A 120696-nucleotide genomic window follows, 5' to 3' on the forward strand; every position below is an offset into this window, starting at 1 on the left:
GCGGGCAATGTGGTTTTCACGCACGCCTCTTCTTTACATAACCAAGCAACGACCAAAGTTTCTTCTAGAAAAGGTAAGTTGATTATGCCGTGAATAAAAATGACACTTGATATATAAATAGCACTTTATTAAGGGAGGGAATAACAAATTCTTGCGAGAATCAGATTTGAGCTTTCCTTCAGGACATTTTGCAGGAGGTAGCGAAATGTTTTCTCTATCCCCCGACCCTCTCTCCAACTACATTTACATAAATATAGGTATGCCATGCTTCAGTTCAAAGCCACTTTTTAATTTGAAATTTGTACTATATACATTTTAATGCTATAAAATATTATTGTACACTATGAATTTTTATGCTATCAAATATTAAGAATATCTACCGGAGTTAAAACTATAATGTACATGTAGCGTAATATATACATTATCTCATAGATTTTACCTTGAACTGCATGTGCGTTACCTGTTGCTAAGCCAAAAACCAGCGAAATCGTTCAGATGACCCTGTTTTAAATCGGGGTAAAGACGAAGCTTGGAATTAATATTCTTTATGTAGCAAGATAATTGGCCTTTTAACTACGGAATGGGGACCATGAATCTGATATCCCGATAGGCCGGCCAACGGCTTATCACAAACTCCACAAGTGGCTATGTTGTGTATTAGGGACAACTGTGCATATTTTGGTCCCTTTTTGGACGGATTTGTTTTTAGAGGTGCGAGCTGCCAAATTCTACAGTGATTGATTTGTTTACAATTGAGAGATATTGTGAGGATTTTTTTGTCTCTAACGATTCCCAGATTGTGAACATGGATTAAGTTGAAAATTCCATCAAATATGTGATTATTTTTTTCATTTTGAAGGTGTTTTGTTAAGCGAAAGGAATATTTTGAGACATCTGCTCTGAATACTGGATTTGATGCTGAGTCAAGGTAAGACAATAGCCAAAAATTCTTCTATCCAAGTTACCATGGCCATGAAATTCCCATCTTAGGTCAGAGATCTCTATATATTTCTTGTACTTCTGTAATATGATATTCTCTTAATTACCTCATTCAGAGAACCCAGAGATTTCACATATTCTGTATTAAGATTTTTGTGACACTGTACTGTTTCTAGTTTTTCTCTTTATTGAGTTGATAAATATATGTTGACCTTGGACAATGAATAATGGAATATTTTGCAAGACAGATCTCATCTCACACTGGACACATGTACAGAAGTCTTTGTTATAGTGGTCATGAGTTTATGCTTCTGTTATAATAATAATAATAATATATGTAATAACTTAATTATAATACACCACCAAAAATACATTCTTATTACCACACACACAACACTACCCATACAGCTAGAGAGGAGGAAGTGATTCAAGACACAGAATCTCTTACAAGCCAAAGATCTCTTATGATGCAGAGATATTTTTCTTGCAATCTATACAGTGGAGATTTTCTTACCATGCATATTTTCTCTTATGATGCATAGAAATTTCTGTTTAATGTACAGAGATTTTTAATATTTTAATATAATGGATAGTGATTTACTGATTCTTTTTACATTGAAATGTTTTCTTATAATACACAGATTTTTCTTTAATTTTTTCTTACAATGCACAGAGATTTTTCTTACAATGAATATGTCTCTTTCACAATGGATTTCCTCGCTACTCTAGGGGTTACTATCACTGTCGTTATAACCACACCTGGACTATCGCATAGTAAATCTTGAGGCAGTTCAGGAGAAAAAAATGACAAATTACAAGCCTGCAGAGACTTTCTATGAAGATTAAGAGAAAGCGATGCCCAATTGCACCTTCAAAGCAACCACTGTGTACCGTTATACAATTCCTTCGATGAACATTAAATGATCAAATTACCTGTGTCTTCTGTTGCCTCCAGCATTATTATCAGATAGTCTAGAGGTAGATATAATGTCAGTGATAGTAACCCCTGGAGTATTGAGGATGAATGTACTTCAGACTTATCTGACACTTTACAGAATTTTTTCTTAATCTTGACAGAAACTTTAATTAATTCTCTGACTATAACTTGAACACAGGTAGCTTAAATGTTGGATGTTAAGAAAACATTGAGAAGGTGTAAACTTTCCTTTTGATGTGATTGTAATGACAGATTTCTATTTGTTGTTCTCAAACCATAACCCATGTTTGATGCACTGTTTCACCAAGATTTCATTCTAAAGACATTGAATACCACATTCAGTTTTCTAATTTTGTAAAACTGATTCAATTATATCACTAAAAAGAATCAAGGTAAATGGAGAAACTTGAGACGATCCGACTATAATACAGATTAAAGCATTTAATGATTAAAAGGTAAAAGGGAGGATTTAAAAGTGATATGTACCTATATATTTATGTACTTTGTAACTGAAAAAGACTTGATAATTGCTACTGATTAGAGGGAAGAGATTTGTAGTTAACAACGATAGGCTTTTTAACATTGTACTAATCTTGTTAGAGGCTTATGATGTGGCCCAATATGACCTTCGACTGGTCATATTTATATATAGTCTGTAAAACTGCTTCAGGTGTGTAGCTAGCATGAGAGACTCTGGCCCTGACACCAGACTTAGACATTATATGACAGATAGACACATCTATCTGTCATAATGTCTAAGTCTGGTGTCAGGGTCAGAGTCTCTTGGGCTAGGTGTGTAGCTAGCACGAGAGACTCTGGCCCTGACACCAGACTTACCGGTAGACATTATGACAGATAGATACATCTATCTGTCATAATGTCTAAGTCTGGTGTCAGGGCCAGAGTCTCTCAGGCTAGGTGTGTAGCATGGTTGGACTGGGTCTATCATCGGTGACCGGGTAGCTTAACTGGTAGAGCGTCCGGCTGCTGTTAAGAGGTTCCGATTTGAATCCCAGTCTGGCAACTATATTTTCTCCTCTCCTGTATCCATGATTATGTATAAGGGTCCTGTATGTCTTAATGGCGAAGATTTTAAAAAAGGAGTGTAGTGATATTTTACAGGGTCGATTATTGACGACGAGGGAGCTCATCAGCTCAATCGGTACAACATCTGGCTATTGTTTGGAGGTCATGGGTTTGAATTCCAGACTGGCCTCATTTTCTCCTCTCAAATCACAGAATTGGTTCCCAACTAAAAAACTCACTGACTTGTGATATAAGGGTCTCGTTTATGTTCGAGGATGAAGACATTGAAAAAGGAGGGTGAAGTAAATACGGATTGGACTAGGTCGATCATCAGCGACCAGGTAGATCAATCAATATCTAGCATTTGACTAGTGTTTGTATAGGTTTTGGGTTCAAATCTCGGTCTGGCCGCTATATTTTCTCCTCTCCTGTTACAAAAGCGCCCAACTAAAATGGTATACCCACATGTACAGTGGTGGTATAAGGGTCTCGAATAAAGGAGGGAGGATTGTTGCGGGATGGACTGGGTCAATCACCTTTGACCAGGTACGTAGCTCAGCCAGTAGAACATCCGACTAGTGTTCGGAGATCCCTGGTTCGAATTCCAGTCTGGCCGTTACATTCACCCCTCTCCTGTTACATTACAGGATAATGTATAGATGGAGTACAGCTATACTCAACATTTATTGAACATGAATATCACTTTAAACCTCCTATTCTTGTCCTCAGCCTGTCCTGACCTACTGTTATATCTTTGTTATTCAATCATTCTGAGGAGATAATGTAAACCGTTGTTTGCTCCAGTTTGTTAATACCTATCCCATAATATTCCCTATACATATTCAATAATAACAATGGCTGCCCTGTTGTCGTGTGAATAGATAAATGTTGCTAATGATCTCCTTGAGCGGAGAATGATATTACAGAATTAAATCGACACTCGATCAAAATACAGAGGGTAATTGTACCGAGATAAGCTTTATATTGACCCAGAATGGCAGTTATCATGTCTTCCTCCAATTAGTCTGTTGTTCATTTCGACATTAAATAGCTTATATGTACTGTCGATATTTCTTTGAAAAAGCGTTTAAACGAGTTCGAGTTCAATTACTAACTCTTGTTCAGGTAATGACTATATGTCTTTGTTGTAGTTTCAGGTGAGACAGTTTAATTGGTCTCATTTGCATATTCAAAAAAATCTTTGATAATACCTTAAATGTGAAAAAATTAAAAAAAAGTCTTTATTACGTATAATTTTAGTTGAGGCAATTAAGTCTATTTAGGGTTACAAATGAATGTTTAAAAGAATCTTTGAAATTATCATAAATGTGAAGTAATTTTTATCGGGTATTGTGTCAAATTGTGACCCTATGTTCCTATAAGAGCAAGCATGAGGCAGTTTGGTCTCATATTATCAATTCAATATTTAAAAAAGTCTTTGAAACTATCCTAAATGTGAAATAATCTTTATTGGATATTGTGTCAGATTTTGACCCTGTGCTCCTATAAGAAATTTTAGCCTAAAAGAACTATGCTAGCTTAATTAGGTGAGGCATTTTGGTCTTATTTGGAATGTATCATTTTATTAATATTTCAAAGAATCTTTAAATTACCCTAAATGTGAAATAATCTTTAACAGGTATTGTGTCAAATTTTGACCCTATGCTCCTGTAAGAAAAATCCTTGACGTTAGTACCTATGTTACACCTATATATCAACTGTGGGATCAAATGAAGACTAATTATACAGTACTACAATCAGTCGGTTCTGTCAGTCAGGGGGCCGGTGTATCATATGTCAAATTGTACAGCAGTATATATGGTGCCTGTTATGTTTTATCAGATCTAGTTTTGTTATAACTGTATTGAATGTTATGTTTTAAAGTCAGTGCAGCATTTTGTATATACCGTATTGGGTTTAAAAAAAACCCACCCCTCTCTCTGTAATAAACATCCATCGACTTGATCTTGTGCCAGTATAATGCAATTACAAACCTGTCTATAAAGACCACCCAAGGGAAAACGGGATAAACGGTCTCTATAGTCAAGTGGTCATTATACACAGGTTGAATAATTAAGGAATAGACTTTTGTTTTGTTGAGGTTATGAGGATATAATGATAATGGAGCAGTAGTAAATTTACACGGGCTCCATTATCATTATACCCTCATAACCTCAACAAAATAAAAATCTATTCCTTATATTTACAGTTTTTCACGTAAATGAATATAATTTATTCTCACGGCAGTTGCATATTTTTCATTGAAATTCCCATATTTTTTTCTCTCTCGTCATCCTCAACAAATTCAATTGAACAGCTGATTGGAATTGAGTCATTCATATGTTCCCACCAAAAGTGGGGTCATGACTCCACGTTGCTACGCCATCGACTATTCCCGTAACAATAAAATCGCCGCGCGTGTTGTGCTATCATTATACACTGATATTGATAATATTAGAAAGCATGGTTATTGAGTCCATGTCAGTGCAAACTGTAAATATTGTGTTATAAATGATCATTTGAGACCCAAGAAAAAATGGTCTTAATTAATAAGCAGGTGGTCTTTATATAGAGGTCAAATTGTGTTGAAATTAGTCTTCATTGTTGGCAGTCGGTCTTTATACAGAGGTGATTATTAGGGCAGGTTTGACAGTATAAATACTTTCTCATGTTCAAGTTAGACAAATTATGAGGGAAATGGATCCGGGACGAGTTCCAGAGAAACTTATGCAATATCATATATATATTTGTAAAACTATTAGTGTTTTTTGAGTGTATATTCATGCAGGGCTGAATATAGAACCCCCCTTCAGCTTCCACTACAGAAGTTTTACTATGATCTCCCAAATTTCATGTGAATAATTTTCCTAAATTAAAAAAAAAAGTTAAAGTGAACAGTCGGGCAAGGATGGCTAAAGTCGGTAAAAATGGTGTGAATGTATCCAGTATGATTTCTTATGATATGGAAAAATAAAATCTCTCGTCAAAATCTGTCTGCGTACGAAGAAATTAATTTAAAGTATGGAAATTCTAAAACGTCCTCCCGGCTCACTATGTCCGTGGTTACATTTCCACGCAGCCTCGCTTTCAATGCTTTCAAATTTTCTTTACTTTAATGGTCAGAACTGGGAAACTAAGCAGAACTTGGCCGTCATATTAATATGTGAGAACTTTTGGAAGGCCAATGAACGCATTTAGACTGGTTTTCTTTGCCCGACTATTCACTTAAAGAAAAAAGGAAGAATGAATTTTTTTTTTTTTTTTTTTTCATTTTGCAGTTTAATTAAGGTAGACCCTGAAAGTTTGAAGATCTAAAGAAAATCCCCTCCTTCTATTTGCTCAAAAGCCAAAAAAAAAAAAAAAAAACAAAAAAAACCCCCTCTAATCTTGGTAAAGGCAAAAACTATAAGCTCTGCTGTTTATAATGACAAAACCACATGTAATTGTTGTTGTAAATAGCCTATAGGTAAATAAGACCTCACAAAAACAATACTAAACCAACAAGTGCCAGCCCATTAGTAACATTAATCTCAGCTTTATTTTGAATAAGCCCAAACCTGACGGTTAGTAAGAGGATATGTATATCGAGTACTAATGAGTCAGCTGCAATAAGCCATTCACCTTGAACCTATATAAGTCAGCCGGGGTTCAATTCAAAGTACCGTATTCGACCCAATAAGCGCCCCGGGCACCTAAAAAATTGATAAAAATGAAATGGTGCTAATAAGTTAAAATAATTGCGAATTTATACCGTTTTATGTAGTTTTGGTCCTTATTTATGCCTGGGCAATTGCAACTGAGGCCTCAAAAAGGGGGAGGGGCGCTTATAGGGACATGGGCGCTTATTGGGTCGAATACGGTACTGTTAATTACCAACATTCTTTCAGGGCTACTAATTTTCACGATTTCCATTTCAAAAAAAATTCGCGAAGATTAACACTGACACAGGATTAATATTGAATGGATATTCATATAACTATAAATGCTGTAGATATTAATTCGCAGAGATAAAATTTCATGAATTTACTTGAATTGCAAAATTTGTGAACGTAAATCGCACATGAAAGAAAATTGGTTTACAGTATTAAATATGAAAAGATCAAGGGTCACCTGCCTGTTCAGCTGAATTTTCTTAGGGAACTCTGGTTTCCTCCCACTCCAAAACTACTCGCAACTTAACAACATACATATTAAAGGTCATTTAGATACAAAAGAAATAAGAATAGGTTGGGTGGGTAGGTGGACAGGTGGGGGGGGGCAAACTGAAAATGGCATGATCAGATATTGAAGGGGAGGGGGGTTGTGTAATAAATCTTGAGGAATTATTAAGGAATACAGAATTATTAATTCACATTAATTCTGAAAAATTTCAGGACATTTTAACTACACGGACACTGCGGCTCCTGAATAGGTTGTTCCTTTTGTACATATTTTGCTATCGGTATAAAATAAGTATATATAGTTTATATTTTTGATATTTATATTCTCTGTGTATTGAAGCCCACTTATCTATATGGCGATTCTTTACCCCAGTTTAAACCGAGCGGAAATCTGAATACAAAATCTTAAGTTGTTAAAATCATTTGAATGTTACTGTGTAGATATTGAATTTCTTCAATACATGTATTTAAACAGTTTTTAAAGATTGAATTTGAATGATGTGTCGTATGATTATGCAATCAGCAGACCTTGGTATACTTGTTGAATATGTTTCGTTGCTTTGGCGTATATTTATGGCTTCTATGTATGTATATTGATCAGGCAGTTTAGTCGTGATAAATTACTACAATCATCTTATAGTGTTACTATTGAAATCATTGAATAGAAAGAAATTAGAATGACACCGTCTGTAATTACTCAATTAATTTATAGAATGTCTGAAAGGTGAAATCACATCAATTAAATTCTGACTCCATATACAAAGCATATCCTTCAACATCACTTATTGCTTTAAAAAAATGGGTACTTAGAAATTAGAAAAACTACACCAAGGGGGTGCCTTTAACTTGAGTTAGGTACAGTTATGTAAGGTGGTATGACTTTGTACTGCATACCTGTAGGTTGATAGTTTTTCCCTGGTTACTCTGGCTACCTTCCACTTCCTAAACTATAGACGTGCCCTAAGTTACCCCATCCTCAATATTCCAGGGGTTACTATCATTGTCATTATATCCACCCCCATCCTTGATACTCCAGGGGTTACTATCACTGTCGTTATATCCACCCCATCCGCGATACTCCAGGGGTTACTATCACTGTCATTATATCCACCCCCATTCTTGATACTCCAGGGGTTACTATCACTGTCATTATATCTACCCTATCCTCGATACTCAAGAGGTTAATATCAATATCATAGCAAAACGGTATGAGGCCAGGAACATTTTGAAATAAGACAAAAGTTCATGTTGAATTAAAGCCTATATTAATTATCAGTATCCAACTCTAATTGCTTCTTGTTTGGTGTATCTTGTATAAATTGTGGACAGAATATTTGTGTTATTTATGACATTGAATTATAGGCGGTAGGGTGAGCCCAGATGAACATTTTGAAATAAAACAAAAATTCATGTTGAATAAAACCTGTGTCTAGTTTTAATAAAACATTCGGGGAGTTCCCGTGTGTATTGTTAATGTATAGGTTGTATCAACATTGAGTCTAGATCTCTGAGACACTTTGTATAATACATTTATATATGATATCTGCTTGTCAATATACAAACCAGCAAAGAAACATGTTCCCATAAAAGAACAGAGTCGGTGGGAATCACAATATTATCATCTGGTAAAGCGATCTGTTCAATAGGAGATACCAATCCAAATTTATATAAACCTTTTGACCAGTTGTGTGATATTGAGCTGAATTTAAATTCCGGCTGTCAACAGTCGCAGAGTTTTAAATCCATTCATGGCTATTATTTAGTAATCGGTTGACTTTAGATCTAGAGTTATGATAAATTTGTCAAAGGAAATTTACACTTGATGTATGTATATACTTAACACAAAGTCACATGTTATCTTATCTTTCTTTCAGTAAACAAGAATTTCATATTCAGAAATTTTATCATTGCTCTGAGTTCGTCTTGATGACATTATAAAAATATATTGGTGATTTGAACTCTAGGTGCCCAGATTTGTGAATACTGGACAGAATATATAGTGATAATAGTCATACTGGTTTGGTTTATTTTGTTGAAATCAACAGCCAGGGTCATTTAAGGACATGCAAGCTGGTTCTGAGGTAGAAGAAAGCTGTAGTACCTGGAGAAAAATCATCAGGCTCAGTAGTCTTTATAGACTGAGGTGTCCTTTACACAGAGATCAATCATATAGTATATGGCATCAAATGGGGTTGATGAGTCTGTCCTTTATGGACAGGTGCCCTTTATATAGAGTTGTCCTTTATAGCAAGTTAGCCTGTATTTATATAGAGCTGCAAAAAAATATTCCAACTCGTTTTTCATTCAGGGACATAAAATAATTCTGATATTTCTCATACATTCTATATACCTCAGTGTTATATTGCATTAAATGAGGTGGATGAGTCTGTCTTTTATAGACAGGTGTCCTTCATAGACAGGTGTCCATTATAGACAGCTTTCTGTTATAGACAGTTGTCTTTAATATAAAGGTGTGCTATATATAGAGGTATGCTTTATATAGAAGTGTCCTTTATAGAGATGTCCTTAATATAGAGGTGTACATGCTTTATATAGAGGTGTCCTTTATATAGAGGTGTCCTTTATAGATAGGTGTCCTTTATAAACAGGTGTCCTTTATAAACAGGTGTCCTTTACAGTCGGTTTGACTGTACCAACTTTATCTTAAGGACATTGCCTTTGCTCATTTTATAAGTACATCATTGTATCCTAACTCATTAACCCTCGAAGAGAAATTTGCTCTTTTAAATCAAAGACTAGACTAGTCCATTATAAAATTTCAGGGGTGAATGTTTTAATAAATTGATAATTACATCTTTCATATTCCAACCTGAGAAACATGCTGATGTAGCATGTTTTAATGGTAGATAAAGTTGTCTTCTAGCTTCGCACTAGGGGGAATTTCCCTTTAGCTAAGTTGGTAGAGCGACGGACCAGTAAGCCAGGGTCGCAGGTTCGAGCCTGGCTGGCGGCAGACTACACTCGTTTTGTTCCATCGATAACAACTTTTCCGGATTGAATATCTGTGTTACCATGTATGTCAGACAATAACCCCTTTGAAGTTGACACCGATATTATCAGGGTTTTAAATTTTTCTCCCATAGCATGACATATTTTGTTATTAATGTCTTTTCAGACAGAATTTTGGCGAGATGATTTACGTTTTTCTTAAATGGAATATCGTGGACACGACACGACCTGTGTTTAATAAAAGTGACATAGTTAAGTCTCTCCTAGAGATTATCTATAGAATATCATTTAATAATTTGATGAACAAAATTCTTCAGATTTACATTGAAACACTTAGAATGGCTGCGACTGCCCTGCTTTTCTTACTTAGATTGAAGCTTTGTGAAAGATTTAATATTCGAATGAGAACTTGTCTGGAATTTAGGGTCCAGTGTGGTCGAGTGGTTAAGATGTCCTGACGGTCTGACATACAGTATTACCACAAACCCTCCATCTTTGAGTTGGGAATTTAAAACTCATGTGAGGTGAATGCAGGTGGATGGTTTTTCTCCAGATATTCAACTTTTCTCCAACTTCTAGACATTGCAAGTCAATAAATGATACTGGCTGTTAATAGGATATCTAACCAAAACAAGAAACAAACAAAATGTCTAGGATTTTTCTAATTATGGAAAGATTGCTTTTAACGTATTTTTGCAGTCTCTCCTTGAAATCTATTATTTAGAGTATCAAACCCTGGTAATAAAATGATGTTGCACTACAAACTGAATGCATATATCTCAGAAAGTCTGCTTCCGGTAGCCGGAATAAAAAGACATCTATTGACATGCATATACAATGTAGCTTACAGAGTGTCGATGTCTGGTGTTAGTGTAAAAGGAAACTTGGGGTAAACACCAGACATGCATCTATCTCTCAAAGTGTCCACTGTCTGGTGTTAAGGTCAAAGGAAACTCTGGCTATATACCAGACATGCATATATCTCTCAGAGTGTCCATGTCTGGTGTTAGAGTCAAAGGAAACTCAAACTATACATCAGACATGCATCTATCTGTCTCTCAAAGCGTCCATGTCTGGTGTTGGGGTCAAAGGAAACTCAGGCTACATGTTTAGCTGTCTAAGAGATTGTCTACAAGTGAAAGGTGATGAGTATCCAACTGGAACCTCAAGCTTCTTCAATCACTCGGATAGTCAACAATTTGACACAAAACAAAAATAAACAAAAGCAGTAACGAAAATGCTTGAGCATACGATGCCAGTAATCAGTGTATGTAAACAAATTCCACTGTCCATTGTTTACAGCTACCGAAAAATCAACAAGGTCGTGGAAATTAATCCAAACAAGAGTCAGTTTGTTAAGTAAATAAACATATAATTACGGAATGTAGTTGTGATTTCCTAAGTCAACATGTTTCATCGACAGGTTTTAAGTGTATATAGTTGTCAATCTTTATTCAAGGCAGGTGTGTTTGTTATTTGAATGGACTCAAGGTTCATCACAACTTTAGGAAGCTAGCATTATTAGCCTATAAAAGTGAAATTGTACACTTTCACGACGGATTGGTATGTATTGTGATTGGCGTTCACAGTTTTTTCCGGGTTGTCCAGTTCAATACTACAGAAAAATACACATTCGTATGGAGTGCTCGAAAAGAAAGCGACAAAGAATCAAACTCAGGTCTTTGGCTTGGAAATCTACTGCTCTACGGACAGCCAAAGAAGCATGCTCCGTCAGCTGAGTGACAGAGAATGTAGAAAGTACATTTGTTAAGCCACACTGACTCTCTCCCTCAGCTGCTTACCGATGGTTGATGATTTTATGTCTAGTTATTAGGTTTTTTTTACCTAAAACATAACCACAAAACCTGAAAGACAGGAAATATCAAGGAAAATACGGGTAGTAGTGTAAAAGGAGCGAGTCGGTGTGTTTTGTACATAATGGTTTAAATAGAATCTCTATTGCTCATTGCTCCTTTGGCTCAGTCGATAGAGCTGTAGATTTCAAGAGGAGACACAGGTTCCATTCCTTGTCAGGCACTGGACATGCAGGAGTGTGAATTTTTGTGACAGATTTATAATTAATTTGATTGATATTTATACTTTTAAGGATGAATCATAGGTTAATGTTGAAAAATACTTCAGTTTTTTTCGAATGAATTTAACATGTGGAATAGTTATATATTTCCAAATTATTTGTATTTGGTGAATGAATCATGCATTTTAAACACACCACTGTTGTTAATCAGAGTTCACATGCTAGTCAGGCCATGATACTTAAGTATTTATCAGGCTTGTTGAGCTGTTCGTGATTCACTTGTCAAACGGTGAAATTTACATCTGAACAGGTGACAACGATATTTATTACATGCAATAGACATTTAGATTTATTTCAGTTGGCTCAGTGAATTGAAAAAGTTCTGGTATTCATGACTTTCGATATGATTTAATTTGAATAACTGTACATATATAATTATAGATGAAAATGTTTTTTTCTTCTTCTTATTTTGGATTTATAATGATTTTATTTTCTTAGTTCAAAATCAATGCCTTTTACTGAAAATACAAAGATTACTCAGTAAGTTTATTCAGCCTCTTATGGGATCCATATAATTATCGGACATTACTGGTATTTGTTTGTGAAAGAGACGTAATTGTTTACAAATCTAATTTTGATTTGTGATCAAGTTAATACAGGTGTATACCTTTAATTTGAAAATCAATGAATTTTATTGAAATAACACAATAGTCTTTATAAACTTGATTTTATTTCAAATCTATGCTATAATTTTATCAACAAAATGTCCCATTATTTGAAAATAATTGAAATATACTCAATTCAACATGAGAATGATATTTTTGAATTTGGTCTAATCAACCGTAAACAGATTTAAAACTGCTTTTGATCAAGACATGACAAAATAAGAATTATCTTCCCAAATATAATCTTAACATGATAATATGCGGAAAGATTTATATATAAGATAACGATTCTGTCAATTGTAATGTGAATTTTATAAGAAGATTGCATGTCTAAACAATTTAAAGGTTACCAAAAAAATGGATTGTTGGGGGGTAGGGATTTCGATGTTCATTTTACATGAAGGTGGTCGGCTAGGAAATACAATGTACAAAAACAGCTAGAAGGAAAGGTAGCTACGGTATATTTCCCTGGTAGAATTGTACCTGCTGCCACCATTTCATGATTGTAAAAGGTGACTATTTATGGTAAAGGGATCTTATCTTTTCTCTATTTATACTCCCTAACTGTTATTCTACTTCCTAAATGTCTCCCTTAATTGGCATCTGATGTAATGAGTTGAGTACTCACCCCTGTGAGTAAGACTCTGAGTTCTGAGTCCTGACTGAGACTCACCATAATCTATTAAAGTGGTAGTATGATATAACCGGATGGGTTTGCTTGCTCGGTGTCTTTGACCACAAAAAGAAAGAGGTAGGTTCTGTCATTGAAAATAAACAGTAGATTTAAGGTTTCAGGCATTTTCTCTTTATTCATTCACTCTTGAAAATAACTCTGCAAGGTTCTGTTCCCTGGCCGAGATATGCTATAGTCTATAAAAAATTAGTTTCTGATACTGCTTAGGGCTCCGCGTACGGGGTGTGGGACGACTAGTTTACCTCTTGTCAATACTTGTATAATGTGACTAGATAGTGTGTTTGTTTGGTGTGTTTGGTACCACACTTCAGTGAGATAGCACTATAAAAAGAGTTCCATTGTTTCATGGAAACGTAACACGAACATACTGCAGCCTCCCAAAACATTCACACCCTCACACACAGCAACACGTTGTACATGAGGAGACCGTTGTTAAATGATCTAAGATGTTAAAATAAGACATTAAGTCCAACCAATCAACCAATCAGTAGCTCAGTTGCCACAAGTAGGATTCAAACTTTGGACCTACTAACAATAGCCGGATAGATGGGCGCTCTGCCAATTAAACTACCCGGATCAACTTCATGTTTCTTTTATTACCCTTGATCTTCTCTCCATTCTCTCCAAGTCTTCGGGATTGAAGAATCATAAGACCCTGTGTATCACCACCATGAGTAGTTACAGTTGTTGATTCTGTACGTACAGATAAGAGGAGAAAATGTAGCAGTAGAGTTATCTGCCCTTACACGTAGGTATTGATTGTGACATCATGTGTTGTTGGCATATATACATCATGATTTTCAGAGAAAACAACATGAATTCTGCTCACAAAATAATGATGTCATAATGGATACCTACCCGCAAGGGAAGTAACTCTGTAGTTTTCAAAGACGGAATGGATCTCATAGCTCTAACTTTTTGTCCTATGGATTGAATAATCTCATCATGGCCACCGATTATTGACCCAGTCAATTATGCCCCCCTCTCACCCCCCTCCCTACCTTTCTAATCCAATCATGTGTCCCCCTACATCAGCTAATCCTTTTTTGTATAAAAACTTTTTTTTGAATAATTACACAATTTTGACTAAATCAATTGTCTAGACATTTATGTAAAATTTATTCAAATTCAAGTATAATGTAAATTATTTCATAAATATAACAATAAAATGAATCATTTTGTATTCATTCAAATTGAAATATGATGCAAATTGTGTTCATAAATATAACAATAAGATGAGAGTTTTAAATAAATGTTAAAAGCATATTTTATGACATGTTTGATGATGATAATAAAGCTTTATTTTCCCAATGTTTAAATGTAAACTCAGTTTTTCTTCCATATTGCTATTCTAAAAATCTACATATACAGTATTTCTTCTAATTAGTGAAAAACTACAAGTAGGTGTATAAAAATTACATGTGTAACAGGAGAGAAGAAAATGTAGCAGCCAGACCGGGGATCGAACCCGGGACCTCCGAACACTAGCCGAATGCTCTACCAAGTTAGCTACCTGGTCATCGATGATCAACCCATTTCAATCCTGCAACATACAAACACTATGTAACAGGAGAGGAGAAAATGTATCTGCCAGACTGGGATTCGAACCCAGGACCTCCGAAAACTAGTCGGTGCTCTACGGAATGAGCTACCTTCATCGATTATTGATCCAGTCCATTCCCGCTACACTCCTTCCTCAAAGTCTTTGCCCTCAAAGATATACAAGATCTATATACTAACACATAGGTATCTTGTTTCTTGTTTAGTGCTAAGCTTGTAACAGGACAGAAGAAAAATGACCAATCCGGGTTTCAAACCCGGGACCTCTGAACACTAGCCGGATGCTCTACCGATTGAGTTACCTGGTCACCGATGATCAACCTAGTCCAATCCCGCTACATATTATACTAGCACTATTCTACAGAAGTGATTTATAGGCTTGTAGTGTTATCATTAAATTGGCTCATTACATAAATCTTAATCTCGGGTGTCACATTACTCTTCGGTTCCTTATCAAATCAATCTATTATATTTTTTTGCAAGATTAATGAAGCCTCCCTTATCCACTTTTAGCCCCCTTCCCCCAAAAATACACTGAACTCTACCATCTACCATTAACCGCCCCAACTCCCTCTCCCCATCCATCCCCCTCCCCCTCATTCCCCCATTTCCCTCCCCCACTCCCTTAACCATTCCCCCTCCCCCTAATTCTCCTCCATTTCCCACCCCCACCACATTCCCTTTCCCCCATTTCCCTCCCCACCTTTCTCCTGCATTCCCCTCCCCCCAATTCCCTTCCCCTCCCCTTCATTCTTAACCATTCCCCTCACCCGCATTCCTCCTCTGCCAATCTCCCCTCCCCCATAACCCCCATTCATTTATCCACCCCCTCATATCCCCCATCCACCCCCCATCATTTATCACCCCCCATCCCCCATTCCCCTCCCCCACCTCCAATAAGATGATTTATTATAATCTAGATAAATCCACCTGTTATGGGAGTCTATGATTGGGTTGGGTGTAGCTGATTACAGGTAAGAACTGATAAGTACTTACCTGTATGTACCTGGAATTGATTACAGAAATAGGTGCACGACTTCACAGCGAGTTATTACCACTAGTATTTTACCTGGGGACTATCCTTGATTTCTACGGTAAGATTGTAATGACTCCATATTTACATTTTACTTCTATCTTACAGATGACGGCATATGCTCTTACGTGTGTCATTTTTTATGCTCGCATAATGCAAAGATCTATTAGATTTAAATTCAATCCACTTTGTAATTACGGAGATTTATAGTGTTTGATGGAATGATGGCAGTATTTAGTATTGAGTAAGTCTGCATGAATGTATTGTGAAGGACTTTGCTGTGAAATAGGCAGTATTTAATATTGAGTAATTTTACATGAATGTTTGATGAAGGACTTTGTCGTGAAATACTGGAGTTATTTGTTGTATAAGGGACTGGGTATGATAAGGTGTGAAATTGTTGAGAAAGGATAAGATATTTTCAACAAAGCCAATTATCATGAGGAATCTTGTTTCTAATTCAAATTTCAAGGTCCTGATCATCAATCTATTAAAGGTCAAATATCAGTGCTTTTCCTGCCAATATATTTGGGGCAAAAATTCGGCCTGATTCCCAAACCTGTCTAAATCCCCCAATTCAGAGAGTGTAACGTGCATTTCGTGTGAAGAAACAAAAAAACATTCGGAAATTGTAGCCCTGAATGTTGTATTTTAGTATGTACATTCTTAGACTGGTTCATAAGGAAGCATAATTATTTATTTCTACTTTTTTTCCAAAATTTCCCATTAAAATTTTTCACAATTTCCTACTTCCATTGTACAAAAATTCCCAATTTTTACCAGGTAGCCATTTCCAAAGATACCCAGGAAAAACAAAGAATATGTTTAGATTGGGTTTTATGGGACAACCGAATTCATCCTCTTATTCAAATCAACATAAAAAAGGTCAGAGCTTTAGGAAAAAAACACCAAGAAGAAACATTGACCTTTAGTCTTGACCTTGCAAATGGCCTTGAACTTGCCTAAAAGAAGATTCCAGCAGTTCTAACCTGAACCTATAGTCCTTGAAATTCAGTGCGTGCCTGGAAATTGATTCCCATTTTGACATAGTTTTCGTTGCTATGGATACAACATGTCACTCCGTATGTACTACCTGTAGATGACACGACAGACAGGTGAAATGTTTACCTGGCGTTTGTAAATAGAGAGTCAATACCTGTAATATAGATATAGCTGTGGCATTATTGATCGTGATGTGACATTTCATGTATCCTCTGCTTAATTCTATTTTCATGTAGCCTTCAATGTTTTAAGTCCCTGTCATATCATGATAAGTCCCGGTCTTGTAAATGTTCTTCTGTTCGGAAACAAGCCCCAATCCATTAATATGCCCCTGTCTTGCAATAAGCCCTGATAATAAGCCCATGTCCACCCCATTACAGTAATAAGCCCCAGTTCCAGTAATAAGTCCCAGCTCTAGTAATAGACCCCTGTCCTGTTATAAGCTTTATGTCCATCAATAAGCCCCATGAGCCATGGCCAGTAATAAGCCCCTGTCCTTTCTTATACATACCACACTGTTAATGAGCCCTAATAGTGTCTGGAGATAAGCCCATTTAATGACCATATCTGGCAATAAACTCTTTGTTAAAACCTCCTGTATGGTAACATATACCCTAATTTCATTTCTGTGTATATACCATTGGACATCTACTCAACTTAATGGAATCATAAATGTCTGACTTTGAAGCCAGCTTAGACAAAACCTCAGTTGTCCTTATGGAAATTACCTCAGTTGATGTCCATATGTTTCTCTCATTTATCAACTCATTCACCCCTGAAGACACATTTGGACTCTTCTAAATCAAAGACTAGACCAGTCCATTATGAAATTTCAGGGATGAATGAGTTAATTGTGTGTCTTTTACAATTTACATTTTCAATTATTTCTCGATAACCAAAAGACCCAGAAAACTTATACTATCTTAAAGGCCTATTAACATGCTGGATGAAGGGCTGACAAGTGCTGTTTTTTTCCAAAATGAACATAATTGACTTTCATTTAAGAGTTTTTTGGACAATAGTATATAATTGCAAGGATGAGGGCTGCAAATGTTCATTCAAAAACTCCAAATGTCAAAACCAGCAGATAGAATCATTGTGGTAATTCTTGTGATAAATGCTTCCTTGTCTAAGTTTACCCTACATAGTAATTCTAATGTGATATCACCTGGATACAGGCTAAGATCATGGTAAGGAGAGTCGTATTTTACTCTATATACCGGGTAGTCCTTAGATTTTAACCTGAAGGGGTGTTATGTATATATCAGGAGGCGGGAGATCTATTGCAATCAGTGATTTTCTTACTCCATGTAACTTCAGGGGCCTATAGCATTTTCAAGGGAAATAATTCATGCACCATGTGATACCCAATTACGTTTTTGTGCAGGGGTAATATCTCTAGTGGTGATGGAATGTAACTCTATGTACCCGATAATCTTCCCGCTGAAATGATGTTACTGCGGAATATCATCTTTTATTGTCATTCCATCACCAATAGAAACATTTATAGTCCTGCACAAATGTTATCAGGTATCACATGGTTTGTGAATTATTGCCATTGGAAAAAATTAACATTGTATCTTTCTTGAAATATGTATATTTGAAGAGCTTTTTTTTATTTGGGAAAATATTTTCATAATATTGGGAAAATAAAGCAAACTTTCTCTAGGGGAAGGAGCCATAATTCGACCCAAAACGTTTCTTAAAAATCACTGAAAATGTACTGCCTCTTCATAATATAACACATTTAGAACATATCGTATTAGGCCCAATTAGCGATCAGGGCGATTAAAAAATTGAAAAATGAAAAGGTGCTTAATAAGATGGAATTATTGCAAACCTATATAGCAATTGAAATGAGGCCTCAAAAAGGGGAGGGGCGCTTATAGAGGGACACAGGCACTTATTTGGTCGAATACAGTATGTATTGTTTTCATGTTCTTGAATTTAGCGTATCTTTCAAATGTCTGGGGCAAAGACTAAAAAAGGGAGAGGAAAGGAGGGTAAAGGCTCTGGATTGGTGGAGCACATGGCTGACTTAGTTCAAGCCTCTTCTGCTCCTCCTACATAGGTATACAGATGAAAAGATTTGATTGTCAAATTACAAGATAGATAAATATCCATTATTTTGTATTTCTAATCATTATAAAATCACGATTTTTATCCATTTAAAAAGCCATCAGAAATTGTAGATATTTACATTTAATCAGAAATTGTAGATATTTACATTTAATTCGATTATAACTGTTTGATATCTTTCTGACTTTTGAGATAGAGAAATTAAAAGAATATTCTTTAGATAGATCAGTTTTACTCGATAAGCATTCATAATGTCAAAATGTAAGGTATTTCAAATACATGTATTTCATTTGTGACATAGCTATATATATTCTTATACATATTTGTACAATATATCATATCTTATAATTTGCCATTTACATATTATTTTTTAATTACTATGATATTTATATGCTGAATGTTTGTTAATCTAAAGTTTTATTGATTTCAATACTGTAAGAACCCCCTGGGTCTCCCTGGGTCTGTTGAATAGACAATAAATAAACACCTTTGTTGTGGCAGCTGTCGTAAAGTACATCTTCTCTGTCCCTTTAAAACTTTAAAAAGCAATCAAAATTTACAGATATTTACATATTATCTCCTATGAAAGCTTAATGTTGGTATCTTTTATTTAAAATTTATAATTTATAATTTATTTTTTATTTCATTCTGATATTGGTATCTTTCTTACTTTACAGATTGTGCTGTCAAAGCACATGCAACTGTGTCTGTTTAAAAAGCCACCAGAATTTACGGATATTTACATCTTATCTCAATATGACAATTTGATATTGGTATCTTTCTGACTCTACAGATTGTGCTATTTACCATAAGTACCCCTGCTATCACCTGGCTATTTTTAAAACACTCCATTTCTTTCCCTTCGCAGGTGAGAACATATCATACCTGAAGTAGATCCGAGGAATTAAAGGGAAACTACCTACGGCCGGGCTCGGTGTATACAACAGAAAGCATGTGAGGTGTGATCTGTTAACCTGTGTTGTGTAAATATGTATTCCATGGATTTAAATCAAAGGCGAGAGGATTATTTTATTAGGAGTTGAAATGTAAGTATATATTTTCATATATGTATTTCCTCATTTGTTTTGATATATACCATATCAGTTATATTGTAGTTGTATTATACTCAGATATTGATCTGTTTGCCGAACAGTAGACTTGTAATACCAACTCTGTGTTTCAATGTCCGATTTAAAACCCAGGTTGTATTGATTTCAAAGTCTCATATTTATCAGGCTTGTTAACTGATACAGATTCTAGGCTACGTGACACTCTTTTGTGATTTTATTGCGTAATCATGGAGTGAAATTTAGGCCTGTACTCAAACTTATTGGGTAGGTTGTATGTAATAGAAGAGGAGAAAATGTAACGGCCAGACTGGGTTTCGAACCCGGGACCTCCAAACACTAGCCGAATGCTCTAATATTGGCTAAGCTACCTAGTCATCAATGATCGACACAATCCAATCCCGCTACACTCCTCCCTTCTTTTGCCCTCAAAAGACAGACATGACCCTTATACCACCATCATGGGTATTTTAGTTGGGTGCCAATTTTGTAACAGAAGAGGCAAAAATGTAGTAGCCAGACTGGGATTCAAACCCAGGACCACCGATCATTAGCTGAAAGCTCTATTGCTGAGCTACCTTGTCAATAATGATCGACACAGTACAATCCAGCTAAACTTCTCTCTTCTCTTTCAAAGTCTTAATCTTCGAAGACGTATAAGACCTTTATACCACCACCGTGGGTATTTTCGCTACATTTGTAGATCTCCATAATTTGGGACTAATTGAAAAACACTATTGTTCAAATAGACCACCATTTTAGATTTTGGCCGTTGGTATTTTTTTTATGAAAATGATTTGTCATAAAGTACTGAAGGGATCTTTCAAAAGTAAACAAAAAATATTACCGTATTCGATCTGGTGAGCACCATGGTGCTTAAAATATAAAAAAGTAGGGTGTAAGGATGCTAAGAACCAAATTTAGACTAACCCTTAGTAAAGAAAATATGGCACAAAGTAAGCAATCAATCCATCAATTTGCAGAAGAAATCAATGAAACACACAGTTTTTACATTTTCAGTTTGTATTTAATTTGTGTTAATTGAAACTGAAGCTTCAAAAACTTAACTCCTCGACCAAGTACGCATCTGAATTTTAGACTTACACAAAGTGCTCTCTAGATCTTTAAATAAACAGTTATAGTCATGTGCCAGGTGGAGACAAGCTAGAGTTCTAGAAGAAAACTCATTGACCGACGGCAAAAATATCAAACAAAAACAGAGAGGTTCTTTGGTTTTCAAATCTGAATTTTAGACTTACACAAAGTGCTCTCTAGATCTTTAAATAAACAGTTATAAACAGCTATAGTCATGTGCCAGGTGGAGACAAGCTAGAGTTCTAGGAGAAAACTCATTGACCGATGGCAAAAATATCAAACAAAAACAGAGGGGTTCTTTGGTTCAAAATAAACAGTAGGATTAAGATTGCAGTTTTCACTCATTACTCATGACATTCACTCCCCTGGCCGTGACACACCAAAGTCTATAAAAGTGGTAGTTGCTGCTACTGCTTAGCGTTCAGTATACAGGGAGTAGGATGACTGGTAGGACAGTTGGTGTCTTCAGCATTATTATTATTATTATTATTATTCAGTGAGATTGCACTATAAAAATGGTAAGAATTCTACTATCACAAAGAGACACAACACATTCATACTACAGCCTCTCATTCAAAATAGACATTCACACACCCCAAGACATTGTTTGCTGGGGACACCATCTTTAAATGACCTTAGCTGTTGATAGGAGGTTAAGCTCAATTGACCAACCCCTGAAAATTCATATTCGACTCAGCCTTACAAGAGTCAGAAGAGTCCAAACGTGTCTTTAGGGGTTAACAAGTTTATATCTGCATTCTGAACAGTCTGGTTAGTATTGATTGGCCGTAATGAGCTTTCCTTGTTCCTGAGATTAGACCGACTCGGAATTCTTCGCATGCTTTGTGTAAATGGTCACCTAGAAATCGGGAAACTAGCACCATCAATAACACCGTTAATACGACCAATGAAGAATAAGTGTCAACGACTTGAGAATTTCGCTGATCTTCCACCTGATTGCTAATTTCATATCGGGAAATAAGAGTATAATATAATAACATAGGCCGAATGGCATCACCTGAACTCACCTGGTTTTGTGCCTAATCAGGTGAAGATATTTTGCCTGTGTTTGTTATGGTGGGATTTTTTTGTGGCATTGATCAGTTTATAAAAAATCCTAAGTGATGTATAGGAATCAATAGACCGTACTTGTTTATTGTGTTACCTGGGAAATGATGGAGAGACCGACTTGTACAATTCCGACGAAATTGGAGAGGGCAGCAGCATTGTCAATACTGTTTAGGTTTAGCATTAGCTCTGTTTCTGACAGAGCACAAGATTTCTATATTAAATAGAGCAATTGATTATGTATCAGAGTTTTGTGTTATTTCCTTTGATATTGAGGGTTATAGTATTATTCATATCTGCTTTCCTATTTTGTGACTTCTGTCCCATAGGGTCCCACCCTACCCCCAATTCCCTGTCCTGTCCCATAGGGTCCCACCCTACCCCCAATTCCCTGTCCTGTCCCATAGGGTCCCACCCTACCCCCAATTCCCTGTCCTGTCCCATAGGGTCCCACCCTACCCCCAATTCCCTGTCCTGTCCCATAGGGTCCCACCCTACCCCCAATTCCCTGTCCTGTCCCATAGGGTCCCACCCTACCCCCAATTCCCTGTCCTGTCCCATAGGGTCCCACCCTACCCCCAATTCCCTGTCCTGTCCCATAGGGTCCCACCCTACCCCCAATTCCCTGTCCTGTCCCATAGGGTCCCACCCTACCCCCAATTCCCTGTCCTGTCCCATAGGGTCCCACCCTACCCCCAATTCCCTGTCCTGTCACATCAGGCCTCATCCTGTCCCATTCCCTGTCCTATCCCATTAATTCCCACCCTGTCCTATCCCATTGATTCCCACCCTGTCCCAATCCCCGATCTATCCCATTAGATCCCAACCCATTCCCTGTCCTATTCCATTAGGTCCCATTCTCTGTCCTATCTCATTAAGTCCAACTCCATCCCATCCAATCCCATTCCCTGTCCTATCCCATTAATTCCCACCCTGTCCTATCCCATTAATTCCCACCCTGTCCTATCCCATTGATTCCCACCCTGTCCCAATCCCCGATCTATCCCATTAGATCCCATCCCAACCCATTCCCTGTCCTATTCCATTAGGTCCCATTCTCTGTCCTATCTCATTAAGTCCAACTCCATCCCATCCAATCCCATTCCGTGTCCTATCCCATTAGGCCCTACCCCATCCAATCCAATCCCATTCCTTGTCCTATCCCATTAGGCCCCACCCCACCCCATCCAATCCCATTCCCTGTCATATCCCATTAGGTCCCTTTCCCTGTCCTATCCCATTAGGCCCCACCCCACCCCATCCAATCCCATTCCCTGTCATATCCCATTAGGTCCTATACCATCCCATTCTCTGTCCTTTTCCATTAGGCCCCACCCCATCCCACCCCACCCCATCCAATTCCATTTCCTGTCATATCCCATTAATTCCCATACCATCCCAATCACTGATCTACCCCATTAGGTCCCATCCCATCCCCTTCCCTGTCCTATCACATTAGGTCTCACCCTGTCCCATTCCCTGTCCTATCCCATTAGGTCCCACCCCGTCCCATTCTCTGTCCTATCCCAGTAGGTCCCATTCCCTGTCCTATCCCATTAGGTCTGACCCCCACCCCATTCAATCCCATTCCCTGTCCTATCGCATTAGGTCTGACCCCCACCCCATCCAATCCCATTCCCTGTCCTATCCCATTAGGTCCCACCCCGTCCCATTCCCTGTCCTATCCCAGTAGGTCCCATTCCCTGTCCTATCCCATTAGGTCTGACCCCCACCCCATCCAATCCCATTACCTGTCCTATCCCATTAGGTCTGACCCCCACCCCATTCAATCCCATTACCTGTCCTATCCCATTAGGTCCGACCCCCACCCCATCCAATCCCATTACCTGTCCTACCCATTAGGTCTGACCCCCACCCCATCCAATCCCATTACCTATCCTATCCCATTAGGTCTGACCCCCACCCCATCCAATCCCATTACCTGTCCTATCCCATTAGGCCTGACCCCCACCCCATCCAATCCCATCCAATTCCGCTTCCTATTACATTGGATCCCACCCCACATGTTAAAACCTGCCATTTAAGTACCAAGAAAGACATACAAGTCATGTAATATGGTTTACAATGCTGATGTTAGAGAAATCACATGTTATAAAACATTGTTTAATCCATGAGATGGGAGTGTTTATACAACTTCAACTCTTCTCCAGAAGAGAGGAGAGGCACTGACAGGGAAAGGGGCACTAATAACTGTGATTACACTACAATCATTACACACTTTAAAGATGCTCCACCTCTGACAAATGAGCTTCTCTGTATTGAATGATTTGAAATGATATTGATTGCATATGGATCAAAAGCAAAATGTTAGTGTTTCATTCTAAGCCACAAATTTTCAATAATATTAATGTCTGGTGATTGAGCAGGCCATATAATGGTTGGTATATTATTTTTGCAGCTTAAATTCGTTTGTAACATGTGCCCGATGTACGGGGGCATTGTCGTCTTGGAATCTATATATTTTGTCGGCGAAATGCTGAGCGATAACAGGCCAAAGATTATCATTTAGTATATTTATGTATTTCTGGGCATTTATATTTCCGTCAACTTTACAAAGAGTTCCTACACCATAATATGTGATGCATCCCCACACCATAACAGATATCCGGCGCTGACGGGGAGGGCACATGCACTCTGGTAGAAAAGATTCACAGGCTGTTCTCCACACATATACACGGTGATTATCACCTATTACAACCTGACTTTCATCAGAAAATATTATAGTTTTCCAATATTGTTCCACACTAAGTCGTCTTTTTTCTAAACACCAGCTTAAACGTTTTTTACGATTTACTTCCGAAACAGCCATCTTTTTTCTGACAACTCTGCGCTTCAAATCCTTTTTATGAAGAAATCTTTGAATAGTTCGACTATTTACTGTATTTTGTACATCCAATCTTTCATTTAATTCATTAGTTATTTCCGTCAATACTTTGCCTCTCTTTGTTTTTGTGTAACGAAAAAGCCATGTTTTGTCTCTCGTTGACAACTTGGACGGCCTACCTGTTCTTGCTTTGTTTTCCAGAGTTCCTCTTTCCAAATACCTTTTCCATATGGATCTAATCATAGATTCTGGTATTCCTGTTGCCTTCACCAACTCTGAAGTTTTATGTCCGTATGACTTCATTTCTATTATAACTTTTTTTATATCAGACGAAACTTCCGCCGATTTCCTCCCCATCTTTACGTGGCTTTGTTAATGTTGGTATTTTAGTAAGCTGACGTCTGTCTTTGACAAATGACGTCAGTTACGTCATCTGCGACGTCATATCAAAAAATTAGCCAAAAATATATATTTCTGTACGAGTTATACCCCTTTAGTCGCCCGAAGCGCACAGCGGCAGAGCCGCCATTTTAAAAAATCGCGAATACTTTTGTCATGGTGCTGTACATTCTATGTCTGCTGTCTTACAGCCATAGCAGGTTTGACTACATTCTATGTCTGCTATCTTACAGCCATGGCAGGTTAGCGTGACGATGAAGACGCGGGACGTGTCGTCTGCACCGGTCCCGGAGGTCGGCAGGGAGTTCAGTTCCGGGTCATCGAGTCCAGCCAGTGCCTCCTTCGCCACAGATGAGATCACCCGTATATCAGAGGCAAAAAGTCGAGGCATTGTGAAAGGTCAGTTGAACTTTATTGTTATACAGTCAAACTCGTCATAAGGACAAACACCTATAAAGGACACCTGTCTATAACGGACAGAATAATCAACCTCATTTGGTGCAATTTACTCTATAATCCTCTGTATAAAGGACACCTGTATATAAAGGACAGACTCATCAACCCATTTGATATATATTATAGAATTGTCCTCAGTATAAAGAGCACCCGTCTATAATGTCCCTTCTGTGTCCTTTATAGACAGGTTTGACTGTATTGTGCACTGTTAGAGCTTACTCCTATATTAGAATTATAATAACATTTGCTTCCATTTCTGTCTATTCATATCTTCATCACCTTAGTGTTTAGTTAATTTGGTGTAAATTCTACGTTAATTGGATAGCTATAAAAGTTGGATGGGTGTTGGAACCATGGCCTTCTGAACCCATGTCCTCCAGAACCCATGTTCTCCAAATCCATGACGCTCGATCTGTACCCACAACTCTCCAATCACGTAAAGACAGAGGTTATACCACTTAAGCTATCTTTTCACCAAGTGTTAAACCAGTCCCACTACAAAAACTTAGATAGAGATGACAGAGTTCACTCCCTTTCCCTCATTTTATGTGAAGAACAGTTACCTACTTGAAGAAGAGTTGTTTCCCTTGCATTGACTAGTTCTTCTAATTAATTGTTATCCAAAGTTTTGATACTTTTTGTGTGAAAAACATTAGTCAGAATTTGAAAAATTAATTTAAAGATGCAAAGAATATTTGATAGAATCTGCATGTAGGAGGTAATTAAATTGATACAAAATTTTATACCTCATGGCCCCAGTTTCATCAACTTTTGATAACTTTAAATTCTTCATAGTAAATTAGTAAATTATTATAAAAGTTAGGAAAAAAATCTTAAGCTTTCTTTCACTTCTGTAATGTTTTGTTATGGAGAATTTTATGTTAAGGAATTTTTTGAAGATAGGAGCTAGGATTGATGAAACTGGTCTGGAGCCCTGTAAGTGTGTGAAGCATTTCCTACGCAATTAATTAAAATACTTCTGGGAGACTGACCAGAGTGTATGCAAAGGTATAAATTCACGATTGAAAAGTTTGAAAACAATGCACTTAATTACTGTTAATGATCTCGATGCAGGGAATATATATATGCATCAGAGAGAAAAAAATCAATCCATATAACCAGTGGGTACATAATGGGATGTTCTTGTTGATATTGATCGAATACGGTGTGGGGCCAGTGGCCAGGTACTGACCGCTGGTCTGTGGTTTTTATGTAGGTACTCCGGCTTTCTTCCATCAATGTCCCTGGCTGTTAACAGGATATTTAACCAGTCAGAAACTTTAAGCACTAGTCCGATGCCCACGATTAGTAATTTTATGGCTGGACTAGTGCCTGGCAGTTGTAATGAACTAGTCCGATTGGACTAGTGACTCCACACCCGATTAAAATCGGTAAATATACTATATTTACAAGAGCGGTGGTCAATTGCAGCACATTTTGAGTGCATTCTGTATGTGATTTTTTTCATTCCGGATGCATCATTTTGTGAAAATTTGCGTTCACAAATGCATCCAGACTGTTGTTTCGGTCGAAAATCCTGAACTGATCATGACTGAAGTGCTGAAGCAGAACGCCTAAACGGCTGTATATTTAATTTGGACTAGTGATTAAATAGTCGGACTAGTAAAACTTTGGGGTTTACTAGTCCAAATGACTAGCAGCAAAAAAAATTTATGTCACAGACTGTTTTACTTATATCAAATCAAACAAACTAATTGAATGTTTTCCTCTAGGTTGATGATATCAATATCTATATTATATGAAGTGATTTAGAAAGGTATTAATTTACACTTGAAAAGTTTGCAATATTTCACTCTATACTCATTTCCAATTGAAGAGACCTAGAGAGATATGTACAGTAAAAATATTTGTTTCTCAGTGGACCATAGATACCTGTGTGGCTAAATGTACTCGCTTATACCGATAAATACAGCATTTATATCCAATTGTTTCCTTTCGTGTTTGTGATATTTATATATTTAAGTTATTGTGGTGGTAGGTAATTGAGCATTTACAGTGATTACCTCCCCTTGCTATTACCAAGTTGACATGGATACCGATTGGAAAGTTGCCCCAACTTACAAACTTTGACAAATAGTAAAATGTGATCCAAAAACAGATATTTTCTTTCTGATTATACATCAACAACTTTTCTATTTATTATGATTGTCTTAAAAATTATTTTATCAGCTGTAGAAACCCATCTGTGTTCAATTTATTTTGTTTGGAATTATTCCTGTCAAGCTAACCAGACTTTAAGCTAGTGGTCGGAAACCTGTAATGATCCGGTATAATTAGAGCGGTTTGTCATTGACATTTGTAGTGATATCTCCGAGTTTAAATGGTCGTAACAATGGCACAATTAGATCAGATTTCAGTCTTTGTATCGGTAAGAGAGTCGATATCCAATACTTAATGCTAAAATAACCTGCTTGAAATATAGATCTACTGCATAATAATCAATGGAATTAGGTTACTAGTGTAATTATACTGCACACTCCAAACACTAAACCTTAATCTAAGGAATATAGGGAAATCAGGTTAAATCAATTCTTTCTATGTTTCATAGTAAATTGTGAAAGCTCAAAGAAAAAAACACAATTTTAATCACTGAGGTATATAGAATGTATGAGAAATATCAGAATTATTTTATGCCCCTGAATGAAAAAGGGATTGGAATATTTTTTGCGGCTCTATATAAATACAGGCAAACTTGCTATAAAGGACAACTCTATATAAAGGGCACCTGTTCATAAACGACAGACTTATCAACCCAATTTGGTGCAATTTACTATATAATTGACCTCTGTGTAAAGGACACCTGTCTATAAAGGACAACTCTATATAAAGGACACCTGTCCATAAATGACAGACTTACCAACCCCATTTGGTGCAATTTACTATATAATTGACCTCTGTTTAAAGGAAGTCTGCCTATAAAGGACAGACCAATCAACCCCATTTGCTGCAATTTACTATATAGCTGACCTCTGTATAAAGGGCGACTGTCTATAAAGGACAGACTTATCAACCCCATTTTATAAAATTTAATATATAGCTGACCTCTGTTTAAAGGACACCTGTCTATAAAGGACAGACTTATCAACCCCATTTGATGAAATTTACTATATAGCTGACCTCTGTATAAAGGGCACCTGTCCATAAAGGACAGACTTACCAACCCCATTTGGTGCAATTTACTATATAGCTGACCTCTGTATAAAGGACACCTGTCTATAAAGGACAGGCTCATCAACCCCATTTGGTGCAATTTTCTATATAATTGACCTCTGTATAAAGGACACCTGTCCATAAAGGACAGACTCATCAACCCCATTTGGTGCAATTTACTATATAATTGACCTCTGTATCAAGGGCACCTGTCTATAAAGGACAACTCTATATAAAAGGCACCTGTCCATAAAGGAGAGACTTACCAACCCCATTTGATAAAATTTACTATATAGCTGACCTCTGTTTAAAGGACACCTGTCTATAAAGGACATTTTTGTGGTGTCCCTCTGGTGTCCTTTATAGAATTGTTAACTGTGTCCATTCCGTCAAATCCAAGTCCTGTCACATAACATTGCATTATGCCATGTTCCACTCTGTTATGTAGAATAGAGGCTGCATGAATAATTTATTTACATTGATGAAGCTAATGATGTAATTAGAACTAGATTCACAATGAGGGCTAAACTAAATTTGTTAATACTTCTGATTTGAGATACTAAAAATAAAACTGGAAAGTATGCTTCCCGTCAAATAGTTCCACCTGCTGGTGATTGTGATTTCTTATTTTGACATTACTTTTCACGTCCAAATCGGCAGAAATGTCTTGTGGTTTATTTAAGATTTTTTGGGCTTTTATTCACATCATGGACTACTTAATTATTATGTTTTTGCATAGTACAGAGTTATCTGCCCTTGTGGGTATGTATTGAGTGTAACATCATACTTTTCAGAGAAAATGATGAGTTTCACACGCAAAATGATGAGTTTCACACGCAAAATGATGAGTTTCACACACAAAAGGATGAGTTTCACACACAAAAGGATGAGTTTCACACACAAAATGATGAGTTTCACACACAAAATGATGAGTTTCACACGCAAAATGATGAGTTTCACACGCAAAATGATGAGTTTCACACACAAAAGGATGAGTTTCACACGCAAAATGATGAGTTTCACACACAAAAGGATGAGTTTCACACACAAACAAAAGGATGAGTTTCACATGCAAAATGATGAGTTTCACACACAAAATGATGAGTTTCACACGCAAAATGATGATGTCACAATGAATGCCTACCCACAATAGAGATAACTCATTAATATTCATAGATGGAATATATGGTGTCAAGCTTCATCAAGAAAATTCCATGAAAAGAGTCTATAAGCCACCAGACACCACTTAAAATACATGTAATGGTTGATATGAAACTAGATTATAGTAAAATTTAACCTGTCATATATTGACGAAACTTTTGTAGAAATAGATTCAGGGCAAAACTAAACAATCAACAGTAGATGATGATAAAGTTGATATCTAGTTGTAACCTAGATGTAATCAAACTTCACACATGTGTAGCCGTAGATTATCTAACTTGACATGTAAAGCATGTGTACCTGTCCTAGCCTAGATATAATCTAACTTCACAGGTAAAACATGTGCGTTGTCATAACCTATAGATATAATCAAACTTGACATGTAAAGCGTGTGCGATGTCAGGAAATGAACAGGTCAATGTACATCAAAAAAGCTTATTGTGGGCACAATGACAGTTCGGTTGTGCACAGTATTCACCTGTCACAGAGCCAAACGAATCAATACACCGAATACGGTAAACGTTACAAAGGTTTGAGGATTCTGTTAATGAATAAAACTACGGAATTCATGTCTACTCAACCGTATAGGACTTTGCATGGATGGTTGAGTGTGGAATATTTTGAATGAGTTTAATAATTTGATATGCTATGGAACTTTAGCAGGTGGCGTATGTTTCAAATTATTTAACAAAAAACCATATATCTTTTGACTCGGGCAGTACATTTTATTTTTGGGAGATAATTGTGCAACGTCATATTCATAATGAAATCATAATTAAAAAAATGCAAAGGATTTTATTACACAGTATTAAATATGTTCTGAGTTTCAACTATTCACATTGGCTAATACATGGTCATGTGGAGATTGATATTAGCCATATTGACTCAATGTTTCCATTTTGAGAAACACAGAGTCAATATTACTATTGTGATGTCACAACCGGATTGATATTGTGCTTATGAATTCCAATGCTCAAATGCTGAGTTCTCCAGGGTGGCGTCCTATGACCATGGTTCTTGTAAATTTAAAACATCATGAGAGCTTTTTTTTAAAAAATTTGTTTATGTACAACACAAGAATTGGAATACAATACAAGTCAACAATTGAATTAACATCCTGCGAAAAAACAAAGAAAACTATGAGACAGTTACTGGGTGCAATGAAACCTGCCTTAGGGACCACCTCTGTATAAAGATCCTGCGAAAAAACAAAGAAAAATATGAGACAGTTACTGGGTGCAATGAAACCTGCCTTAGCGACCACCTCTGTATAGCGGTTGGTCTTTATAGACAGGTTTGACTGTCCCTAGGGTGGTCTATATAGACAGTTTTGACTGGCCCTTGGGTGGTCTTTATAGACAGGTTTGACTGTCCCTTGGGTGGTCCTTATAGACAGGTTGACTGCATATTTTGGGAGACTCCAGCTATCTTCCAACTTCCAAGTTCACGATGAATAACTTTAGCAGATATCATTAGTCATAGCTTTCAATATAACGTAGGAAGATTTTAATTCATGGAGAAAACTTAAAGTGAACAGTCGGGCAAGATAAGTTAAAGTTGGTAAAAATGGAGTGAATGTATCCGGTATAATTTCTTATGGAATAGAAAAATAAAATCTCCCGTCAAAACCTCTCTGCATGCGAAGAAATTAATTTATAGTTTAGGAATCCTAAAACGTCTTCCTGACTGACTATGTCCGTGGTTACGTTTCCACGCAGCCTCGCTTTCATAGTTATTTCAGTGGTCAGAACTGGGCAACGTAAGCAGAACTTGGCCGTCATTCTAATATGTGAGAACATTGGGAAGGCCAATGAAAGCATTGACTAGACTGGTTTTCTTTACCCAACTATTCACTTTAATTGCAAAGTTCATGAACAAAATCGCACACAAAAAGAAAATTGGTTTACATTATCCTCAAATGACCCTGGCTATATGTAGGACAAAAATAAACTGAACGTTATTCAAAGATATTTACCGTACTGATTTGAGCTGAATTGGCCATGAAAAGGTACAGATATGATTGAGTGTATTAGGGTTTTAGACCAGCTTAATGGTTGTGTGTATGGATACAGGATGAATGGGATATTACATAGCATTAACAGGTAGGTTCTTATTTATTACATATATTTATATCCATTGTCAAAAATTTCAATGATTTCCTTCTTGGCTTAAAAAAGTAATTTGAATTAATTTTTTTCCATTCTCAAAAATTTCAATGATTTCCTACATGGATAGATAGTAATTTTGATTAATTAATTTGTCTCAATACTGGGTTGTTCTTATTTATTATACATACATTTTTATCCTTTTTTCAAAATTTCAATGATTTCCTACTTGGATAAATAATAATTTTAATTAACTCGTTATCAGGTCGGTTCATCTTTATAATACATACATTTTTATCCACTTTTTATCCACTTTCAAAATTTTCAATGATTTCCTAATAGGATAAATAACAATTTTAATTAATTAATTTGATCTTGTTATCAGGTAGGTTTTTATCTATTATACCATTTTTTATCCTTTTTCAAAATTTCAATGATTTGCTACCTGGATGAATTATAATTTTAATTAATTAATTTGGTTTCATTATCAGGTAGGTTCTTATTTGTTATATATACATTTTTATCCATCTTCAAAATTTCAATGACTTTCTACCTTGACAAACACTGTAACTTGAATTAATTAACTTTATCATGATAATTACCTATTTTAAGAAGGATTTTTAAGAAGGATACACAGGTTTTAGTAATTGAATGCCATAATCACTTTGACTAGACTTGACTTGATTACAGATTTACAGTTCTCAATAAATGGCATGAATAAGTGATTATTTTATGGTTTTTTTAAGAGCTAGCTTAAGGCAAAGGTCCCTTTATAAGATTATAGATTATTGCATGGCTTTTGTGTAATAAGATTTAGTACACCTGGGAAATTATGTAATAACTGGTTTATTTAATCTCTAACAAAATGAAAAGTTGTCTCTATATCCCACTGCTTTACCTTCAGAGTTTAGAGATATTCAATAACAGATTAAAATGGCAAGGTTACCTGGTAGAGAAATCAAACCCAAGGGAGATAACATGGTAGAGAAATTCAAGTCAAGGGAGATAACATGATGTAGAAATTCAAGGAAGAACTTCAACCCAAGGTAGACAAATGCAACTCAAAGGAGAAAGCATATGATTTGAGAAATTCAACCCAAGGGAGATATCATGGTAGAGAAATTCAAGTCAAGGGAGGTAACATATGATTGAAAAATTTAACCCAAGGGAGGTAACATATGATTGAAAAATTTAACCCAAGGGAGATAATCTTGGTATATGACAACAAAGTTGCTCTGACAGAATATTTTGATTTATCACATTTTCTTATGTTATAACCCTAGTGCGATCCTATGACATGTATATATTAATGCAGATTTATTCATTAAGCAGGAATTCTTCTGAAGTTTCTGATCTGGAAAACAAGCTTGTGGTCAGTAAGTTTCGTAACAGGAAGACCTTAGGATTTGAATCCGGGACCTCCGAATGCTCTACCTATTGAGCTACCTGGTCAATGATGATTTATCCATTCCAATCCCGCTACATTCCTCCCTCCTTCCTTAGATTATTTTTCTCAAACACCCTGGCTGTTAATAGGACATTCAGCTTCTATTCATTGGTATGGAGGTAAATTTCAAACATTTTGTATAGCTAAATGTAAATCGCAGAAAAAAAGCCTTGCAGTAACCTACACATGGATATCAAGGCCGTTTAATGCAGTTTGATTCTATTCTGTTTGATCAGTTTAGTCATTAAACATTCTTGCTAGCCAATACTGCAATTATATTTGTTTAATGTTCTGAAATAGCCTTGTGGTCTATTGAAAATTTATTTGCATAATGCGGTTTTTGAACATGGTTTTTGAATAGGAAAAATGGCACACAGATATGAAGTTGTGAAAAGCCAATTTTTCACCTCCGTGTTTCCAGTACAAATTTAAAGTTCAATGGCCTCCTGGTGATGTCTTTTCATAATTTAAATATCTATATATAGATTTCCATAAACCAATAACCACAGACAGTACTGATATCTAGTTAACTTATCAAATTTTATTTCAAAATATTTTTTTTTCCAATAAACTTTATTAATGCATTCATTTAGAAGAGACAGTCTCAACAGACAGGAGGGGGATGTTTTTAAGATTTATTCAGGTAGAAGGTCTACCGGTTTCGCCCATGTTGGGTTTCATCGTTTCATTTTAAAATATTTTTTGTCAATAAATATTATAAATATATAGAGTTATACTGAATATTAAGCAGTAACATGTATCAACAATTAGATCAGAGAACAGACTACTAGGCCTATACTGAACTTCTTTCATAAAATTATTTCAGTACAGTGTATGTAACTACAGGATAAGATTATAATTTGTTGACAACTTTAATATCCGGCTGTTATTAGTATTCAAAACAATCTGGTGATATGCTAGTCAATCACATCATGGCCATGAGGTCATTGTAAGGTATTTATAGTTTCTACCAGGTGTACATAGTCTTTTTGGCTATTACGATGACATAATCTGACGCTATGATTTAACTTGATCCAACTTGTTGCTTGCATGAATGTTTTGGGAGACTGCAGTACATTCATGTTGCAGCTTTCTCCTTATAATTGTGCGACTCTTGTCCTTTTTATATGGCTATCTCACTGAAGCATGCTTCCAAAGACTCCAAACAAGAACATCTCACCTGGTCACGTTATATATTGAAAACCGACAAACCAATCGATCCAGTCTTATATGTTAAATGCTATGAATTAGTAAAACCTACCAATCATATAGACTATCGTGTGTGTCGGCCAAGGGCAGAACCCAGAGCTTTCCTCACCGCAATGAGAAGGCCAAAAATGAAAGCCTTCCTCACATGAAAGAGCTCTCAACTCAAGTCCAAAAGTGTGAGCCTTCCTCGCTGGAATAAACACTCAATTGAAGGCTAAAATGAAAGTCTTCATCACAGGAACGAGCTCTCAACTCAAGCCCAAAAGTGTGAGCCTTCCTCGCTGGAATGAACACTCAATTGAAGGCTAAAATGAAAGTCTTCATCTCAGGAACGAGCTCTCAACTCAAGCCCAAAAGTGTGAGCCTTCCTCGCTGGAATGAACACTCAATTGAAGGCTAAAATGAAAGCCTTCATCACAGGAACGAGTTCTCAACTCAAGGCCAAAAGTGTGAGCCTTCCTCGCTGGAATGAACACTCAATTGAAGGCTAAAAATGAAAGTCTTCATCACAGGAACGAGCTCTCAACTCAAGCCCCAAAGTGTGAGCCTTCCTCGCTGGAATGATCACTCAATTGAAGGCTAAAAATGAAAGTCTTCATCACAGGAACGAGCTCTCAACTCAAGCCCAAAAGTGTGAGCCTTCCTCGCTGGAATGAACACTCAATTGAAGGCTAAAATGAAAGTCTTCATCACAGGAACGAGCTCTCAACTCAAGCCCAAAAGTGTGAGCCTTCCTCGCTGGAATGAACACTCAATTGAAGGCTAAAATGAAAGTCTTCATCACAGGAACGAGCTCTCAACTCAAGCCCAAAAGTGTGAGTCTTCCTTGCTGGAATGAACACTCAATTGAAGGCTAAAAATGAAAGCCTTCATCACAGGAACGAGTTCTCAACTCAAGGCCAAAAGTGAAGTGGAACGATGTGACTTGTACATATATAGTGTTGAGTGTGAGTATATGTACATGTACTTTACTTCTTTGGTACAGTGAGTAGGGCCACTGCTTATCACTTTGAAGATCTTGGTTCGATTCCTGCTCAGAACAGGAATGTACAAAAAAAATATATTTCCCTGTTCATCTACACAATAGTGACTCAGTGCTGGACAGCTATATGTTTTTATTTTCTCCATTAAAGCTACCCGGATTACTAGTCGTTTTAATACGAATACACACGGCTTTACAACCTATCACTCCCTGGTATACCTATACAGTCTGTAAATGTAAACAATTATATCCATGTTTTCACAGTCGACAGTGTGGACAGATAACATGGTCACACTTCATCGAGCAATAATTGGTTTGGGTCATTGCAACGGATTTACTGTGTACTTATATCGCTGTTCATTGGACCGTGAACCACACCTGTATACTAGAGGGGTTTTTAAACTTTTTGCTGCCCCGTTATAAGACTTTTAAAGAATTGTTAAGTAAGACAGCATATGTCATTATTCATGTTCAATGTCTCTCTCAACACCTCAGCTTGGATAGTTTTATTTGATTTTTGTCTTAAGTGGTTTTAACATTTTTCAAACCAGCTGATTACGTACTCAGATTGTGTACTCGGATTGATGTTTGCCAACTTTGAGGAAATCTATTAAGTTCATTTAAGGGTATATATACTGGTACCTGAAGAATATAAAGTCTGTTATGAATTATTCGTTCTGTTGTCTGATCAGTACCGTTAGCGACTATACATTCGTTTATAATACATCTTAGTCACGATTGTCCGCTACCGGGAACGGAAATTACCTACAGCAGAAAAACGGAGTGTGTTACCATTGTATGTATGGAAGTGGACTCAACTGTTATTGTGATTTGACGTCTATAAGGAAAACAAAGCTAATTGAACAAGATCAATAAGCTGACAAACTGATGATTAAACGACCGCGGGTTGACGGTAACTCTATATACAGACAGTGTGATTCTAACACAGGCTATCTATTACAGTAACCTTATAAACTCGGGGAAATCAGGATTTAATCATGGACTCATTCCAGGTATGTCTTTATATAATCCTCATTTTATGAATGACATTTTGTTTTTGAAAGGTATAAATTATTCTTCATTTTTGAAATTTTTCTCTGTATCTTGAATATCACCATATCATAAACAGGTGTTTCAATGTTTCGTTACATATAGGGATGTGGTTCTTCCTTTTTTAGAGGATTTCGTCTGATAGAACAATATGATTATCATTTCCATAAAAAACAGAACATACAATCACATGGCAACCAGAGCCCCCAGCACAGACTGGTACATTGCTCAGTATTTCAAAAAACACAAACCACTGACTTTGGGTGATTATTTTGAATTGTTGTTGTGGTTATATGCGAATTTATGTATGATTATCACCAGGTACTTGTTGTTGGTTGATGGTTTTTCTCTTAGAACTCATCAACATTTGCCGTTAATCTTGGGCAAAAGAGTTTTTGGTTGCTACACTGAAATAATAGTAATCACTTAAAATAACAAAATTATAATGATAATTAGTCATTTGAGTTTTTGTGTATGAAAATAATTCTTGACTTTGTCAGGTTTCAATCAATTTTAATTTGATGCATTATTTCATTGTTATGTATGTCAGTATGGCGGTCGTTTTGATTAAAATTCAATATTTCCTCTTACCATGCCTGTAACAGCAGTATACATAGTCTTACATTGAAGTTATGACGTCATTAACAGTGTCAATTATATACATTATTTGTAAATACTAATTTATTGACGTATGAGGTATAGATTTAAATGTTTGTGTACCTGTTAACAGCACTGTTTACAGACAGACTGGACAGTATAACTTGGGGCCGTGGTGGCCGAATGGTCAAGATATATCTGGAATCTCATGTGGGGAAGTTGCCAGGTACTGACTGCTGGTCGGTGGTTTTTCTCCGGGTACTTTGGCTTTTCTCCACCAAAATACCTGGTACGTCCATATATGAACCTAGCTGCTTCTTGTTTTGATAGAGATAAAAAAAAACATTCGTCAGCGATGGAGCATCTTTAACTGATTTTATTAACACTGTTCTATAGAAAGGTTGTTTCGATTTTCTCACAACTCTTCAAAATTAAACTTAAACAATACAAACCTTTATATTTAGACTACCTAAAAGTGTAAACAATTTTTGTATATTTTATTGAAATTATCAATTTACGTTGAGGAAATTTTTCAATATATCCTTTATATATAAACTATATAAACAGGTTTGTGAATGGTTTGTGTGAATCTTTTGATGTATTTTTTACATCATTAACTTAGCATTCACCCCTGAAATTTCCCTATGGGCTAGTCTAGTCTTTGATTAAGAAGATCCTAAATGAGTTCTCAGGGGTGAATGAGATAAAATACTGAAGTGGATGGTATACAATGATTGACCAGAAGTCGGAACTTTTCAATATTGACTTAAATCTGTGTGAATAGAATTCTATTGATATATATTTTAAAGTTAAATTTCCAACAGAATAACATTAAGAACAAATATGAAAGGAAGCATTAAAATACAGAATGTTTTAGGTTCAAAGCTGAAATTCAATTATTTTCAACAGAATTACATTAAGGATAAATATTAGAGGAAGCATTTAAATACAGAATGTTTTAAGTTTCATAGCTGAAATTCAATTATTTTCAAATGAATCACATTAATTTAATTATTTTCAAATGAATCACATTAAGAATAAATATTAAATGAAGCATTTAAATACAGGATATTTTAAGATTCAATCATAACAGAAATCTAATTCATTTGATATTTAAATAAAAAATTTAATTAAATGAATAGTTAATTGAATATGATAGAAAATAAAAATCAAATTTGTCATAGATGAATACAGGTTTAGAGATATACCTGGTTAATTGAAAAATATAGTAGTTGAATTCAAAAGATGTTTGTCAAGTCAATTAATTCAAATAAATTTGATTTAACCATATATTTTTTTAATCAATATCATCATAATCAAGGAGAGACAAGAACATTATTTTTTTTAATATTTTGATGTGTACATATACCAGTACTAAGATTTATAGTTATGTAACCCCTGGTCAATAATGGCTGGCTCAGCTAGAGAGAACTTCTCTTTTGGTTGAGGGTCAGACTTGTAACCCAGAGGTCATGAGCTCGATTCCTGGCAGAAGAAATGATTAAATGTAATATAGAAATTAAGCACCCTGTTATACCTAAGTAATGTATGTGGGTTTTCAAAATTGTTAATTATTCAACAAAAAAAGGGGGAAAAGCTAACAAAATGGAATAAAAAAATAAATAAAAAAGCAAAATTTAGGGCTCTTTAATTAAGAGGAAAATAAACATGACATCTAGCTGTCAGTAACTGATTAAGAAGCTATATTTTGTAATCCTCAAAACAAAAAGGCTCCCAGGGTGAAATTATACAACCAATAAACTTGAGATTGTTTTTTCTACAGCAATCATATTTCCCATAATTAGCACCCGTGCGCTTAAAAAATAAAATCTTAACAAAGAGGGGGGGGGGGGTTGGCGGGGGGGAACTATAATGTAAGTTTGGGACGGAAAAACTATTTTGTATATCTGTACTCATGGTACATTAATCTGTTACAGTAAACATGCAGAAAAGGGGAGGGACACTAATTATGGTCAATGCGTTATTGACACATATGTTAATAATCCACTATTTGTTACAATATTAGTCTGGTAAGTGACTATGTATACTGAGTCGTTAAGCATCTGATAGTTCTACACCAGTAGTGACTGGCCTGGCCCGTGCAGTTTCATTTAATGCACTTAATCTTAAGCTATATATTCCTTAAACTTAAAATTCTATGTGGAAATAACATGATATTTTTATCAGCGGAGGTAGCCACTTTTATGACAACCTACACATGCAGAAATCATGATACACATTCTAAAAGAGGGACGTTAATACTTGATTCAGATGGCGGTTTGCTAGCGGTCGTCTTTGTAGCGTATGTAAGGGAGGTAACTGAGGCATGTCTACCTTCCCTCACGAGAAGATAACTCAGTGATATGCAAAGATGGATTAGAAAAACACCACTTGAAACACATTTGAACTCCAGGACAGGAAGAGTTCATTATTGAATTTCAGGGGTGAATGGGTCAAGATTGAGACTGGACTTCAAATGAATGGAATATACAGGTTTAGAAGCAGGCCTTTTTGGCCTTTTGTTACTAGACTTCAAATGAATGGAATATACAGGTGTTGGAGGCAGGCCTTTTTGGCCTTTTGTTACTAGACTTCAAATGAATGGAATATACAGGTGTTGGAGGCAGGCCTTTTTGGCCTTTTGTTATTAGACTTCAGATGAATGGAATATACAGGTGTTGGAGGCAGGCCCTTTTGGCCTTTTGTGACCAGACTTCAGATGAATGGAATATACAGGTGTTGGAAGCAGGACCTTTTGGCCTTTTGTTACTACAGACTTCAGATGAATGGAATTACAGGTGTTGGAAGCAGGCCTTTTTGGCCTTTTGTTACTAGACTTCAGATGAATGGAATATACAGGTGTTGGAAGCAGGCCTTTTTGGCCTTTTGTTACTAGACTTCAGATGAATTGAATATACAGGTGTTGGAAGCAGGCCTTTTTGGCCTTTTTTATTAGACTTCAGATGAATGGAATATACAGGTGTTGGAAGCAGGCCTTTTTGACCTTTTGTTACTAGACTTCAGATGAATGGAATATACAGGTGTTGGAAGCAGGCCCTTTTTGCCTTTTGTTACTTGACTTCAGATGAATGGAATATACAGGTGTTGGAAGCAGGCCCTTTTTGCCTTTTGTTACTTGACTTCAGATGAATGGAATATACAGGTGTTGGAAGCAGGCCCTTTTGGCCTTTTGTTACTAGACTTTAGATGAATAGAATATACAGGTGTTGAAAGCAGGCCCTTTTGGCCTTTTATTACTAGACTTCAGATGAATGGAATATTCAGATGTCGGAAGCAGGCCTTTTGGCCTTTTATTACTAGACTTCAGATGAATGGAATATACAGGTGTCGGAAGCAGGCCCATTTGGCCTTTTGTTACTAGACATCAGGTTAATGGAATATTCAGATGTTGGAAGCAGGCCCTTTTGGTCTTTTGTTATAATAAAAATAAATCATACCGCCAAGACAGACATGTATTGAATGGTTCATATGATGTTCATAATGTGACCAAACGTTGTGCCAAAACAATGCTTTAAAAATAACACAGACCGGGACTTTATACAATACAGTATGGTAATATATGTAAAACACCTGTACACTCAAAAGTACAGACAAAAGATTGGTATTGTCTTTTCTGTTTTTATAAACCAATGAAAATTCAAGACTTTATGATAAAAAGATGAGTTCCCATGTATGTGTCTTTAGTTTTGGATCTCTTGAAACTTATTTCATTTCTGACAGGGTTGTATAAGTAATACGGTTAACATGCATCAATTCATTCACCCCTGAAGATACATTTGAACTCGTCTATTTCAAAGACTGGAAGAGTCCATTATGAAATATTAGGGATGAATGAGTTAACAAAATGTAAATTATTATTCCAGTTTAACTTTGCACTTTACAGCATAACCTGCCTTATAGCGACCACCTCTGTATAACAACACCCTACTTAGTAAGACCATCTTCTCAAGGTCCTATATAGCAAATTTCACTTGGTATTCTTATCTTAATCCTGAAGGATAAATACTAAAACAAATTACTTATGAGTCATATCCATTGTACGATAGTTTCAGATATAGATGTTGTTGACAATATATTGATAAAGCTAATATTGACCGTGTTATTCTAATAGCCCAAAGGGACCTGAGACTGCAGAATAACTGAGTGTTTTGTAAAGTTTTGAGGCATGTCAGTTTTTAAATAATTGCAATAAGATGGTAAGAAGTGTGATGCTGATGGCTGGATGATAGCTCACTTGATGCAGCCAAAGGGCATAAAGCTCACCTGATATTTGAAGTATAGATGAGCTACAAATAAATTTTTCACGCAAGGAAAATTTGAACTTTTCACATTAAGGTTAACAACATGCTAAATGACACCAAACACATTTGCTGGTGTCTTCTGTATGAAAATTTGCCTTGGTTGGGATATTTACTTAATTACAAAAAACTGTGAATTAAGAAGCTGAGAAATGGGTTGGTCTGTGTTGTTGTAGATGCGACGATTAAAAAATTGTAGGTTAGTCCTAATGCTATAAGTGTTCTGAGGTAGTTTACTTTCTAAAATTCATGGATGTCCCTGGTTTGAGGAGGTGGAGAAAAAATCACAGGAGTTCCCAGAGTAAAACTACCAACCTTCAGTCAGTATCGACCAAAAATTAGAGGGCTATTATGGTATGTGTAATATGTTGGAAAACCCTGGCCCTTTTGCAGCTAGGTCATCTATGTGTCATTTCAGTGACGTCAAGGGGTGAAGGAGACAAAATATTTAAATCACCCCTGGATCAGGAATTTATCCCTTACTGAAGATAAACATATTTACTAATAGTAAGATTTTACTGTTGACAGAAAATTGTAAAGGTGTTCTAGGTATAATATAATACAACGTTGATCTGATTTAATCCCATAAGTAAGAGAATTAGTATTTCATTTATAAGTAACTTATACATACATTCCCTTAGAATTGTTAAATCATTCATAGGTAAGTATAGTTACTGCCCCTTTGAACCTTAATCCTGACACCCCTATAAAGTTATGATAGACTGTTCTGATCAAAGTTGGACTATACCCATTCTTTTGAATCATAGGGATGTCCATTTCACATGCTTATAGTTTTAAGTCTTAAAACTTTAGATATGTTTATGGATATATTTGGGTAAAATTTTGTTCTTTATTACACTTAAGCGGTGAAAAAATGGAGGAAAATGAAAAAGAACATTTGGTGTGATGATTTATGTGACCAATTAGACAGGACAAAAAAATGTATGAAATTCATACAAAAAGGAAGGCGAGAAAAGATCGTCCATGTCGCCACAGGAGAGGTAGGATTGAGGGTCACATTTGTGGGATTGAGATTATAACACGCTGTTGGATATTGAGATTGGCCTAGCTAGCTTGGATATTATAGCTACACATGAAATTCTTGTTTATTATTTAAGATTTATTGGAATGCTGTTTGTGTTGAATTTTTGTAGATTTTGTTTTTATTAAAAAGAATGTTTTACTTATCTTTGAGGACCATGCAGTAGATTGGCCTTTTGCTAAGTACTGTAATTATTATTTGCTGTCAAAGACATTGTAATTCTAATCTTTTCTTTGACTTTTTGTGACTATCTATATGAATCTATATAGTTATTATACTGTAAGAATAAAAAATGCATCCCCCCACTTAAAAAAACTTAAGAATCTTAAAAACAAAAGTTATCTCCCCTTATGGAGTGTGTACTTCTGTTCTGATAATATGCTTCGTCGAATGGTTCAGAACAAAATAACATTTCTTCTTGCAGGTTCTGAAGATTATCTCCCCCTAGTGAATTATATTTCTGTTAGCAAGTTCTGAATAAACCATCTCCCGTTATCTATAACTCACCCCTGAAATTCAAAATGAACTGTTCTAGTCCTTGATTGAGGTGGGTCTAAATGTGTCTTCAGGGATAAATGAGCTCCTTGTAATGAAATGCAATTTCTATTGTAGGTTCCGACGAGGCGTCATGGAAGGAGACGATCCGTCTGCAGATGGAGGATGAGCTGAACCAGAGAGTTCGTGAGGCTCTGGAAACTCCGCCGCTCGAACGCGCTGCAAAACAGAAACACTCACATGCAGGATCAGGGTCAAGGTCAGATGGCTTCGGGTCGCGAATCATATTTAATTTTGATAATCGTGACTATCTAAACAATCAGAACTGGCGTGCTATCCAGGCCCAGCGCCAGATGCAGAGGCTGGTCAGAATGAATTATATTCAGCAAAATCCAAATATAGATTTCATGTTTCGTGACGAGTTATCAAAGTCCAATCAGGATGAATTTCCTGGCGTGTTCGGTTTGGAAAATCTGTCGGAAGGAATAAAGGATTTAAATCGTCAGACTTTGGAAAAGTATCCGACGTTACGACAGATTCAAAGGCAGTTTTATACAAAGGAAGGATATCTGGCAGCTCTCCGGGCCGGAAAGTTTCCAGACGGAACGAAAATTTCCCTGGAAGGAAATGGGACCTATGTTGACAAATTTGGTGTTGTTAGGGACGGAAACGGCCCCTTTTGGCCGTCGGACGTTGGACCTTTGTTTCCGACCCCTCGTTTTCTGTGGTTTACAGAACATCTTCCAGTAGAGCCATTGTTCTTCCATATACACAGTAAGTACATTTTATAACACTTACATTCATTTGATTTCAGGGTGACAGCCAATTCTTCTTTTTTCTTGTGTTTTATTTATTTCAGTTCTTTAAAGTGAATAGTTGGGCAAAGGAAAGCTAAAGTCTGTAAAAATGGTGTAAATATATCCAGTATAATTTCTTATGAAATAAAAAAATAAAATTTCCTGTCATAATCGCTCTGAATGCAAAGAAATTAATATATATGATATGAATCCTAAAACTTCCTCCCAGCTGGCTATGTCTGTATTGACATTTCCACACAGTCCTGCTTTCAAAGAGTTGGGCGAATTTATTTTTCAGAACAGTACTTTAACATGAGACTTTTCTATAATTTCAATTGTAAAAACTGGACAACGTAAGCAGAACTTGACCTAAGGACTTTTAGAAAGTCAATGAATACATTATAAATTTAGATTGTTTTTCTTTGCCCGAAAATTCACTTAAATGTTGAATTTTTTCTGCCATATTATGGTTGCTTAATTGAATTTCAAACTTGTACTTGGCATAAAGTGCTTTGTGTCTTGTAATTTCTGCTAAAAAAGTATCCAGAAACTTTTGATGCAGAATTAGATATTTGGATACGTTTGAAATCTATATACCAAAGCAGTGAACCATTTTAAGTGAAAATTCCATACCCACCTTTCCATCAATCATCTCTCTCCCTCTCAATCCCAATCCAAGCCAACATTTTCTGATTTCAGCATCCCGGTAATTTGTCAACTAAATAGTGAATGTAAAAAAACAGCAGTGGGGATGACACACCTAGTTTTCTTTCATACCTACACGTGTAATACTGGCTGGTCTCTGGCAATACACTCATGTCGCCTGAGGCTGTATTGCATGGCTACTCATGCGATAAAGCCTCATGACGTCAAGGCGTCAATAAAATCTCTATTTCCTCAGTAAAATTTTAAACATTTTTTTTCCACAAAAAAAATTTGCTGGTTTTACTATAAAAGATGCAAGCAATGTAATTTGTGTTGAAAATATCATGTAATTTTTCATGTATGGAAAATTGACTTCCAGCCGTGGATTTCTTTGAATTTATCTCAAAATGGCAGGATATTATAGTTGTAAAATTGCAATAAAATGTTGAGGTATGAAAGAAAAATACTCTTTCATAAGTGGATATGAAGGATAGGGATATTCTACTCTCGGGATCACAAAATGTTGCAAAATCCTCGGCAAGCCTCAGGTTTTACTACATTTGTGACCCTCGGGTAGAATATCCCTATCCTTCAAATCCACATATGAAAGAGTCTTATATTATCACAGAATCTGTCTGATTTTGCACATATAATAATTATATGTCAATCACTAGTGTAATATTACCTGGAGCGATTTTCATTGGCTGTGAATTAATTGCGACAATGTCATCAGAAAAAATAATGTGACATAGTTCTCAGGATTTTGAGGAAAACTACAATAAGGAACTGGTAAAAATGGCACGTCTTCACTGCGTTTTAGGACACTATATCGAATTTTGAAAAACAAATGCTGAATGTAATGTTGTTGTTAAAATGGAATGCACAGTAAGAGAAAAAGGCTGTGAAAATGATTAAGGTTGTATTCGAAACTCCAATACAATGTCTGATCAGTTACTAAAATAAAAATTAGTTTAATGTGACATAAAATAGTCCTAAATTCTCAGGATTTTGAGGAGTGGACTGTTCTGAATGGCAGTCAACTATTCAAAGATGTTCCTTGGTCGGTCATCTTGTTGATGATGGGTTTCAAGAGCCACGGGGAAGCCCACATCTTTTTGAGGAAAACAAACTTTAAAATATCAAAATCCAATATTTGTGCAAATCCCAAAACGCTAATATGTAGTCCCTAGCGAGTGAAATTTGTTGTTCAGAAAATACAGGCTATAAAAAAACTTTATGTCACATTCCAAGAATTATAAAACTTGTCTCAAAGTTTTTAATGTTTGCTGGCAAATGCATAAGGCCTCGCAAAAATAAAAAATTCTTTTTTCATAAAATCTCATATGAAGTTGAGCATGAGAAGAACAACAAGAAATTTATAAAAGTAATACAGATCGGCATCAACACAAATGAATCATGTTGTAAAATGAGTTTAAAGCATCGTGAAAACAAGACAAATAAATCAGCATTTAAGCTGCATATGTATAAGAGAAAGGGAGGCCACTCATAAATTACTATCTTCAAGATTGAAGTGAGTAATGAGAGATGGTAGCGAGAAAGCGAGTCTCGATACAGAATTTATTAAGATTGTCTTTTTTTGGGCCTACAAAGACATGTCAAAAATGAGGATATATATAAATAAAAAAAAGTCAATAAAACTATTTTTTTTTAATTTATAGAAGCTACACATCAGAAGCAGAGAAATTAGCGTTTTTCTTCAGTTGGAAAAGTTACTTTTAAAATTTACGCCATTACCACCATTGAACAGTTTGAACTTAAAATAATTAATTGCAGCCCGAAAAAAATTCCATTGCACTATGTGCTATTTAGAATGAAGTACTGATTGTGCATGTACCAAAAGTAAGATATATCATTGTATACACTTTTGTGTTATTAAATTAGACATATATACACACACAATTGTATTGTTCAAATGATTAAGTATCATTTATGCTCTAGCTGTTGGCGATAAAGCATCTTTAAAAAGATCTAAAAAATAAGTAGCATACTTGGTTTTTTATATGTATGGATGTGAAAATTAGATAATTCTGATGAATTCATCCGTTCTTTATAAAAATGTAAAAAATGTTACAATGGTGTTTTGATGATCACAAAGAGAGACAACTCTGGTGAACTTCAAAAGGAAAAAAAATGTATGATAACTTATTTAGTTCCGTTTGAAGAAAGACAACTCTTACAGACTTAAAAGAATCAAATTGATCAAAAAGTTGTTTTTCCTCCTTTTCAAGAAAGATAACTCTGTCATTATTTCAGAATCTTATCAAGTGGAGATAATAAGCTGTTAAAGTTTGGTGTATCAATATAATAATTTGACGTCAACCTTTTCTGTTTGGTATTTTTTGAGCTCCTGAAATATAAATAAACCAGATCTTATATTTAAAAGTTTCTGAAATAGGGGACCCTTTGATGCAATTAGTGGTAATTTTTCAATCTAACTTAATGGGGTTAGTTGCTCTGACACTATAGATATATGTATAATTGTAATATTTAATTTAATTCTTAAGTGTCAGTCATAGTTTTGACAAAATTTCAGCATTATAAGTGTAGTATTGATGATTGAATTTTAAATGCACACCAACCTCTAATTTCAGGACTACCAAGATAAATATAGCCAGTTAAATTATATTTTTGTGAGTCAAAATGTTTGTGTTTTGAACTAAAAATATCATCCCACAAAAAAAAATTGGCTATATATTATCAATAAAGTTCAGCTCATTAATCAATCTAGGGGGAGATATTCAAGTTTTGAAATTCAGCTGAAATCTGTGATGGCCAGTCTAGTTGAAATTTGTCTTGATATCACTTTCATAATTGCTCACAATCATTAATCATAAATAAAAATATATTGAGAAAAAAAAAAATGTCATGTGTATGTTACGCTCACCATGTTTCCACCATTTTGATCATAGGAATATTAATGTTCATCATTTTGATGGCTTTCTGTGGATTTATAATACATTAACCCAATCACCCCTGAAGACACATTTAGGCTCTTCTGAATCAAAGACTAGACCAGTCCATTATTGAATATTAGGGGTAAATGAATTAATTGTATGATGATCCGTTTGATATGAATGTTTTGACAAGTAGGAAATTTCAATTACTTGTCCGAAACCAGACATGATGTTTTATGAATCGTTAACCATGTTATTGATGTATATATGTGCACTTTATAATACCGTGCAGAAAACTCCTTTTTTTTTTTTTTTTTTTTTTTACTGAAAATGACAACATACAATATAAGTTAATAGGTCTTCACATTAAGTCTCCAAACGAAGCAGGGGACATCATTGTTTTGCTATGTATCTTCTTTTTCCTGGGTCTTTTTCATCTTCTGTGATTTTGTCTGCAAGATTTAACAAAACTCTTTGTCAGATTTTGATAAAAAGCCATGAAGTATAAAATTATAGACACTATAATTGATCTGGTCTCATCCTGCCCGATTTAAAATATTTGGGGAGGGTGTGTGTGCATTCCTTTAGCATGAAGACATGATATGATTTTTATTACGATTTGAAAATATTATAAAAAACATAATGGGGCTTTAAAAGCATTTTTAATTGGAGGTAATAACTGTAATTTGGAAATCAGTAATAAAGCTAATCGATGCGTAAATGTGTAAACAAATTTTAAATTTTTTTTTTTAATTCAATATTTTAAAGAAAATATGGAGATGTTTACTTCAAAACAAGTTTAAAAGAATCTAGATTACATTAGCGTGTTATATGTGTAATCAAAGACCACGCCGATGTGGTCATATTTAGTGTGTGTCATGCAAGCTATTACTTAACTCCAAAGGTTGATTAAACGTACATTAAGCGAAACAGGGCCATAGGAATCTCAAGATTTTCTGTTTGCTTTCAAGAAATTCCAAACCAACGAAATAAAAGTTCATTATTTGGTCGTTATGTCGGTGATCAAAGAGAAAGTGAAAGTAATGAATGAGATCAAGTATTGCGTGTATAGGTGTAAGCCAGGTATTGTTTTCTCTATAGCCTCTGTATATTTGCTGGAGTTATTGTATAAACATGCTATGTTTGTCGTCTTGGAACAGAAGAAAGGTAGTCCATTTTACCGTCGGTATACCGCTTTCTCTGCCGATTGTGTGATGTTCATCATGCTATATTATGTATAAACGTGTTTATATAGCCAATTACAACCTTCGCGTTATCTAGGTCTATAGATCTAACAACAGTACATACCGACTTAGCCGTTTATTTATGCTAGTGAAAATGTTTATAATTTAAAGTAAAATGAAGAGAATTTAGCTTTTAGGGTTATATGATTTCAGCATTTATCAATATTCTCAAAATATCCTGCTAAGTTGTGAAATTTCATCCACACAAAAAATTTCTTTTCAAGAAGTAGCTTTGTGCTAGCAATGATGTATTTATTGGTGTGATATTGTGAGTAGCTGCAGTGGCATAGTGGTTAAGGTGTTCTACGAACACTATACCTCTCGGTTGCAAGTTTGAAAGTTATATAGGTATATATAGGGCTGTTTGCCAGGTGATGATCGTAGGTTGGTGGTTTTTCTCCAGGTACTCAGCATTCCTCCTGCTCATCTTAGCAGGTCCTTTATATATAAACACATACGATCAAACCTGTCTATAAAGATCACCCAAGGAGAAGGGAAAGTGATTTCTGTAGCCAGGTGGTCATTATACAGTTTGAATTTCTGTTGAAATTGACCATTCGAGACACTAAGAAAGTGATCTTAATAAGCGGGTGGTCTCATTATTATTAAATTAAAATACCTTTAATTATAGCTAATATAGATAGGATTTTGTGAAGATAAACGTTTCCAATTTTCTAATTTTCACAAACTTTTTCAAATTAAAATTGATCACAAATTCGAAATTTACTTCAATCACAAACTTTTTCAAATTTACCTTGATCATAAACTTGTTTTTTAATTTATCTTGATCACAAACTTTTCCAAATTTACTTTGATCACAAACTTTTCAAATTTTACCTCAATTCACAAACTTTTCAAATTTTACCTCAATTCACAAACTTTTCAAATTTTACTTTGATCACAAACTTTTCAAATTTTACCTCAATTTACAAACTTTTCAAATTTTACCACAATTTTCAAACTTTTCAAATTTTACCTCAATTCAAAAACTTTTTCAAATTTTACCTCAATTCACCCTCAATTCACAAACTTTTTCAAATTTTACCTTGATCACAAAAGAAAGTTGGTTAACAATATTATACACCATCTTAACAGTAAACACTGTAGGTATCAGTGACATTAATCCTCTGTTGTAGGTGTAGTTTGTTGTCATTGGTTACAGAAGATAGATCCACACCAGTCCTATATAAGGATCAGAAAACATTAGTATGCTGGCTAAGGCTACAAAGGCCAGTAAATCCACTATAATAAAAGAGATGTATATAAATAAAGTTACGGAGATATCCAAGTTACTCAATAACTGCTTGCGAACAAAGCCTGTACAGAAAAAATCTTTTCACTTCTTCTCAAGAGATGAAAAAATTTATTTGAACGGGTTGGTGACAGTTGTGATTACTGTGTTTAGAAATGGTGATACGCCAAGTTATCAAAATTTATTTGATACTATTTATACACTGTGTACACAAGGATTTGGTAGGTCGACGTATTCATGTGGGGCATTGTATATTTTAGATAATGACAATTCATCTCACTCTTCGTAGGACTACGCTTCTCGGTGACTATTCATATGTATGTTAGTTTAAACATCGGTTTGGAGGTGCAAACATAGTCGGAGTAATAAATAACCGTCTAATTACCCTGGGGAGAAAACGAGCTATAGTGCTTATGACAGAAGTCTAGATTCATTTAATACAGAGATGTTTGTTGTGTTAGAAAGGATTTTTCGAAATTCAGTTGTGAAGTGGAATTTTAGATTGTGTTGCTGATAGCGGATGTGAATTTATTTCCTTGTTTATAATTATACGATTTATTAATGAATGAATGATAAAGTGTTTTGCTGCTAATTAAAGCAAGAATTTGTCTTGACTGCCTTCAGAATTGACATTGAAGGATGTTTTTTTAACTGTGCAATTTAATATGACAATATCAGGATTCTTCTTCACACGGCGATACTGGTGTGTTGAACAAGATTTTGGAACTACAATTGTGAAAGCGAATTTAAATTGCTAAACATTTGATTTATTGATACCTTAATGTGGAAAAAAACACTGCTTCTAAAACAGTACTATCTTGACTGTTTTCTGTATTGAAGATAGAAGATTGATTTCATGTGCAATTTTATATAAAGCTAACTTCTTTCATGACCAGCCAGGCCGTCGATTACGACAATTTAATTGTGACCATTACGTATATATGAACTAGAACTCTTTGTCATCAACGCTTCCAATTATCATCTGTGTTTATGGGTAATTTTTCTGCTTAGACAGATTATATTGGAAAACATATTTGAGATGATTAAAATCATAATGAGCACTGAATATGAAATTGATGAATTCTAAATATTGATTTTCAAAGTCGGCCAAACAGAGGGTATCAGCGAGTAATGGACATTGATAAATGATAATCTTGAGGTTTGTTCGGGAGCAGAAAACTTTCACTAAAACACTTGATAAGACCTTTAACTTTGCCTAAGGGAACACTGCTTATAAAGATCTGTTCAATCTGCTCAGATAGTGATAACTTGGGGTTGTGTACTTCCAACAATATGCTGCATATTCAGTGACCTTTGAACAATTTGTATATCCACCTTGCTAAGGATGCTGCCTGAAGCACTTTCGACAAAAGAATTCAGAGATTAAAATTCTTCTCCTGAGAGAAAGAAAATCTCTGCTTATATATGTGGGGGGTGAGAGTGTTTTAACTCATTCACCCCTATAGACACATTTAGACTCACCTAAATCAAGGACTCGAACAGTCCATAATGAAATTTAAGGGGTCAATGGATTGACCAACGGAGAGTCTGTGTATGGTTCTATATCTCACAAGATGCCAAGAGAATCTATATCAGCTGAAAGCTTGTCAAAGATAGGCTGATAGGTGGAGGTGCCAAGTGTTAGAGAGACTGTGATATAAATTTGGAATGGGTCCCGTTATGGCCTGTGGTTTGTGCGTCTGCTTTCATGGATTATAACAAATGTTTATTTAAAAAAAGGTAAGAATATTAATTTCATTTATTCAATATCTTAAATCATTTGAAGTATTTCTGAAGAATTTTTGTAAAAACTTTAATAGTGAAGATATTGTATGAAAAATTTAAGATATCGTCTAAAAAAAGTAAGATGGTGGTTTGAAATAATAAATATAACTTATATAACTTTGTAACCACTTTCTAAATTTTAATAGAATGGTAATAATGTTATCAAATATATGTCTTATGTTTGTTAAATAATTTGGAATGTCATTCTTTTCATCTTTGTATAATATGCAATTTCTAAATGATTAACAAAGACAGACCTAAATACCTTGACGACAGACCTTTAACAAATCTGTTAGGTATGATTATTCCCTTGTATTACTTATTGTCTTGATTTGTGAATCTGATCCTTGTAATTGCCACTGTATGTCTTTAAGCTTAATTGTCCATCATTGGTAACGACAGAATATCCGACAATATCCGACAGCATGTTAAAACATTTAAGGTCTCCCGATCATATGAAACATTTTTGAATTAGCCAATTACAAATGATATTACAAAAAGTTTTTTGGTCAATTAAACTGAAGATTGTAGTCCAAGTTATAATTCTATAAAATGATTGCAAAAATGTACAAATGAACACTTTATTTGATAGTAGAACAAAGGAAAAATTACTGGGCGGTTTTAAAGCTGTTCGATCGAGAGATAGATCTTTTAGTCATGGAGAGCGCGCAGTTGACTTTTGAAATTGTGAAATAAGGTTGTATAATGTATTTTCTTTTGATTCTGATAATAGAAATTCATTGACTTCAAGGTACAGAGGTTAAGAATGTGGTTATAAGGTTGGTATATAAACATTGTAAGAACTACCGTACAATTGTACCCATAGCAAATAATACAGATAACATTATCAATGATAGGTTAGCTTGACCAAAATTTTCAAAACTAAAAATTATGTGCATTTTGAGAAAAAATTAACTCTTTATTATATTTTAGATTTTTTTTTTCTTAGATTAAATTTCCTATATGAAGTGAAAACTATTCAACTCTGTATGTTGAGTTTTAAAGAAATTTCTGGTGAAAAAATTTCAATTTATCTATTGTCAAGCTGATAATGCTTTTACAGAATATTGTATAAAAAAAGCTTCAATGCCGTTTAGAGTTGAGGTTTGAGATATTTGAATGTCGAGTTGTGATGTGACTAAACGCAGGACAAAAGTTTTTATCTTTTTGACCTGAAAGTGATTTAATTGTCAACGCGGTTGGGGTGTATCATATAGCTAATGGGTGCAGATACATTTCGGTTGTAACTTCAAAGAATGATAAGGGGTCTGGTTCTGAAATCCCTGAAAACTCTGCAATATATCACTGCATACAAATGTCAGGATTATGTCGATTCTAATGTAGTATGTTTGATCCTTTGGAATCTTTTCAGTTCCGATGTAAAGTCTTACAGGTACATAAGCCTGACAGACACAGGCAAGAGATCATTTGGTGATTTCATTTGTGGTTTCTAGGTACAATCACATTGGTGGAAATCTCCTTTGATAAAATTTAAAAAAAAAATTTAAATCCAAGTTAGATCTTTTACAAATATCTATTTTGTATGAATGAAAATATAATTTGAAATTTGCTCTGCGATAGCAATAATTTCATTGAATCAGAATGAATCATAGTTTTTTTTTTTTTTTTTTTTTTAAAAACATTTTGTCATCATATCAAATGCAAATGTGGTGAATGTTATGTGCATGTGCCACATTAAAATGTATTTTCCAGATATCTCCTCCTAAACTACTGGGTCGATTTCAGTGAAACTTCACTTGTGTATAAAGGTTTATGTTTGTTAAAATTTTGGTGACCATGGTAACAAAGTCAATACACACAGGTTTTGAAGAATGGCTAATAACTTATTAGATTTTGGATCAATTTTGTTCTTCTAATTTGAACCTTTGGAACATATGAATGTTTATAATTTGTCACATCATATGCTTCAATAACAGTTATCAAGAAAATGTAACGGAGGAACATGGTTTGCCATGGCCTGAAGTAAGATGTGTCATACCTCCTTAACATTAAATGTGACATACCACCTTAACATTAAATGTGACATACCACCTTAACATTAAATGTGACATACCACCTTAACATTAAATGTGACATACCTCCTTAACATTAAATGTGACATACCTCCTTAACATTAAATGTGACATACCACCTTAACATTAAATGTAACATACCACCTTAAAATTAAATGTCACATACCTCCTTAACATAAAATGTCACATACTTCCTTAACATTAAATGTACCATACCACCTTAACATAAAATGTAACATACCACCTTAACATAAAATGTAACATACCACCTTAACATTAAATGTAACATACCACCTTAACATTAAATGTAACATACCACCTTAACATTAAATGTACCATACCACCTTAACATTAAATGTACCATACCTCCTTAACATAAATGTGACATACCACCTTAACATTAAATGTGACATACCTCCTTAACATTTAATGTACCATACCACCTTAACATAAAATGTAACATACTTCCTTAACATTAAATGTCACATACCTCCTTAACATTAAATGTAACATACCTCCTTAACATTAAATGTTACATACCTCCTTAACATTAAATGTACCATACCACCTTAACATTAAATGTGACATACCTCCTTAACATTAAATGTGACATACCACCTTAACATTAAATGTGACATACCTCCTTAAAAATAAATGTGACATACCTCCTTAACATTAAATGTGACATACCTCCTTAACATTAAATGTGACATACCTCCTTAACATTAAATGTGACATACCTCCTTAACATTAAATGTAACATACCTCCTTAACATTAAATGTGACATACCTCCTTAACATTAAATGTGACATACCTCCTTAACATTAAATGTGACATACCACCTTAACATTAAATGTGACATACCTCCTTAACATAAATGTAACATACCACCTTAACATTAAATGTTACATACCTCCTTAACATTAAATGTCACATACCTCCTTAACATTAAATGTAACATACCTCCTTAACATTAAATGTACATACCCCTTAACATTAAATGTGACATACATACATCCTCCTTAACATTAAATGTGACATACCTCCTTAACATTAAATGTTACATACCTCCTTAACATTAAATGTACCATACCTCCTTAACATTAAATGTGACATACCTCCTTAACATTAAATGTGACATACCACCTTAACATTAAATGTGACATACCTCCTACATTAAATGTGACATACCACCTTAACATTAAATGTGACATACCTCCTTAACATTAAATGTACATACCTCCTTAACATTAAATGTGACATACCTCCTTAACATTAAATGTACATACCTCCTTAACATTAAATGTCATACCACCTTAACATTAAATGTGACATACCACCTTAACATTAAATGTACATACCACCTTAACATTAAATGTGACATACCTCCTTAACATTAAATGTGACATACCACCTTAACATTAAATGTTACATACCTCCTTAACATTAAATGTGACATACCTCCTTAACATTAAATGTAACATACCTCCTTAAACATTAAAATGTACATACCACCTTAACATTAAATGTGACATACCTCTTAACATTAAATGTACATACTCCTTAACATTAAATGTACATACCACCTTAACATTAAATGTGACATACCTCCTTAACATTAAATGTGACATACCACCTTAACATTAAATGTGACATACCACCTTAACATTAAATGTACATACCACCTTAACATTAAATGTACATACCTCCTTAACATTAAATGTGACATACCTCCTTAACATTAAATGTACATACCACCTTAACATTAAATGTGACATACCTCCTTAAATTAAATGTGACATACACCTTAACATTAAATGTGACATGACATACCACCTTAACATTAAATGTACCTCTTAACATAATGTACATACCACCTTAACATTAAATGTACATACCACCTTAACATTAAATGTGACATACCACCTTAACATTAAATGTGACATACCTCCTTAACATTAAATGTGTACATACCTCCTTAACATTAAATGTAACATACCACCTTAACATTAAATGTACATACCTCCTTAACATTAAATGTACATACCACCTTAACATTAAATGTCTACATATATACCCCTTAACATTAAATGTTACATACCTCCTTAACATTAAATGTACATACCACCTTAACATTAAATGTGACATACCTCCTTAACATTAAATGTACATACCTCCTTAACATTAAATGTACATACCACCTTAACATTAAATGTACATACTACCTCCTTAACATTAAATGTACATACCTCCTTAACATTAAATGTGTACCCTAATGTACACCTTAAAATTAAATGTGACATACCTCCTTAACATTAAATGTGACATACCTCCTTAACATTAAATGTGACATACCACCTTAACATTAAATGTGACATACCTCCTTAACATTAAATGTGACATACCACCTTAACATTAAATGTGACATACCACCTTAACATTAAATGTGACATACCTCCTTAAAATTAAATGTGACATACCACCTTAACATTAAATGTGACATACCCGTAACCTCCTTAACATTGAATGTGACATACCTCCTTAACATTAAATGTGACATACCTCCTTAACATTAAATGTACCATACCTCCTTAACATTAAATGTGACATACCTCCTTAACATTAAATGTGACATACCACCTTAACATTAAATGTGACATACCCCCTTAACATTAAATGTACATACCACCTTAAATTAAATGTACATACCACCTTAACATTAAATGTAACATACCACCTTAACATTAAATGTACCATACCACCTTAACATTAAATGTAACATACCTCCTTAACATTAAATGTGACATACCTCCTTAACATTAAATGTGACATACCTCCTTAACATTAAATGTGACATACCTCCTTAACATTAAATGTGACATACCTCCTTAACATAAAATGTAACATACCACCTTAACATTAAATGTTACATACCTCCTTAACATTAAATGTGTAACATACCCCTTAACATTAAATGTACATACCACCTTAACATTAAATGTGACATACCTCCTATACCACCTTAACATTAAATGTGACATACCTCCTTAACATTAAATGTGACATACCACCTTAACATTAAATGTGACATACCCGTACCTCCTTAACATTAAATGTAACATACCTCCTTAACATTAAATGTGACATACCTCCTTAACATTAAATGTGACATACCCTTAATATGAATACCTCCTTAACCCTTTACATACACTTTACATCCTTAAATGTGACATAGTACCTACCTCCTTAACATTGAATGTGACATACCACCTTAACATTAAATGTGACATACCTGGTACCTCCTTAACATTGAATGTGACATACCTCCTTAACATTAAATGTGACATACCTCCTTAACATTAAATGTGACATACCTCCTTAACATTAAATGTAACATACCTCCTTAACATTAAATGTGACTTACCACCTGAACATTAAATGTGACATACCACTTTATTGTTAAATGTGACATACCTCCTTAACATAAAATATGACATGCCACTTTAATGTTAAATATGACATACCTCCTTAACATTAAATGTACCATACCACCTTAACCTTTAAAGTTGGATTTCCAGGGCAAATTTGTTATTATTGATACGTCAGCATGTCGTCTTCTATTGTAATTGAAAGCCAATAATAATTTTTTTCCTCCATACATTGACAATGCTCAATGCTTATGTTATGTAAAGCCTTAATCAATATCCTTGAGAAAGTTAGTTATTGCGACAAAAGATGTGCAGGTGTTTATTGGAAATTTGCTATTATGATGTCAATAACAAACTTGATAAAGTAAATCTAACTTAACCTTGAGGGTATATAGTTTTGAGGGAAACTTGTGGCTAGATTGTCCACAGAAAAAGTATGAAAGTAAAGCGAAAACTGAATATCAAATTAAATTGATACACAATGTAATCGTAAAAGAATAGACTCAGACCTGAAGATAGATTCAAAGTCAAGCTTTTTGTTATTTTAATCAAGCATTTCAAGTTGTTTTTGATTAAGATGTTATAGGGTAACTGATTTTTGTTAAAATAAAGAACATTTGTAATAGCCATTTATAATTTTTTTCACAATTCTTTGTGTTGCATGATATAGGATATCTTTTTTGGCATTGTTAGGAAAGCCCTATTGCCCCGATAATATTGTTTGGTGAGCCCCTAAATTGCCCTGATAATATTGTTAGGAGAGCCCTTTTGCCCCGATAATATTGTTAAGAGAGCCCTTTTGCCCCGATAATATTGTTAGGAGAGCCCTTTTGCCCCGATAATATTGTTTGGTGAGCCCCTAAATTGCCCCGATAATATTGTTAGGAGAGCCCTTTTGCCCCTATAATATTGTTTGGTGAGCATATGTGTTTTGGGGGCTAACATTGTCCCATTCTTAGGGTCATAGTCTGACATTCCCTTTGAGGCTTGAATCACTCACTTTTACAAACAAAACTTGACTATTGGTTTTTGTAGCAATCTTATATTTTATGCTTCTTGTTCTTTTCACTGCACTGGGGCCGCAACAGCCAAGTGGTTAGCAAAATGTCCTGACATATTATCACAAGCCCTTCACCTCTGGGTGACAAGTTTGAATCCAATGTGGAGCAGTTGCTAGGTACTGACCGTTGGTCAGTGGTTTTTCTCTGGGGACTCAGGGTTTCCTCCACCAACAAACCTGGCCTGTCCTTAAATGACCCTGGTTAGCTGTTAATAGGACGTTAAAGATGCTCCACCGCTTAGAAATGGTATTTTTTCACTGTCAAAAACAGGATCAGACGATTTTAAGACATCCCGAAAAAATTCTGTGGTACTCTGTTCTATATAGAATGAAGTTCTGACTGCGCGTGAACTAAAAGCAAAACAAATTGTTTTATATTATTTTTTGTGTTAATTAGACATATATATACACGATTTAACACCAATCGTTGTTCAAATGATGAGTATCATTTATAATCTATCAACGGTGGAGCATCTTTAAACTAATAAGACCAAAACCAAACCACCTTTGGGTCGCAAGTTTGAATCCCATGTTGGGCAGTCTAGAAAGATTGTTCCAATATCCAGTTAGAAGTAGGGAGTCTGATATTTAGATGGGGAAATCCTGTTAACGATAATTATTTGGTTTAGTTAAAATGTCCAATTAACAGCCAGGTTCATTTAAGGACATGCTAGGTTTGATGGGAATGGAGGAAAATTGGTGTACCTGGAGAAAAAACCACTGACCAATGGTCTAGTCACCCGGCAACTGCCCCACATGGGATTCAAACTCGTGACTCAGAAATAGAGGCCTTGACAAGACCTATTAACCACTTTTACCGCAGCCCTGAGAATGAAGTAACAGAAAAATGATCCTCCTTCAAATTCTCTTTCACTTTCAAAATTTTCCATGACCTGACCTTTCACCTTTGACCTACGGCCTACCATTTATAGAAATGCAAAAGAACTAGAGACAGAATTTGGTCTTGTGGTCTTGGTAAACAGTGAAAGTAAACTTAATTTGCCTTACTTTTATTTACTGTGCTGTAAATGATCCAGGTACTCAAGATTGTCTCATTAGTGTCTGTGAGTCCAGGCCCCAAATCTCCGAAGTGTGTAAATATTTAAAATATAACGTTCGAACATAATAGACTTAACGAGATTTAGATAAACTGGTGTATACTTTGAAACTGGATATTCCAATTTGGAATCAAGGTCACGCCCTTCACAAGTGTAAAAAACTGCAATATTACACAGAAAATTTGTTTAGTGTCAATAAAAGGGGTCAGCGAGGCTGTAATCTACTTAATTATCATATCTATAACTGTGTGTAGTTCTGCTTATTGCTCCTCAATTGGATAACATAGGGATTATAAGTCTGTGTCATGTTCATCTGTCCCTCTTTGTTTCCATCTTTTATAATAAAAAACAATAAAATACTTTTTACCTGATACGTAGTCCACCTAAAAGATTAGGTTCGGTTTGATTAGTTTAACGTCCTTTTAAAAGCCGGGGGTTAGAGTCAGTGCCAGGTTTGTTTGTGGAGGAAAGTCGGAGTACCCAGAGAAAAAACATTGATTGCGGTCAGTACCTAGTGCTTGGCAACTGTCCCACATGAGATTTGACCTCGCAACCATAAGGCTTATGGCTATGTGTTAGGATATCTTAACCACTCAGCCAGCGCAGCTCCCAGTACTCGAAATACATAGTTTGCGTCATTTTCATCCATTATTTTTTCTTCCATGTATTGATCTAAAACAGCACAGAACTTAATTCTTGCCTAAAATTTAACTCCACCTAAAAGAGGTGATGCATAACAAATCTTAAAGGTCACTTTGACATAAGTTTGACCTTTGAGCTACATTGGATATAAAAGTATCTATGACATGTATAGCGGTATATGATGCTGAAACTTTATACTTTGTATATTTGTCCATTTAAGATTGTCAGAACTTCAATATAATTTCTCTCATACCTACTTGTGTAATACTGGCTGGTCTAGGGTAATAATCACATGTCGCCTGAGGCTGTATTGTATGGCTACCCATGCAGTAAAGCCTCGTGACGTCACAGTGTCAATAAATTTACTATTTTCTAGGTACAATTTTAACTTTTTTTTTCAGAAACTAGGGTGGATTAACTTTAAAAGGTACAAACAACGGAATTTGCGTTGAAAATGTCATGCAATTTTCATTTATGGAGATCTGATTTGCAGTCACGTTTTTTTTCGAATTTATTTCAAAATGGCAGACAAAAAATAGTAAAATTGCAATAAAATGACGAGGTATGAGAGAAAAATACTCTTTCATATGTGGATATGAAGGATCGGGTAGAATATCCCTATCCTTAATTCATATCCACATATGAAAGAGTCTTTTAATAATACATAATTAGGGACGTTGATTTACATTAACCTTTTCCAAACATGTGATAAGGGACTTTAATTTACATTTACTTTTTCTGAAGATGTGGGATTTGATATTTTCGTTGGGAAACACAATTGATTTTGCTTCTAATGAAAATTAATTGTAAATGCTGCGGATATTATTATAGTAGAATTTGTGAAATAGCATATTCCATAGTATTTATTATAACGAGTTTCTTCGTGGCTCTTAACCTGTTGTTCAGGACAGGTGTTAATCAAGTAAAACATTCAGATATTGATTTTCGTCAAGTGACTGTGATCTAAAGCAGGTTTCTAGCAGGGATAAAAGTGATTAATTTAATTTCCCCCGATAAGTTTATGAATTTTACAGTTATAAACCGCCCGTGTTTTATGAGAACTGGTTGCTTGGAAACAGGATTGGTTTACTGACGAAGAATGAATCACTCCACCGCAAAAAAGTTAAAAGCTTTCAGGATCAAAGAATTTTTAGACATGCAGATTTTCTATAGTTTCTTTATTCTATATAAATCATTGTTTGAAATAAGATTACCATAAATTTTATTAACCTTTTAAAGGTAACAGGATGCTTTTGTAATATTGCATAAATCAGTAGTTTCATATACATATATACTCAGTCAATTAAGTTATCATATTAATGATGTTATGAGATTTTTTTTGTTTTATTGTCCTATGAGCCAGGGTCATTTATGGACGTACCAGAGCCCTCGAAAATTCTGTAACTTTTAAGGAATTCCTTAACGTAAAATTCTCCATTGAAAAGCGATATAGAAGTTAAGAAAAAAGTAAGAGAGCTTTTCGTAAAATCTGTAGTGTTTGTTTTATTGTCCTATGAGCCAGGGTCATTTATGGACGTACCAGGGCCCTCGAAAATTCTGTAACTTTTAAGGAATTCCTTAACGTAAAATTCTCCATTGAAAAGCGTTACAGAAGTTAAGGAAAAAGTTAGAGAGCTTTTCTTAAAATCTGTAGTGTTTTCCTACGGATTCAAAGTAAAGGGATTCCTTAAATTGTAGGAAAATTTTTGAAACTGGGTTCTGGTTAAGGAGGTGGACAAAAGCCAGAGTACCGGGAGATAAACCAACGACCTGGCAAGTGCTCCTTGTGGCTTTCAAAATCGCTATCTGGAGGTGGATCGCTGTGGTTATTTGTTGGATTTGTGTTATTATCAAGCATTGAAGTCACTATTTTTTAATTTCATCGGGGTAGCAGATTCTCACAAAAGTTTGCAAACTTGCAGGGTTTCCGCGCCATTCTCGGATTCTCATTGTGGAATAAAAAAAATGAATAGGCCAATCAGAAAGCCTGAAACAAAGAGAAAATTAATTATATTTGATTAACATTTAGGAAAGGTTTAGGAGATGGTGGAAAGCTGCAGTTACCAGAGAAAACCCACCGACCTACTGTCAGCTAACATACCCACAACCCAGAAGTGGATGGCTATATATAGTAATAATTATAATGTTTGATCATCTCAAACTGCTCTCCGCACCCCCTACATATATAGCATTATGATCATTTATTAATGATACGTATTAAACTTATTAAAAAAAGGCTATTGAATTTATATTGAAATTCACAAAAAGAAATTGAAATTTGCATCAAACTATGGATATCGAATACTTAAGAATGCTGCCTGATAATTGAAATGATTTTTCCAAATGATGTATTAGCTATATCAAGTAGGCATATAGATATGAATAATTATTATTTACAGATCATGACATCTGTAATAACACCTGTACAATTGATTATTGTACCTCTTTTAACACTCGGAAAGGAATTTCTGTTTGAAGAAATGTTTTGTATAAGGAGAGCAACCCTCCCGCTGAGAATTGTACATACCAGATGTCTAACTATAACTGCCTGACATAAACCATCAAAGACATAAACAATATGCTATTGTTCGATTCATAATGTCTGCACATTGTGGATTTACTTTGTTGTGTTCTGATTGTCATTTTAAAACCGAGATCTACACTGCCCCCTGGTGGTGAAAACTATTAATCCATCGTTACCCGCCGGTAAAATTACAGGTGAATACAATCTGTAGGATAATTCGTCCTGACAAGGGAGGTAGTTTACTTTTATCAATTTGTTTTCATCACAATGGGGTGTAGATATCGTAATCTCGTATTGTTATTAATGTTTAGTGTATTGTTTACCACCTATTTGACTCTAACTGTTTCTTGGTCACTCTTTTTCAACTAAATCTAATGCATACATTAGAAGGCAGTTTACCTGTCTGAATTAGGAGTGAATGGGATGGGGGTCAAGTGGGGGAGGAAGGGGGGAGGGTCAAATCTAGCCAACCCTCCCTTTACTTTAAAAAGGACTGTTGCCCTGTTGCATTATATATCTCCCTTGTGGAACTTTGATGCCTTTGGAGTTACCTCCCTTTTGGAACTTTGATGCCCTTGGAGTTACCTGCCTTTTGGAGCTTTGATGGGACTGATACCCTCCGGGATTGATACTCTCCGGGACTGATACCCTCCGGGACTGATATCCTCCGGGACTGATATCCTCCGGGACTGATACCCTCTGGGACTGATACCCTCCGGGACTGATACCCTCTGGGACTGATACCCTCTGGGACTGATACCCTCCGGGATTGATACCCTCCGGGATTGATAATCTCCGGGACTGATATCCTCCGGGACTGATACCCTCTGGGACTGATACCCTCCGGGACTGATACCCTCTGGGACTGATACCCTCTGGGACTGATACCCTCTGGGACTGATACCCTCTGGGACTGATACCCTCTGGGACTGATACCCTCTGGGACTGATACCCTCTGGGACTGATACCCTCCGGGACTGATACCCTCTGGGACTGATACCCTCTGGGACTGATACCCTCCGGGATTGATACCCTCTGGGACTGATACCCTCCGGGACTGATACCCTCCGGGACTGGGACTGATACCCTCCGGGACTGATACCCTCCGGGACTGATATCCTCTGGGACTGATACCCTCTGGGACTGATACCCTCTGGGACTGATACCCTCTGGGACTGATACCCTCCGGGACTGATACCCTCTGGGACTGATACCCTCCGGGACTGATACCCTCCGGGATTGATACCCTCTGCGACTGATACCCACTGTTATAGACTGACCCCCCCACCCCCACCCCCTACAGTATGGTTTGATATAATAGTTCTACATTCTATCACATTTGAATGCTGTAAATTTACCTGTTGTTGTTAGTACCCTGACAGCTCACTTCACAGTGTACACAGACAGGGTACATGTAGATTGCCAATGTAGTGATAGAATTACTGTACTTCTAACGCACCTCTGGTCATAACTGCAGTAGATCAGATACCTATTGACAGGAGAATGGTCTACATGGTAACATTTAAGTTCTTGAATAGCCAGTGTACTAAAAAAAACAATAAAAAAAACCCAAAAAATTGAAGGATGCTGATTGTGCCACTAATTCTAGAGACTTTTAATGTATCATGGCCAAATTATTAAATTGAAGCAGACAAGTAGTTTTGTTTTTCACCATTCTTTATTTTAATTCAACTAATAGCAAAAGAGTATTTCATAGTGTCCATGTATCGAAAGTGTCATGGAAGAGATAAAGGACTGAAGAAACAAGTGAATGAAGGAAGAAAGAAAGAAGAGTGGAAGGAAAGGAGGAAAGAAAGAAGGGAGATGGAAGGAAAGGAGAAAAGAAAGGAAAGAGAGAAGAAAGAAAGGAGGGAAGAATAAAGAGGGTGGAAGGAAAATAGAGAAGAAAGGAGGAAAGAAAGAAAAGGGGTGAGAAAGGAGACAAAAAAGAAAGGGGGTTAAAAGAAAAGGAAGGAAGAAAGAGAGAAGACAAGAAAGAAAGGAGGGTGGAAGGAAAGTAGAGTGGTAGTCTCTATAACTAAGTATTAATACACAAATTGATCTCTATTTAGTGGTGGGTAGAAATGGTTGTTTACTTTCGGAATTACCTCCATAATGTAAGCTCTGTGTGTACTCTTAATGCTGAGGATATAATCTATTTAGTAGAAGTTAATTTCAAATGACAAATAGATAATCTGATTTTATGATTGAATGACACTCAATTTAGATTGGGTTATAAGTGTGTTTTTGAGGTCTTGTAGTAATAAATAAATAAATGGTTTGTTTTTTATCCAAGTCTTATAAACAGAGGGCTTTTTAAGGACTTGCCAGGTTTTGAAAATGGTTGGTAGCTGGAGTACCCAGAGAAAAACAATGACAAACAGTCAGTACTGCCTAGCAACTGGCTTACATAGATTTCAAATATATACAACCCTGATATGGTAGGCCACTGACCTGATATGAAGGTCGAGTGACCAGATATGGAAGTCAGGTGACCTGATATGGAGGTCAAGTTACCAGATATGGAGGTTAAGTGACCTGATATGGAGGTTGATTGACCAGACATGAAGGTTGATTGGCCAGACATGGAGGTTGATTGATCAAATATGGAGGTTAATTGATCAGATATGGAGGTTAATTGATCAGACATGGAGGTTAATTGACCAGGCATTGAGATTGCGTGACCAGACATGGAGGTTGATTGACCAGATATGGAGGTTTATTGAACAGATATGGAGGTTGATTGACCAGATATGGAGGTTGATTGAACAGATATGGAGGTTGAGTGACCAGATATGGAGGTTGATTGACCAGATATGGAGGTTGATTGACCAGATATGGAGGTTGAGTTACCAGATGTGGCGGTTGATTGAACAGATATGGAGGCTTATTGAACAGATATGGAGGTTGATTGACCAGATATGGAGGTTGATTGAACAGATATGGAGGTTGAGTGACCAGATATGGAGGTTGAATTGACCAGACATGGAGGTTGATTGACCAGACATGGAGGTTGATTGGCCAGACATGGAGGTTGATTGACCAGACATGGAGGTTGATTGACCAGACATGGAGGTTGATTGACCAGACATGGAGGTTGATTGACCAGATATGGAGGTTGATTGACCAGACATGGAGGTTGATTGACCAGACGTGGAGGTTGATTGGCCAGACATGGAGGTTGATTGACCAGACATGGAGGTTGATGATGACCAGACATGGAGGTTGATTGAACAGACATGGAGGTTGATTGACCAGACATGGAGGTTGATTGGCCAGACATGGAGGTTGATTGACCAGATATGGAGGTTGAGTGACCAGATGTGGAGGTTGAGTGACCAGATATGGAGGGAGTGTGACCTGATATGTAGGGCTAGTGACCTGATATGGAGGTCAAGTTACCAGATATGGAGGGAGTGTGACCTGATATGTAGGGCTAGTGACCTGATATGGTGGGAAAGTGACCTGATATGGAAGTTGAATGACTAGATATGGAGGGCTAGTGACCTGATATGGAGGTTTAATGACTAGATATGGAGGGAGAGTGACCAGATATGGAGGTTTAGTGACTAGATATGGAGGGAGTGTAACCTGATATTGAGTGCAAGTGACCTGATACGGAGGGTGGATGATACATACTGTTGGGAAAATATAACAACTCTGCACTGACTGTTGAATGTAAAACAGAAATAAACTAAAATCTTACTAAGCATAGTCCTCAAAATGCTGAAAATGACAATTAAAACATCATAAAAGTTATAAGTAACCATATACTTAAAATGTACAGACAAAAGGCTCTCAGAACACATAGATTTTATCTGACATTATAACTATTAAGACTAAGAGGTTTTAAAATGTTAAAGTGACGTATCATGTCGATAAGAATTGGTATCACTATAGGAAATTTTAGCACATCTGTTTATACATTGTCTATGTAAATCACAGAACAATTTTAATCCATTTTAGAGCTGAATTCATTAAACATGAACATACATGCTATTATATAGGACTTCCATAAGCAAATGTTTACTAGAAGGTTGGAGATGAACCGCAGAAGGGAATCAAGCGTCAATCTATAGATATAAGTTAAGTTATGGGAGTAAGTTATCTCCCTTTTGTGTTGATATGGGGAATTATTGTCTGTTATTTCGACCTTTAGTTGTAGAAAGAAATTTTTCATCAGTCATCTCTTTTGCTTGAAGAAAGAAATCTATCAATGTAAAAAGAAATATTATCTCCCCCTTTCGATTGTAAAAAGGAACCAATCATCTTTATCTCCCTTCTAATTGTAGAAAAAAATCTCATCAATACTGCAGGGGTTTCACTATCGCAAAACAATGTGGGTAAAGTACAAATTACCGTCGATTAGTCCCACCATCCGATGACTATGATGTCATTATTTGACGTGAGTTTTATGATGTCATAATCACTTGAAGAATTTTGTCATTTTGGGATCTCTACACCCTGTATTATCTCACCTTTGATTGAAGAAACAATATATAATTGGTTATCTCCCTTTTTGGTTATAGATAGGAATCATTCATCAGTTATCTCCCCTTAGTATTACTAAGAAATTTATTTAGTTTGAGCAAGTTTTTTTTTCCATTTTCAAAATTGGATTTATTTTCACTTAGAAAATTTCCAATAAGTTTATCACCAATGTAGATCATAGTAAATAATTTTAAGTAAAGTAGATGACTGAGCCAAGTGAGAAAGGACCGATTCATTTAATGATATGGACCAGTCTATTTACTTACTTAGTGGGAAACACTGTAATCAATAAGAACAGAGGGAATGTATACAATTAAAATCCACAGGAGCCAGTAACGATAACCAAACAGGGAGATGTCGCCCTTTATCAAAAATTCTCTAGTAATATGTACATGTACATGTAAAAGTAGCCTTATAAATATCTTATCTGCCCCTTGAACTTTTGACACATGCTTGTGTACAACAAAAAACTCCCCCAAGAAAAAAATTGTAATATAAAAATTTGTTTGTTTTGTCATTTATCAGTTTTAATTTCATGGATTATTAATAACGAGATTCAGTTTCATTTTAGTGTGAACGAATCGGATGACAATTTTCTCATAGCTTAAGCTCATGGATAACGCCTCCCATTACTTGACTACATAATTATTTCATATGAATTCTTCATAGCAATTTCACTTTAATCGAGATGATGAAAATCTAATCACGGCTATGCAAACATTTCACATTCTTCTGTAGATAATAGAGAAACATAGTTCTATAATATTTAAAATTTAGTCTTTCATACGACCTATAATAACGCTAATTTAGTTATTGAATATTCACAAATATTATGCATTATGGGGCCAATGTACTCTTAGAAGTGTTTACCAATCTGATTATATGATTTGGTATAATGACATTATGATATAAACTCAATACAGTTTGTTTATCCTCCGTGCCACATGATAATATACTAAATTGTTATGTCGGCTGTGGAAAATAAAGAAAATAATTGAAGAACTTTGTGAGGAAAAAAACGATATTTAATTGTCAAATTAGATTTGAAATGAGTATTTGCAGAAGGGGAGACTATAAACAAAACTTATTCCGTAGCAACTTAATTTCACGTTTCCCAGTCTCTATAATTTAGGCCTAAACAAAAATATGTATGTTTCAGGTACCCCTACCTACCCTAGTTTTTACTTCCGACCCTAGCTATTTCATCACACTTTTTCAAAACAAAAATGTTGTGTGTGAAGTTGTCAACTTAGTTTTTTACGCATGCTTTAAGTTTATCAAGATAAAGTTCAATTTCGAATATGGTAATGAGAAATAAAAGACTTCTAACTAGCCTAGAGCCTGAATGACAAATTACATGTATTACTAAATTACTTTGCAATGTAGTAATAAAGCAACTCAACTCCTCCCCCACCCCTCCTAGAAAAATTAAAAAAAAAAAAATGAAAAAAATCCCGACCAACCTACCCTATATTTTTCAGTCACCTGAAACATGCATATAAATTTTTTTGGCCTTATAATACCAACATTGAGTTATCTCCAAGGTCGGATTCTATTAATGACCTTTTATTTGATTTCATCTTGGATCTATCTTAGCTTTAACTCATACACCCCTGAAAACACATTTGGACTCTTCTACTTCAAGACCTGGGACAGTCTATTATGAAATTTCAGGGTTGAATGGTTTAAACAAAAATGTAGCCCTTAAAACTGGTTTACATGTACAAATATGTATTTATAATAAATGAAATGTTATGATTCTAGAATATAGTCCTAAAAAACTGGTGTAAACTATATATAGCTTATGTATTATCATTGATTCTTTAATAAGGAAAAATTATCCCCACAAATGACATATTGGTAATTTGGGATGAGCAATATATGATATTTCATTGCTAATTAAATCGTATGTGTAGCCTGTTTTGTCAGGAATAAGGGGTACCGTGTATTCATTAACAACATTCGGAGACGCCAAACATACACTATCAACAACACGATCGGAGTGACAGAGAATTAGCTGAATGGTAAAGCCAATTAACATGTAGTTTGTGTCCAAATATTGCAATTTGACTAAAGCAAGGGTGTCTGTACAAATTTTAATTCCATAATCACCTTTGTAAAAATTTCTCCTGGGGAAAATTAGTTTCAGGGTATTTATCACCGACATTTTATATATGTATGTATATATCAATGTTTACATGTAGATAAATATTGTTATAGCTGCCTATTAGGTGTATGGTAATTCTTTAAAAAAGAAATGGAGAACTGTTTAGTTAATGAACTGGAACCAATGACATAGATTTACGAAAAGTATATACAGGTGGGATCTATCGTTCTGTCAAGGAATTTAGACTTTTGTAAGTCGAAGAATTTAAGTTTGATCTTCACTATACTTAGATAAATATACTATACTACAGTTATAACGAACTAATTTCTGTCAAAGAATTTAGACTTTTGTAAGTCGAAGAATTTAAGTTTGATCTTCACTATACTTAAATAAACATACTACATTACAGTTATGATGAACTAATTTCTGTTAAAGAATTTAGATTAGACTTTTGTAAGTTTTAAAGATTTATCTACACAATACTTAAGTAATTATAACTATACTTGCTATCATGAACTTGAAACATAAACAGTTTTCATTCTGAGCTGAAATATTGGGTACTTACAAAAAAGAAGGGCCCTTATAACCAATTGCAATTAGTTCAAAAGCAAATTAAAAAGCTTAATAGGGCAATCAAATAAAAAGTAAATTCATGACAGATCGAGACTTCTATTTTTGATGCCATGGATGGCTTTGTCCTGCTCTGATGGGTAGAGAGCATAAAAGATAAGATTTGAGGAATAGAATAATAAACTTTTCATGTCTGATCAGGGAAAGGAACCTTTATCGCCACCCCAATAATCTCGATGTAAGGCAATTAAGTGTATTGTTTCAATAATAAACCTAAAAATATTTTGCAATAATTTCAAAACCAGTTTTATTGGCTGATATTTTTAAGTTTTGGTTTTTGGGCAGGTATAATCCAATGCCTAATTTCCATGTCCGGTCTGGAAAAGGAAGCCACACACATACCCCCCACCCCCACCCTCCCCACACACATACCCCCAACTCCCCACCCTCCCCTCACACATACCCCCCACCTTCACCCTACCTTCCTCACACACATACCCCCACCCCCACCCCCACTCTACCCACACACATACCCCCAACCTTCCCCACACACATACCCCCACCTTCCCCCCACCTTCTCCACACACATACCCCCCCCCCACCTTCCCCACACACATACCCCCTACCCTCCCCACACACATACCCCCCACCCCCCACCCTCCCCACACACACACACCCCCAATGTCAATGAAAGCCAAGTGTGCTTTTTAGAAGCAGAAAAGCACTATGTGAATTTCATATTGATCAGACATACTTTTTTGGAAACTCAGAGGTATACTGAATTCATCGATCTTATTCTAAAGTATAGATGCAAATCTATTTTCTTGGTTGCAAAAAACCTGATACCTGAGTTACTAAAAAAAACACTTGCATAGATTTGAAAAGAAATCCAGCAATGTTGTCACAATTTGAGAGAATTTAATAAGATGGTTAACCAACATACCGTATTTGAAGCCATCCATATAAGCACCCCTTTCCCTTTTTATTTAAAGCCTCAATTTGTGTTTTATATAGACTGAAACTATGAAAACTTCTTTTTTCTTTTTTTAAATTGATTAACGATTTATCTGAGTAATAATTTTATAAAAGATTAGCCCATATTTAGTTATATTAAGCACCCCTTCATTTTTTAATTTTTCGACTGTCCTTGGTGGTCATTGGGTCGAATATGGTAAGATCATTGGCCTTCAATAGCTTGTCATATATATACTTTGTTGATATTTTTGTTGTACAAATTAATAATTTACAAGTTCAAATAAACTGAAGGTGAGAATTTCATTTCCATTGTTCCTGTTACCCTGGGGTTTCTTTATGTATACAGCTAGTTTTCCTGTTTTAATTGAATAATAATTGATCTTCTAAAAGGTCCCATTACAAGATTGTGTTGTACTGAATTGGTGGCAAACTTGAAATCAATTTGTGCTAAAGAGAATTTCTATACAATACTTGACAAAAATTGGAGACTGTTCAAACTATTGAATTATATATGTACACCTTTCTTTTTAAATTAAATCAACTCAATCATTTTGTATTTTCTTTTAAATTTTTTTAGATTATTTCTAAGAAATAAAAACATGTATATCTTTCAAGAAACTATCGGTTTATTCAATGATAACATAGATTCTAAAATTAATTATAAGTCTGATAATTAAGTCTTTTGAATAAGTCTGATAATAAAGTCTTTTGAAATCTTTTGAGATTTTTTTTTGTTACGAAAAGTAAATGATAAAAAAAAAAAAGTAAATGATATTTGATCATCTTTCAGAAAAAGTTGATGTGTTTCTTGGTGAACTTATAGTGATTTTATAATACAAGGGAAATTCAAGGATAATTCAACTTACCAATAGCTTTAATACAATCTTGACTTAATTCAACTTATTATTCACCCTACACATTTGTAATGGACTATTCCTGACATGGAATTGGTAAGTTCATATTTATATTCAGGGGTGTGTAAAATAAGTTAATATGTTAAGGAATGATACTTCTAAGTGCTAAATGCAGGTTTTCGTTTGAGTTTATTGGCTCATCTGTGAACAGAGCACAGGTGGTAATTTGAAATTGATTTCCTTCAGGGAAAGATTTAGCAAATCTCGTTTCATAATAATGATATTTGAGATATAAAGCCTTGAATTTGCATACTAAATTGCCGAGATGAAATTTTCATACAGAACTGAAACCTTAAATAGACATTTTGATATTACGGAACTTCAAGGCTCTGGCAATTCAATGGAGGCAAAGATCATTTAATCAAGTAAAGCTCAAAAAAGCATAAAATAAATCTAAATCTGAGACATTTAATGTACATAAGTGGGGTATTACGGGTTTGTGTGTAAATATATAAGGTATATGACTTTTAAACCTGACAATTTTGGGATGAATCGAAGCCAAGTTTTAAATTCTCAACAAGCCGACGTGAATATAAAGCAATATTCGTGGGTTATTAGTTGTAAACAGCTCATGAGAACCGCAAAAGATTGTTGACTTTGAATATTCATAATTCGAGTGGACACTATGGTCGCCCCTAAACGACTGTGTATTGGGACATTTAAACAACATGGACCCCGGCGTTTAAGAAGCGGCATATTCTGCCGATGTTCAAGTAGCTATGGCTTTGCTGAAGGACTTTCCTTTTTGATAAGTACCCCAATATGTAATATATTCTCCGGAAAATAAACCCCTACTGCACTGATAACGATTTTCTGACAACGGTGACTACATTTTGAATTGGATGTGCGAACAAGAACATTACAGGATTAACTCACCCAGAAAACAAATACTTTTAAGGAATTTTTTACCAATGTCGACAAGGGCTTGTGATCAGTTTTCATGTTTTCTTGTGAAAGTGAATGTGACCCAATACGTTTTTCCTCGGTCATACACTTGAAATTCGTTCAGTGCAAAGGAATTGTATTATCCGTGTCAGAGAACATTCATGAGTACACAAGTATTTTCTTTCACTGATCTCTCAACAATAGCATAAAACAAACAGGGAAAATAGTATGTTGACTTAGGGCTAGTTTTAACAGCATTTTATTGGTGACTTTAAAGAAAGTGTGCCAGCTGTTATTAAATATAAACTCAATAATGAATTGTGGTTTGACGCTGAACATTTGGAATGGATGAAAGTTCTTTTTCGTCGATATTTGTTAGGCTTTGAAGCCTGACCTGGTGTATGGCTATATCACAATAGAGGGTTTCACTAGTTGGACCCGAGGTGTTGGCTATATGAACACTTATGTGTTGTCTAGTAACGCCTATATCGTGGAGAACATATATTTTAAATTTGATATATTACATACTTCGACATAATCCAATTGATAAGTCAGTGTTGTATTAATACTCTGATAACATTCAGTGGCAATTACTTGAAATTTTTCTTTTTGATTTTTCTTTCTATTTTTTTTTTCATGGTGGTAAAGATTTTAATGAAGGTCATAAAACGTGATTAATTGATATGTTGCAAACACAAACAGAAGCCTGCTATTTTTAGCCGATAAAATAGTTAGAAAAATTGATCGAAAGTTTGCAGCAGTGGTAACAGTATGAGTTTTGGTCGGGTGGCACGACAGAGAGACATAAGTAACGAACGACAAACAATGAATACTGGACAGGATAAGAACAGCGGAGGGACGAATAGACAGACACAGACTATACATATTCATAATCTCGAAGGAAACAGTTTCCGACGGAAATCTTTTACAATTGCTCATCTATATCTCTCGTCAGCCTCACTTTCACGGCAGCGACAGCGGGCGGCTATCAGGCAAGAGCACAAGGAATCGTCAGAAAAAGAAAAGGATAAAGAAGACTCGGATGAGAAATCGGCGACAACGAGTGCAATGAAACCACAAAAGAGCTGATGAAAGTGTTATTCATATAAAATATTTCATTCTGGATATTTTTGAAATTTAAAAAAATCAAGCTGATGAAAGTGTGAAATATTCATGTTGAAATTTTTTTATTCTGGATATATTTTTGCAACTTCTAGTCCAAAAATTTGACAAGGTCTTATAGGAAAAAGTGTATTCCGTCATCTGGATGCTTTATAACAATCACATTTTATTCTGGATATTTTTGCATCTTCACGTCTGAAAAGTTGACAAGTTCTTACAGGATAAATTGTATTCCGTCATCTGGAGTCATTAAGTTAAAATCACTTTATGTGAATTTGTGTCCTGGCAAGGGTCATTGTGCAATAGAAATTTCTTATTGGGATATAGGTTTGTACATTTCATTTGAAGAGGTTTAAAAGGTCATACCAACTGGAGATATATACAAATATCTTTTAACCCTCCACAGTGATCCATGATTTATTAACTCCGAATCTACATTAAGTAGAATCAATCAACCGTGAAATTCTCTGAATCATTTTTGACCTGGTTGACTCGGAGAATCGGTGTGTAGTGTTATTTACAGCTTAATGGATTCCTAATTTACTTTCTTTATAAATAGAAAAATCCACATCATTGAATGAAAAAAAAATAATTTCTTCTTTTTTTTGTTACTTTTTAAATTAAATTTATTTGTCAGTATTAAATAAATTGGAAAGTATTTGAATAAGCATTCATAACAGTTCAATATATAACTTTTGACAGGTAGCAATTGATGACAATAGTTATTAAATTACCGTAATACAAATTTTGATTAAAATCAAATTAGAATTTTTTTTTCACAAACCAAAACTGATTTCTAAAAGGGACATATTAGCTTGTCTATTGTGCAAACAAGAACAAAATGAGTCAATGTTTCAAATTTCCAAAGTGCCATGTCATGAACGGTAGTTCATTTAAAATTAAAGCTACCGTGTTAAGAAATATAACTGATACATTGCGCTGCTCAATCCTGTGTAATTAGAGTAGGGTCTCTACTTAACAGCACCTGGGAAAGGAAAAGTAATTTAATAATTTAGAATACAATGCGGTAGTGTTGTCGGAACTATTTATATTTATGTAGTCTGTCCCTTATTTCTGAATTTGTGAGGCATAATACACTAAGCCATTGTGTTCATTGCGTATTAGGGCCCATTCGCTTTCACCGAAACGCCAAGCGATCATCAGATAGCGACAATATTTACTTTGTATAATAGGTTTATACTGTACTTGGATCTCTAGCTTACCAAGGATCAGTTTAAAAAAAAACATTTAATGAAAAGTTTGTGTTGATTGTGGCTAAGAAAATTTGGAGAAGTTGATGTGTGTTTATTATCGATAATTCGGGCTGTGGAGAAAATTGAAAACTTTATGGACAAGATAGACATACCTGTATACATACTGAAGAGGCAAAAGGTCGTTAATTTCTTAGTATATGTGCTGGTGAACAACATTTTTATCTTACGTTGACGTGCTAAGAGACTGTTATAGCTGTTCACTTTGGATGGGATTTTAAACAGTTGTGATGTCAACACCTAGAGATCGTGTGTTCATTCAGTACGAAATAGCCAAATGCCTAATGAATTCGCCAATTAGTGATTTTAGATCATTTCATACACAAGTTGTTTACTTGTAAATAAGTGTGGTATCAGCATTAATGGTGATTTTAATTAATAGAGTGAATTCAATTGGCAACAGCCCTATATTTTTTGTTCGAAATGTTTTGGTTTAAAAACTGTGAGTGTGATTTATTTAGTCAGTTGTTAAAACAAGATGGATGACTTAAATTTACAAGATTTCGTAAAACCATAAACACATACATGATGATCTCGCGTAGCAACCACGGTTTTTTGTAGTAATGGTGGAAAAAGTGATATTCAATGTTGAAATTTGTGGATTAGATTGAATTTTAACTTTTAGAATTTAATGATTTTGAAGCGTAGCAACTACTGTTTATTGTAACAGTTGCAGAAGTGATATTCAATGTTGAAATTCGTGGATTATATTAAATTTTTACATTTTAGAATTTATTGAAAATATGGATATATTGTGAAGTGCAATGTGTGATCCTACATTCATTACTTTGATTTATAATTGGAATGTTAATTATCCGAGTGACGACTTTTCATGTGCCGAAAACATTACACCATGATGGTGAATTTGTCTAAGGGGAGCTTGGATACAATCCAGGCTCAGAACAAACTGCTAAAAACTAGCTACTGGAATTACTCCGAACAACTAGAAGAGTTTATTTCGCGGTATAAAACGCGACCTCCGGATATTAAGTTCTGGCCTTATGGACCCTACTGGCCCAAATTCTATGATAGTGAGGTGTTAGAAACACCAAAACACTTGAAGACTTCGCCAAACTTTAAGGAACCACTCGCCCGGCGACATAAACATGGTAAGTTAGGCCCTTAGTGTTAGCAGATGGAAGGAGATACCGCAGTACAGTCAAACCTGTCTATTAAGACCACCCAAGAGAAAATAATCATTAAAGCCAGGTGGTCTTTATACACAGGTTGAATTATATTGATATTGACTATTTTGGACCCGAATTAGAAAGTGGTCTTATTAAGCAGGTGGTCTTTATACACAGGTTGAAGTATATTGGAATTGACCATTTTGGACCTGAATTAGAAAGTGGTCTTATCAAGCAGGTGGTCTGTATACACGGGTTTAAATACATTGAAATTGACCATTGGGACCTGAGTAAGTTGTCTCATGAAGCAGGTGGTCTTTATACAGAGGTGGTTACTAAGGAAAGTTCCACTTTATTCCCCTGGTATACTGCCTTCCTGCCAAAACACTTAAAAACAGATGGAGAAGCTAAAGAGAGAAAGCTATTGCCGAGAAGTATATTGTGGCAAATATTCACAAGGTTACAGATTTTATTGGTGCAGATTTTCCATTTTTAAAATGCATTAATATAAGTTAAACTTGCATACCCCTTTCAGACTGCAATGTCTTCAATAAATGTTTCTATATAAACGCCATTGGTTTACATCAAATGATCATTTATATAAGGAAATGTTCGCTGTTTATCTTTAGAAGCCTTTGTTACAAATTTGCTGTGAATACGGGGAACATTTTTAATGTCCATTAATTCTAGTCTGTATCCTTGACATTATGCCATTTCTGTATGTGTCATAGTGTACTAAAGTATTGGCTGGATTCTGGTGAGTTTGAACTCTTTCACCCCTGAAGACACATTTAGACTCTTCTAAATCAAAGACTAGACCAGTCCATTATGAAATTTCAGGGGTGATCATTGAGTTAAAAAAGACAAAATTATGACTCTTTTGCGAGTCACCTTTTTTTTATTCAGCCAAAAAGTCACTCACAATGTTACCCTACTGTTGCTAAGGAAAAGATAACTCTATTTTTTGTCAAGGTAGGGAACAGACAACCGCCTCATATTTTGTTGAAGAAAAAAAACAAAATGTTCACCGAGATCCTATATAAAAAAGGACATGACACCAAGATTTTTCATGCATGTACATGTATTAATATAACAAAACTAGTCAATAAATTGTCATGCTTTATTAAATTGTGTTTCTTTGATATTGTCAGAAATACTAAACACAAAATATCATATGCACTATGTGTTGTTGATCCAAAGATTTAATTTGACAATTTCCACAGTGATCATGTCAGCATATCGAACCGACTATCACTTCGTCATAGAAACATTCTTTTTTGGGGATGTTTATGTGGCGCGGTGGAAGAAGGTGCAGGTATGTTTGGCTAGGCGATTGGGTGCTGTAGATCGTGAGTTTCGAGGCCCGGATAGGTCACGAGTCAATAAATTGTCATGCTTTGTTAAATTGTGTCTCTTTGATAAGATACAACTATTATATATTAACTTTAAAATGGATCACCATCTTCATGAAAAATGTCTTCTATGAAAGGCAGGGCATGAATTGTTATACATGGACATTGATCCTATTCCATCCCTTTGTGTCCCTCAGTAGTCTCATTGTGTCCATCAGGTTCAGTCCCGCCCATCCTGTCCCTTCACATGCTGCTTTGGTACATGGAGGTTGATTCTAGAAATCACCTAAGGTTGAAAAATGTCCTGCTCAAAATTAATTACCTTTTATTTGCTGATTATTTTGTATTTAAACACCACCGTATAACTCTTTCTACTTAATTAAGATTTGTTCTTTGATATTTGCAGATCTACAATTTCCAGTAACATTTGACAATCAAACATCACAGTACTCTGGTAAATGGCGCGGTGTGCTGATCGTTTATGACTCAGAGAGGAGTAGTCGTGACCGTATACCACAACCTGTACCAGATGGATGTTGTCCTAACCTCTTGTTTGAATCTCGTTTTGAGAGTGGAAACCTTCGGCAGGCTAGGAGAGTGTAAGTGTTATCATATAATGAATCAGGGGAGATAATTATAAGGAGAGTGTAAGTGTTATCATATAATGAATCAGGGGAGATAATTATAAGGAGAGTGTAAGTGTTATCATATAATGAATCAGGGGAGATAATTATAAGGAGAGTGTAAGTGTTATCATATAATGAATCAGGGGAGATAATTATAAGGAGAGTGTAAGTGTTATCATATAATGAATCAGGGGAGATAATTATAAGGAGAGTGTAAGTGTTATCATATAATGAATCAGGGGAGATAATTATAAGGAGAGTGTAAGTGTTATCATATAATGAATCAGGGGAGATAATTATAAGGAGAGTGTAAGTGTTATCATATAATGAATCAGGGGAGATAATTATAAGGAGAGTGTAAGTGTTATCATATAATGAATCAGGGGAGATAATTATAAGGAGAGTGTAAGTGTTATCATATAATGAATCAGGGGAGATAATTATATGGAGAGTGTAAGTGTTATCATCTAATGAATCAGGGGAGATAATTATATGGAGAGTGTAAGTACGTTTGATCATATAATGAATCAGGGGAGATAATTATAAGGAGAGTGTAAGTGTTATCATCTAAAGATTACATCAGGGGAGATAATTATATGGAGAGTGTAAGTGTTATCATCTAAAGATTACATCAGGGGAGATAATTATAGGGAGAGTGTAATTGTTATCATCAAATGAGTCAGGGGAGATAAATGATAGGGAGAGTGTACTTGTATCTAAATGATTAGGTCAGGGGAGACAATGATAGACTGTATTCTTGCCCATGTCAACTTTAAGATAGATTGATGTGAAGGTTAAGGGAGTTATGGCAAATATGATAATATACTTACCATTGTTTAAAGCTAACTTTTAAGTTGTAAATGTTAATGCTATAGTAATCATGATGAATACTGTATATTTCTAGGGGGCAGTTTGAGTATGAACTTGTGTTAAAGACCGACCTCCACACCAATCGTCACACACAATGGTACTACTTCCGTGTCCAGAACGCTGTTCCTGGCGTGGTCTATAAGTTCCGTATCGTCAACTTATTAAAGAGAGACAGTCTGTATAATTATGGTAAGTACAGGTATAGCTATACATGTCTGTTATTTCTCCATCTTACAAACTTACTGTATTTGCCATAATTTGTACATTTTTTGTTATTTTTTTCAACATACAAACTTAATGTCATTGCCACTATTATTATTGCCCCACGATTCTTCGGAAGGAGTTAAAAGTTATATAATCAACTCCCATCCCATGGATTAAATGATGTTTTACAATGGTGTATCTGACTGGGTTTTTTTGGACATATTTGATTATTTTTTTTTCGCTCTTACAGGCATGCGGCCATTGTGCTACTCTGAAAAAAGTGCAAAAACAAAACAGATTGGCTGGATCAGAGCTGGTCACCATATAAGGTAAGGTCGAAGTTCAAGGGCAATTTTTAACTCATTCACCTCATCATTTTCAAAATGGACTTTTCCGGTCTTTGAATCAGAATTGTTTGTGTCTTCAGAGATGAATGAATTTGTAACAAAACTTAATGCTGAGCCACCAACCTGTTCATTTGTGTTTCAGAGACATTATATTGCTGTTAATAAAATTAAAGTTTCAATAAAAATGTATCTATATCATGTTTTCATGCCCTACCATTTATGGGAGTGGGGATGAAGTTTGGGGGATTGGGATGAAGTATGGGAGTAGGGATGAAGTATTGGGGTGGGGATGAAGTATGGGGAATGGGGATGAAGTATGGGGGATGAGGATGAAGTATGGGGGATGGGGATGAAGTATAGGGGGGTGGGGATGAAGTATTGGGGATGGGGATGAAGTATTGGGGATGGGGATGAAGTATGGGGAGTGGGGATGAAGTATGGGGGTTGGGGATGAAGTATGGGAGTGGGGATGAAGTATGGGAGTGGGGATGAAGTATTGGGGGTGGGAATGAAGTATGGGGGATGGAGATGAAGTATGGGGTGGGGGTGAGAGTATGAGGGGTGGGGATGAAGTATGGGAGTGGGGATGAAGTATGGAGTGGGGATGAAGTATGGGGGATGGGGATGAAGTATGGGGGATGGGGATGAAGTATGGGGGATGGGGATGAAGTATGGGGATGGGGATGAAGTATGGGGGATGGGGATGAAGTATGGGGTGGGGATGAAGTATGGGGGATGGGGATGAAGTATGGGAGTGGGGATGAAGTATGGGGGTGGGGATGAAGTATGGGGAGTGGGGATGAAGTATGGGGGTGGGATGAAGTATGGGGGTTGGGGATGAAGTATGGGGGTGGGGATGAAGTATGGGGGTGGGGGATGAAGTATGGGGGTGGGGATGATGAAGTATGGGGGTGGGGATGAAGTATGGGGGTGGGGATGAAGTATGGGGGTGGGGATGAAGTATGGGGGTGGGGATGAAGTATGGGGGTGGGGATGAAGTATGGGGGTGGGGATGAAGTATGGGGGGGGATGAAGTATGGGGGGGGATGAAGTATGGGGGGTGGGATGAAGTATGGGGGTGGGGATGAAGTATGGGGGATGGGGATGAAGTATGGGGGTGGGGATGAAGTATGGGGGATGGGGATGAAGTATGGGGGATGGGGATGAAGTATGGGGGTGGGGATGAAGTATGGGGGTGGGGATGAAGTATGGGGTGGGGATGAAGTATGGGGGTGGGGATGAAGTATGGGGGATGGGGATGAAGTATGGGGGTGGGGATGAAGTATGGGGGTGGGGATGAAGTATGGGGGTGGGGATGAAGTATGGGGGTGGGGATGAAGTATGGGGTGGGGATGAAGTATGGGGGTGGGGATGAAGTATGGGGGTGTGGGGATGAAGTATGGGGGTGGGGATGAAGTATGGGGGTGGGGATGAAGTATATGGGGATGAGTATGGGGGTGGGGATGAAGTATGGGGGATGGGGATGAAGTATGGGGGATGGGGATGAAGTATGGGGTGGGATGAAGTATGGGGGTGTGGGGATGAAGTATGGGGGATGGGGATGAAGTATGGGGGTGGGGATGAAGTATGGGTGGGATGAAGTTGGGGGATGGGATAATGGGGGTGGGGAGTGAAGTATGGGGGTGGGGATGAAGTATGGGGGATGGGATGAAGTATGGGAGTGGGGATGAAGTATGGGGGTGGGGATGAAGTATGGGAGTGGGGATGAAGTATGGGGGTGGGGATGAAGTATGGGGGTGGGGATGAAGTATGGGGGTGGGGATGAAGTATGGGGGTGGGGATGAAGTATGGGGAGTGGGGATGAAGTATGGGGGTGTGGGGATGAAGTATGGGGATGGGGATGAAGTATGGGGGATGGGGATGAAGTATGGGGGTGGGGATGAAGTATGGGGAGTATGGGGATGAAGTATGGGATGGGGATGAAGTATGGGGGTGGGGATGAAGTATGGGGGTGGGGATGAAGTATGGGGGTGGGGATGAAGTATGGGGGTGGGGATGAAGTATGGGGGTGGGGATGAAGTATGGGGTGGGGATGATAGTATGGGGATGAAGTATGGGGATGGGGAAGTATGGGGGATGGGGATGAAGTATGGGGGATGGGGATGAAGTATGGGTGGGGATGAAGTATGGGGAAGTATGGGGATGGGATGAAGTATGGGTGGGATGAAGATGGGAGATGGGAAGTGGGATGAAGTATGAGTATGGGGTGGGATGAAGTATGGGGGTGGGGATGAAGTATGGGGGTGGGGATGAAGTATGGGGGGGATGAAGTATGGGGTGGGATGAAGTATGGGGGTGGGGATGAAGTATGGGGTGGGAGTTGGGAGTGGATGAAGTATGGGGTGGGGATGAAGTATGGGGGTGGGGATGAAGTATGGGGGAGTGGGGATGAAGTATGGGGTGATGGGATGAAAGTATGGGGGTGGGGAAGTATGGGGGGGGATGGGATGAAGTATGGGGGAAGTATGGTGGGATGAAGTATGGGGTGGGGATGAGGGGTGGGATGAAGTATGGGGGTGGGGATGAAGTATGGGGTATGGGGATGAAGTATGGGGGGGATGAAGTATGGGGGTGGGGATGAAGTATGGGGGTGGGGATGAAGTATGGGGTGGGGGAAGTATGGGGTGGGATGAAGTATGGGGGGTGGGGATGAAGTATGGGGGTGGGATGAGTATGGGGGTGGGGATGAAGTATGGGTGGGGATGAAGTATGGGGGTGGGGATGAAGTATGGGGGAAGTATGGGGTGGGGATGAAGTATGGGGTGGGGATGAAGTATGGGGTGGGGATGAAGTATGGGGTGGGATGATAGGTGGGATATGTAGGGGGGGGGATGAAGTATGGGGGTGGGGATGAAGTATGGGGGGTGGGGATGAAGTATGGGGGGGGAGATGGATAGTATGGGGATGGGGATGAAGTATGGGGGTGGGGATGAAGTATGGGTGGGGGAAGTATGGGGGGATGAAGTATGGGGGGATGGGGATGAAGTATGGGGGGATGGGAGTATGGGGGTGGGGATGAAGTATGGGGTGGGGATGAAGTATGGGGGTGGGGATGAAGAGTATGGGGGTGGGGATGAAGTATGGGGGGGATGAAGTATGGGGGTGGGATGAAGTATGGGGGTGGGGATGAAGTATGGGGGTGGATGAAGTATGGGGGATGGGATGAAGTATGGGGGTGGGGGATGAAGTATGGGGTGGGGATGAAGTATGGGGGTGGGGATGAAGTAGATGAAGTATGGGGGTGGGGATGAAGTATGGGGGTGGGGATGAGATGATAGTATGGGGGTGGGGATGAAGTATGGGGGTGGGGATGAAGTATGGGGGTGGGGATGAAGTATGGGGGGTGGGGATGAAGTATGGGAGTGGGGATGAAGTAGGGGGGTGGGGATGAAGTATGGGAGTGGGGATGAAGTATGGGGGTGGGGATGAAGTATGGGGGTGGGGATGAAGTATGGGGGTGGGGATGAAGTATGGGGGGTGGGGATGAAGTATGGGGGATGGGGATGAAGTATGGGGGATGGGGATGAAGTATGGGGGATGGGGATGAAGTATGGGGGATGGGATGAAGTATGGGGATGGGATGAAGTATGGGGTGGGGATGAAGTATGGGTGGGGATAAGTATGGGGGTGGGGATGAAGTATGGGGGGGTGTGGGATGAAGTATGGGGGTGGGGATGAAGTATGGGGGTTGGGGATGAAGTATGGGGATGAAGTGGGGGATGAAGTATGGGGGTGGGGATGAAGTATGGGGGTGGGGATGAAGTATGGGGGTGGGGATGAAGTATGGGGGGTGGGGATGAAGTATGGGGGGTGGGATGAAGTATGGGAGTGGGGATATGAAGTATGGGAGTGGGGATGAAGTGGGGTGGGGATGAAGTTGGGTGGGATGAAGTATGGGGGTTGGGGATGAAGTATGGGGATGGTATGGGGTGGGGATGAAGTATGGGGGGTGGGGATGAAGTATGGGGGTGGGGAAAGTGGGATGAGATGGGGGTGGGGATGAAGTATGGGGGTGGGGATGAAGTATGGGGGATGGGGATGAAGTATGGGGGATAAGATGGGGATGAAGTATGGGGAAGTGGGGATGAAGTATGGGGGATGGGGATGAAGTATGGGAGAAGTGTGGAATTAATGTAAAGTGGAACTGGGAGGTGAGGTTAGGATGGTCCGTGAGGGTGGGGATTCGGAAGTGTGGGGGTGGGGGTAGCGGTGGGAGTTTTGAGAGTGGAGGTAGGGAATGGGTGAATGAGGTAGGGGGAGGTAAGTGTCAGAATTTTACAGTATTTACTGTGTCCATCTTGTTTCCTCCTATCTTTCTTGTCCTGATACAATTTCATTCACACACTCACCCCCTGAAGACTCATTTAGACTCTTCTAAATCAAAGACTAGACCAGTCCATTATGAAACATCAGGGGTGAATAAATAAATAATTCATCCCTGAAGATTCATTTAAGCTCCTCTAAATCAAAGACTAGACCAGTCCATTATGAAATATCAGGGGTGAATAAGTAAATTATGGAGGTCAAATTGGGATATTTTCAGTTGAAAACAGTAAAACAACAAAAGATAAATATAAGAATTCTCATTGAAAAACAAAAATTCAGAAACAATATTTTTATGTTTCAGTTATTCACGCAATATTATGCACCTGCACTGCCCTTTACTGATGAGAGGAATTCCTTACTACGAGTTGGAGTGGCAAATGGTATGTTTGGCAGGTTCAGGGGAGACAACTCAAATAACATGTTGTATACAAATCAAAACTTTACAGATTGACCTCTAACTTATCTTTAGGACACCATAGTTGAAGTCTCTAGTTCTGTGTTTATCGTGCAGTTTTCGTACAAAAATCCAGGAATATCAATATATCAATAGAGTATCATGCTGTGTTATAATGACCTGTTCTTTTAGTGGTACATTGTACATGAAGGCAAGAATATTTTTTCAGGTATATTTAGATCTCCAGGGATAGTATGTCTTTCTCAAATTAAATAGGACATTGAGTGTATGTATATCCACATACTTTTTAGGGGATATTATGATTTTACAATTCCTATTTAAAATGCTGAAGGGAGCTCACAGATGAAATGATGCGACTGTCTATGTTTGTAAAATCATACAATTATCATCCCGAAAACATTAACGAGTCTATAAATGTATTTATTTAAACAAATCAATTAAATCAAGTCATTTATTATATTGATTAATTACAGAGTTTCCCTAATGAGGAAGACACATACTACCTGGCTCACTGTTACCCCTACACATTCACGGACCTCAAAGAGGACCTAGATTCACTACTCAATTCGCCGGAGCGTCGACAGTGGATACGACGCGAAGTTCTGTGTGAAACACGAGCTGGAAATAGCTGCTTCCTTGTCACTGTCACAAACTTTGGTACGCAAATTTCTGTTTCAAAATATAAATTTAATTAAGCTTATGATATCTCATTTTTAACGATTCTTTCTGAACTTTTTTCCACCTCATGGTACATTATGTGTGGGTATTGTCTTTTTTTTTCATACGCATACATTCTCAGGGTATATATAGTTTCCTTTTATTGATTCTATTTGAGTTGCTTGATAAATTCAGTCGCTTAATTGCATCACGCAAAGTTCATAAGTATATTAGACAATAAAAAAAAGTCAAATATTTACTTTTTTAAATCAAAAATTGGTTAACAAATACAGAAACCAGAAAGAAAAAATGTGAGGAAAGAAACAAAAATACAATCATTTTTGTTTTTAGGGATTCAAAGGGAGACAACTGCATGTTTATTTTTTCTGTAAAGATAATAACTCATTCACCCTTGAAATTTCATAATGGACTAGTCTAGTCTTTGATTTAGAAGAGTCTAAATGTACCTTCAGGGGTAAATAAATTCAGTTGATGGGAAGGACACAGTACTAGTGCTGCCAACTATATCCTGGCGTTGCTTAAACTACTAATGTTTACCCTTAATATATTTGTTGTGGCAGAGACTGTTGTAAATGCATGAGTATGTGATAAACACATTTCATCGTTTTACAGATAATTCCAAGGAAGAACAAGAATCTAAACAGGTGATTGTGGTAACGGCCCGAGTCCATCCTGGCGAATCTCAGGCCAGCTGGATGATGAAAGGTCTCCTCGATTATGTCACGGGTCCCGACCCTGGGGCGAAACAACTCCGAAACTCGTTTATATTCAAGGTCGTGCCAATGTTAAACCCGGACGGTGTGATAGTAGGAAACTACAGGTGCTCCCTCGCCGCCCGCGATTTAAATCGTAACTACAGACATCCGAGGAAGGAAAGTTTTCCGACGGTGTGGCACGTTAAGGCAATGATGGATAAAGTTCTAGAAAGGCATAATGTAAGTCCAGTAATTCATGTCAGATATGGTGAAAAGTTGACTCTCTGGTATATTAAGGGGAAGATATCTCTTTTATGGCTGAACTACCATGAAATGAGGAGAGGGGGCGCATAATGAAAACCAACATTTTTTTGTGGCTGCTAAATTTCGCGATTTCCATTTCAAAACAGGTACGAGAAGATAAATATTTGTGAATTTAAAAAATTGAATGTAAATTCCTATAATTACTGTAGATTTTTATTTGCAGAGATTTATAAAGTTCCAAAAATTGCTTTGATCGCGTAATTTGTGAAAGTGAATCTCTCTCAAAAGAAAGTTGGTATACAGTATAGTATTGTTCAAGTCTAACCTGTCCTATCCCATTCATATTTCATTTGGAGGCTGGGGAATGTGCATGTGTTGTAGAGATTTCTTGTTTCTTTGGCTTCTGAAATTTTCTTTGCCCAAGAGAATATATGACAGGTAATCCTGCTGGATCGTGTCAGGATCCCTGTTGAATTTAATATATCTTGGGTGTACATGTATTGTTTTCTTGAAAATTTCCAACCAAATTATCATTTCGAAATTTTTTTTTCTTTTACAACTGAGATCGTGTTGGGATCCTCACTGAATTTTCTCTTGGGAGTACATGTTTTGTTTTCTTGAAAATTTCCAATCAAATTATCATTTTGAAATATTTTTTTTCTTTACCGATTTTAGATATTGTTATACTGCGACCTGCACGGACACAGTCGGAAACATAATGTGTTTATGTACGGAAACAATACGTCCCAGGAGGGTGATAATACGACAACAGGTGCTGCCAAAGCTTTCCTTCAGGAAAGACTCTTCCCATGGATCATGTCACAGAAGGTAAGATCAGAGATCATGTCACAGTATATCTTCACTGTATATAACTTAGGTGTTTTTTGGCAGTATGCTTCGGTGAAGATAGCACTATAAATTGGGCAAAAGTGTCACTATCACAAAGAGACACAACACTGATATACTACAGTTTCCCTAAACACAAACAATGTATCACATCCAGAGAACCTGTCTAAAATTGTCTTTAGATGTTGATTGGACATTAGAAATATTAAAATCATAATTTAGGGTTGTATTTTGCCATGATAAAATTAAATATTTAAGTGACCTCTTGGTGTATATTTTTTTCATTTCTATTTCAGGCCCCTGAGAAGTTTTCTTTCCAGTCCTGTAAATTTCAGATCAAGCGTTGTAAGGAGGCAACAGGGAGAGTGGTGATGTGGAGACAAATGCATATCCTAAATAGTTTCACCCTTGAGGCCACCTTCAGCGGGACCATCCTCAACAAGTCAGTCTAAACAGTTATCTCCCTTATATTAATCAGTCAGTCCATAGTTATCTCCCTTATAGTGATTAGTCAGTCACTACTTATTTCCCTCACAGACTCCATCCTCAGCAAGTCAGTCAATGATTATCTCCCTTGTTATTGTCAGTCGGTTTATAATTATCTCCCTTCTAATGGTACGTCAGTCAATAGTTATCTCCCTTACAACTCCATCCTCGACAAGTCAGACAATATACTTATCTCCCTTGTTATTGTCAGTCGGTTTATAATTATCTCCCTTCTAATGGTACGTCAGTCAATAGTTATCTCCCTTACAACTCCATCCTCGACAAGTCAGACAATATACTTATCTCCCTTGTTATTGTCAGTCGGTTTACAATTATAATGGTTAGTCATTCAATAGTTATCTCCCTTACAACTCCATCCTCAACAAGTCGGTCAACAGTATACTTATCTCCCTTGTTATTGTCAGTCGGTTTATAATTATCTCCCTTATAATGGTTAGTCATTCAATAGTTATCTCCCTTACAACTCCATCCTCGACAAGTCAGACAATATACTTATCTCCCTTGTTATTGTCAGTCGGTTTACAATTATAATGGTTAGTCATTCAATAGTTATCTCCCTTACAACTCCATCCTCAACAAGTCGGTCAACAGTTATCTCCCTTGTTATCGTCAGATGGTTTATAATTATCTCCCTTACAACTCCATCCTCAACAAGTTGGTTGATAGTTATCTCCCTTGTTATCATCAGGTGGGCAATAAGTTATCTCCCTTACAAATGTGTCAATCATTCAATAGTTATCTCCCTTATAATGATCAGTCGACCAATAGTCATGTCTTTTACAACTCCATTATCAGTCAGTTCATTTATTATAAGTTATCTCTTTTATAATTATCTCCCTTACTATTACCTGTCAGTCAATGTTTTAGTTGTCTCCCTTTCAATTGTTTCCTTTATAATTATGTCAGTCGATTTATATTTATCACCAATATACTATAATTATCTCAACTGTATTATCAACCAGACCATTAATAGTTATCACCCTTATAAAAAATAATACCTGTTGATTATAATCCCCCCTCTTGTAATTATCTCCCTTTGATTTACTCTTCTGTTAAGTTTTTTTTTTCACTGCGGAGATATTCTTACTGAGAATAATGGTTCTTCTAAAATTTACTGTGATTAAATTCTAGAGATTTTTTTTTAGGTCTGAGCCGAGACACTTCAATGTTGCCGACTTTTTGGAGATGGGACGTGTTCTGTGTCAAACGGTGCTAGAATACCACATAACTCAGGAAAACAAAGCGTGAGTAAATAAAAGAAAAATAAACTCTTATTCTAAAATATAAATCCTATACTTTGTATAACTTTTGACGGTGATCAACATATAATTATGAGTTAACAGAACAATTTATGAATTGTCATGAATCTGTTGTTGGTAATTTTCATGAATTTGTTGGTAGTAAACAGACGGACATGGTGTTAGAACTGACGCGGTTCATCACACATCAGGTCCTGGAGCAGAAGGGCCTTGTCAATAGTCCAGTACGATTGCCACAACTCAAGGGCGTGCAACTCAACACATCTGACAAAATGATGTCAGCCGCAGAAAATGGTGAGTGTTACCATAACCACACTCTATTTGCATATTATAGAGTTATTCCTTACTAGTAGGTATTGATTGTGACGTCATGTGTTTGTGAGCGTAACAATATAATTTTTCGGAGAAAACGATGTGGATTTCACTCATGAAAAAATAATGTCAAAATGGGTTCCTACCAGCAAAAGAGGTAACTCTGTATTATTCAAAGACAGAAAACATATTGTTGGCAAATAAAAAAAAGCATATTTATACAACAAAAAATAATAACCTTTGGTCTTTTTGTCACATCTGTCGTGGCTGCAATGTATCTTTTCGTACAATTGAGTAAATAACAGGAAAAATGAAGAAAAGGGAGTGTTTCTTTTGTCAACTGTTCGTCAAAGTTCGATTATTTTCACTTGTCCAAATCATCAAACTGTTCAAAGTAAAGTACTTTGTTAAGCACATTCAATTTTGAGACAAATTAGAAACCAAGATGGCTGACAGTGGCCATCTTTGATTTTGATAATTGGTGTTTGTTATTTTAATTGGTTATAAGATGGACTGAAGGAATGTTTTCAAATTCCATATGTATCAAATCATTAATCCCTGAAAACACATTTAAACTCTTTAAACTAATTCAAAGGCTGGAAGAGTTCATTATGAATTTCCAGGGGTCAAAGGTTGTTGGAGTTAAAATCCATCTTTTATTATATAGATCATTTTGTGATGAACACAAAAAACTCCCTCATGAATCTCAATTTTAAACACCAAAATTTCCCTCTTTTCTCATAATGAGGTAAAAAACGGTATAAAGCTAGTATATTAATAATAATAAATAAAAGGCCAAAATAAATTCAATGTAAAATCAAAATCATTTCTATGGAATATATATTCAGCCACTAGAGGGCCTTTTTCAGTCCAAAATATTAAACCTCTTTTCTTTTCAGGACATTTGTCAGATTCCGGACTAGTTGGCTCGGAACCTAATCGTGAGATGTGCCATCCCCAGTTTGAAATGGGGTCAGACACGTTACGGGAAGCCATAGTTTCGTATTTAGAACAAGAAAAATCTGTGTCAAATGACGAAGTGAGAAAAGACAAAAAACAGAAAACAAATGGTGGTAGTAAAAAAGAGGACGCGGCAAAGACTCATAATTCTGCTAATCTCAGTCGAAAGGATGTGGATCACATGATTGAATCTGCGTCACTTAAAACCATGGATGGCTGCCTCAAAATTCTTGCCCAGTTAAATGTTCGTGAAGCAATACCAGATTCAGAGTATGTAACTATAATGATTTTGAGATTTTTTTGTAGGATGAAAAAAAAGTGCTTAAAAAAACTTCTTGATTTAATTGTCAAGAATTAAAGATGCTACACTGCTGACAAATGGTAATCTTTCTCTGTCAAAAACATGAGCAGACAAATTAGTACGGTTACTTTTCTTCAATACAAAAGCTTCTTACTTTACACCATTAGCACCATTGGAAAGTTTGAGCTTATTATTTAAGAGAAAAATATTTTGAATAATTAATTGTGTCCCCAAAAAACTCCATGGTACTATCCCCTATATGGAATGAAATAATGATTGCAAATGCTCCAAAAGAAAAATAGAAAGAAAAAAAATAACACATATTCCTCTTAAACAAATAATTGAGAGAACCAAAGATTTATCTTCAAACCAAGAGAGAAAATATACAATTTAAACAAGACAAATGTCTCTTTTTGTATATAGCTATTTTTTCCGTTTTGAGGATGATTGTTTGAAAATAGATGTCTTGTAGTTTGCCAACAAGTTTATGTAAAGTTCAAATTGAAGAAAACTGACATTCATACCTAAATGAATAACTTTTTTTTTAGTTCAAGTGACAGTGACAGTGAATCAGAACCGGAAATGAAAGCAGTGGACACGAAAGCCAAGAAGAAAAAACGGAAATCCCGAAAACAACGTGATAAGGAACAAAATGACCGGAAAGGAGGAGGTTCAGGAAGTTCCGACAAAAAGGAGGAACGGTCCAAGTCATTATCGGTGAGTCGGTGTCATATCAAAATCACATACAGTTTGTGTTGTTTTAAATATAAGCATGATTTTATTTATTATTTGTGTCTATATAAGCATTTATGATTGTGGTGCACATGTGTATATATTTTTACAAAAACAAGTATAGATTTGTTAAAAAAAATTAATAATAAAAAAGGAAACAAAAAAAATGGAGAAAAAATTTAACAGAATCAATGAATTAATAAATACAATAAGTAAGTAAATGAAGAAAGAAATGAAGAATGTCTGATTGGAAGAAACATAAGAAGTTTTATTTAAATTATTTAAATATATTTTGTATTGCTTGTATAATTGTTTCATATTTAGAAGAAAACAATTGAAGAAAGAAATAAGGAATGTATGATTGAAAGAAGGATAATTTTAAATATATTTGTATTAATTATTATTATTTCATATTTAGAACAAAAAATTCCTTGATCATATTGAAAATCACTATCTTTGTTTAGCTGCTAGTGGTTAAGTAGTTTACTTGTTGTATTTTTAATCAGAATACACTGTTTTCTTCTGTTGTTCTCTATGTCTGCAAAACTATTCTTGTAAAAAAAGCAGCATAATTTTATTTCCTACATGTTTTATCACATAATCATCCCGTTATCCAGTGAAGTTGTCCTTGTTTCATTTATTGTGTATATCTAAGTGTAATATAAAAATGCTGATTTAATTATCAATAGAATATGATAATACCCGAAATTATAACAATAAAATTATTTTTAAGAAATCCCTGAAAAAACGCAGCTTTATTTGATGAAATTTGTATTTACTGTTGTCCAATTTAAAACAGTAAATCATATTTCATTCAACTCATTTAAAAAGAAAATCCTTTATCTTGAAATTCATTTACAAAAGTAAATTATATATCATTAAACTCATTTAAAAAGAAAAATCATGTTATCTTGAAATTCATTTCCAAAGAAAATTATATATCATTAAAATCATTAAATAAGAAAATAATTTTTCTTGAAATTCATTTTCAAAGAAAATTATATATGATAAAATCATTAAATAAGAAAATAATTTTTCTTGAAATTCATTTACAAAGTAAATTACATATCATTAAACTCATTTAAAAAGAAAAGTAAACGAATCTCATTTAAGATCATAAATTACAGGGGGGGGGGGGATTAAGAAAAACTATGCAGAAAGATTTGATGTATATTACATTTTTTTAAATTAAAAAATTATAGAAATCATAAAGACAAATATTTAGCACATTGGTAGATATGTAAGTATACCCTCCATTTGCTACATGCTGATGAACAGCTACTTTATTCCCTAGCACCCAACATGTATCCAATGTCATAAAAACCTGGTAAGTGAATATGATGATATCACAGTAACCAAACAGTCGAAAGTAGAAGGCACCTATTTATATCTAATTTAAAGTTCATAATATATAATCATGTATATTTTAGCACAAAGAATATTTACACATAAATTTATATATTTATTTATATAGTTACTTACATCTTTGTAGACAAATATTATATTAGTAATTTTGCTTTTATCACTTTTCCTAAATACTAATATTCGTCCGGATTTAGAAAACAGTGTCCATAATATGATGTCATTTTGACTTTAAAAATGAGAACCGGTCAGACAATTTAACACATGTTGTCTTCAGTTAATCAAATTGGGACAATAATGTACATATATGAAGACATGCCCAGTTGTGTTGTAGTTTATTGTAAACCTTATTGGTAGATTTATAGTCAAATTAGGAAATAGAATTGTGGGGGAGGGGAGGGGGGTGGGGGGGGTGGAGGACAGTGTTACTCAACTTGTCCAGTCTTCTTGTTCCATTACCTTATGCCATACACATTCAATTATGTTTCAATGTCATTTGGTACAAAAAAAGGTCACATCTTCAATCTGAAATAATTAAAAAAAATAATGTTAATAAAATTGTTCATAAATTGTCACATGTATGTTCCATTTCAGGGAAAATATCAAAGGGAGATAATCATCTCTAACATTGGCAAATATCAAAGGGGGGATAATTATTATCAAAGAAAGATAACTCATGTAATATTATAACCTAACAGGTTGGTAAGGAGCGTCCTATAATTAGAGCCAATAAACTCTTAGCAACAGAACAGGTAAAACAACAGGAACGATAACAAAGGGGGATAATCATTATCAAAGGGAGATAACTCATGTTATGTTATAACCAAACAGGTCGGCAAGGAGCGTCCTATAATTAGAGCTTATAAGCTCTTAGCAACTGAACAGGTAAAAAACAAACTAACGAAGCACATTGGAAACCTCATCAGTAATTAGAGGCGCCACCTGGTGTGTTTCCATTCGTCACTTGTGTCCACAAGTGTTCCTGACAGTGTGTCACTAATCCAATGAGATCTCACATATAATCACATTACAGTCGTATTTAATCCCCATGAAAGGGCGGTTAAAGGATGTTCTAATTATAGATTTAAAAGTGTAGGATTCGTATTTCTGAACACTTTGCATTCTTAAAAGCAAGATTTGTGCTAATTTTCCTTTTCTCTCTAAAGAAAAATCAAATAAAAGTGGAAAATAATCAAATATTAATGTTAAATATTAATTAAAACTTCAATAGAAATATTTCAATATCAATGTCAATTATCTGTTACCTTTGATTGGCTGTTCTGCTGGGATGTGTATGTGGATTGTCTGGTAGGAATGTGGTTAATTCTAAGGTTGGGGGCTCGATATTTGAACCCTGTGCAATGAACTATTACCATGGTATTAGGGGACAGGTTGTGTGGACAAATGAAGGTACTCAAAACGAAATTTACAAGAAAATTAACATGTTAAATGGGATATAACCATAATACAATTAACAGGGCATTTTAATTTAAAAAATGCTAACATCTAGTGAGGATAATATTGCTCATTCTGATGCTCAAAAGGAAAATGCCAGACAAAGGCAATAACTCTGTCCTAAGGGCGATAACTCTTTTCAAAGGGTGATAACTCTGTCTTAAGGGTGACAGCTGTCAAAATTGCTGAAAAGTTAAGGTTCTCAATTGATTGTTTTGATATAACTTTAGCAGAAATGGCCTTTTATTATTAAATATTTCCTTAAACACTTTCTCTTAGTTCTGTCCTATGTCTGAAAAATGCCCCCAATACACACACCCACACTTCATACACACCACATACATAAGGGGGCTGTCCTTTTTATGACTTTGGCTGTTCATTTGACATTAATTAGTCTAACAAACAAACAAACAAAGCATGTAAACGTGTTATACTTCTGCAGGTGTTAAGCCTTCAGCATACAGTTGATGGAACAGTTATTTCTCTTTTTGCTGTATAATGTGACCAATAGGGGAGTGCTTTTCATTGTCTTTTGCAGTACACTTCATGTAGATAACACTATAGAATGGGCGGCAATATATTATAAAGAAAACTTACCATAAACTTCACGGTTGCTATCTCTCAAAACTTGCATGGACTCACTACAAACAAAACCTGTCTATAACGACCATCCTAGGGTAAGGGGAAATTTGTCTCTATAGCCAAGTGGTCTTTATACATAGGTCAGATTGTGTTGGAATTGTTCATTTAGGAACACTATGAAAGCAGTCTTAATAAGCAGGTGGTCTTTATACAGAGGTGTTCATAATAAGGAAGGCTTCACTTCATTTTTACATTGATCACTTGCATGGAAAGCATTTCAACTTAGTTTGCTCGTTTAAGCCATGCCAAAATGTGACTTGCATTAATCAGTATATGTAAACCATAAATAATGTTACCAAATACTATCATATGTATTAAACTATCACTTCATTAATATTCCATCTTTGCATATTACAGAGTTAGCTCCCTTGCGGGTAGGTACCAATTGTGACGTCATTATTCTGTGGGCACAATTAACGTCATTTTCTCCGAAAAGTATGATGTTACGCTCTCAAACATATGACGTCACAATCAATACTTGCCTGCAATGGCAGATAACTCTGTAATATGCAAATACTGAATTGCCATATTGTAGATGTGTGTTTGGTTAGAATGCACCATTAAATATGTTTGTTTATCCATGAAACCATTCTAATCGTTATAATGCTTCATTAAATATGTTTAAGTCCCCATGTAACCATTCTGATCATCTTTGTTTGTCTTCACATATATCCTGCATGATTCACTATGTTTCATATTTCTGTTTATAAAAAATCACTAAAAGCCAAAAACCAAAACTTCAAAACCGTAACACCCAGTGTAATGGTATTGAGTCAGAGCAACCCCTGGTTAAAGAGTTGTCAACATAGTTCATATTAATTTTCATTTGGCATGCCGTCTAGGAACATCATATTTGACCTGTTGCAGGCATTATTAAGAAATGCTTAAATGAATGACCTTTATCTTTATTCTTGAACATAGTACGTGTCATGCCAAATAAAATCCAGCAACGTTTTCGTAATAACCAATAGGGTTAGTCGCAAGATAGCAGATATGAATATGTAGGGATAAATGAGAGGCCTCCAAGTTTGTTAAATTAATTTTTACTTCGTTAGTTGTTTGACCTTATCTTTTCCTCCTTTACTGACCTCCACTCTTCTTCCATTCTCTTCGTATCCTTTACTTCTTCCGCCTCTCTTTGATATGTCCATCCAACACTTTCTTTCTGTACCTTCTTCCTCTTCCTTAACTTTTCTTTTATTCTTGACCTTCTGTCTTATTTCTCCTCCTTCTAATTCTTAATTTTCTTTCATTCTTTCTTTCTCCTTTAAATTTCTTCTATTGGATACTCTCCTAGCTTTTGTTTTACCCCTTCTTCGTCTCCTTTCTTTCCTTTCTTTTCGTTTTCTTTCCTTTGTCTCTTAATTCCTTTCTCGTCCTTTCTCGTCTGTGCCCTTCGTTTCGGTGACGCCTCTTCACATTCTCCACTATTTCGTCTTGCTTTCTTTTGTCCTTTTTAGTTGGCAAGTTTTATTGAACTTTTTAAACCTTTTAATTGAGTACAAATCAATACGTGGATAAATTTTAAGTTCCAAGTAAAACAAGGTCAAAATTTGGCAATCAATAATAAATAGTGTAAGAACAACAAAATTGGAGTTTAACTCGAGAGAAGCAAGTGCAGATTAGGTATCTTAACTCTCAGTGTAGGATTCTCCCATGTTTTTTTTTTTTTTACAAAATAGCACTTATTCACTTCGTTTGCTTTCATATTAATTTGCATGTTGTTATTTGCATTATTCATGATTTTGGCTTTTGACCTCTGACCCCATTTTAACCTACAGGCTTTGCCCACTATTACTTGTTCTGATGCACTTCACGACAACATGGGGCACTCTGTCAATCAAAAAAAGCAGGTAAGTTTAGCTTCACCTGAGAACACATAGTTTCGGTGTGACTCCCTTAAACAGATTTCCAATACTTACGATTTCGAACAGCCGCCATGTTTGACAGAAATAGGCTTACGTAATAGCAGAGTATCAACGAACAGAAACATGACCAAATCCATTAAGATATTTACATCACATCATTGTGAGTGTTATTTGTTATTTATTTACAGTCCAAGTTTATAGACAGTTTTAGTTATTCTAATCGATTGGTGATCATTTCCGTACTTCATTAGAGATCGATCGATACGCATAGGGTATATGTGGCTACATGGACCTAACTTTTACGTGCGACTTATTCACCAGTGCGACTTGCACGTGTACGAAAACGGGAAAAATCGTATGAAAGGCCTTTGCGACTTATACACAGGTGCGACTTATGATCCAGAAAATAAGCTAGATAATATGAATCTAAATAGTATTGTTCATTTTCCTCCCTAATTTACTTATTAGATAGACAACAATATTTTCAGCAAAAGTTAAGCGTGAGAGATTATTTTTGTAAATTGTGTAAAGGATATGAATGTAAATATTTAGATATTACGCATTTTCCTCCCTGTTTTATTTGTTAGTTAGACAGCTTTCAACTGTTCTCAGCAAAAGTTAAGCTTAAGATTATTTTTCATCTAGAATATACAGTATCGATATTTATACAGCATTTCTAAGGGAAAATAATGTTTGAAAATATTTAGTGAAACTATTCTATCACAGAAATGGCATTAGTATAGATTAAAAAGAGATAATTGATAATTTTATCAGTAGAAATCCTTTGATAAAGGATTAAAGGGAGATACTTTTTAGCTTTATGAATAAATGTCTTTAATCTAATAATTAAAGAGAGATTTATATGGCACATAGTGCATTCGTTAACAAATTCCTGGCTTTCTGTAAAGTAGCTTAACCCATATGTAAAGTCAAGGTAGTTATGGTAATCGATATCGTAAAGGCCAAAAAGGAATAAATTTGTGAGATAACACTAATCAAACTTAAGCAAATTGTCTATATTGTTAGTCATTTGTACATTTTCATAGCACCATGGCCGAATTGTCGTTCTAGCCCTCTGGGTTGGGAGTTACAAACCTACATATGACAAATCTGAGGTATCGACCGTGGGGCGAGGGTTCTTCTCTGGTACTCTTGCTTAATCCCTCACCTCCTAAACCTTGCACGCATGTAAATGACCATAACTAGTAATTCACACCAAATAAACCCAATCCAACTGACTTTTATTTCAGTTTGAACCTTTTAAATGCTCCAAATGTATGGTAAGCTTGAACCAACTCAAATGATTTGCATTTTGTAGATATTTTATCTCTTTATAAGAAGTAGCAATGAAAATATATATCAATCTTTTTATTGTTACTGACAAATATTTTGCACCTTTTCTTGCTTCCAATTAAACATCTCAAGTAACATTCTATATATACAGTATAAGATTATTATTTCACTATATTGATGACCTGTACGATAATAAACAAAGCTGGGATTATAATCTTTATCTTGATGAAAAAGTTATGAATTTTAGCTCATAATTGTAGCTTAAAATTGTAATAGAAAGCAGAAAGATGTTTTTAGTTATATTCATGAATTTAATAGGGTACATGCTTTGACATTTTAGACTGAAGACTGTATAATTATTATTACAAAAATATAAAGCAGAAAGACGTTTTTGTCATATGGCATTTTTAAGAATCAATACTGCATATTACAAAAATAGATACCCCCGGTAGTAGAAAGAAATCTTAAGTTATACATGTTCATTTGTATGAATGAATTAAACAGGGCAGATAATATGACATTTCAGGATCAAGCCTGCATGAATGTTTTATGAAAATAGAAAACATAAAGAAGTTTTAGTTATATGAATGCATTCTATAGGGCACATATGATATTATGGAGTTAAGACTGTATTTTACAAAAAATATAAAGCAGAAAGAAGTTTTAATTATATGAATGAATTAATGGAGGCACACGATAATATATTTTAGAATCAAGACTACTAGACTATATACCATGAAAATGTAATATTATAAACTTGTATCCTTACTTACCTTTCTGTTCGGTAACGTCGTATATAACCGTCATATATAACTATATATAACCTTCACCTCTATTAATATTATTAGCGTTATTATATACCATATCTGAAAATTTACTGTGACCATTTTGTAGAATGTTAAAATTGATAACCTTTCTGAATTCCTTTTGTTAAAATTGTCTAAGTTAAAATTATTGAATCGGAGCAATATTTGGATATTCACCTTTTTTGTTTCACCTTTTATTTTTATTTTATTTAATAATGATATAATTATTCTTAACACGTCTACTTTTTCATTAAATCTTTTTTTTTCAGTTTGAGATAAGATTTATCAGAAATTAAGTGTTCAAGTGTAATATTATTTATAATTTCATTCTATCTTCAGCCATCCATTTGCATACATAGACCTAAGGTTTGTTGGTTTCATAATGAATGTTAAATGTTGCACCACGTGTCGTAGAAGTGAGAAGTGAATTTGTCCCTATCTTTCCATCTAATATATTCTGTCTAATATAAATACTTTTCTGATAAATCAAATCGTAATTTTCTTTGTCACTTTAAATTTCAAGCTCAGAATAGTATATAACTACCTTCTTTATATCGGGTGAATTTTACAGGGGTTTTATTTTAGGAACATTCGCGGTTTTACTCAAATTTGGGAGTTTTAAACACCAGCAAAATATTTTAAGAGCTTTTCTATCATTGTGCACAAATACAAATTTTAGATTTTAAATGATTCAGCATGTACACCAACTGGCAACTCGTATTCTAGCCAAAATGTTTTCACTCTTTAAAGCAAGTATACTTTAAATTGACTGTAATAAACACATTACTAATGTTGACAATTAACTCATTCACCCCTGAAATTTCACAATGGACTGGTCTAGTCTTTGATTCAGAAGACTCTAAATGTGTTTTCGGGAGTGAATAAGTTTAAACTTAATTTATATGCAATTACCAAGAATTTTAAGCGATTGTTAAAATTTTGGGTCTTTCTATGAAAGACTAACAAGCATTGCCTCTAAGTAGTCGTTGACGTTGAACATAGTCAAATTAGTTTGGATTTCTAAGCTATTCTTTCTGACGTTTTAGTCATGCTCAAATAAATTACTTTCCTGCAACAGCATCATTACAATGTACCTATGTTTCAATATGATAGTCAATGTTTTAAAAGACACAAAAACCATCATCTGTGTATTTATGTTTAAAATGTTGAATTTGGAGTCTTTTTGTGATAAGTATTAAATTACATTTCAAAGGAAATTCCTAATTAATTTTGTTAAAACAACTACTAATGTTAATCTTTTAATGTTTTGAAAAATCATAATTAGAAAATTATGTTATCCGTTTTTGTCTGTAATAATACCTGCATCTTATTCTTGCCATCTTACTGCTCAAGTTTATTGCAAGAAACACATTGTTTACTTTTACGTTTTCACGCAATGTAGATTGTGTTTACACCAAGTATGTTGTGTGTGCACCAAGTGTAGTGAATGACACCATACGAAAATGTTACAATAGAATTACATACATTGGATAGTAAAGTAAGCACGATGAACTCGTACTCTACGTATATGTGCTGTGTCAGTTGTGTTTGAATGTCATTGAATGTTTGGCATCATAAAACAAGTTATTTACTTGTTCAGCTTTTAAAATGTTTCAAAAGTAAACAACTAGACCACATGTACTGTCAATGGCTTCAAAGTATTAATCTAGGTCACAGACACTATAAATAGATTCATTAAAATTAGATCACATATACATTGTACTAATAAAAAATTAAATCAAAACGTTACATATACTATCAAGAGACAAAGCAAAAAACTGAGGCATATGTTTTATTAATAAATCTGTCAAAATCTTTATAAATGGATTATGCTAGTTTTATTTCGTAAACGTTTATATTTGTTTATTTCTTTTATAGTCGAGTGCCAATCTAGAGAAATACATGCGAGCACAGAAGAAAGACGCGCCCCATTTCGTCAGCAAGTACGAGGGACGAAGAAATGGCGGAATACCTTGTTTCTCAGAAGAACGAAGTTTGGAAAGAGCAGCAAAGGTAGTTACAAATACAAATTGACACAAAATTTAATTCCGAATAAAACTGTTCAAGGAAATTTATTGAAGAAACAATTATAATTTGATACTTATTTTTCTCAGCGAATGGCAGAAATGAAGAAACGAACTGAAGAAGAAAAACGACGGGAGATGGCGTTCTTTGTAAGTATTTTCATGCATCACTACTGTACACACATTGTATATGTAAAGTAATTTATGATCTTTTATTAGAACTTACTCGTGCAGCAATAGAAAAGTCATATTGACATATTAACAATTGATTTCTGGTTTTAAAAGAATGTCTAAAAACGATATGTAATACAATATTTTTGTTTTTGTTTCATATGTTAATGCTGTTATTTAGAAATCCGTGTTTTATGAATTCAGAACTAAATTGTAACTCCGTAAAATTGCTATTTAAAAAAAATGGTATGATACTAAATACATTAAGTTAACATCCCTGAAACTTAGTAATGGACTGGTCCCATCTTTGATTTAGAAGACCCTAAATGCGCATTCAAGAATGAATGAATTAATATAAGATTTTCTTTATTTAAAAAAAAAAACGATAATAGAACAGTATTTCTGGTGTATTTCCTAATCTTTATAGATTTACGTGATCCTCAGGACCCTGTCTTTTTCTTCTGCGACTTTTCAACTATTATGTATATACAGCTTTCTCTGCAAGATTCAACGGATGTTTTAATACTTATGTTTATGTATACATTATTTCTCAAGGACAACTTCAAATGGAATTTGATTAAAACTTACAATTTAGTCGTCATTAACTAGTTTTAATTAGATTTTAATTTAGTCGCCGTCAACTAATTTTAATGTAAATTTTTAATTAGAATCTAATTCAGTCGCTGTTATCTAATATCAATTGAATTTTTTTATTGGGATTTGATGTAGTCGATACCGTAACTAGTTTTAATTGGAAATTATGTAGTTTATTAGTTTTGATTGGCGATTATGTAGTCGTTAATTAGTTTTAATTGGAATTTAATGTAGTCGTTCACTACTTTTAATTGAAATCTAATGTAGTCGTTAACTGGTTAATTGGAATCTAATTTAGTCTTTAATTAATGTTAATTGGAATTTAACGAAGTCGATAATTAGTTTTAATTGGAATCTAATTTAGTCTTGTGACCCGATGTGGGAGTATTTGGATAGAACACGACCTACCACTATCAACGTTAATAACCAAATGGACCATAACGTACGTCTCCTGTGTTGATGGTGAAGGGGTCAAAGGTCATGTTTTAAATGTGTTAATGTGCCATTGTCCAGTCGTGATTTCCTGTGGGATGTCTATATGTCGTTCATAAGGACACATGTGATGGGACTTGTGTAGGGGCAAAAAAGATCTTTCATTCATTTATCAGCTGAGAATGAGTGTCAGATTCCTTATTTTTACCTTATGGTGAAATAAAAATGTAGTCTAAAGATGGGATCGAATTTGTTGAGCGTTGGTGTGGATTTTAGCTGTGCATGAAACAGATGTTTGGTTGCAAGGAAATTCATATCAGAGTGTAAACTATTTTTGAAATGTTATTCTACTAATCCTGAGTTTATGGCATGGCACATCGTCCTTCGTCAGTCTGTATTTGAATCCATGGAAAGGTCCACGAGAAGGTGGGGCGTGGAGGGGAAAATTTGTTACATTTGTTATATTCCGATGGGATTCTCACCCTTTTACAGTATGAAGCCGTTCTATTAACGACTTAACAGCAGATATCAAAATCACAATCACGATTCCAATCAAATCACATTCCTTGAAATTTATATCCTAGATTTCAAAACATTCTAAGCATACGCAATCCACATCCATTGAAAATAGATTTTGTATACAGTATTACTTCTGAGAAGAAGGCAGTTGATATGGAGTTTAAATTATTGCACGGAACTATAGAAATAATTTGGATTACAATCCCCTATATATATATCCATCTAGAACTTTTTCGTATACATTTAACTAGGGCTTAGTGAACTATGTGAGTGACTTAGGCCCTCTGGAGATCTTGCTGTTTGTGAGGGAAAGTTAAAGAGTTGTCGTTATTAATAACAATTAGTTAAAATGAAGATTGCACTTTAAGTTAAAAAAACAACATTTAACGTAATGTAATGTTGATTTGATCTAGTATTACCCATACAGTTTCAACTATGATATCTTTAATTTATAACTTAACCTGGCATTAGTTGAATAATAAATTATTTTTCAAAAATTATATGACAAACAATGCATGTTGATAAGTTGATAAATAGATATTATTTTCGTAAAACGAATGGATATTTTTGTGTTTGTGTGTATATAAATCACCTGTAGTGAAGGGTTTTTTTCTCGGAGACCTTTAAGTTAAAGTTTTTCCTCAATTCGTACATATTGCAGATCCTTAAAATTGAGCAGGTAAAAAATACCCCGACTAATTAACAGAATAGTAATATTATATATTGGTATATTTGTCTGGACAGGCTGAGGTACTGTTAAAAATCAAGTTACACATGTATATCATTTTTTGTCGTAACATATTTAATGATATCTAACAGGTTTGTGATACACGTGTACATGGTGTAGGTTTTCATTCAGTAAAAAGAAAATCATGAACTAAACGGAAGATGATGACGTATATTAATAATTCCACCAATGGAATACTTTGGTGTCGCCTGTAATATAATGTTAAACTAGTTAAATCGGCCAAACCTGGCGATTACGATAAGCTACAGCGCAGTAGAATCACTCTGATAAAATGGCGGCGATCCATTGGTATGATTACTCCGTAACGGAGAACAGGGTGACCCTTCACAATGTAAGGGGATTCTTCACAAAACAAATGCACCATTCTGTAATTCTAAGTTTAGTTTATAAGTGGAACAAATTAATTAACGAGGAACATTTTGTAAATCTTATTTTAGCATATAAGTCTCACCAATCCGAGATGACATAGCCGTTGAGTTTGGTTTTCATTAATTGTTTTATATCTCTGAAGATGTTCGGCGATTCCGCTGTACCTACTAATGAACGTGCCTGGTACATGGAGGCCTGGTTAAAGCTACAGGTGGGGGATCATTGTCACACCAGTGTCAGTCGTGTTTGTGACAGCTACTTTTTGTTATAGGCTAGATTTAGTCTGAAAAAGTTTAATCTTGTCTGCAAATACATCATATTAGTTTGGGTGTTGCAATTTTGAATTCTCGATTTTGCCAGTGTAATGGAATTTAAATCGAGAAAACTACTTACATGTCCCAATTACAGTTCTAATATTATAAGGAAATAATTATAGTATATACATATAAAAATGTTCATGATGTTTTCTTTTTAAGGCTGTATCTTAAAGACCTAATTTGACTGAAATGCACAGGAATAGTTTTGTGTTATCAGATAGTATAAATTTGATTAGTTTTAATTTACAATAGGCTGTGGCTAGGCTGTGTCTCGATTATAAAGGCTAGAATGTTGTATGATTTCAGTTTAAGTTATCAAAAAACAAGGATTTTGTTTGCATTGCCAGTCATAGATTTAGTTTCTCTTCGTATATTATTCTATTATTGATTAAAGAATCAACGAAAAAACAATAATATAAATCCTTATATTATCCTTAAATTGTGAAGATTCTTTTTCAATTTGAAGATTGATCAACATTATGATTTTAGAACAAGCATGTGAGACACACTGTGACATTATATGAGAAACAACTGAGGCTATTAATCCATGCTTGAGTTTGCTTGTCATGTAAATTAACTAATGTGAAAACAATAACCTATATTATGAACAAATAGTAGTTGTGAATAGAATCTTGCACTTGTGCATAAATGCGATGGATTTAAAAAAACAAAACAAAAAACCAAAAAACAAAAAGATGGTTGAACTTAATGAATAAAGTCTATATAGTAAATCATATCTAGTGCAATATCATCTTTCGGCTATACCATATCGCTGAAAATATTTACAGGGATGGTATGTTTTCAATTTCGCAAAGCATCAAAAAGTTGCAGTAGTTCATTTCATCATTTGAATTCTTAAAAAAAAATTGAGTACAAGCAAAAATATTCTGTTTTATGGTATCAGTTGAAAAATATACTGTATAGTTGACTAATTTCACGGGTAGTAAATTTCGCGATTTAATTATTTTTGATTCGCTATAATAAGCTGAATAGGTTACCTTTCTGTGATCATTTCATCTCATTCGCAGATTTTTGATTTTGCGGAAATTAACATAACCGCGAATACAGCGAAATTATACCGCCATGAATAAAAAATAACTATACAGTATTTGAAATACTAACTAAAACTAACATTTGTTTTACTGTGTTAATATATAATCTACAGTCGTAATCTTATTATAATACGGATTTGATTGATTAACATGTTTACTCATGTTTGGCTTCATTTTTTTTCTGCGTGGCTTCTTTTGTCTACATCGTCACTGACCTGTGTCTTTACTGACCCATGTGAAATCTCTGTGATGGTATAGTGTGAGTTAGAAGATGGACTGTGTTCTTGCCCAAAATCTTTGATGCCCATTCATCAGCAGCTAAATCGGTCGCTAACAAACGATGAATTACAGCGCCGCCTACAGGTGGCGCTAAATGAAGGAACATCCAACATCGCCCAGACGCTTGTAGGGTTAAATATTCGCACGAGTTATACCCACGCAGGTAAGCTTCGATATGATACTGATGTGCTGTTGACGAATGATATCTCTGCGTATAAGTAAGTCTGTCAATTTATTTTCACAAATCTAAAATCTGATATTTTTGACGAAATTTCGGATGTCTATTCTGTGAAAGAACAGACTAAACTTTCGATCAATCTAAAGCTTTAGTCGAAAAAGAAATTTGATTAACGTGATTTAAAACTTCCGGATGTCTGTTATATGTCATAACTGATTAAACTTTCAATTTAGTCTAAAAGATTTTGATACGATGTGAAAATGAAATTCCCGTCAGTTATACTCTGGCAACAGTCCTACTAACATACATAGAGGTATCGTATGTTCCAGTACAATATAACTAATTTTAGAATTATTTTTGAATGTTTTCTTTTTTCCTTGGTTCCATAAGTGCGCGACCACCGACAGTGATGAAATGCCAGAACCCAGCTTTACACATTACCCAAGGAGAATTGTCTCATTACAACAATCTCGACCTCTGACCCCTCCGGCTTTGAGACGCAATTTCCGTATAGCGTTATGCGAGGGGATGCCAACAATAGCTGAAACACTGGCTAGGCTACGTCCCCGAGAATCTTCTTTTCTGCGACAAGAATCAACATTTATAGGTTTCAATTTTTGTTTTAGCGTGACGTGTCCTGGCAGTGGCGAATTATCGCTTTTGAGTGATTACAATTTGTTTGGTGCAAAAAGATACTAATTCGTTTCATTTGTACAGTTTAACCTGGATTGCTACCTCGAACTTGTGTACTGTAAAAGTAGAAATTTTCGCGAGTGTTTAATTTCGCGATTTGCAACCATCAAACTTTCACGGTGTTGTTATTTTCACGATAGATGTACATATACATTCCGTCTGTTGGCAACATTGTTCATACATTCACGAAATATAACAAATTACGCGCGGGGTAAATTTTTGCGATCAAGCGACCTTCGCGTAATCAGCGGTACTTTCCACGGTTACTGAATTCGAAATTCTGAAATAATTTATTTTTGGTTTTCTTAACTTTAAAATGAACTTTTCACTTTAGAATAATGGAACACTGATTATATATATTTACCAGAGTACTGCCGACGTCTTGCTATCAAGGTTTAACTTCGTATTATTTATTTTCAATGATTTATTAAAAACTTTTACAGGTTTCTTTTTTATTGATACTAATGATGTTTGAACAAGTTGTTATATAGCGTTTTATATTCATGTTTGTTGTGGGTTTGAAAAAAAAGCTTTTTTCAGAACATGTTCTTAATTATATATATATTTCTTTTATTCATACTAATGTTTGAATATGGTGAGGTATATTTGTATTGATGTTTGTTGTGAGTTTGGAAAAGTTTTAATTTACTACTTAGGGACATTGAATGTTCTTATCCTCGATTCTTGTGGGTTACTGTCACTGTCTTTATATCCACCAGTTCAGTAGAAAAAAACCTGACCAATCATAGGCCTGCAGAGCTTCCTTTGAAGATCACAGAGATATGCGCTATGTTCAACTTCAAAACAATACCGTCAATCAAAGGATCTAAATACATATCTCACCTGGTGGTTCCGCCCATGGAACCGTCAATTTTGCCATGAAATATTCCAGGGGTGGATATCACGACTGTGATAGTAACCCCTGAAGTATCATTGAGGACGGTTCTAATCATATTAGATTTCTAACATTTTGTGTTATTCCATCTAATCGTGCGGCCGATTATTTACACGATTTAACAGCTCATTATGAAATATGAAAATAATGTGCCTGTACACTTTTAAGGTTCCTTTCAAACGAGTTATTCGTTGGATTTAAAGTTCTTTAATTTTAGTGAAAATCGTGAAAAGTTGAACATGCGACAGATGCTGTTACATGTTTATTGCATGACTGTAAAAGAAATATTTAAAATTTCGTTTTCAATGTTTTTCTAGAAAGTGTTTTTGTTTTTAATTACAGCGGATACTTTTAGAGATATTGCGCCTGCGGTGCTGCCATCTACGTTACCTCAACCAAGGGAGATAAGGTAGGTCAGCTGACTGACAAATCAGCTTTGGTATCTGTTGTATCTAACCTTAGACAGTTTATAATTAATATTGTTAATGTATATTAGTAAATGAAAACACGCATGAATACAAACCAGCCGATGTAAAGTATTAATTTCGATTGAATACTAATATTTAATCAATTAAACACTAACTAGTAATTTTTTCATTATAGTTAGTTAATCAATTCAATATTTTTATTTGATCCCTTAATTTTTGGTTATAAAATCAAAGTTTTTACTGTTTTCAAATTGGATTGACTTTTACCAACACTTATTTTTGGTTCTAACATATAAAGAAAGCGTTAAAATCAAAATTAGCCAGCTGATAAAAATTAGAATATTTGAAATAATTATATATTTTTCTTAGTATTTGTATCATATAGTATATTACTAACATTTAACACACTTTTATTCCATTATTTGAAAGCTTTTGTTTATTTTTGATTGGCTTTTAACGTTTTAACCTTGCTGATTTATTGGCTAAGCGATCTAACACCGCCATGCTTTTTGCAGCTCTGAAGATGGTGGTAGTGAGAGCGATATCGATGGTGTTGCTACAACTATTCCCGTCACCGCCAGAAATAACCCTTACCTCCATCGAGACTCTACCGCTCTCGCATCTAATTTTCATCTCGCTGGTATTAGTACTGGTAGCCATGTTGCCAGTAGCAACAAGAAATTAGCCAGGTATATCTCTCAGCAAGTGGTAAACCAAATTAAACAATCGTCTTACAAAAGAATCTTAATCTCAAAATCTTCAAAACCTCGTATCTGTCGAACTAATCGCCAGATCCTGAATGTACCTCTGCGTGTTTTATTCAATAACTCTTTTTGGACTGTTCGTAATTTCTAATTGGGACATTTGAAGCATGCAACCATGCATTATTTCTAAGAAAGCGAACAATTTTAGTGTAGCTTCGTCAAGGTCATTGGTTATGTGACTGATCAGAATACCGCATGACCGACATATTGTTATGTCAGATTTTGACAAGGATTCTTGATACAATTGTGTCTCTTTTTTCAACTCCATAGATTCCTTGTTCCGCATGTTTGATTCTGAAATCGATCAGGAATTCAAAATAATTTTATGTATCTATAATCCTGAGAATAGGAAGTTATACTGTATAGCGGTTAAAATTTGAGGGTAATTTATTTTCACTATACATGTATTTGCGTTTCACTCAAATCCGCAAATCCTAAACAGCAAAAAATCCAGAAATTCATTCCCGTACCTAAGAATAATAGCTCAAAAACATGTAGGAATTAGTTAACCGCGAAATTTAACCCCTACGAATAATCCTGGATATGAAACCGTAAAATAAAGACCCGCGAATTTCAAGCGCTATACAGTATAACATATAGTTTCCTATTTTTATCATAATACCCGGTGTTAGGGGTGAAATATTCTTGATATAGTTACTGAAGCTATTTTGATCATTTATACAATAATCTGTGATTAATATATGTAATGTATGTTATCCTATTTACTAACCAAGCATGTTTTGCATGGTCCTTTAAAGGGACATTTCTTTAAGTTTGGACGTCGGGATAGTGTTGAAATTCTAACGATGTTTGAAGGTTGAAAACACTATAAATAAAATCACAGTTTATGAAATTTCGCAATTTCTTTATTTCTCATTTCTGCATCATAAAACTGTTTTAAAATGCCCTTAACTTGTGTTTATTTACGAGCAAAACATTATAACTATTTAGAGCATGCACATTAGTTTTGTTTCGAAAATTAATGTTCAATATATATTATCTTTATATGTTAATGGTTTGAAGCTATATTCAACTAAGGGAAAACTATAATCTCTTTGTTTTAAAACTTTCGTTGATACTGCAATACATGTAATAAAATCTGCCATTTGAGGAGTTTTAAAAGCCCAAGCTAAAATAAGACAGAGGACAAAGAATAAGATAAACGTCCTTTCTTTCACTTCAGATCCGGGACTTCGTATAAGACGTTCACGCGCCAAACCACGACTCCAGCCGCCACGGCTTCAACTGGATTCGTAGCCACAACACTCCCGGGAATGACCGACGATGTCTCCAAATTAGGCCGACAACGATTAAATAGGACGCCCGGCCCATTGGTAGGTGATTCGGTCACAGATAATTACACGGGTTTTTGTCTGCCCTAGATTCGTTTTCTTTACATGCTTCCACAATGAGAAGACCAGTGGAAAAGGGGAGGGGAGGAATCATCTAGGGTGTTAAGTTTCATCTTAGTTTTATGAACTCTTTTTTGACAACTTCCAAATTAAATGTAATTCTACAGATAAATTTTCGAATACATTTGTACTAATTATATTTTAATTAATGTCATTTTCAAATACAGTTTATACATCAATAACAAGCGAAAAAGTATCATATGTTTACATTTTGATCAGTTTTACAGCACAATACTTTCAACTACAATCAAATGAAATACCCATTTACTTCGGAGAGTTTTCAAAAACGTGAATGACGTATTTTTGCTTTTCACACAATTGTCCTCCACAGGGAGAAAATATGCAATTTAAACAATAAAAATGTCTACTTTTTTTTTTACAAATTATGATTTTTACGCACAATGCAAAATTCCATACTTCTAAAAAAGTGTCATATTAGAAACTACAATGATGTAAAAAAAACATTGTCAAGGATAGGATTTCCAAGCTCAACTTAAAATGGCATTAGAAAAGCACTGTTCCGAGGGTAGCATTTTCGCTGAAAAATAAGTGGTAGATTATATTTCATTAGATTCCATGGAAATTAAGAATAGTATGATACAACTGTATTTTCCATAAGTAGACATTAAATTTCCATTAGATTCTATGTAAAGTAGATAATATGATATTTTCCATAAAAAAACACATTTAAATAGACATTGGCTCATTTCTGGTAAGTATAAAGGGTCTCTGCATCTTTAAAAAAAACTTCTTAGAATAGAACTGGTAATCATGTTTCATTTAAATATTTCTTTTTGACCAATCAAAATGCAGACTGGATTGACCGAGGAAGCTATACATAGAATTTTAACGAGAAACTTGAAAGACTACAAGGGAAAGCCTCAGACTGCTCGAACAGGATCAAGGGACATAACTCAAATTCCCACTTCTATCCTTACCCAAGAATACATCAACATTGTGTTCGAAAGACTTAAGCGATCTGCTTCCCCGATTTCGTATGCATTATCAATATTTTGATATATTTTTTCAATTTTCTTCCATTTCGAGCTTCTAGGGGTGATAGTCTTTATGGACTTTGCAAATTTCTGACACAAACGCAGGCTTCAGTTAAGAGAGATGGATTAAAGAAACCGAAAAAAATACCATAAATTGAATCCACAAATTAAAAAATAACTAAAAAAATAACTAACATCGTTTATATCGTTATTATTTAATGCTTTCGCAGAAACCTGCCCTTAATAAGCCTATACAAACGGTCACATTTTATAACTCTGTAATTTTACAAAGTCCACGAGTTTCAGCTAATAGAGATTTTTTCTATCAAAAGATTCAATTTTAATACTAGATAAATTTCTATAATTTGATATTTGCTTTAGTACAAAGCAAATCTACGAATAAATTAAAAACCAAACAATGCATTTATTTACCGCATTAATATTAACTTCATCGGGGTATGAAATAAATTTTGTTTGTAGACAGTGTGAATCACCGTAGCGGATTCTCACAAAAGTAAGCAAAAACAATTTATTTTATAACCCGATGAAGTTAAAAATTGTGGATTAGTTTTTCTAAATCAATACGCAACAACGACGTCATAAAAACGTCGGGTTTTCGCGCCGTTCTCTGATTTTTTTTATTGTTGTTTGAAAAAAAAATGACAAGATTATTTTATAATCATTATCAAAAAAGCGCTTGTACAATAGATGGACGTGGCAGGTCAAAACTGTGTAACATTAAGAGGCGTACAATGTAGATTAGACCCGCATGGGTCTTGTTTCTAAAGCTGAAGTCTGATGTGTCAAGGCTTGGTAACCCATCGGCAGATATGTTCTTGGTGTAGATAGAAAAATCCTATTGGATACCGCTCCTCCCAAAATAGAGTAGATTTTTATATTTCTCTTATCTGTCTATCAAATAACCTCTTCCTTTCATCCACTTTCATTTTCCATAACGCAAAACAAAACACTAAAATATCTTGTACTTTCTTTGTTTACAGCGAAAACACAGAAAGCAAAATACTTGAATCATTTGTACTTAATGTGGTTGATAAATTTTGTTTACTGCTAAAGCAAACGTTAATTCTTTCTTTCCACCATTATCGGACACTGTGCATTCAAACATGATTCCAGTATAAACTGAGATTACTATTCTCTAGAATGTATTCTTTTATCACATCGATCATTGTCATGCGTTTATGTCCCAAATATTGAAAGACGCTGTAATGACACTTTGACGTCGCTGTCGACTGGTATACCCATAAGAAAATATTGGCAAGATATCACAGAAGCTTAGACAAGACAGGCAAGATTAGCAAGGCTTGTAGGTTATTTGAAACTGAAAATATATTTTACCTTTTTAGTTCCTTATTACTAATGTTTTTTATTATCGTCTTACTGGATTTTTTCCTGCATGTTATAACGCTATTTCCTGATCCAAACCTTGTTTTTCAAAAAAAGTTTTAGTGACATATATTTAGTAACAGCTAAATAATAACCTAGGTTATTGCAATGTTCCAAAAGACATTATCTTGTATTATTTGCTTTGAATAGGCATTAGCTAGATGTAAAATCCAACACATAGCAATAGGTTATAAAACATTTCGTTTTGTACATTATTTTGCTTTATGTTGAAGACGTAATCTTTGCAAAATGATAACAAATTAATTTCATAATTGCGATGAATTATGGTTACAAAGGACTTTCTAGTTATTTTATTACAGTTATATCTGGTTAACTCGGTCTCGAGTAATTAAGACTTTTTCAGTGTATCGTACACGTTTATCTCGACATTTTACCATGACCGTGCCAAAAACTTTTGTCTGTTATGCCATTGTCATGTTACCCTGGTGAGAGTTATATATGTTTATTACATGTTGGTGTTGGTGAAAACATAAATCTTTATTTCCGATACCTACATGCATTTATGTGAAATAAGTTTTAAAATATGTTTTTAGTAGTCTTCACTTTAAAATATGTTATAGAAATATTTATACTTTAACAGACCTTTTTAACATTTTTTTTTATAATTAAAATTGCTAAGTTATATATAATACAAGATTATTTCACATGTTTTGTGTTTTTACCTGACTATTTGGATAAAAAAAACTAAACTCATTCGTCTTGAAATGCTTCGTAAATTTTGTGGCTTTACAACTTACAATAAAATTACCGCCAGGATTGCAGTTTGGAATACATATATACAAATTAAGTTGAAGACAAACTAAAGTTGGGTTACATTTTCTTCCGGAGTAATTTGTTTTATTTCCATTTTACAGATAAGAGGGATCCAGGTGCGGGGAGATTCATGACAGTAGCTATCCATAGGAGAATATAAAAATCTCAACGTGATCATGACATGTTGGCAGATAAAGGGAGACAACTTATCTGTTTCTACTGACTTTCCATGATGACTAACATGTTGGCAGATAAAAGGGAAGATAATTTGTCTGTTCCTACTGACTTTCCATGGTGGAATTACGTGTTGCGAATGTCACCATGAAAACATGTTGGCATAAGTAAGGGGAAAACGATTCCATGGTTTCTACACTGAGAAGGATATATGAGGGAGACATATTCCTGGTATGAAATCGAAATAAGATTATGAATGTATGACTGGATTCCCAGTGAAGGGACATAACTCATTCAAGAAGATTGTCTTCATAAAGCAGTTCTCAGAATTGGGATTAATATTCCGCAGGGTTACGTTATAACGAAGACTCGAATACACTGTATACATGTATTTATCTCTGACAACCTTAACTAAATGAAAATAAACTGATGAAAGCTGTATTGATAAAGCTTTGACGGCGAACATTTGCGGAAGTGATAATAATAATCTTATATTTTTGAGGAGGAATCATGCACACATTTGCCAGACAGATATGGAGCTTATTAACTAGTCATTGTTTTATCCATATATGTTTGGGTAGACATAGCTGTGCCCTGAGAAAGAAATCGGTAATATTATCTGCTTACATACTGCTCACAAACTAGGTCACATAATATAACTATGTATCATTGATTTAATTTTCATCAACACTAGTTTATATTCGGTATCTCATGCCCAAGTTGCTTACATTCATCATGTCTGCACATAGCCAAGCTTTTATTACGCAAAAGAGTACTGTTAATCAACTTTCTTTTGTGCGCGATTTGCTTTCGCGAATTTCGCGATCAAATTTAATTCGCAAAAATAAATTTATGAGAATTAACATCTACATCATCTATATTGATAGAAATTCATTCAATTCTTAACTTTTTGTGAATTTTGATATTTACTAACTTCAGAACATCTTTAAAATCCGTAATGATTTCCTATTGACAGTTTTAAGCATTCCTAAAATACTCGAGGAATATTCATGAAACTGGGCCCTGGTGAAAATCTCTGTGAAAATGCATGTAAAAAGTCGCCACGAATATAGGCTGGATTGCAGTAATTCTAATTGTTAGCCTGAAATCCTTTGATTAATGAATATCATTTAAATTAGACTGTTTTAATCTTTTTGTGTTTCATAAAGTCATTTTCCTAATAATGATGCGTGCCTGAGGGGCGGGGCGAAGCCAAAAGGGTTGCCTTTTTATCCCAATGTCTACTTTAACATTGTTTTCCACTGAAACTATATACCAAAGATATCAATCAGTTTGAAATTCAAAATCAGTTTGAAATTCCTATTTCCAAATCATTTTGTTTATCTGAAAAATGGGGAAAGTTGTCTACAGTATAACCTGCCAAAAGCGGTCCTTGTCTAATCTGTATCTATAAGTGTATGGTGTTTTCATAATTTCATAAACCATTTTGTTCATCAGAAAAAAAAGAAAAACGTTTTTATATGTAATGTCTTTATATGGTCTAAATCAAGCAAACATTTTTCCTGTACCGAATACGTGGCAATTACAATAGCATGATGTTATCAAAATGAAAAAAATTATTGAATTAGCACCCTGAAACCTAATTTGCTTTCTAACAAATTTCATAGAGGATTGCACTTCAAATATAATATGGTCACGACCTCCATGAAATGGGGGCACCATTTTACTAATGTCCGTCCTATCGTGTCCCGATGTGTAAGACGATGATTTTTGTATTTGTATTTATATAAGTACTTCATTTACCATCATCACATTTTGTAATTATAATAAAGTTTATGATCCGTCCATTATACAACAAATGTCTTTATAATCATATTTTAATTTATAAGAATATTTATCTGTGGTATACATAGTATTCCTTATTTAATAAATTATTATGAATTTTTTTGTTATAATTATGTATCAAACCTATAATATTGCTACATCGGACTTAAATGCATCTTATCCGTCCATTCATGGGGTACTTTTTCTTCTGCAAAACAGTCATAGAGACCTTCATTGATAATAATCTTGATTGATAATAGCACCCTGAAATTCTTTCCTGTTTGCTCATATCAATGACCTTAATATTTCAAGGTCACAGGAGTCAAAAAGAAAGTTTGAACAGGCATCCAAAGTCCAAAAATGCCTTTTTACCAATACAGGTCAATGTGGCTTGTTCCATGTTCGATGTCGATTTATAATACTGTGATTATTCTAATTTTGGTACAATCAAGTTTAAGATCGAATCGTTTTGAACATTGCCAATAATTAGTACAATTATACATTACCGATAATTACTACAAGTATGCGTTGCCAACAATTACTGCAGTTACACATTACCAATAATTCCTGCAATTGTGCATTGCCAATAAATTAGTACAATTATACATTTCTAATAAATTACTACAATTATACATTACCAATAATTACTACAATTATACATTACCAATAATTACTACAATTATACATAATCATTAACTACTACAATTATACATTACCAATAATTACTAAAATTATAAATTACTCATAATTGCTATTATGCATTACCAAAGATTACTACAATTAAGCATTAACGATAACTACTACAATTATACATTACCGATAATTTCTACAATTATGCATTACCGATAAATACTACAATTATGCATTACCAATAATTACTACACTTATACATTACCGATCATTTCCACATTCATACATTAACTACAGTTATACATTACAAAAGATTACTACAATTATACATTACCAATAATTACTACAAATAAACATTATTGATAATTACTACAATTATAAATTACCAATAATTACTACAATTACACATTATCGATAATTACTACAATTATACATTACAAACAATTACTACAAGTATGGTATAGAAAATACAATTAGCGTAATACATTTTAGTGCAAATTTTCTTGCACAAAAAAGTGCTAAATAAGGTAACCATAATGCAAAAATGTATGTTTGTAGTATATGAATGTGTCGAGGGGAGCTGTAACTGTGCAGTTATTTATACATGCAAAAATGTATGTTTGTAGTATATGAATGTGTCGAGGGGAGCTGTAACTGTGCAGTTATTTATACATACAAAATGGAATATAGAAGCTGACTTAATAAATTTTATAATTGTTAAAATTCACAAACTTGTTTTGTTATTTGTTCTGTAATATATTTTACTTTATTTAATTGTTTGTTTTATTATGTCCTAAGTCCTATTAACAGCCATCGTCATTTAAGAACGGACGACTCCCATGTGTTTAAAAGTGTTTCATTGCCGACAGATTGCATAAACGATACTGCATCATGCATTTTGGACAATAATCGGTACACATGTACTCGTGTTTAATTAATACAAGAAATATAACATTACTTCATTCCATATGGGCAAAATTCCGTGTTTTTTTTTTTTTTTTTTTTTTTTTTGAGCGCAATTCATTATTTTTATCTTCAAGTTAAAAAAACAGCGATACATGTCAATGGTGTTAAAAATGTGAAATTGATAACTAAAAAAAATCACAAAATAATTTGTTCATGTTTTTTGATAGAGAAAAAAATAAGCACATACAATTTACAAGGGTTCGTTCTTCTGCGGATTGTGAAAATGGTAGAGATGTCATTTAATATCTCTCATATACATGTATATCTGCCTCAAAAGTAGAGATGGCACGATGTGCATCAAAATTGCAGTATCGTCAGTTCCTTACGATTACATAGGACGGGGATCCAGGAGTTCATCAAGGAGACGTCCTCGGACCATACTTCTAGTTGTATCATAACAAATAATAGGCCGTTTTGCAAAAAAGGGAATTTATATTTAATAGCCATGTTGTGTGGAAGAACAGAAAAATACTCAGTACCTATATATCAAGGGGTCCGACCAGGAATCGAACCCAGGGCAGTTTTCGATTATACGGTTTGACTTGTTGAACCTGATTGTTCGTTTATGATTTTAAAAAATGGATCTGGTGATTTTATACTGTTTTCAGACGAGCCTTGACGAAGCCCTCACAGGCCTGTATAAAAAATGCAGATCTGTCTGTATTTATAATTAAAATAATGACTTTAACAAACGGTCGAACCAGTTAAAGTTGTTTCGAATGTATGTATTCCCTGGGCCCCTCGAATGCAAAGTATAATGTACTATTCCCAATTTCCGTTCAGCTGAGAGACAGAGACATTAATTTAATAATGGAAACAAACAAACAGAGTATTATGAACAGTTACATTCGACCAGCCCATACTATATACAATGTACCTATGTGCATTTTGTGTTTGCATACGATTGTCCATTTTAGGTAATTTATCACTAAAACTGTGTCACGTTAATATGAATTTAGGATAGATATATAAAGTAGTTCAGTATTATTCTATTATATTTACACATGTCCATACCTTTTAAAAATAGCCAAAATCACAGTTTATATGTATCAAACAGCGATGTTTCTGTTTATACATGGGCGTCGCCATATTGGATAGCGCGCGCTATGACGTCAGGGTGCACAGAAACATTCCAAACGCTACGCACTCGACATGGCGTCCTGTAGCCAACATTCTTCCTGTAATTAATTTATCAATCGGAAAATTGCCAAGGTGTTATAACACTATATATGAACCTCCACAAAGGTCCATAATTGATAAATATGTACTTAACGACTTATATTTTCGTTTCTTTGACATTTTCTCCCCTTAAATGATGGAAATTATTCGCATAATGATATTTGTTAGGGAAAATGTTAAACAGGATTGCAGTGTACATATAAAATGTATATATTCTTTAACATGAAATATGTTTATGTATTTCAAGACCTTTTTTGAAATTCACTTTATTTCGTTGTGTATTAACATTTTCAGCGGCAAACCTAAAGGATCTCATAAGCATATCTTACCAAGTATACTACAGTCTTTTGTATAGAAAGCTGTAATAAATGTTTGTTTCATTTCGAACACTGCATGTTCGCAAAAAAAGTTCCAGTTACATTATCTGTTGTCGGACTATCGGGCATTCAGACTAACGTTTCTTAGGACGAACGGGCCTTTAGACTATTGGGTCTTCGGACTAATGGGCCTTCGGACTATTGGGCCTTAGAGATATAAGGCGGTCACCTCACTTTTAGTCGGTTATACTTCGCACACATTGTCTAATTACGTTTCAACATGTTTGAATAAAAACGACAAATATACTTCATAAGGGCACAGCTCTTCGTGCGAAGGTAACACATTGTTTCTTCTTTTCTATAATTTTTTTATTGTTATATTTTTTTTGTTATTTTTTTAAAAATATTTTTAGGTCATCTGACCCGAAGGGTAGCTATAGCTATAGCCATGGCTATAGCCATCATGCTTCGTCCGTTGTCGTGCGCCGTCCGCCGTCCGCCGTCCGTACACTTTTCACATTTCAATCTTCTTCTCAAGTTTGACCAGTGGGATTGAGCTGAAACTTACCTGAAATGATCCTGAGATGGTCCTGACCAAGTGTTGTTTTTTTTTCGGGTTAGTCCGAAATCCAAGATGGCCGCCATGGCAGCCATCTTGAAAATCCTATTTTAAACTTCTTCTCCAGTTCCACTGATGCCAATGAGCTGGCAATTGGTAGGAATGTTAAGAAAGGGCAGCCCGTAAAGTGTTGTTATTTTTCGGCTTCGAAAAATCTTTGACAAGGGAGCTATGGCGGCCATTTTGTAAGGTGATTGCGCAATCACTGTTGTCCTAAACAATAACTATTTCAATCTTCTTATCAAGTTTGACCACTGGAATTGAGCTGAAACTTACCTGAACTGATCCTGAGATGGTCTTGACCAAGTGTTATTATTTTTCGGGTCGGTCCGAAATCCAACATGGCCGCCATGGCAACCATCTTGAAAAACCTGTTTTAAACTTCTTCTCCAGTTCCACTGATGCCAATGAGCTGGCAACTTGTAGGAATGTTAAGGAAGGGCAACCCGTGAAGTGTTGTTATTTTTCGGCTTCGAAAAATCTTTGACATGGGAGCTATGGCGGCCATTTTGTAAGGTGATTGCGCAATCACTGTTTTCCTAAACAATAACTATTTCAATCTTCTTCTCAAGTTTGACCTGTGGAATTGAGCTGAAACTTACCTGAAATGATCCTGAGATGGTCCTTACCAAGTGTTGTAATTTCTCGGGTCGATCCAAAATCCAAGATGGCCACCATGGTGGCCATCTTGAAAAACCTATTTTAAACTTTTTTTTCCACTTCCACTGGTGCCAATGAGCTGGCAATTGGTAGGAATGTTAAGGAAGGGCAACCCGTGAAGTGTTGTTATTTTTCGGTTTTGAAAAATCTTTGACATGGGCGCTATGGCGGCCATTTTGTAAGGTGATTGCGCAATCACTGTTGTCCTAAACAATAACTATTTCAATCTTCTTATCAAGTTTGACCACTGGAATTCAGCTGAAACTTACCTGAACTGATCCTGAGATGGTCTTGACCAAGTGTTATTATTTTTCGGGTCGGTCCGAAATCCAACATGGCCGCCATGGCAACCATCTTGAAAAACCTGTTTTAAACTTCTTCTCCAGTTCCACTGATGCCAATGAGCTGGCAACTTGTAGGAATGTTAAGGAAGGGCAACCCGTGAAGTGTTGTTATTTTTCGGCTTCGAAAAATCTTTGACATGGGAGCTATGGCGGCCATTTTGTAAGGTGATTGCGCAATCACTGTTTTCCTAAACAATAACTATTTCAATCTTCTTCTCAAGTTTGACCTGTGGAATTGAGCTGAAACTTACCTGAAATGATCCTGAGATGGTCTTTACCAAGTGTTGTAATTTCTCGGGTCGATCCAAAATCCAAGATGGCCACCATGGTGGCCATCTTGAAAAACCTATTTTAAACTTTTTCTCCACTTCCACTGGTGCCAATGAGCTGGCAATTGGTAGGAATGTTAAGGAAGGGCAACCCGTGAAGTGTTGTTATTTTTCGGTTTTGAAAAATCTTTGACATGGGCGCTATGGCGGCCATTTTGTAAGGTGATTGCGCAATCACTGTTTTCCTAAACAATAACTATTTCAATCTTCTTATCAAGTTTGACCACTGGAATTCAGCTGAAACTTACCTGAACTGATCCTGAGATGGTCTTGACCAAGTGTTATTATTTTTCGGGTCGGTCCGAAATCCAACATGGCCGCCATGGCAACCATCTTGAAAAACCTGTTTTAAACTTCTTCTCCAGTTCCACTGATGCCAATGAGCTGGCAACTTGTAGGAATGTTAAGGAAGGGCAACCCGTGAAGTGTTGTTATTTTTCGGCTTCGAAAAATCTTTGACATGGGAGCTATGGCGGCCATTTTGTAAGGTGATTGCGCAATCACTGTTTTCCTAAACAATAACTATTTCAATCTTCTTCTCAAGTTTGACCTGTGGAATTGAGCTGAAACTTACCTGAAATGATCCTGAGATGGTCCTTACCAAGTGTTGTAATTTTCTCGGGTCGATCCAAAATCCAAGATGGCCACCATGGTGGCCATCTTGAAAAACCTATTTTTAAACTTTTTCTCCACTTCCACTGGTGCCAATGAGCTGGCAATTGGTAGGAATGTTAAGGAAGGGCAACCCGTGAAGTGTTGTTATTTTTCGGTTTTGAAAAATCTTTGACATGGGCGCTATGGCGGCCATTTTGTAAGGTGATTGCGCAATCACTGTTTTCCTAACCAATAACTATTTCAATCTTCTTCTCAAGTTTGACCAGTGGGATTGAGCTGAAAATTACCTGAAATGATCCTGAGATGGTCCTAACCAAGTGTTGTTATTTTTCGGATCTGTCCAAAATCCAAGATGGCCACCATGGTAGCCATCTTGAAAAACCTATTTTAAAACTTCTTCTCCAGTTCCACTGGTGCCAATGAGCTGGCAATTGG

General features: G+C 35.2%; 1 protein-coding gene across 22 annotated transcripts; it reads left to right on the forward strand.

Moving 5' to 3' along the window:
* Positions 1 to 440: 440 nt before the first annotated feature.
* LOC138309051 (uncharacterized) lies at positions 441 to 115963 on the forward strand. Of its 22 annotated transcripts, none has more exons than XM_069250152.1 (30): positions 441 to 928; positions 19969 to 20146; positions 25808 to 25973; positions 43726 to 44382; positions 78213 to 78405; positions 79337 to 79491; positions 79757 to 79835; positions 84502 to 84580; positions 85089 to 85272; positions 85906 to 86228; positions 86928 to 87080; positions 87395 to 87540; positions 88751 to 88849; positions 89007 to 89158; positions 90076 to 90406; positions 90986 to 91154; positions 93363 to 93416; positions 96410 to 96481; positions 97747 to 97776; positions 98935 to 98961; positions 100474 to 100608; positions 100710 to 100769; positions 101749 to 101826; positions 102997 to 103014; positions 105669 to 105885; positions 107209 to 107275; positions 107810 to 107983; positions 109242 to 109392; positions 110284 to 110465; positions 112745 to 115963. In XM_069250152.1, the coding sequence occupies exons 3-30, from the start codon at positions 25829 to 25831 to the stop codon at positions 112746 to 112748; spliced, it is 4134 nt and encodes a 1377-aa protein (XP_069106253.1). In that variant the 5' UTR covers positions 441 to 928; positions 19969 to 20146; positions 25808 to 25828; the 3' UTR covers positions 112749 to 115963. The 22 variants fall into 22 exon arrangements, with proteins under 22 accessions (XP_069106253.1, XP_069106255.1, XP_069106258.1 ...); XM_069250154.1 differs by lacking the exon at positions 93363 to 93416 and adding an exon at positions 92464 to 92496 and having other exon boundaries at positions 442 to 928; XM_069250157.1 differs by lacking the exons at positions 93363 to 93416; positions 98935 to 98961 and adding an exon at positions 92464 to 92496 and having other exon boundaries at positions 442 to 928.
* The last annotated feature ends 4733 nt before the right edge of the window (positions 115964 to 120696 follow it).

The sequence above is a fragment of the Argopecten irradians genome, chromosome 15, assembly GCF_041381155.1.
Source record: "Argopecten irradians isolate NY chromosome 15, Ai_NY, whole genome shotgun sequence".
Lineage (NCBI taxonomy): Eukaryota > Metazoa > Mollusca > Bivalvia > Pectinida > Pectinidae > Argopecten > Argopecten irradians.

Coding starts and splice junctions, on each gene's coding strand:
- LOC138309051 (XM_069250152.1), top strand. CDS start 25,829: ATGAAGACGCGGGACGTGTCGTCTGCACCGGTCCCGGAGGTCGGCAGG. Junction 96,482..97,746: donor CTGTCAATCAAAAAAAGCAG/GTAAGTTTAGCT, acceptor CTTTTATTTCAG/TTTGAACCTTTTAAATGCTC. Junction 98,962..100,473: donor TTTGCATACATAGACCTAAG/GTTTGTTGGTTT, acceptor TTTCTTTTATAG/TCGAGTGCCAATCTAGAGAA.